Below are 136312 nucleotides of genomic sequence, written 5' to 3'. Positions count from 1 at the left end.
GAGCCAGTAGGGCAGAAAATTTAGAAAGGGCAGTCATGAACCCCTAAGGTGGGGGCAGTGAGGTGTTGAAGTAGATAGAGCACCCATCTTGGAGTCAGGAGAACCTGAGTTCAAATCAGATCTCAAATACTTACCAGCTATGTGACCCTGGGCAAGTCACTTAAGCCCTATTACCTCAAAAAAAAAGGGAAGGAAGGAAGGAAGAAAAGAAGGAAGAAAAAAAGGAAGGAAGGAAGAAAAGAAGGAAGGAAGGAAGCATCCCCATGAAGAAATCCCCAACTTAGCCCTGTCTAACTCCATCCTCAGGGCCTCCAGCCTCTCTCCAGTGATATTTCCCAACTAAGGCAAGAAAACCTAGTGTTCCTTCCTTCTCCACATGAAGTGTCTTCCAGCTCAGAATTTCTACCTGCTGGTGAGCTTTTGTCTCAATCAACTACATCTTTCTGAATGACCTCTTATATTTTCACATCATGAATTACCAAATAGATTTGAAGCCACACCATATGTTTCTTGTCCTGGGAAGCAGTTGCCCAAGAAGCCAAAATTGCTAGTTACTGCTCTGGGTATGATTCCTGTCCCTCACATATCCAATGGGTGTGTCTGCCCACCTTGGATTCTGTTCGGGAGCCTGATTACCACCCTATGAAAGTCAGAATGAGGCTGGGGGAAGTCTTGAAATAGGCAAGGGGAGAGGGTGCTCTTGTGTGAGTGTATACTGAAGTTTGGGCTGGATAGACTGAGGACAGAATAGAGGAAAGCCTGCAAAATCACAAAGTGGCTGGGGAGGACACAGCCCAATTCCCCAGCCTGGCACAAAGTTGACACCTAACCACCAAAATGCTGCCCCAGCCTGACACAAAGTTGACACCTAACTGCCAAAATGCTGCCCAGATGAATAAGTCCTGCCAGTATCCTGGGCAGAGCCATAACTAGTATGGAACAAATGAGGCTTTGTCCCAGAGGGAGTGCTTCTCCTTCCCATTACAAATGTACCCTCTGTAGGTCACATCTCAGACCTGGGCCTTCCAAAGATTTCTCTCTTTGTGTCCCATTGTTGTGACACCTTCTCCAAGGTACCTGCCTTCTCTCTTACTCTTCCAGCATAAATTCTCCAGGTGATAGTCATCCCCTTTCTCCACCCAACTATATCCACAATTGGACTGGTCTCTGTTCTGCCACAGTCCAAAACTATTTTTGACACAGATGTAAAAATTCCTAGTTACTGCTTTATTGCCATATCATGTTACTGATTTGTTTTGAGCTTGTAGTCCAATAAAATCCTCAGCATTTTCATGTTGTTGACTTAACAGACCTCCCCTCGAAGGTTTCAGGAGACAGTTCTGAAGAGCTCCTTCCTTGTACTTGAGAAATTGACTTTTTGAACCCAAGGGTAGTACTTTACATTTATCTCAATTAATTTCATCTTATTAAATTGAGTCCATAATTCCAGCTCATTGAGATCTTTTGGGATCCTCATTCTGTCATCTAGCATGTTAGTCGTGCCTTCAAATCTAATAAGCAAACCTCTATAAATAAAAATGGATCTTTATAGGACCGAGGACAGATCCTCGGTAGGCTCTCTTAGAGACCTCCCTCCAAGCTGCTTTGGATTCATTAATAATTATTTTGGAGTTCTAATCATTCAGTCAATTCTGAATTCATCTACTATACCTTCATCTGCCATACATCTCTCCATCTTGTCTGGAGCATGAGAAATTTTACCAAATGCTAAAATACATGTTAAGAGTATCTGCAGAATTCCCCAGTCTAGTAACCATGGAAGAAAATGAAATAATGTCAGTCTGACATGACCTGTCCCTGAAGAAGCTATTTTGGCTCCTAAGATTTCCTTTTCTGCTTTCTAAATGCCCACAGACCATCCTTTTTATTGATATAGAGCCAGAAACTGATGCCAAACTCGCTGTAGTTTATAGATGTTGCCTATTTTGATTTCTTTAGGAATCAGGACCACGTTTTCCCTTCTCTGGTCCTGGGGCTTCACAGTCCCTCCTGGTCTTCGACATCTTTCAAATGGCTCTGACAATAGCTCAGGCATCATCCATATATGTTCACTCATTCAGTTGAGCCTAGGCACTAGAACTTAGCAGGTGTGGCCAAATGCTCCCTCACTGACTTCTTATTTGTCTTCTATTTCAGTTTTCTATTAACCCTTTTGGTTCTATACTAAGAGCATGCTCCTTGACAGACAAAACAAAAAGAAAAATAAGTATTAGAGAGCTCTACATTGTCTGTGCAACCCAGGTTTCTAGCCACACCATGAGCATTTTACACGAGACTCTCCAAACTGGTGGATGTCTTCATCTCGGACTATCACCATCCCAACCATCCCCCAGGGGTTATCTCTTCTTTGACTCCAATAAAGGCATTTTTTAAAAATCACTTTTTGTTGTTCTTAGACTCCATCATTGGCCTTGGTTCATCCCAGGCTTTAGCTGTCCCAGTGCTGTTCTTACGAGAACTGTGCACTCGGCATCACAGCATTTGAGAGCTCTCATCCAACTCGGACACAAAAGGAGCCCCCACCATAATATACCAGATGAGTGGTTGTCCATCTTCTGCTTGAAGACCTCCAAGGAAGAGTAACCTACCACCTTCCAAGGTAGTCCATACCACTTTTGGACAGCTTGAATTGTTTGTTTTCTGATATCAAGTCCGAATTTTCTTCTTTGTAACTTTCACCCGTTGGATCTGCCCTCTAAAGCCAAGCAGAACAAATCTAATCCTTCCTTCAAATGAGAGCCCTCCAAACATTGGAAGACAACTATCATATCTATCTATCTATCTATCTATCTATCTATCTATCTATCTGTCTGTCTGTCTGTCTGTCTGTATATCTATCCATTTTATATATACATGTATCACATCATATCATATCAAGTCTTCTTTTAAGCAGGCTAAACACTCCCAGTTCTTTTAACCAGTTTTCATATGACACGAACTCAAGGCCCTTCACTATCCTGGCTGTCTTTGTCTAGGCACTCTCCAGATTATTAGAATGCTCTATGGATCCCAGAAGTGAGCAAAACCTTCTTGATATAGTTGGACCAAGGCAGAAATGAGGGGCTAAAACCTCTTGGAGTCATGGAAAATTGGATTGTAGGTGCTTAATTAATATATGCTTGTTGATTGATTGCTTAATTGAAGGAAGCTCCTGAGTGATGATGTGTGGGGGCCAGTGGTAGGTGGGCCAGTGGTAGGTGGCAATCTCCAGGTCTCAGTCAGGCTCTTCTGGTGGCCTGCCCCAGCTTCAGTGGACTTTGTGATAAGGCCCTCAGTGGGGCACAGGAAATTGAGCATACAGAAGACCTATTCTCCAGTGTTCCTTATTGTTCCTCAACCCTACGGTAGTATGCACACATAAAAGTATAGCATATGAGGTAATCTCCAGTCTGAGAGACAATCAGGAACTGAGGCTAAGCGAACAGTAGATTCCTATCTCTGACTCACTTTGAGTTATGTTCTCATTGAGTAGAATGGCAAGGGTATTCATCTTTGTCTCTCTTCTCCCTCTCACATGTATAGCTGAATTTCTGTAAGTTACATGTGCATATCATATGGTATGACTTATTAAAATTCAAGTTGGTCAGTGAGTTCCCTGTGTATCCACATGGGTCTCCTGAAGTTAGTCTTCCTTTTCTTCTTTTTTTTTGTGCTTTGTGGGTTTTTATTTAGGACTTAAAACAAGTTCTTAATACACAGCAACAGTTAAATCCAAGTAAAATCTAAAAAAAATGTAAAAAGTCAATGTTCCCCACTCATTTGGAGGCAGCTTAATGGTACACATATACTAAACATTAGTCGTACCAAACAAGCTGCTCTTTCTTTTCTTCTTAATTGGCAATATTTTGGTTAATGTCTCCAGAATTTTATTCTTGAGAGGCAAAGACCAGTAGGGCCCCCATGGAGGGCTTGTGTTTGGGGGAGGGGAGGTTAGAAAGGGAAGCTGTGTCCTGATCACAGAGGGCCCGATGCCACACTGAGAGGTTTACATTTTAACCAGTAAGTAAACAGGTAGCTGAAATTTCTTGACCTGGAGAGTGACGTATTGGAAGCGGCGTTTTAGGAAAATTAACCAGGAAACAGCAAACTGTGAGGAGTACTAAAAGCATGGAGGGAAGAGACTGGAGGCAGGGAGGAAGATCTGGAGGCTGCTAGAATAGTTAAAGAAGGAGGTGTAGAGTGCCGGGACTAAGGGAGTGGCATCGGGGAAAGAAACGGAGAAATGAGAGAGGCATTGCAAAGGAAGCCTCTCTGGTACTTGGTGATCGATTGGTTGGATGTGGTGAGTCTTAGAGGGAAGCAGCAGGGCACAATGAAAAGACCCCTGGCTCTGCAGTCAAGGTAGCTGGGTTCAAATCCCCCTTCAGGTGTTTACTACCTGTATAACTTTGGGCAAGTCACTCCAGTTTCCTCATCTGTAACATAAGGCTGTTGAACTAGATGGCTTCGGAGATCAATTCCAGTTTCAGATCTAGGAATCAAAACGGAAAATGGAGGGAGAGAAATGGCCGGCTCTAACTGCTAGATCCGACCGCTTGGAAAACCATAGGGATGAGCTAGAAAGGAGAATAGCAGCGAAGGGGACGGGAAGGGGTGTTGGGGGTGGGGGAGGCGTCTCTCCGCAGTTGCCATGGAAAATAATCCAGGTGGCAGCAGGAGGCTCTAGCTGAAGGAAATTGGAGAGAAGCTGGAAGGGTGGAGCCAGACAAGGCAGAGATGAACCTAAAAATCTAACCTGCCAATACACACAGAATGATAATGATGGTTAATGATGATGGTGGTGATGATACTGTAACAGTCATTTGACATTCTCAAGTCTGCAGAATGCTTTCCTCATAACAGCCCTGCGAGGGAGGCAGTGCTGATTTTATTATCAGATGAAGAAATTGAGGCTCAGAGGTGGTAAGTGAGTTACTCAGGGTCACATGGTTGATAGGTGCCGATGCTGGGATCCAGACCAGGTGTCCTGGCTCTGAGTCCTGTGTGTCCTACTCTCCCATGATGCTTAATTAGCTCCATGCCCAAGTAAAATAGCCAGTATCAATTCCAGAACCCTAGACTTCATCTCTTGCTAAGCCAGCTTTTCTTGACTTGAGTGCATTACTGGTTTTGATGTAGCTTTTCACAGCTCCTTGATCAGCAACCTCACCTTCATAGGATTTTCTCCATAGGATCACAGATGTAGAGCTGGAAGGGACCCAGAAGGCCATCTAGTCCAGTCCCCCCCCTCCCATAATTTTATACATGAGGAAACTGAAGTTTGCCCAAGGTCACAAAGGTAGCAAGTATCAGTGGTGGGATTTGAAACCAAGTTCCCTGACTCTTTCCATTGACTCCAAACTGCTTTTATCTATCAGATCTAGGACCTGTACCCTTAGTCACTGGCCCAGGAGGCAATGCAGTGATGAGAAAAGGACACCAAAGTTGAAGGTTGACAACCAGAAATCCAACACTCGAAATGATACTGGCTACCTGTGTAACCTTGGGTAGGTTACTTAACCTTTCTTGGCATCAGTTTCCTTATATGGAAGATGTGGGGGTTAGAATGGATGAAGATCATTTGGAAGGTTCCTTCTAATTCTACACTTATGATCCTGATTGAGGGAGTCGATGAGGCTTCTCCCAGGCCAAAACAGAGCCCCAAAGCCATTGGGTTTTTGTTGGTGACAGATCCACATAATAAAGGCAAGAAATAGGGCTAAATGGGTAGAGAATAATGACCTGCTCCCCTTTGCTGATCTTTGGCTCTGACTCAAATTCATTTACATGCTAATCTAGAGAGGATTTTTAGAATGCCTAATTCTAAGTAAGAGCATTGTCAGGAATCTAGGACTGAGCTCTTTACCAAGATATCAATTTAGAAAAGAAAAGACTTAATCTTAACCTAGAGAAGAGGTTCCTGAACTTACTTGGCCTACTGCTCCCTTTAAAAAAAATTACTCAGCACCCCCTAGAAATCTGCTTTCTTTAACCCTTTAATGGTTTTTTTTTTTAAATTCGCATCATTTCAAAAAAAAATAATTTTTTTAAAATGACACATCCTAAATTTAATAATTTATTGTAAATTTGTGGGGTTTTTCCTGCATTGAAATTTTGATGATGCAATATTGCATCATGTAATCATATAGTATCCTATTGTAAACAAGTCATTACACATACATATTCCTGCTGATACATGCTGGACTTCCTGACAATGCACAACATACTTGCCTACCAACACTTGCTTGTTAAGACTTGTTGGACTTGGCCACTGATCAGTTGTAACTTGCATTTTGTATGTTTATTTGGAAAATAATGTAATCACTACAACTTTAACTCCTACACAATAAATGAAACATGTAAGATCAGTTTTTCAAAATTTTCTCCTCTTCTTTCCTTATGCTTCCCCTCCCCCCTTATTTTTATTCCATGCCCCGCCACTTGTATCTGAGGCCACTACTGCCCCCCAGATTGGTCCAGCACCCCCCAGGGGGTTGTATTTGCCACTTTGAGGACCTCCTAGAGGTATTCTGCCCACCTTTTAATACCCATCACCAATTTGCATTTATCTAGGAGAGGTTCTGGCACCCTAAGCCTAACCCATAAGAGCAGAGATCAGCTAGAATTGTCATTCAAGTTGCACTACATGTCAAAAAGGTAGGTATGTATGTAGAAATGTTCAAAACTGAGAAGCAAGAGAAGAAACCACTTGGGCGAGGAGAAAAGGATGAAAGAAGAGAAATGATATTAAAATGAGAACCTGGGCCAGATGGAGGAAATGGATAATGAGTTTCTAACAGAGATTTAAAAAAAAAAACCTTATGGAGAGAAGCAGAATCTTTTTTGTCCTTTTAAATTTTTTTCTTATTGCGAACTGGAAAATTGTCAACAAATAAGAACACATTCATATGCAAAGACAACCAGAAAATGGAGGTTGTACGACAAACTATGAATCTGCTACATATAGTTTGTTCTCTTTAAATTAATATGTATTAAATTTAGGGTGGTGGTACCAACATTTCCCAGCTTCTCTTTGTCTCCCTCTGAATCTCACTTTGGTGTCCGCTGCGAATTTTTTAAAATCCAATTAGCTTTTGAAATTAAAATTGCTCCTCCTTCGTTTCCTCTCTTTCTCTTTTTCTGGTATTACTGTCACTGTTTCTCTATTTTTCCCCTAAAACTCTCCCTCCCCCCACAAATGAAATCTCTCCCTGGTGGTAAAAGTATAGTCAGGTGAAACAAATTTGTGTTGCAGTGGTAATGTCTCGAAATATATCTTTCATTTTTCCTACAGCCCACTAAATCTCCACCAAGGTGAAAGACACGCTTCATCATTAGTCTTCTCAAATTGTGATTGGTCATTGCATTGAGCAGAGATCTTAAGTCTTTCCAAGTTGTTTTCCTTTATAATATCGTGGTCATTGTATAAAAGTTGACTTATTCCGTTCACTTTACTCTGCATCAGTTCATATAAGTCTTCCCAGGTTTCTCTGAATCCATCCCTTTAGTCATTGCTTAAAGTACAACGATATTCCATTACATTTATATGCCATTCCCCAATTAAGGCACCCATTTTGATTCCAGTTCTCCGACATAACAAAAAGTTGCCCTATAAATGTGTTTACACATATGACTCATTTCTTTCTTTCTCTTATCTCTTTGGGCTAAGTGCCTAGTAGTGGTATTATTGGGCCAATGGGCATGCGCAGTGACTTTGGGGTATTATATTTCCAAGTGTTTTCCAAAATGGTTGGACCCATTCAGATCCCTACTATGAGTGCAGCTCCATGCCTGTCTTCCCTTCCAACGATTGGCATTTCCCTTATATGTCATCTCCGTCAATCTGATGAGGTGAGGTAGACCAGCGGCATGGTTTGAATTTGAATTTTTCTTATCATTGGTGACTTGGAGCATATTTTCATATGATTGCTGATAGCTTGGACTTATTTCCTTGAAAATGGTGTGTTCAAAAAATGATATGTTCATATCCTTTGGCCATTTGTTTACTGGAAAAATAGCTATTGTTCTTAAATATTGAAATTAATTCCCTGCATATCTCAGATATCGGAACTTTATCAGAGGAAATTGCTACAAAAATTTTTTCCAGTTAACTGTTTCCCTCCTAATTCTGACTTCATTGCTTTAATTTTTATTTTAAAATTTTCTGCTTGATGTGCATAGACATATGTGTGGTAACTTTCTAATATGAAGATATGGCTCGGTTCTCATATGGCATTGGTAAGTGTGTTCTGGGAGACTGTGATTTCCCCTTCGGTCGGGAGTAAGTGAGGGTTGTACTGTATGTTTGCCTTTTTACTCACTTTACTTCAAGAGGACTGTTGATCTAGAATTATATCTATCTGCCCCACCTCAAAAATTTGTTTGCCTAAGATATGATACTTTGGGGCCAAGGATAAATACTATTTTTCCCCACCCTCTCTTAAGGGGAGGGCAATACTTAGCTAATGACCCCCCAGCTTAATCCCCTCCCAGTGAACCCTGGTTACCCAAAACACCATCGTGAATTGCTAGTAACACTCTTAACCAAGTAAGCAGCAAACAGAAGTGAAGAAATGATACGGATGAGGGTGAATAACAGAATATGCCAAAGTAAATGACCTCTTCTGCTTGATATAAAGAAAAAAGCACTTCAGCTCCACCAAGGAGAGAATGTTCTCACAGCAGGGGTTGGGGAAGAGAAGACTAAGGCAGTGTGCTTTTAGCAGTGTCCAGGGTTGCAGGCACTGAGAATTAAGGGATGCGTTGAGGGCCAACTCTTCATACACTTGTAGCTTCAGGTAGATTTCATGTCCGCCATTTTTAAAATACCAAGCTCACCTCTCTCAGTGGCCTCTCTTGAAGTCTTCCACTTGTCTCCAGAAGTCCCTTCTCCACTCCCACAGTTACAGCCAGGGATGTGCTGGAGGCAGATCAAACTGGCTCTTGAGAGACAAGTGTTAAATTTTCCGCATGAGCATTTATACCTTGGAAATTAGAAAATGCTACACATCAGAGCTTGATTCATGGGTTTTTTGATCATCTAGACTTAAGAAAACAATGGGTCAAAGTGTTAATGATGCAGATTTAACTTAAAAGTATGTCATGAATACTTTTTTCACCCAGAAAGCCTGTGATTAAACACTTACCAGAGCATCCCTGGGTACAGTTCAGCATTGTCTTAGCCAATCAGGAGTCCTATCTCCCGCTGCCTGATGCAGCATCACAGGACTGTCACTCATGAAAACTTTCCCAGGCTTTGGCAGAAGTGGGGTTATGTGTAATGAAAATTTTATCTTCTCTATCCTTTATTTGGAAAAGAATACTTGTCCTAAACATAGTTCTGAAAGGGGACCTCTTCCATTCTTGTCTAATTTGTTTATGATACGGCCTTTTAAGTTCAGGACACATATCCATTTAGAGCTTATTGTAGTAGGTCGTACGAGATGTTGACCTAAACTTAATGTCCTCCTAGCCTGGTTTCCAATTTGGGAAAATATTATTCTTAAGAGGGATTTCAACCACACGTAAATCTGGTCAAGGTCTTTCTCTGCCCAAATCAGAGCATTAGTCACACTCTTCACTTGTCTTGCTTATACTTTCGTCTTTCAGAAGGTGGTAAAAGGAATGAGAGGAACTGCTGTTCTGAACTTGTTTCTGATTAACAAAGAACTGGTTAATGAAATGGAAACATTAGGAACCTTGGATGAATTTGATTATGTCTTCTAAGAGTTCATTATAGGTAAAGAGGATCAGCGTCTCAGCCTAGTCTGATATATTCCCTAGACTTCAAGAGAGAGGATTTCAAAAATTTCAGGGAAAAGATTGATACAGTATCATTACTTGAAACTCTAAGAAAGATGGGAAGCTCTTGAGAATTCACGTTATTCCATTTTGAATGATTTAAATGATGAATGAAAAGTAGAGGCATCAAGAAATACATATGTAGCTGCACAGGGAACTCGCTAATAAGCTTTTTTTTAAAGGACACACATATAACTGAGGTCTAGTTCATGTGCCAGCTTAGCTGATGCTTGGAGATTATATTAGGAAGGCAGAATTTATGATTTCAAAGAGAATCTCATATGTGCCTAAAAGGTCCGGAACAGCAGGATATAAGGAATTCTCTAGGCAGAAGGCAGGAGAACTAAAGCATGTATTTACACTCCACAGTAACAATCCCACAAACCAGCATCCCCATTTTGATATTTTCATCAAAAGCTTCCAGGCCCAATAAGTCCGCCTCACAAGGGTAACCAGGAGGCCACAGAGAAGCGAGATGGTATAAGGCAAAATCGTATACATTCTTCCCCTCTACGGTAAGAAGATTACCCACTAGCCTCCAGTCAGCTCTGCTACCCGCAGCTCCGCTTCAGCTGTAGGCGTCTCTGGCTCCAACCGGAAAAGGAAAGGAGGATCTTCAAGCTGTCCTCTCCCCTCTTATAGAGTTTTTGACATCATCAAGTGCTGCCTGAATGACCAGGGCCGATTGGTTCTTGACTTGGCCTCTCCCCCTAGCGTAGACCACGTTAACACACCTCCCCTCAGCCAGCGCCATGACTCATCACACAGGAAGCTCTGGTCCTGCCCCGGAAGAGCAAGCCCCAGCGTCCAGGGAAGCTCAACGAGGCAAGCTGAGTCATTCAAAGAAAACAAAGTCCGTTCTGGCTACAGAGATGCTGCAGAACACACATGGACATCCGATAGCTGGTTCTGATCCAGTAACCCTATGGTGAATGAGAGGCTCTTGGGTGACTGCAAAAGCATTCAAAAGGCCTATCTGGCGCCCACCTTTGCTCTCTTCTCTGTTCCTGGTGGTATGACTCCTTAACTCATTGTCTGGTGAGAAGCGCTGCTGTCATGGGAGAGGCCTCTGGGGCCATAGAGCCTCAGGAAAGGACCTTGGTTCTTGGCCTCTGACTTTGTTTTTTGTTTTTTCATTCTAGGTGAAGGGAGGGGTGCCTTCTCAACCTTGTGAATTTTGAAAGATCTGGAGGGTACCTCAGCATCCTGGCTTCCACAGTCTGGGCTCCAGAGCCAATGCAGCTCTGAGGAGCGACCTTCAGGACATCTGTCCAACAGAAGCTGAGATGATGATTCAGTCAGTTATCATGCCACATGAACTGAAGAAATGAGCTAAGTTTTTGGCCTACTCTGACCTGGGGTGGGGTGAGGGGCAGGAAATGTTAGTGTGTTTGTTCCTATAATATTTTTGAAGTAAATATCCCTTTGTAAAACCAATTGATGGTAATCATTAGATGGAACTGGGACTAGTCAGTGACAACTAGCAATGGGGAAACAGAGTCAGTGGGGGCTCAAGCCAAAGGCAGTAGAGAAGAGCCACCCCTCCCATCCTTCAAATGCCCTAGAACCCTAGAAACCCAAGGGATAATAGAGCATGCCTGACGCTGATAGAGAAGGCCAAAGTGGACATGCTACACACAAAAGATGAAGACAAGAGCTAAAGTTGAAGACCAAAGGATATGCAGCCAAGTGTCTGATAATGATAAGGGTATCATTTCTAAGATGTAGAAAGAATTGATTAAAATTTATAAGAATAAGAGTCATTTCCCAACTGACACATGGTCAAAGGCTATAAACAGATAGGCTTCCAAGGAAGAAATCCAAACTATCAATAGCCATATGAAACAAATGCTCTAAATCATCGCTGTCAAATTCATATAGAAATACAGAAATTGGGCCACTAAACCACACATAAGGATTCATATGGGTGGCATATTGACTTAGAAAACCACATATTAAAAAATAAAATAAAATAATAAAAGAAAAAAAGAAAACCACATATTAACATTATCTATGTCCTATTATATTTTATTTATTTTATTAAATATTTTCCAGTTGCATTTTAATCTGGTGGGACACTGTAACCAGAGTGACCTTTCTTTTCTTTGAGTGACTCAGCTTACCTCATTGAGCCTCACTGGGCACTGGGGGCTTCTCTTCCAGGACAGGAAGCCCAGAAACTATGCCAGGAAGAAGAGAACTTCCTGTGTGATGAGTCATGGGGCTGGCTGAGGGGAGGTGTTGACTCCAGAGCCACGCTCTATTGGGTGTTAACCTAGTCTACACTAGGGGGAGAGGCCAACTCAAGAACCAATCAGCCCTGGTCATTCAGGCAGTGCTTGATGATGTGAAAAACTCTATAAGAGGGGAGAGGATAGCTTGAAGAGCTCTCTTTCCTTTTCCGGTTGGCATGGGAGCAGCGGGGAGCGTGACTCTGGGCCAGCCCTTGCTCTCGGGCTGAGCCCAGATGTTGGCAACTATGAATTGTATTGGGTCTGTCTGTTGATATTTGTAATTTGTTTGTATTTTGGTTTTGAGGTTCGGAATGCTGGTTTGTTTTCCCCCGAACTAAATGAATGTTCTGAACCTCAGGGTGCTGGCTTTTTCCCCTGAAGTACTTGAATGAATCTATATTTGGTATATCTCTTGATGTGTGTCTCTTTGCTCCCCTGAACTAACTGAATGCTAACTGAATGCTGGCATTTTTACCCTGAACCAGATGAATGTTGTCTGTATGCTAACTGAATGCTGGATTAAAGTAAGCTGGTCAACCCCTTCACTGTGCTTTCCTTGTTTAAGCAGATAAAAAGAACCTGTGCTTTCCTGGCGTCCCGGCAGCCTCCTGGGTGCTGGCTGTGGGGGGGATCTTACACCCCCACAGGAGCTGCTAGCCGGATTGTTAATACAGACATAGAGCTGCATGTTTGACATCTCTGCTCTAAATATCGAGTAATTAGAAAAATGAAAATTAAAGCAACTCTGAAGCTCCAACCTCATGCGTTGCTAATTGGCAAAGTGGACAATAAATGGAAAATGACAAATGTTGGAGGGGCTGTAAGAAAACAGGCACATTAACACACTGTAGAGCTGTGAATTGGTCCAGACTTTCTGGCAAGCAGTTCAGAACTATGCACAAAAAAGATGACCAAGTGATACCACCATTAGGCACATATGCCTTTTTTTATTTGTTTTTTTGTTTTTGCTTTTTGTTGTTGTTGTTGTTGTTGTTTTTTTGCAAGGGGGGAAAGCAGGGCAATTGGGGTTAAGTGACTTACCCAAGGTCACACAGTTAGTAAGTGTGTCAAGTGTGTGAGGCTGGATTTGAACTCAGATACTGCTGACTCTAGGGCCAGTGCTCTACTCACTGTGCCACCTAGCTGCCCCCATGATATGCCTTTTTTTAGAAAGAGAAAGACTTATGTGTACAAAAATATTTATAGCAGTTTTTTTGTGGTAGCAAAGAAATAGAAACTAAAGGGGCACCCAGCATTTGGAGAATAGCTTGAAAAGTTACAGTATATGAGCAAAATAAAATAAAATACTATTGTGCTACAAGAAATTATGAAAGGACTAGTCTCAGAGCAATCTGGAAGAACTTGTATGGACTGATGCAGAGTAAAGTGAGCAGAACCAGAAGGACAAAATATAGGATAATGACAACACTACAAGTATAAACACTTTGAAAGACTTAAGAGTTTCATGAACAACCACAATTCCAGAAACTCCATTGGCTGAAGCATATTACCCACCTCCTGATCAGTATTGATGGACTCAGGGTGCAGATGGAGTCATACATTTTTAGCCATAGCCAATGTAAGAATTTGCTTTGCTTGACTATGAATATTTATAACAAGGATTTTCTTTTTCTTCTTAATGGGATGGGGAGATGGGAAGGAGATAATATAAATGCTTATTAATTGAAAAAATAAAATTTAATTTAAAAAGACTAGACCAAAGAATGGACCAAGATTCGGTTAAAAAAAAAAAAGAACCTAAAAAGAGGTGGCAAAAAAGCTATGTTGGAGACAGATAATAACAAAGTAAGGATGAGTAGTCCTGCTAGGGTGAGTAGAACAGGTGAATAGATAGTAGAGAGAAAACAGAACTACTCAACTCCTATTTTATTTCCATTTTCTAAATTAGGGCTGCAAAGGACAAAACCAAAAAAAAAATTGTTGCAGGAGATGAAAGCAAATTTATGTGAGGAGGTAGTAAAAGCCCTGCCCCACTCCCCGCAGCCCCCCAAAGGCAGGACGGCGTCCAAGATGCAGGAAATTGAAAGGTCTTGCTGGGGTTATTGTTGAACCCTCATCTATTGCGTTTAAGAAACAATAGGGGGCAGCTAGGTGGTGAAGTGGATGGAGCACTAGCTCTGGAGTCAGGGGGACCCAAGTTCAATTATGGCCTCAGACATTTACCAGCTTTGTGACCCTGGGCAAGTCACTGAAACTGACTGAAAAGAAAGAAGGAAAGGAAGGAAGGAAGATACTAAAGAACTGGAGATGAGCAAATGTTGTCCCAGTTTTCAAAAAAGGAGGAGGTAGATTCTGAAAGCCACAATCCAGTGAGTTTGGCTTCAAACCCCAAGAATAGATTATAAATCAGAAGGATGACTTTTGATAATCTTTTTTTGAAGGAGGGAAGGCAGGGCAATTGGGGTTAAGTGATTTGCCCAAGGTCACACAGCTAGTAAGTGTGTCAAGTGTCTGAGGTCATATTTGAACTCAGGTCCTCCTGACTCCAGGGCCAGTGCTCTACTCACTGAACCACCTGGCTGCCTTACTTTCGACAATCTAAAAGGGAATTGTACGCACCAGCATGGATACATTAAGACCAGGTTCTGCCAGAAGAGTATCGTTTCCCTTTTCTATGAGGTTATTAGACTGATTAGATCAGGGAAGTGTCTTAGAGGGAATCCTTAGTTCAGTGAGTCATTAGACGATCTCTTATGATACCCTAGAGCTCAAGATGGTGAGATATGCCTTTGATGATAGTACAGTTTGGCTAAATTGCTAATGACCCATGCATTAATGCATTAATTAATTATGCATTCAACTCAACAAAGAGTCCCTTTACTGAATAAGGTGCTGAGCCATGTGCTATTGATGAATGAAATTGATGAATGAAATGTTATAGATCCTAATGATTTTGATGAGTGGAACCATACAACCTGGAGGGAATTCTCCAATGGCAGTGCTGCAGGGCCCATCAACTGCCTCCAGAAGGGAACTGAACTTGGGGGTGCTACTGAGGCAGCCCCCTGTCATCATGGTGAGCCCCCCTTTCCCAGAGTTCTCCATAATCTCCCCAACGCTCATAATTCTACACAGTAACTTACATTCTCCTCCAAAGGTAAATATATTTTGGAGCTTGTTGAACAAACAAATCTCTTCTTATCAAACCTTCACGGTGTGAGTAACTCACTGATTTTGCTAAGTAGGACGCAAAGACCCATGCAGATTGTATTATTCCTTCTCCAAAGAGCAGGACGCATGAGAAAATCTCTTTCTAGGAGGTCCAAGGCCTGACTTCTCAAACTCAGGAACTTTTAAAATTACCCACAAGGCAAAGGCAACTCTCAAAACTGGTGCTGCTTAGGAAATCTTCCTTCTCTACTAGGTCTAGAATTCAAGACCCTGATGCCTATAATAGAATCCAAAAATTCCCTCATCTCCCTCAGAGGTTGGGATTCAACAATAGACTCCACGAACTCACTCTCAGGCTATATGTTTTACATCAGCAGTGTCAAACTGAAATAGACATGGGAACCTCGAACCCAAACTGGATCATAAACCATACATGTTCCCCTTGACACGTGCTTCTGTCATAAATCACCATTGTTGCTCCTACTGGGGTTAGGAGAGGGATGGGGTGGGGGGGAATTCCCTCACTCGTCTTACTGAACTTTGGAAGGTAAAAGCAAGGAGCAATTCCTTGAAATCTGAGCATCTTAGAGTGTGACTAGCTTTTATAAATTGCAAAGAGGTGTGGCTGATCTTTAATCACCCAATTCCTGCATCCCTGCTTCTCATCAGTTTTATTTGGGGAGTCTTTAGTTTGACAAACAATGACCCATATCTTTGTAATTTCCTTCCTTCCTTCCTTCCTTCCTTCCTTCCTTCCTTCCTTCCTTCCTTTCTTTCTTTTCTTGTAATTTCATCAGGTTGATTTGGATTCTCCTGAATTTTATCAGGATTTCTCTGATAAGTGTGTCAAGTGTCTGAGGTCATAAGAAAAAAAATTTTTGCATAAGAAAAAAAATTTCTAAAAATATTTCATTAAAATTTTTTCTTCATGTTTTTTTCCATCATGTAATTTCCCAATGTATTGCTCCTCTGCCTTTTCCCAGAACGCCATCCCTTACATCAAAAAATAAAAAAGAGAAAACAAAGCTGTGTAAAACTTACCAACATACCAACCAACCATGCCAACCAGGTTGTCCTCGTGGTGATGACCTCAGTATTGAGTCCACTGCACTTTTTCAACCCGCTGCCTGCTGTGATGGCTGTGAACGTGCCCACCGCTCTTTCCTACCTCTTGCTATTGGCACTGTGGTTCAACGATATCATTGCTTCTGGGAAAGGAATCATTTTGACTGCCTTGTTTATTGTTCCATTCGCCATCCCTGTGACTGTTCATACCAGAACACCCTGCTCTGGCAACCGCTATTCTTCCTTTATTAATTTCCTCATTTATTAATAAATCATTTGTTCACTTTAACTTGTCAAATTTATTGTATATTAATCATTAATGATAATTTATTTATTCTTGAATTATTTATTGTTCCCTGGCAACAACTCTTCTTCCTATTATCTTCCTCTGTTAGAAAGTTAACGCCTTGAAGACAGACACGGTATTGCTTTTATATTTGTCTGCCCAGCCTGGCGCACAGTGCCTCTGCAGCCCATCTCTAGCTTTTTTGTGTATAGTCGTTTGCATGTTGTCTCCCCATTAGACTAGGAGCTCCTGGGACGGTCTTTTGCCTTTCTCTGTATCCCCAGTCGTTGGGACAGTGCCTGGCCCATAGCAAGTGCTTAATAAATGCTTACTGACTGCCTGGCTCATGGGAAGTACCTATATTTTCACTTTTTCATTTTATTCATTCCTTCGGTCACATGACTTGCACGTATTGTCTCATACCTATGGTCTCCCACGTTTGCAGAGAAGGGAGGCAGCTTCTCATACCTTTTCTCTGGGACCAAGCTTTCTCATTTCACAGCATTCAGTTTCGATTTTGATGCTGTTCTTTCCCTTTACGGTACATTGTGTAGTTTCCCTGTTCCTGCTTGCTTTGTTTTGCATCAGTGCATTTACTTCTTCCTGTGCTTTTCTGTTCCCCATGTTCATTGTTTCTTATAGCACAGTAGTATTCCTTCCTCATTCATGGATCACAGTTTGTTTAGCCATTCCCCAAAAGATAGACACTTGCTTTGTTTCCACTTCATTGCTGGCACAAAGGAGCTGCTTGAATGTTTTAGGGCAGGATTGTCCAACCTCAGGTTTTTGACACAATAGACAATATATTTTGATGTGTCATTTTAGTGAGAGCTCTACGGTAGCTCAGCTTCACTTACTAGAGCATTTATGTAAATGTCTATGATTGTAGGCAGGCCCTATAAATCACATTGCGGGCAGCCTGTGACCCATAGGCTGCATTTTGGACAGTCCTATTTTAGGGTATTTGTTGACCTTTTGGGGGTAGATGCCTAGCAAAGGGATCTCTGGGTCAAAAGTTTTAGTCACTTTCTTTGCATCATTCCAAAGTGCTTTAGAACTGGACCCATTCACAGCTTTACTAACAGTGCATTATTAATGTGCCTGTCTTTTCACCACCTTTGTGACATGGACTATTCGCATCTTTTGGTACTTTTGCCAACATGGTAACAGAAACATTCTTAACAATTAGAACCATCCCCAGATAGTGATAAGCTCCCCATCAATGGGATTGTTAAAGTGGAGGCCTCTTGACCACCCATTGGAGAGACTGTAGAATGTATTGTGGTCTCAATGAGTTGAATTCTAAATAATGACTGACCTTCATATATGGATTTAGTCATTGGAAAGGGCTTTACATATTCCATATCATTTGAGCCTGAGGTCTGCTCCTCTACTTAAGAAAGTTCTAAAGGTTTCCCTAGCCTTTAGAAAATAGAAATGCCTCTCGCTGGTACATAAGGCCTTCTACAGTTTGGCATCAGCCTACCTTTCTAAGATGATTCTACCTTACTTCCCCTCACACATTTTATGAATCAGTCGAACTGGCTGACCTGCTTTTCCTGACGTATAACATTCCGTGTCTCCCATTTCTACACCTTTCCCCATGCCTGGAAAGCCTTCCCTCTTCCACTCAGTCTCTGCCCTGACTACAATGCCACAAAGTGGGATGTGAGCCACTCTTCTATCTATACTCCACCAATGGCACATCTAGGTGACCAGGCTACCACTACTCTCTTCTTTTCTGGGCCCCATCTAGGGAAAAATACCCTCAACCCTTCATCTCCCACCCTACTTCTGGTCCCTCCACAACCACAGAGGCAAACGTTTGCAAAAACATAATCGCTTTATTTAGTGTTGGCTGGGGTTGCAAGTGTCGGTAAAGTCCCCAGGATCCCAAGGGAGAGCACAGGCTGCTTGGAGGGTCTCCTGGCTTCCTGACCCTCAGTGGGAATGGGGAATGGGGTGGAGAAGCAGCAGACATAAGTGATACCCCCCTTTCCTTTGGATCCCAAAGTCATCCCTTACCCTACAGGAGGAGGACAGATTTGGGGAGGAGGGCAGCAAAGCAGTGAACAGGGTCACACTGCGGACCCCAGGACCATTTTTCTCCCTTCTATTTATACGCAAACCTAACTCTATTCTCCCAACTACCCATCTTGGCTATTGATTCTAGGGGTTGAGGGGCTTTGAATGAGGATGTGGGGACCCCATTTTCCACTGGGCAGGGGCTTCAGAATAAGCACCATTGGGCCCCCACAACCACACAATGTGAGTTAAGAGGGGCGCTTGGACGGCCCCTAAAATCCCTTTCAGCGGTCCTATGATTTCAGTTTTGCAGAAGAGGAGGGTGAGGCCCAGGGATGAAGCCCAAGGTCACACAATCAGCAGAGCCCTAGGTCCTTAGAGAGCCAGGCAAGGGTTCTTCCCACTAGGCCCCCCCACATGGCCTGTCACTCTCATCTGTCACCACCTCCACCTTGGTCTGTTTCAAGATATCCCCTCCCCCTGCCCCAGGCAGAGTTAGGAGCTTATCATAGGAGCTAATTCCTATGGGTATGTTTGTTGGGGGAAGTGGTCTCAGGTGGGCAGGGCCTCACTAAGGTTGAGAGGAGCAGCAGACCAAGTGTGGGTCCCAGCGCCTTGTGGGCATGGATGAAGAGAAGCTGAGGGGTGTCTCTGGGTGTGCACCTATAGGCATGGGCAGGGAGGAGATGGGATGGAAGAACTGGTTCTGGGGTGGGGTGAGAGGGCAACTGGGCCCCACCCTTCCTCCCACCTCCAGCCCTCTGATTGCTTCCTAGGTGGTCCCCCTGCCCTCCTGGCCAGAGCACATCCAGCGTTTCTTGGTGGCAGGAATGAATGGCTTTTAAAAAAAATTATCTCATACAAAGCATCAAAATGACTCAGCAGAAAAAAAAAAAATCAGTAAAAGGTCTCCTCCCACTGGTTGGGCATCGGTCACGGGACTCTGCCCTGGCCCTGTCATCCCTCAGCCCTGCTCCCAGCATAGCTCCCTATTTTCCTACCATCCCCCCCACATCCACTGTGAAGCTGATGTGGGAGCTGGGATATGGGCGGGGAGGAAGGATAGGGAAAGGAAGGCAGGTGCCACATGGGCCCCCTTCAGACCCGGGATGCACCCAGTTTTCCAAGCATGGAGGTGAGAGTCTTTGGTTACCATGAAGGGGGATAGGGCAGCAGCAAGCGGGTGAGCAAAACAGACATGGTGGAGGGGCAGGAAGGGTGTCCCAACGGACAGAGTCCATCATCATCGGGAGTTCAGCCGGGGGGCCACCTACGGAGGAGCAAGAAGAGGTCAATCAGAGGCAGCCCTTTCCTGCCCCCACCTCACCCATCTACTGAGGGGTCTGAGCTCAAGGGGTGAATGAGAATCCCTGGAAGGTGAGTTTGGACACTGACCCCACCCCCATCTGGAGGGTGTCCAACAGCTTACAAAGCGTGTTCATGCCCTCCTCACACTGGGAGGCAGGCAGAGTAGGGAAGAGCAGCCCCATTTCATAAACAATGAAAATCAAAGGTCAGTGGAAGCTTGGTGAGGGCCAAGCTGGGAAGTGGGGGGAGTGGCAAAGCTGGGTTTTGAACCCAAGTTTTCTGATTTCTTTCTGCTATGCTAATGTTACTGTGTGTAATTCTGTATCCACTTTGTTTTGAGGGCTCCTATAGGGCCCAAGGTTCTCTTGACACAGTAGACCTAAGCCCCGTCAATCTCAACAACCAGAAGGGCCAACCAACCACTCCAAGGTGGGCCAGGATTATGAGAGGAAGGTGAAAAAGCTGTATCTGGGGCAGGGCGACCCCCAGAGAGGGGCCATCAAAACTCCGGGACCAGAGGGGTCCTACATCCCAACCCACTTCACTCACCACAGCAAGGTGCCCATTCTTGGCCTTGGCGATAAGGAGCTCGGAGCCAGGGGTGAAGTCAATGATGCCATCTCTGCCTGGGCCACCAGCAAAGGTGATGCTGATGGGGAAGGAGCAGGGCTTGATGAGATCCAAGATGGCACAAGCCCTCCATGTGTTATCCCCTTGCTACCCTTCCCCCCCACCCCCTCCAAACCCCAGTAACACATACCCTCCTGTCACCGAGGCCTGGGCTTACCTGCCCTGGTTGATGTTAATGCTGTTGACTCGGTCTGCATTCAGGGCCAACTTGGTTATCGTCTCAATCACATGATCACTTTGGAGTACCACATCCCCCTAAAGCACCCGGGAGGTAGGTAGAGAGAGATGCTTAGCTTTGGAGTCCTACAGCTCAGCAGTCAGAACATCCCCACCCCCAAGATCTTTCAGATAGAGTGATTCCAGAAGGCCCTCTGTACAGCAGTGCTGGGGGAGCCTGCACCCCAGCTCCAAATCACAAACCACGAATCCAGGGTGAGCAGGGGAAGAGGGGTTTGTTTGCAAATGGAATTATAGAATGTCAGCTGGCAGGGATTGGTTTTTTTCTTGGTCTATGCAGTACCTAGTACAGTAAGTGCCTAATAAATGCTTACTGAGTAACTGATGCAGGAAGGTCAGAAGTATGCCATGGGAAGGGTCAGAGGTATGTTCTCTTCCTCCCTCCCCTTCCCCCACATGTATAGAGGAATTCCCATAGGATGGTTGATAGGGGCTGATCAGGGGAAGTCTCCTGAGGGCCAGTGGGGAGGAGGAGGGGATATAGCAAGCCCAGATCCCAGCCCATCCCTCTATACCTTCTGCTTGTTGTCCTCCCTTTGAACGTGGAGGACAAAAAGGCTGTCACTTAGGCTGCTGACCGAGATTCCTGGTGGGGGAAAGGTCAGGATGGTGAGGGGGATATTGTCTCCCCACCCCCGTCCATCCCCACACACACTGGGCCCACCAAGCAAAGGGGAAGAGGAAAAGGGCTGCCCTGGTGAGATGCCAGGGTATGATAAGGGAGGCTGAGAAGAAGCAGAAGATGGCAATGGGGTGTGAACCCTCGGGCCTTCCTAGGATCCACAGACCCCTCAGAGGCCACGTCTAGGCCAACCTCCCTTCATTTAACAGATGGAAAAATGGAGGCTGAGGAAGACTAGGGATTTGTCCAAGGTCACACAGGGTTGAAACCTCCAAGGCGAAATCAGAAGCCAGGTCCTCTGACCAGAGAGCTGGCACTCCCTGGGCCTTTGCCCCTGGCCGGTCCGTGGTCAGAATGGCGCATGAAGTCGGATCCTGGCTCCTTTCTCTGGGTGGGCCCTTACCGGTCAGGTTGGCGTATTCAATCCTCTGTTTGACCTTGGCCTCCTCCACAATGACCGCAGCACTAGGGGTCAGCAGCAGCTGCCGGGCCCGAGGCTTGTAGCCCTTCCGGTCATACTTCACCACGGGCACTGCGTACTAGGGGGAAGGGCACCATCAAACCACTCTCTAGAAGCCCAGGTCCTTCTTATAGCCTTCCAATTTCCATGGAAATCTCCAGAACAAAAACACCTCCAAGTTTCTGACTCCTCTGGGTCCACTTCTCTCCCTCAGTCCCATCTGGGGGTCATTCCTAATATCCCTTCGTATTCCAAAGAGAACAGAACCTTGGACTGGATGAAATGGCACTAAAGGTGTGGGGCAGTAGGCCTCCAGGGAGGTACTGTAATAAAACAGAATGCTGGACTTTCTGTGGTCCACTATGACCCTCCACTTCTCTTCCCAGACTGTCTGTTATTCTCCCACCCCACTAGAGTATTAGCTCCTTATGAGTAAGGATGGTATCATTATTTCTACTTGTATTCCCAGGGGCTCAGATAGGGTAGGTGCCTAACAAACACTGATTGATTGATTCTCCTGCTGTTCCTCTTGCCTCCCATTCTGAGAGCGCTTAACTGGCTTCTGACATATTTTTGAACTGACACCATCAGTTCTGCTCCCACAGTTTCCTCCTGCTCCTTCCTCTGAGATCCCAAATAGGAGGCTCACCTGGACAGGTTCATTGCCTAGGGCCTGGAGCACTTTGGGGCTGATCTCATCAGCAGCTAGAAAAGACAGAGAGATTGGAGGTTGGAGAATTGCTGGAGGAAGTCCAGACTGAAGGTAATGAGGAAGAGGCTGGAGGAAGAAGAAAATCCAAGGGGAAGTAAAGTAGGAAGTTAGCCAAGGGTGATGGTGGGCAAGGGAAGTGGGGCAGAGAAAGGGGCACAATAGGAAAGGGGGGCCCAGAGAAAAGGCATCATGGGGAAGGGGGGCTCACAGAAAGGGGAGTTATGGGACATTATGGGAAAGGGGGGCCCAGAGAAAGGGGAGTTATGGGACATTATGGGAAAGGGGGGCCCAGAGAAAGGGGAGTTATGGGGAAGGGGGCTGAGAAAGGGGAGCTATGGGGAAGGGGAGCCCAGAGAAAGGGGCATTATGGGGAAGGGGGGGCCCATAGAAAGGGGTGTTACGGGGAAGGGTGGCCTAGAGAAAGGGGAGTTATGGGAAAGCAGGATGCATAGAAATGGGAGCTATGGGGAAGGGGGGCCCAGAGAAAGGGGCATCATGGGAAAGAGGGGCCCGGAGAAAGGGGAGTTATGGGAAAGGGGGGCCCAGGACAGTGGTGGGAGAGCGGAACGTCGTACCAAGCCGAGTATTGATGAAGAGTCTGGGCACGCTCTGAGGGTAGTTATCTTTCTTGCCCTTGAAGACCTCGCTGGCCACAGCTTTCTGATGCAGCTATTGAGACAAGGGGGGCACTGACCAACAGTCCATTAACTGCACACCCCTTGTCCCTTGGTACAACATAAGCTTCTGTTTTTCAATTTTCGCTCGTGCATCTCCACACAGTAGGAATTGCCTTGCACACAGTAGGCATTGCCTTGCACACAGTAGGCATTTTAATAATTGCTATCATTTAGAGAGTGGTTTGAAGTTTGCAAAGCACTTAACATAGATTCTCTCATTTGAACCTCAACAATCTGGGGAGATAGGCGCTGCTACTATCTCTATTTTTCAGATGAGGAAACTGAGGCAGATTGAGGTTAAGTGACTTGTCCAAGGTCACAGAGCTAGCATGTGTTTGAAACAGGATTTGAACTCAGGTCTTCATGACTCCCAAGTCCAGTACACTTCACTGCTCCAATAATAATGCATTCCCAATACTAAATGCTCTGAACTCCTTTTCTTGATAAAGAAATGTACCTTCTTTCCGAGATGTCAGTGGGAAAAGAGACAAAAGCTCAGACCTGGGAGCTCTAGAGTCCTCTATATGTCCCATCTTCTCTCACCCTCCCATGTCCCCAGTACAATGGGACCCAACATTTTTAAAGTACTAACAATGTCTTGAAAAGGCAGAAACAGTTTAGAGAAGATTGTTAGAAGCAGGAAAATCTGGGTTCATGAGCTGCCTCTGACACACGTATCCTGTGTGGCCATGGTTGCGTCACTTAATTTATGAGCCTCAGTTTACCAATCTGTAAAATGAGATGACTGGACAGTCTCGAAGGTCTTATGACCCGTCAGACCCATCCTTCTCTGTGCTCACTAACTGTCTTTCCCTTGGGCTCCATAGCAGTGGGGATAGTGAATGTACCCGGGTTCTAGTCGTGGCCCCTGGGACCAAGTGGCCCCATGATTTCTGCTACGTGTCTCCATCACTCTGCTCCTTCCCTTCCCTTCCTCTACACACACTGCCTTCCCTTTAGCTGACTGCATATCTTATTCCTCATCCCTCATCCCCAGCAAACCAAGTCACCTGCTGCTTCCATTCAGAGCTGATGCTTCGGCAGTATTTCCACACCATGTTCCTCATACAGAGCTCCCTCAGCTGCTCAGATGCCTGGAGGACAGGAAATGAGGTCAAGGGGAGAGGGAGAGAGGAGAAAGGCCGGTTGGGGGCTGTGGAGAGATGTCCCTGGGGAAGTAGCCCAAGGATGGAGCCAGGGACCAATCTTGAGCTATTCCATGTATCTCATCCATAACTCCAGCCCACACTAAGTTTCCAAGTTCCAATCCCGGACCTAACACTACTAATCCTTGTGACCTCGGGCAAGTCCCTTCATGCTCAGGACCTCAGTTTCCTCGCCTGTAAAACAAAGGGGTGGTCTAGAACAGAGGTTAAAACGTAATTGGGAAATACGTAACAAAATCAATAACACAATACACGTCACTTTGTGGTTTTCCAAGTCAACATCCCAGGGCTCTGGTTTCTATTTGAATTTGACACCACTGGTCTAAAAGACCTCCAAGAACTCTTCCAGCTCAAAATCAAGAGTTCTATGAAGCTGAAGTCAGAGGGTCCTGGATTCAAATACCACCTTTGCTCCTTACTACTTATGGGACCTTAGGGGGACAAAAATCATGTAACTTCTTAGGATCTCAGTTTTTCCATCTGCTAAAACAAGAGGGTTGAAGTAGATGCCCAAGGTCCAATAAGACCGTAAATGTTCTCAATTTTTAAACACCTTCTCCTCCAAACTCCTGTGGCCCTACCGCTTTCTACTACCCTGTTCTCTATGGCACGGGCATGTCTCACCAAGTAGTCCTTGAGGTGAAGGACTGGACCTTGTCATGATACCTAGTCCTTGAGATGAAGGCCTGGACCTCAGCCGTGTCTGGTGCAGGGCTGGGTCAGCGGTCACTAAAGGATTATGGCTAAATTGGTTATCAGAGGAACATAGTCTGAGATGGAGAATTTAAGGAATCTTAAGATGTCATCAGTGAGGAAACTGAAGCCTGGGAAGGCCAAAGGGTCAGATTTCTATCTTTGAGGTCACCCAGTCTAACCTCTTCACTTTAGAGATAAGGAAGCCGAAGAGGGGACTTGCTTGCCCTGAGTCACACAGCTAGTAAGTGCCTGAGTTCAGAGTGGAACCCAAGTATCTCCCATTTCCGAGCCTATCACACATCTCAGCCTCTACATTGTCCAGCCTCCTCAGACCTCGTGTAGGGCAGGAGGAGGGGTGGGCCACGTTTTGTCCAGCACATTCCGGGGAAGGTGCCGCCGCAGATTCAGCAGGAAGGAGCACCGAACGAAATCCAAGAAGAAGGCATTTTCAGGGCACCTGGGTGCACGGCGAAGGATGAAGCCTTGGACTAGCCTTGGGGAAAGAGGGAGGGAGGAAGGAAGGGAGGTCAGCATGTTAACGAGAACAGTTCACTGAGGATTTTCCTTCTAAAAACCTGGGTTCGAATCCTCTTCCCATTGCTTACTTCCTGTGTAACTGTGGGCAAGGCATTTGGGCCTCATTTTCTTCCTCTGTGAAATGAGTGGGTTGGATAGGACGGCCTCTGAGGCCACTCCAACTCTAGAGCTATCATTTTGTGAGCCTACATCCCATATCCAAGGAAGGTAGCATGGGTGTTCTTAGAGTTATTTTACAGATGACTAACTTGGAGACCTGCCCAAGGCTACACAGCTGAGATTTAAATTGCCCTTCCCAACACACAACGTCCCATCGCCATCGTGGGGTTGACACAGGGACCCATCACCAGTGATGCTCCCATTTGCTGAGACCACTCCCAATACAGAAAGCCAGCCCCTCTTCCCCGATCCCTGTGGGGGACACTAGCAGGGGCCCTCCCCAAACTCACTGTCGGATCATGTGGGCAGCCCATTTCCTCTTGGCGGCTTTCCTCCGGCCCAGGGTCCCCCGCCACCATGACTGGATACAGATAGCTGTAGAGCGAACAGGTAACTGTTCACCTTCATTGTCTAAGGACAACCCTGAACCTGACCCTGGGCTCTCAGCCCACAAGATCTGGGCCTCTGGCTTCAGACGGCAAGAAGAGACTGAGCCCTACCTTTGAACCTTCAGTTCTCCAGCCCTCCCCCAAATTTACTGACCTGCACGCTTCACTCGTAAGAATTTCTGTCTCCAATGGTATCCCCTCCATGACGCCTGGATCTTTGTGGCTGTGATTTCAGAAAGTCAATGAACAAACATTCGGTCATCACTGGCATCACCTTAGAGTGAAAAGAGCTTTCATCCCAGAGTCAAGAGGGTCTGGGTTCAAATCCCACCTTAGCTGGGTGACCTTGGGCAAGCCACCTAATTATCTGGGTCTCAGTTTCTTCATCTGCAGAATTAGGGAGTTGATTCTTTTAATCTCCAAACCTATGATTCTCTTACTCTCCTAATTGCACAGGCCCCAGGTGGGTAACCTTTGGATCTCAGCAAAACCTGCAAATCAGCTTTGTCCCTGGCTCTGAAGAGTTTACCTCTCGTTGAAGAGAGAGTTCCCATAGGTGGCGGGGCAGCTAGGTGGTGCCATAGTGCACATGGTGTTGGGGCTGGAGTCAGGAGGACCTCAGTTCAAATCCTGCCTCAGATATTTACTAGCTGGGTCACCCTGAGCAAGTCACTTAACCCTGTTTGCCTCAGTTTCCTCATCTGTAAAATGAGCTGGAGAAGGAAATGGCAAACTACTCCAGTACCTCTGCCACGAAAACCCCAAATGGTGTCACAAAGAGTCACACGTGATTAAAACAACCAACTAAACAAACAAAAACAGCCAAAAGCCATAAATGCAGAGACAACAAGGAATAACTGACAGACAGCTGGCCTAGGATCAGGAAAACCTGAGTTCAAATCTGGCCTCAGATACTTATTTTTGTGTGACCCTGAGCAAGTCACTTCACCCTGCTTGCCTCAGTTTCCTCATCTGTAAAATGCGCTGGAGAAGGAAATGGCAAACCACTCCAGGGTCTCTGCCACGAAAACCCCAAATGGGGTCACAAAGAGCTGCATGACTGAAACAGTCAAACAAACAGCCAAAAGCAGTAAATGGAGTCGCTGACAGACGCTGGCCTGGGAGTCAGGAGGACCTGAGTTCAAGTCTAGCCTCAGATATAGACTGATTGTGCGACTCTGGCTGAGTAACCTCTTAGCGCCCCAGGAAGCCTCTCTAAAACCACCCCCACCCCCCACCCCCACCTGCAGAGAAGACGCTCACCTGCATTGAAGGAACTAATTTCTGAACCGGGAGTTCCCAATACTAGTGCTCTCACAGGTTCAGACCAACAAGAAAAGAAAGGCAAGTTCTAACTACCCAGCCTAGAGAGAAAGCAGATTGCTGTCCTAACAAGAACAGTGGCCTTGGAAGCGGGCGGATCTAGCCTTGGAGTCCTCCTGGGCCTGGCACAGCCACACTCTAAACCTGGGAGCTCCAATAAGTAAAATGGAGGTGAGTACATTTTGTACTCCCCACACTCTGGGGAGATGCTATGGAAGACAGAAGAGAGAGTGCCCGAGGCTGGGCCAGGGAAGGACCAGAAGCCGAAGCCGAGGGAGAGACCGCCGAGGCCATCTGAGAGGGACTTGTTCAAGGTTACCTAGGTAATATTCAAAGGCAGGATCTGAACCCAGGTTCTCTGACTACAGACCCAAGAGTTACTTGCTCACGCCAACTTCCTGGAAGGGGAGGGAGATCCCAGCACAGCTTCAGAGCTAGAAGGTCCAAAGAGGCTGTCTGGTCCATTTTATAGAGGAGAAGACGGATACCCAGGGGAGTGAAGCCATTTGGCCAAAGTCATCCAAAGTGGGGATTTGAACCCAAGTCCTTTGACTCTAGAACCAGGGCTGTATGGAGATGGCAGGACTGGATAAAGATGGAGTCCCAAGGAAAGGGCCCTTAAGGCCAGGATGATGGACCCACCCTGGCCCTGCCCCGAGGGCTCTCACCCAGACTCTGCTTCCTCACTTCCAGAGCATCTTCTGTGGCAAAAAGCGTCTTGGGGAAGCGAATGAAGATCTTGGTTCTGAAGGAGGGAACCGAGGAGGACCCAGTCTAGCTGTGGCCACCAGCAGCTGCTCCACGCCCCTCCCCCCAAGGCTTCCCTGTGCTGATGGCCCCACCAGCCCCTCAGGGAGGGACTGACTACTCACTTGCCCAGCTTGTATTCCTCGGGCTTGTAGCCGAGGTGTTGGATCAAGACTGACACCCCATCCTGCGGTCGCCCATCCCACGTGGGCCATGTCTCGGGACACAAGGACTTGTACCTGTAAAGGAGACACAGCAAGCACTAGCCTCATTCAGCACTCTGGAGAGAGACAGGGGAGTGGGTGTGTGACTGAGCGTGTGAGAGTGTGTGTGTGTGTGTGTGTGTGTGTGTGTGTGTGAGAGAGAGAGAGACAGTCTGTGTGTGTGACTGTGTGTGGGGGATGTAATATGTATGTAATATGAGAAAATGTGAGTGCATGTGACAGTGTGTATGTGTGACTGAGTGCGTGTGTGTGTGTGTGTGTGTGTGTGTGTGTGTGTGTGTGTGTGTGAGACAGTCTGTGGGGGGAGTGCATGTATGTAATATGAGAATGTGTATGTGTGTGACTGTGTGTGACAGTCTGTATGGGGAGCATGCATGTAATACAAGAAAGTATGAGTATGTGTAACACTGTGTGTGTGCATGCATGTATGTCATATGAGAAAGTGTGCGTGAGTGTGACTGTGTGTGATATGAGAAAGTATGTGTGTGACTGTATGGGGGGCATGCATGTAATACAAGAAAGTATGAGTATGTGTGACACTGTGTGTACGAATACATATGTGTGATATGAGAAAGTGTGAGTGTGACTGTGTGTGATATGAGAAAGTATGTGTGTGTGTATATGTGACTGAGTGTGTGTGATGAAAGTGTGACTGAGTGTGTGTGTGTGTGACTGCATGTGTATGATCTGAGAAAGTATGACTGAGTATGGGAGTGTGTGTGACTGAGCGTATGTGCGCACCCGTGTGCGTCTCTCCTTTTAGCACCAAAATGGACCCTTCATCTTTGTGGGTCTAAATCCTGGGCCCTGGGCTCTCTGCCCCGATCCTTGATCTACTGAAAAATAACCCCAGGGACAAATGGGGTGCAGTGGAGGGAGGCCTGGGTTGTGGGCTCAGCTCTGCTGCTCACAACCAATGTGACCCCAAGAAAGCATGGTGAAGCGGCTTGCCCAGGATCCCACGGAGATGCAGTAGGTACACAGAGTGCTCGATTTGGAGTCAGGAAGGCCTGGGTTCAAATCCAGCTTAAGACGTTGACAGCATAACCCTAGCCAAGAGACTTATCCTCTCTGGGCCTCAGCTTCTGCATCCGGAAAATTAGGAGATTAGACCCATATCAGATTGCTTACCATTTGGGGAGGCGGGGGCGGGGGGGGAATCAAGAACTAAAAGTTTTTAAACTGAATGTTAACAATTGTCTTTACATGTAATTGGAAAAAATAAAATACTACTTTAAAAAAAATAGGTTAGACTCAATTGCCTCGATGGTCCCTTCTGGCTCCAAATCCAGGAGACAACGCTATGATCTAAAGTCACTTGATCTGTACCTCAGTTTCCTCATCTGTGAAATGAGGAAGTTGCTGAAGTCTCCAAGGTCCTTTCCAGCTTTAAATCTGTGATTCTGATACCTGAGGTATCAGGGCCAGGCCTCGGAAGACAGGTCCCTGGCCTCAATCAAAAGCACCACTAATTCTCCAAGTGGAGACGGCAGGCTCTAGCCTGGAAGCTGGGGGGCTGCTGGGACAGCCGGTACAAAGTGAGGATGGGGAGACCACGAGGAAAAGCCCGGGGGGAAAGTGCCTTCTGAACGTCTCTCTACATGCATATCTATACATATGTACGTCACACACACATAGAGATCTACATACATATCACACACATATAAACCCACGCACACACACACAAGCCCTTCAGCTACAGAATTGTGGAAAGCAAACTGGATTTGTATTCCAAAGACCCGGGTCTGAATCCTGCCTTTACCTTTCACTACCCAGGACAACAAGGGAAAGGGTGCTGACTCTGGAGCAGGGTTCAAATCCTGGCTCAGCCCCCTACTCCCCGCATGACTTTGGGTAAGTCACTTGGCCTTTTGGGGCTCACTTGGCTCATCTAAAAGTCAGGTCACAAAATCACAGGCTAACAGACTTAATGGCCAGCTTTTCTACAGCTCTAAGAATGTCAGCTGCTTTTGAGTGGGGGCTGCTTTATTTTTGCCTTTGAACACATATTTGGGCAACTAGTGGGGCAGTAGATAAAGCACTGGGCCTGGAGTCGGGAAGACCCGAGTTCAAATCTGACTGCAGACACTCACTGGCTGTACGGCCCTGGGCAAGTGCCTTAATCCTTTTTGCCTCAGTTTCCTCATCTGTCAAATGAGCTGGAGAAGGAAATGGCAAACCCCTCCAGCATCTTTGCCAAGAAAACCCTGAATGGGGTCACTGAGGGTGGGACATGACTGAGAAAAATCCTTAGCATTCTAAGGTCTACCCAAGCCCTTACAAGCTGAGCTCATTCGATCTTCACAATAACCTGTGACTTGGGTTGTTTTTACTGTCCCCGTTTCACAGAAGAGGAAGCTGAGACTCACAGGGCTAAGTGACTCGCCCAGAGTCACACAGCTGGTAAGTGCCAGAGGCAGGATCTGAACCCAGATCTTCTTGATCCCCAGTCCAATTCTCTACCCACAATGCCAAACAAGGGACCTTAAAGGCCAACAAGTTCAACTCCCACATTTTCCAGATGAGGAAACTGAGGCTCAGAGAGGGCATGGGACTTGCCCAAGGTCACAAAGAAAATAGAAGAGCTAGGATTTGAACTCAGATCCTCCTTCCCTTCTAGCTCCAGCATCTCTGTCCTTCCCATTCACTCCCCTTTGCCCCAGGCACCTCCCCTGCTCCCCAAGCCACACCCTCCCAACCTCTTCCAGTCCCACACACCTCTGGAGGAAGTTTTCATATTTGCGCCTATAGGCAAAGCCGGCTCTCCGTACCCGCAGATTCTCCATCAGCCCCAGATATTTCACCTGGTGTCGGATAAGCACCTCATCAAACCGACCTGGGGGAAGAAGGTGCAAATCGCTTAACCAACCATATGGGCCTCACTTCTCACATCTGAAAAATGGGGCCACTGACATAGGAAGAGGGTACAAAGACCAGTATATATCTGGATAGAAACATGGAGAGATCCATGACGTCTGGGCCAATCCTACCTCCCTGCACCCTGCAAGTCTGCTGTGGTCCCAAATGGGAGTCCTGTCGGTAAGGAAATGGCTTGGTTAAAACAGATGCCACCCCCAAGCCGGACTCAGCCACCAAGAGGCATCAGGGCTGGGACTCACTAAAAATCACCCCCAACTCTCTAGGTGGAGAAGGGCCCACCCTACAAGCTGAGGGCTGCTGGGCTTGCTCATAGCCAGTATCCTTGGTGAAGATGAAGCCCCAAGACAAACAGCTGGGAAGAAAGCATTCATGCCCAGGCCCTTCTGCTCTAGAAACCTGCTGGGTGTCCTGGGCCAAGCCCCTCCCCTCGAGGTTTCCTTCTTTCAACACTCTGGGGGCAGACAGGAGTGGGCTTCTCTCCAGCCCTGACATTCTGTGATCCTGGTCTTCCCAGAAGAGAAACAGGAGAGCAAGGGGCGTACACCCAGGTGGGAGGCAGGGAAGGAGTGTCTCCCCTCACCTGGCTGTTTGGCATCATTGGGCTTGATACAGCGAATGTAGGCAGGTTCTTTGGACATGAGGATCTCAACCAGTTGGAACAGACTCGCCTTAAACTGTGTGGCCGCCTGCAAGTCAAGTTGACAAGCATTTAGGAAGCACCTACGTGCTAAGAGCTAAAGACAGAAAGGTCAGAAGGAAAAGGAAAGGCTATGGCTTGGCGATGGGGCGGCAGGTAGAGTCACTGGGGGAATATGGTGGGAGGTAGGGGCAAAAGATGTAGTCTGACATCCCACTGAGTCTGGGGGAGAAGAAGCCGAGCCCCACACAGTCCCAGAGACAGACACACACACACACAGAGACACACACACTCTCCTCTCACAGCCCCTGACGAGCTCGCACCGTCTCCGGCCTCTTCTTGTCTGTGAGCTCACTCCTGTCGAAGCACTGACTCAAGATGGGGTTTTCAGAACTGCACATGGTCTGTGGGAAGGAAGGGAAGAGATTGAGGCTGAGGAGGTATATCTGCCATGGGAGGCCAGGAGAGTCTGAGCTTTCCATATCCCTGCTCCAGAAAAAAAAAGAAAAAGAAAAAATAGCCCCCTCTTGATATCAGTGTTAGGTCAAGGTGTCACCCGATGACAACCTCAAGTTCATTCTCTTTCTAAGGGGAGCCCGAACCACAGGATAATGGTGAGGCAGAAGGATTCTGGGACAATGGTAGAGTACTAGCTGTGAGTACGTAGGTGCCTTCTGTATTTGTTCACGAGTTCCCATGAGTCTTTACGTCCCCTGTATTTTTTGTTTAGTGAAATAAAAGCTGTCCTTCAGTCAAAGTGAAAAGATAAAAAGCCCTCTCTTCGTCTTTCCCCAGCCCCAGAGTGCCAACCTGTCTCCCCTTGCCAAGGGCCAGCCCTGCTTACCTCCTTCAGGTTACGAAACAGGAGGTCATTGTTCTTGTCCAGAAACCCTGGCGAGAGGAAGAGAGGAAACAAGGTTTGGGAGGAGAGAAGGTCACATCGGAGCGAATGCCACATTTCAATGGCAAAGCCAAGCAAAGGGGATGAGTCAGGCGGGAGGGGGATGGGTTGTTCCCTCTGGGCCCCAGCCAGTCACTTACCTGTCACGCTGTAGGTCACCTCCCCAGCATAGTGCAACAGACGGAATTCACCTCGACCCAAGGATTTCCTTGTCCGCTGGTCAGCCAACTTGTGACTAGGGGAGGGGAAGAAAAAAAAGAGCAGGTGGTGTGAAGTTAGCTATTCAGAGCCTGGGGTTCCCAAGGAGACTTCTGCTGAGGCCTTGTCACCATGGCCAAGTGCAGAGTCAATTAATCAACAAGAATTTATTACGCACGTCTGGCAGGCCAAACAGCTTCTGCCTTCCACAAGTCTGCCTCCTATTTAGGGGAGACAGACACGCATGGACGTAGGTAGATACGTGGCTATTTTTGAGGGGAAAGGCACTGCCAGCTGGGGGCAGGGAGAATCAGGAAAGGTCTATAGAATGTGGTGCTTGAGCTGAGTCCTAAAGAAAATCTAGGGTTCTAAGAGTGGAAATTTGGCTGCAAGAGGAGAGAATGCTATATGAAACTTGGACATTGAGAAGCATGCCTCAAAATAGACAGAAAAAGAGCAGCTAGGTGGCATGGTAAATAGAGCATCAGCCTGGAAACAGGAAGACCTGAGTTCAAATCCAACCTCAGACACCTGACACTTACTAGCTGTGTGACCTTGGGCACAGTCACTTAATCCCAATTGCCTCACCTCTCCCCTCCAAAACAAAACAGAAAAAATAGAGAGAGAAAAGGTGGAGTTCAAAAGAGCCTGGCTTTGGCAATGGGGCACTATCTAGAGGGTGGGAGGAGCTGGATTCACTTCCCAAATTTGTTACCTGCGTGACTTGGAACAAGTAATTTCACCTCTCTAAGCCTCAATTTCCCTCTCTGTAAAATGAAGGGGTTAGACCAGATGGACTCTGGGGTTCCTTTCAGCTCTACCTCTATGAACGGTGATCCCTCGCTTCTGCAAGCAAGTGTTGCAAGATGCTTTCATGGGCTCTGCCAACAGGGATGTGAGGAAGACAGGGCAGACAGAACCAGGCAAGCCTCAGGGCTCCAGTGACCCCTGCCTGGACCATGGCCCGGGACCAGGGCCTCTCCATCTGCTGCCCTGCTTCCCCTCTCTGCCCTCTGCCTCTTGTGCAGGGATCGATAATCAAATGGACATGACCACTGCTACTGTGAAGTATATGACAGTGGGTTGTACTATAGCTCCACTCAGCATCAGGGGGATTCCAGAGTTCCCATCCCTGGCCAGCTCCCCTCTCCCTACCTTCCTTATTCCTATAACTATCACCCCAATACCTCCTATTTCCCTATTTCTATTAGAGCTTTTTGTGGTGCCTTCTGCAGTTCCTGTTCTATTGTTAATAAAATTGTTAAGTGTTAATAAAAATAATTAATTTTAGACTAAGGGCTACCCATCGGAAATTGCTTTGTATATACTTCATATTTAATTTTCCATAGACATGTTGCTCCCCCCGAGAGAATATCAGCTCCCTTTGTGTGGGGTCTGCTTTATTATCACCTTTCTATCCCCAACACTTAGCATAGTGCAGACACATACAAGGTGCATGAGAAATACTTATTGAATTCTTAGTAGGGATCACAACAGTAATAATTATTAAGACACCAACAAAAACAATCCAAGGGAACTACAAATTCGAGGACAAACGAAATAAAAATCTTTTCATTACTCATTTATGAAAAAGTTTATGCTCCAGTGTCTTGTCTGTCTTCTCCAAGAAATTGAAGAATAGTCATAATAATGTTATTAGTAGTAAAAACAATAATTTATACATTTCTAAAATTAAGTAATTACCAACAAACACAAGTCAAAATGACCATGCCTAAAACAAGCTGGACCATTCAGAATTTGCCTTTTTCAAAAGCACATCTTGGTGTTACCAAAGAAACAATGCCCTACATGCCCTTCCACCCCTCGTGTCCGTTTGATTTGCTTCTTCTGGGCAATTTTTTGTCATTTCATATTTTGTTGACTCCCCTCTCTTTATTTTTACAGGTGAGACGACTGAGGGCCAGAGAGGCAAATGACTTGCCTACAGTGGTAGAGGAATGTGTCCCTCTGCTGGGAGTCAGACATGGTTTCGTTTCTGGCTCTGTCACTAACATATCCTCTGACCTTGGACAAAATCTATTTTTTCTTTTTAACTAAGTCAGTCTGGCTTAATTGATAGAGAACTGAGTTCGGAAAAGCCTTGGCTTCAAATCTCTCCTCTCAATCAACCAATTAACATTTATTAGGCACCTACAGTGTGCCAGGCACTGTGCTAAGTAGTGGGGATACAAAAAGAGGCCAAAGAGAGTGCCTGCCCTCAAGGAGCTTACAATCTAACTCTCGCTCCGTGACCTCAGGGAAGTTATTAACTTCCGTGTACAACTTCCTAGGACTTCCCAAGTCATAGATTGGTGGTGATGTGAGTTAGTTCTCCTGCTGAGAATTCCCTTTCATGCACCTGGATTTTTCCTTTAAACAGTCACAATGAGTTGTGTGTGGTGAACTATTTTTTCTGCACATTTTTTCTTTATTTCAGGTTTTGTTGCCTCCCCTCTATTTTTACAGGTGAGGACACTGAGGCTCAGAGAGTTAAGTGACTTGCCCAGAGTTACCCAAGTCCCTAGCAGATTTGGCAAGAGAACCCAAGGAGAGCTGAACTAACAGCAATTTTCCGAAGGAGGAAGTAACTTACGAGCAACAAATTAGAGCAGGTCTTCCTCAGAGAAAAGAGAGTGGGCACCGACCCATTAACTTTTTCATAAATAGGAAATGAAAAGGGAATGAAAACTCACAGTTCTCTTGGGAATCTGATTTTTTGTCGCTGTTTTAAAATCCCTCTGACCTTCTACATTTTCAATTCAAATGACTCTGGATTCCCAGCTAGCATGAGAGCCCTTCTATTATTACTGCTCCTGTTTCTTCCCTCTTTGCTTTGAAATAGGGGGTTCTACTGGCATTTACATTTGAATTGAAAAGAGTTAAGCAACTGAGACCCAGGATGGTGCCGCATGACACATGACACATTCTGTACCCGAAGGCCCCCACCTCTCTGAGTAGATGAAGTATGTTTCCTTATCTGCTCTCTGGGACAGAGCTTGCTCATGACGATGTTTTCTTTGACCATTACTGTGGCCACTGGTGTCTTGGCCTTAAGACTTTTAAAGTCAATATCTTATTTACTTCTCCCCATTTCACAGCAGGGGAGGGAACATGATTCTCCTTTTACAGATGGTGAAAGGTTCACAAGAAAAGTGATTCACCCCAGGTCACCCAAGGATGAGTCTGTTACCAGTGATGCCAGAACTTAACCCCAGGGCTCCTGACTCCCAGCCTGGGGTCCCTTTCCCACTGAGACTCAGTCTCTTCTTCTGTAAAATGGGGGAGCTGGACTAGCTCATGTCTAAGATTCCTCCCCACTCTAGATCTGAGGGCAGCATTTGGAGGCAACTGGGCAGCTTGCCTGGGGCAAACACCAAGCCCGTGGGACCACATTGTTCTTGTCCAGAAATCCTGGGGAGGGGAAGAGAGGAAATGAAGTTTGGGAGGGGAAGAAGCCAAGTGTGGCATGCTGGGAAAGCCGAGCCAAGAGTCCTGACCAGCGCTTGAGAGAGTGATACACTCACGTGACAAAGTGTGGGTGGTGCTTCACAGTGTCCTCAAGCTTCTCCAGGAAGGTCAGGTCTGTGGCGTCCCCAGGGCGAAGGCACTCCTCATCCTGGAAGAGGAAAGGGAGAGCATCAGTAAAGAGCAGAGAGGACAGAGGAGTGTGTGTGGCCTGTAAAACAGTTGTGGGCACAGACAACATGGTGGGGAGCCAGTGGGGACATGGATGAAAGGGAGGAGGAAACAGGGGAGCACTGCGTAACACCAGGGAACAACAGGATGAAGGAATGCTCTTCTAATTGGGAGGACACACAGGAGAGGGAGGAAGAGCCAAAGAGAGCCCCTCTAGACCCAAGACAAGAGCCCCCAAATATTTCCTCCCACCCCCTTCTGCCCTGGTCCCTCTCCATTCCCTGCCCTTGGCTCAGTCCCAGACAGTCCCTCCACTCCCACCATGGATGCTTTAAGGGAATGGGATAAAGCAAAGAGGGCTGACATAGCCTGGGCCCCCTCCCCCAAGGGCTAGAGCCTCACCAGGATGGAGATGATGCCCTTGAACTTCTCCTCGACTAAGTCACAGATAATCTTGTTGTTAAGGTACGGCACCGGCTCCCACTGTGGCCAAAGAGATACATGGGGCAGGTTACTCCCTCCTTGGGGTCTGGGGACACACACCTACATCCCAATAATATTTATAGGTCATGTTGCCCCCCCCCCCAGCAGAGGGCACCCTGAGAGCCCAGGGACACAGCCTGGGCGGAGAAGTTGAGACACCAATGGACCAATGGTCAACCACAAGAGGCTTCCTACTCACAGCAATACCCTCTGCTTCGTATTCTTCTTGCTCTGACTTGAGGGTGAGCTCGATGAAGAGTTGTTGCAGCTTTTCATTACAGTAATTAATGCAGAATTGCTCAAAGCTAGAGAAACAGGAAGAGATCCCCCCCCAAAGGGATTGATGGGAGATGCAGGGGGATCTCAAAAATCATCAGTGGGAGTCATGGGGGAGACTATGAAAGGAATCAATGGGAGATGCTGGTGGTTTCTAAGAGTGACCAAAGGAATATGCTGGGGAAGAGGGAAAGTGGCCAGTGGAAGGACACTAGTGAGACCAATGAGGGATGTTGGGGGATCAGAAGAGCAACCAATGAAAGATCCTGGAGAGTCAATGCGAGAGTAACCAAATGGGGATGTTGCAGAACCTGGGAAGAACCAATGGGAAATTCTGGGGGTGGCCCTGAGAGCTGGGGGACAGATTCAGGGAACAGACTGGAGGGATTTAGAGAAAATAGGGTGTTTGTGGGAGAAGCAAGAGGAAATGGGTCAGAAAAGAGAGGTAGGGAAGAAAATGAGAAAGACAAAGAATGGGGGAGGGGAGGAGAAGGGGGAGGAGAAGGCAAAGAGGAAAGGGAAGAGAGAGGGGGAAGATAAAGGAGGAGGGAATGGAAGGGATGGGAAGGGAAGAATACAGAAAGATGCCCAGAGTTGGGGAGAAGAGAAAAAGACAAAGATGAAGGGCGTGTTGAGGTGGGTTGCAATGGCACTGACCTGTTGTGCTGGAAAACCTCGAAGCCATAGATATCCACCAGCCCCAGAACCGTGGTGCCTCTCCAGCTGGGGAATTCTGGGTCCTAAAGTGGAACCAAAGTCTCTCACTCATTCACTGCCCAGCTCAGAGAAAAGCATGTGTGGTAAAGCTCCCCTGGCACCTCTCAGCGACAGACCACTGATCTCTAGGAACCAGGACAAACCCGATTCCTACTGATGGATTGGGGGGAGTGAGGAAGGTCATGGAGGGCTTGGCAGGGCTTGGGTAGGTGGTAGATAGGGTAATGAGCTCAGAAGGAGGCCCCAGAACCAACCTCACCTTGAAGGCCAGTGACCTATTGATCTTGTTGACCAGCCAGGAGAAGGTGCGGCTGTAGATGGCTTTCGCCAGGGCATCCCGGGCATACGCAGCCTGCTCCAGGTTCAGGGGGCTCAGGAGCTGGACAAGGACAAGTGAATGATGGACGAAGGAGGATGTGCTCTTCCCCCCATCCTCCCCATCCCCCACTCTGTTTTTTTCTTTTTTGGCCCAGACCTTCTTTGGGGGAGGGAGCTTCCAGGGAGGGACCCTCTCAGATTCTAGTCTTAGAATTCCTTGGGGTACTAAGAAGGAGACTGACTTTCCCAAAGTCACGTAGCTAGGATGTATAAAAGACAGGCCTTGAACCCAGGCTTCTTTCTGACGCTGAGGCCTTTATCCCCTACTCTGCCTTAATGTCTCTCTTCCATCCACCATTCTTCAACCCATCCCACAGCCCAGTGGGTTATAAAGAGGACTGGCTTGGATGGGGAAGCATCACCATCTACGCTTCCCTAAAGATGCTTGTGGCCGGGACGTCCATAAGGACACAGCCATGACCAAGTGAAAGGCTTCTACCCCCTGCTCCGCAACGGAGCATTTAGAAAGTACAGCTCAGTCAAGTAGAAGGGTCCTTTGGAGTGGGATCCAGGCAATCTGGCTGCAGACCTAGCTTTGGGTGACCTCAGCCGGGCCTCAGCTGACCTCGCCTGTCAGACGGGGATAATGAATAATCTTTACCCTGTGCACATTACAGGGTGCCTAAGAGAATCAGGTGAGACAGTAACATCTAAGAAGAGTGCCCCAGACAATCCCTATGGTGCCATGTGCACCATAGGCACCATGGCCCTCAATGGGCACTCAGTGAAGGGTTGTCCATTGACCAAAGCATAAAACGTTGTTCTGGCTCTCACCTCCTCACCCTTGGCAATGATCTTCCTGTGGGTTAGGGCTTCCTTCAGCATAGAGCCATCCACCTGCAGCAGCTGCCAAAGGCAAACGTAGCAAGTTCAGGGACTCCCCTGACATGGAGGCCCAAGCTGGTCCCGTCTCCCTTCAGGTCACTCGGGCCGCTCACTTACCCGCGTCAGGTACTTGACCTGGTTCTCTGTGGTCACCTGGGCATTGCTCTGCTCATCGGCGGCAAAGTGGAGGTTGCCCAGATGGAGTACACTGGCCACAATGCTCAGTAGGTCCTGTGGAGAGGGAGGGCCCCCATTAGGGGGAAGCAGAGGGACAGCCAAGGGCACCATGACAGCCAGGGACAGGGGCCATTAGGAGGAGGAGGCCAGAGGAAGGGGGGAAGAAGGAGGAAGAAGGGGAGGTGGAAGGGGAGGGGGGGGGAGGAGGAGAAGGAGGAAGGGGAGGAAGGAAAGGAGGGGCAAGAAGGGGAGGAGGGGGAGGAGGAGGAAGATGCCAGAAGCAAGAGAGAGACAGCAGAGGGAGGAAGCCAGAGGCAGGAGGGGGAAGAGAAGGAGGAGAAGGAGAAGGACACTAAGGGCAAGGGAGGTCATGAGCAAAGGTGGAGGGCGGAAAGGGTGATTACAAGCAGAAGGGAGTTTCAGGAAGCAGGGGAATTCCAGGCTAGAGAGCAGATTCTGGGTGCAGGGGAGGGGAGCTCCATGGGGCCTTCTCACCTCGATGTCATCCTCATTGAAGTCAATGACAGAAAGTGCTTTCCTGACCACCTTCCAGTCGCTCTTGTCATTGACTGATGTGACCTTGGCACACTGACCCTGCAGAGAGGGTGGGGGAGGAATGAGCCTCTGCTCCTCCCTGCTCCCCCATCCCAGCCTCAGACCAAGTTGATTGGCTCGGATGCCCACAGTGACAGAGAAGCACTTGGGGGGTGTCTTAGCCCCATCCCCAGGGTCCTGTTCTCCGGCCCCCATCTCACCTTCACCAGGTACAAATAGCTCTGGGCATTCCTCTCCAGGCCCAGTCTCCGAAGTGTCTCTTCCTCCCCGCCCTCCAGCAGCTGATAGAAGATGTGGAAGTTTCTCTCCCCATGATTTTGGTGAACGACTCGAGATTTTTCCAGGAGGTAACTGAGGATATGTCCACCTACAGGGGCCCCCTGGGGAACAGGGGATGGGAGACGCGGTTAGGGCCAGAAGCAGGGGACAATGTGTACTTACATAGGTTTAGAGATTTAGAGCCAAGAAGACCTGAGAGGCCACCAAATCCAACACCCTCATTTTACAGATGAGGGAATAGAGATTCCGGGTGATCAGAGGGAGGAGGGTGCTGGCACCTTGAGGGGATCTAGAAAGCACCACAGAAAGGTGGAGGAGACATGGAAGAGGAGAGGGAGGAGTGGAGAACTTAGGTTCCCTCCTTCATTCACTGAGGGCAGGACTTGGTCTATTACATACAATGCTACTTGTCATGCTCGTGTAAACGCTGTGCCTGCCCTCAAAGAGCTTCCAGTCTAGTTGGTAGCAAGAAGAGGCAGTGAGCTCCAAGTCAGAACATCTTCCATTTTATCCCCAAGAGAGATCACGCTCCTCCCCACCAGCTCCCAGGGCCTCCCCTTGACCCCACAAACCTTGAAGTCAAACTGTACATCCATGTATTTGCCAAATCGGCTGGAGTTGTCATTTCGAAGGGTCTTGGCATTTCCAAAGGCCTGGGGTGGGAGAAAGGGGAGGAGATTTAGAGGAAGAGTTTCCCTCTACAGGAGATTAATGATCTCTTTCCCTGATCCCACGTCCTCTGATCGAAGTTTCTGTTCCTTATCCCTTACCACCTCTCCACCCTACCATGCCGCCATTTTACATTGACCCTGTAGACCCCCCACCCCACCGTGCCACCATTTTACATTGACCCTGTAGACATCCCCCACCCCACTGTGCCGCCATTTTACATTGACCCTGTAGGCCCCCCTACCTCCAGCACAGGGTTACTCTGGAGCAGTCTGTCCCTTACAGCCCCTCCCCGCTCACTGGCAGGGCAGGTCTCTGCATAGAACTGCAGCAGCTTCTTGGTGGCCTCAGTCTTGCCTGCCCCACTCTCCCCGGATATCAACACAGCCTGGTCCCTTCTCTCCGTGCGCAGTGCCCGGTACACTGTATCAGCCACAGCAAACCTAAAGGGGCGTGGGGGTCAGACTGGGGGTGGGGGTGGGGTAAACACTGGGGGCAAGGTCAGACTGGGGGACACAGGGGGAGCAAATGTGAGGGAATGGGGGTCCCACAGGGGCAGGTGCAATTCATGGGAGGGGTTCACATGTAGATGGCTGGGGGTTCGCAGGTCAGGAAGTTCCTCACTGACAGTCACCCAGGAAGGGGACACAAGAAGATGATGGGGTTAGGGGCTCCAGGTCTAAGGAATCAGGAGGTCAGTACCCAGGAAAGTTCGCACTGGTTGGAAACCAGAGAGGTCACTCACAGGTGCGGGGGAACCTCATAGAAGCTGACACCCCGGTAACGTTCCATATGCTGCCGGCTGTAGATCTGGAGGTCCCGATAAGGGTTGACAGAGACCAGCACAGGCCCAATATAGGTCTGCAGAATGGGGGACAGGACAAGGAGGTGAGGGTTCTCCAAGATGCTCCTGTAGCTTCATGGTCCCCAGGTACTGTCCGCCCTCACCCCCATCTCGCTCCCCGGGGTCTTACATAGATGAGGTTTTCACGGAAGCGCCGTCTCAGGTTCTCGATGAACGCAGCTTCGCTAGTGAAATTCTCCAATAGCACAAAGTCCTGGACCCCGACGCGGTCCCTGGCAGTCAGGGCGCTCTCCATGCTGGTGATCCGTACTCCGTCACTACCCAGGGCCTGGAGAAGAGCATCAGAGAGGTCTGTCAGAGCCTGGCTCCAGGGACAGAGGCCACAGGGAGACAAGGTATAAGCCACACAGAAATGAAGGTGTCATCTATGAGGAAGCCTGGAAGGCTGGGACATAAAGATCACTGGAGAAGAGGAGATGCCAGGATCTGCAGAGTGCCCAGGAAGGTAAGGGACTGATTCTGCCTTGGAAGTATCTCCTTCCCGTGCCAGGCGTCATTGGCCCAGCTGTTCAGTCCCTCAGAACCTCAAACTAGGATTCTTAACCAACTCTCAGTCTCTGACCTCAGCCTTTCCCCTCTCCAATTCATCTCCTACAGTCATCAAGATAATCTCACACACACACACACACACACACACACACACTACTCCTTGGATCAAGAACCTTCACTGGCTCCCCAGCGCTCACTGAACAAAATAGAAGCTCAAGTCTGGAGCACAAGGCAGACATTTATTAAGCATCTACTGTGTGCCAGGCACAGTGCAAAGTGCTGGAATACAAGACAAACGTGAGGAAGTCTCTACCTAAAGCAGTCTGCATCCTATCAGAGGAGACAATACGCACATATATAATTCTATGCAAAATAGATATCTAAACACAAGACAATGTGATGTAGGAGCACCCCAAAAGGCCGCATGGAGAAGGGGCCCCTTGACTTGAACTCTGAAAGAAACTTAGGATTCTAATAGCTAATATTTATAAAGGCCTTTAAGGCCTGCAAAGTGCATATAGACACATATACATGTATGTGCACATATATGTACGTGTGCATGTATAAATATATGTATATGCACATGTGTGCACACACAACTAAGGCAGAGAGAGGTTGAAGTGATTTGACCAGGGTCACATGGCTACTAAGCATTTGAGACAGGATTTGAACCCAGGCCTCCCTGATCCCAGGTTTGGCACTTTACAGCTTCTCCACACACAACCTGCGTGTACCAAAACCTCACATTCTAACAGAATGGAGAGAATGCATTCCAGACACGGGGACAACCCACGCAAAGGCCCAGCAAGCAGGATGTTTGGCCGCACTAAGTTTGTGGAGGGACTAATGGAGAATAAGGCTGGAAAGGTATGTTGGAGCCAGGTTGTCGAGGGCCTTGAATGCCAAACGGAAGAGTTTGTATTAGACAATGGAGGTAATGGGGAACCACTCAAGTTTACTGAGTAACAGAGTGACTTGGTCAGACCTGAAATTCAAGAAAATCACTTTGGTATCCCTGGCAATAGGGAATAGGATTAGACCTTGATCAGTCACTCACTCAGTCATATTTATTAAGAACCTTCTATGTGGCAGGCACGGGGCTAAACACTAGGGATGCAAAAAGAGGCAAAAGACAGGCCCTGCCCTCAAGGAGCTTACAATCTAATGGAGGCTACTCCGCGGAAACAAATGTACACAAAGCAAGCTAGATAATATGATATAAACATAATAAATATATAAATATCAATAAAATAAATACGAAGTCATTAACAAGGGGAAGGCACTGGAATTAAGCAGGGTAGGGGAAGGCTTCCAGCAGAAGATGGAATTTTCATGATGATGCAATTACTATAGGGAGTTCCCAGTAGGGGAAACACCATCCCTGCATATCTGGCATTAGAAAGGCGCCCAGTGCCCTGGGAGGGTAAATAATTCACCCAGGGTCACCTAGTGTGGGTAAGAGGTACGAGTTGAGGCATTCCTTCTAGCCAACTCTCTATTTCTCTGGCACTGCAGCCTCCTAGCTCTGGGCACACCGAGATCGAAGGGCCTGGGGTCAGAAAGTCCTGAGTTTGAAAATGACCTCTGACACCTAGTGGAGGATGGGCTGCAGTGGGAAGAGAAGCTTATTGCAATTGTCCAGCAATAACCAGGGCTACATCACGGCCCTGTCTACCAGGGACAGCCTACTTCAGACTAGGCTGTTCAGCCTCTCCCACCTTCTCCCCTTTTCCACAATAACCCCCGTGCCTAGACTGGTCTCCCCTCTCTCTCATCTCTCATCTACCCTTTTATCAAGCCCCATGGGAATGCTGCACCCTGTAGCCAGCTAGAAATGATGCCACCCCGGCTCTAAGCTCTCAGACAACACTGACTTCTATGAATGGAACCACCTTCCAATCTGTATTATGGTTGTTACCCATTTCCCTCTCCTCCCACCAGATGAAAAGCTCTATTGAATGTACTATAATGGACAGAGAGATTTGGAGTCAGGACAATTCCAGGTTTGAACCCTGCGTCCAACGCTTCCTTAGAGGAAGACACAAGACTAACACGAGTTGGAGGAAGCTTGGCTCGTTGGGAAGAGCTCTGAACGCCAAGGCACCATTATCCTGACTGTCTGCTGTTTACGATTTGGATGACCTTGGACAAGGGGTTTCAGTTTCCTGCTCTGTAAAATGAGGGGGAGGATTTGATGGCCTCTCGAGTTTCTTCCAGCTCTAAATCCATGATTTACACAAGTGTGACACCTGTATGTCACCGAGCCTTAGTTTCCTCTTCGGTAATACAGGGATAAATATCTCTAGAGACAGTACCTACCTCACAGGGATTGCGATCCTCAAATGAGATAATGTACGTAAGGGTCTTTATAAACCGTATAATGATATATGAATGTCAGTTATTACAATCATCATGATCTCCTTGCATGGAGAGAATGAGCACCAGACTTAAGGCAAGGACTTTGCTCAAGTCCCAGGTTTGACACTTCCTAGCTGTGCAATGGTAGGCAAGTTACTCCCTTTGGCTAAGCTCAGCTTGTCTGTCTATAAAATGGGTATAATTACAGGATCACAGATTTCGAGCTGGAAGGGTCCTCCAAAATCATCTAATCTAATCCTTCCTCAAAAGAGGAAGGAAATGAGGCCCAGAGAGGACAAGTGACATGCCCAAGGTGGAAAGACAAAGGGCAGACATAGGATTCAAAACTAGGTCCTCTGATGTCACATCCAGAACCCTCTCCACTGTTCTGGGACCAACGCCACACAGGTAGGAAGTGGTAGAGTCAGAATTTGAACTCAGGTCCCTGTGACTACAAGTTCGGCAGCTCACCTACCGCACAGGATCGCTCTGGATGCTCTGTCAACTCCAATATGCTATAGAAATGTAAGCTCTGGCTGGGATCTTTGTCTCTTCCCTTCCCACCCCCACCCCCCATGTATTGCGAGGTAAGCACTTTGTAAATGTCTGTTGCATTTAAAAGGACCCTAGAGACCATCTTGTTACATCGGTGCCTGACCTCAAGTCACCCCGATATTCCACAAAAGTGGTCATCCTTGAAGACCTCCAAGGAGGTAGAGCCTGTGACCTCCAGAGGAAGCCAATGGTGACTCCTTTCGGGCAACTCTATTAGGAAGTTTCCTCCCTCCCCAAATCAGGTCTCCATCTGTCTCTTTGCATCTTCCCCTTATCGGGGTTCCTGGTTCTGCTCCAAGGGGACCAGCAGAACAAAGCTAATCTCTCTCCCACCACAAAGCTGTCTCCCATTCCTTGAATGGGCCTCACTACACCTAAGAGCCACTTTGGGCAGGTATTCGGGATGGACAAATAGTAGAGCGATGATAAAGCCTCCAAAGAGGGAGGCAACTCCTGGTCTCTTGACCTCCCCCAAGCATTCCTGAGGACCAACCCCGGAGCCTCTCCCTAGGCCGGAGACTTGAACTTGACTTTCAGGAACGAAGAAGATACAAGCCCCCCCTTATTAAGCATCCAGTAAGCATGTTGGATAAGTCAGACAGGGATACAAAAGGCACACAGGGGATACAAAGGCAAAATGAAAACAATTCTTGTCCTCCTGAAAAGGAGGTGGGAGGTGTTCACAGATCCATCAATCAACCAGTATTTACCCAGATACTCCAGTATCAGGCCCTGGAAATATAGGGGGAAATATATATAGAGAGATAATTGTATACAAACTATACACCAAATGAATAGCAGACAATTTGGGCAGTGGGAATCCTGAAAAGATAGACTACAGATAAATACAGGCTTTACATACAAGATAGAAACAGTGATCTGGGAGGCCATCACAGCTGGGGGAATGAGGAAAAGCCTCCTAAGAGGCTTTCACCTTCTTCCCCACCAGGTATGTGTCTATGGTGAGAAGCCCTACCCTGCCAGCAGCTCCCCCCCCCATCTCTCCTGCCTGAGGGGCTCCTCTAGAAAGGTAAGGTCTGACTCAACAAGCTTTCCCTGCCCCGTCTGTAACCGCCCCCACACAGGCTACAGGTGCCCCGTAATAGCCCTGGGGGCTATTTCATCAGCGAGAACAGCTGCCTCCCTGCCCATCCCCAAGCCCCGAGGGGCCAGCAGGAAGCACTAGGGTCCAGCAAGGGGCCAACAGGAATGCACCACAGAACCTCAGTTCTTTGACTCTTTTATCCCCACAAGGCAGGCCTTGAAGGGTTCACAGGGAGCAGGAGAGGTGTAGTTCCCAAAAGCTCTGGATTTGGAGCCCCAGGACCTGGGTTCAAATTCTGCCACTAACCTAACTGCCACCTTGGTCAAGTCATAGCACCTTAATTTCCTCATCTGACAAAGGAGGGGATAGAATTTCTAAGAACTTGGAATGTCCCTTCCAGGGCTAAACATATGGACCAAAGAATAGAAGACGAGAGAAAAGGGGAGAGAAGTGAGGTAGGAGTGTGCCGGGAGAGGCCCGGAACCCGTCCATCTGCGGGGGGGGGGGGGGGGGGGGGGGGGAGGCTTCTCACTCAGTCCACCAAGCTAGATTTGGGGAGAAAGGTTTAGAGAAGGGCCTGGGCCAGAGGGAAGGGTGTAACACGCGACACACAAGCTACTTCCGTCCACCTCCTAAAAGGAGCGACCCCTGACCTAATGGAGAAGTTGGAGTAGGGGAAGATGTGCACATCTGGATAGGGTGCACAACTGGACCTGGAAGCTGATGGGAAATTGAGGACTCCCGCTCCCCAAGTGCTAAGGAATACGCAATGTTCCCCTCAGAAAAGCGAGCCCCAGTCTGGCCTAAAGCTAAGGTTGTAGCCTACTACCGACAGCTGCGGACGCGAACCGTGTAGGGCAAAAGTCGGGGACAGGGGCTACCACAGGGTATACCCAGCCCGGGCCCCAGGGCGTCCTCCCCACCCCCATCCTCTCCCTACAACTTTCCGGGACATTTTTTCCACCCGAAATTCCTGGGCCCCGCCCGCTTCCTGCCCAAGCTACGGAGCTGGAGCGGGGGTTGGCTATGGGGACTGGGGAGGGGAGCTCCCCGGACCCCCTCCTCGGCCCCTCCCCCGGCCCGCTCACCGATGCTCGGTACCGCATCCTGACCCCCCCAGGTCGCCTGCCTGGGCTGCCTCCCGCACGCAAGCACCCACTCGGCTCACCGGAGGTGTAGGGCACTGGCGGGAGGGGAAGGAGAGAGGGAGGGAGGGCAGGCGGTGTCAGCTAGGGAGGGGCTGGCCCGCCCACTGCCCCCCTCCACCGCCCGCCCGAGAGGCAAGGACCCACGAGACCTAGGGGGGCAGGAGAGAGGGGCTCTGGAGGCCCCCTGGAGAAGAAATGGGTCTGGGGGACACCGTGACCCGCGAGCTTCCTCACTTCCCCCCGGGGGGTGGGGGGCTTCCTAGTCCCAGAACCCTGGAGGCGGAGCTACCAGGCCCCCTCCCCTTTTTCTCGGCCCCTCCCCCGGGCGGGGGCTCCGCCTGAGTCAGGTTTTCCAGGAGAGCAGTAGATTCCAGGGTGGGGCGAGCTCCACACCATTCCTGCCGGAACCGGGGAGGCTGCCGAGTCTACGCGGACCAAGAATTCACTTCCGGACCCTAGACTAGACCGCTACATTTTAGAAAGGGTGGTAAGGGGGTCGCTACAGGACTTGGGCTACTCGTCCTCAAATAGTAAAGGAAAGAGAATTTCCCTCTGGACACCCCCTTTCCCCAGTGTCGAGTTCAGAGAAAAAGCTAAAAATAGAAATGTCCAAATAGGGACCGAAGTGGCCGGAGCAGGGGGCGGGGACGTGTCTTGGGAGAATGACCCTCCCGCCCCCAGCCAAACTTCAGGCACCCTTAAAATCCACAGTGGGTTGGGAGAAGAGGAAGAGCAGAATTCCCAGGGAGGCTCACTCGCCTTTCCCCGGGCCGGGGAGATGAGGGTAGGTAGCGATCTGGGTATCCTATTGACAAGAAAGCACTGAGTTGCGATCTAAGATTTGGTCCGAGGCCAAAGAAAAGCAGCCAGCCCGATGTGGAGCATTTAACTACCAGTGTGACCTTGGACAAGTCACTTCTCTCGGACCCTCAGTTTCGTCATTTGTAAAATGAAGGGGTTGGCCCGACAACACACAAAATATTCTTCCGTTCAGCTCTAACCCTTCTCCTCCGAAGCTCCCCTCACTCCCCAGAGTGACTAGTGTCTTCCCCCTTCCACTTCCCCATTTAAGTCCACAGCAACCTAAATCCCCCTCCTTCGGGGCGTCTCCTGGGCTAAACAGAAGGTGTGGATTCAGGTCCCAGACCTCACTCAATCCTGATGCCTTTACACTCAATTCGTGATCTCTTCAAAATCAAAACAAAAAACCCCAGCCATCACCACAGGCCCAGAGATAGTGTGCTCAGGGCTTCGTCGTTGACTTTCAGCTACTCCTCCCCCACCCCAGCCTAGGACAACAAGGGGCTCTCCGGGGATTGGGGTGGTGAGAACAACAGATGCAGGGTTCCCCTTAGGAGAGGCTAATTAGCAGGAGAACAACAGGCCTGGGGGAGGGAGCCCATCACTTCCCACCCAGGTATGAGTTAACTTTCGGCAGGGTAGAAATAGGTTGACAGCTGGGATATGGGGGACAACTCCCCCAACGCCCTCCACACACATCCACCAAGGGGATGTTGAAGTGATAAGGAGCCTGAGGATGGAAAATACAGCTGGGGAATGGGCGGGGCTGAGCAAGGACAGGGCAGAACCAGGAAGGGGGGGGGGGGGCAATGGTCAGATGAAGAAGAGGGATAGAGCTCTCCGAGACATCTCAGAATTACAGGATTCGGAAGGAAAAGAGACTTAGAGATTTCAGATTACGTAGCCTGAACCCACCATTTGATATATGGGGTTCAGAGGGCAAGTGATTTGTCCAAGGTCACATGGATAAGCAAGAAACAGAATTTGGATTTGAACCCAGGTTAATTCCCACCCACAGCACACTTGATTCTCAGACAGTCATCAGCACCTGGCCTCCCCCCCCCCCCCATCTCCCATTGAATCAGACTGGCTGACGCAGACTGGGGCGGATGGTCCTCACAAGAGCAGCTATAGCAGTGGGGAGTCTGTAGGCTGCTGGGAATTGCTGACCCTCTATCCTCTGAAGGTAATTCAACAAACTGTGGCACCAAAGTAGTTAATTAAGGAGCCGAGGAGCCACGTGGTGGCTGGGGCTGGAGAGAAGGGGAGTCGAGAGGAAGTCAGCAGAGATCTTTAGGAGGGGGTGGAGACTTTGCCCTTTTCCTGCGCAAACCCGAGGGAAACTCTGAACCCCTTCCCTTCCCCCAACCTAGACCCCAGTCTCTGGGCCCCGCCCCCTAAGGCTCAGGCTCCCTCCCCCCGAGACCACCCCGCTCCTCCAGCCTTCGTGGGTGGAGCTTCCTCCCCTGGTAGTAGGGTGGGGAGCTGGACAGAGGCGCCGGCCACAGTCTAGAAGGCAATGGAAGCCTGGTGGACCGGGCAAACGGGATGTGCACCGGGGAGTGGAGGAAGGAGCCCCCCCCCGCCCCCGACCCGGCCCGTCCCATCTCATCCCCCCTTTCTCCACCCCACCCCCCCTCCACAGCCCAGCAGGTCCCAGCGTCCGCGTCAGGAGGATGGAATGAGGGGAATCCGAGGGGGAGGAGGGGACGTCACGCAGCGCTCCACGGAGGAGGGAGGGGGGGGTAGGGGTCTGAGGGAGGGGATTCCTGCTTAGAAAAGACGGGGGTGGGGTGGGATAGCACACATTCCCGGGATTCCCGCCCCGACGGATCACCAGTCTTTGGAGAGGCCCAGAACCCACACCCAGGCCATGCGCCCCCAGGTGCCACGAGGGAGCTCTCGTTAGCATTTTCAGGCACTTCCCCAATCCCCCAAAATTAAGTATGGGCTCCAGATTGGCGAAGAGGACAAGGCCAAGTCTTGTGGCTTAGGTTGTGGCTCTTGGGCAGGCAGGAGCCCAGGTGGCAAAGATGACAGAGGGCAGGGTTTGCTGTCGGTTTTTCGTTCTGGCTTCTCCTCCCGGCCCAGCCCGTAGTCCGTTTGGGTAGCTCAGACACAAAAGGAGGTGGCGACTCTCGTGGGGAAGGGCTGGGGGAAGTTATCTGAAAGGCTGCTTTAGAGTTGGACCCAACCAATGATCACCAAGCCTGTCTGAAGTGCCTATGTGCTAGGCCTGCTCCATAACAGTCAACATGGGGGGGGGGGGGAGGGAATGATGCACATATATTAAGGATAGAACAACATAGAAGTAGCAGATTCAAGGGGAGGGAGGTGGCACAGCACCTGGACTTACCAGGAACCCCCTTCTGCATTAGATGGTGCTCAGAAAGTCCAGAGGAGGGCATCTGGTCCTATTCTAATTTTACAGACCAGGAAACCAAGGACCAAAGGTGGGGGAATGATTTACAAAGAGAGTAAGGAGGCAGAGAGGGAATAAAGGGCCAGTGTTGGCTTCAGGGGAAAAAGACCTGAGTTCAAACCCCACCTCCAAAACACTGGCTAGGTGAAGGGGAAGTCAACTAACCTTAAGGAGCCTCAGAGGCTGCATCTGTACAATGAGGATGATACCTTTTAACTCCCTGAGGACAGGGAGTGCTTTTCTATTTTCTTTTTTGCCTTTGTATTGCCAGCATCAAGCCTGGGACCTTGCACATAGGTGTTTACTGAATGCTTCTTTAATTGAATCAGATTGAGCACGTGGAGTACTTTGCCAACCCTAGAGTGCTATAGAAATGTATGTTGTTTATTATTTGAATTCGGGTCCTCTAAGTCCAAATCTATCTGTTTTCCAAGAGCAGCATTCAGGGCTTTCCTGCTTAGAGACAGGGACCTCGTAGGATCCGAGATTTAGAGCTACAAGGTACCTCAGAGGCATTTGAGTCTGATTCTTTCATTTTACACATGAGGACACTGAGGCACAAACTGGTAAAGTGACTTGCCTAGGATCATAGAGCTACAAAGTGATTGAGGCAGAATTTGAACCCACATCCAAGTCCGGTGCCCTATCCAGTAGGCTCCTTCATACAGACTTAGTAAGCAGCAGCCAGTTAGATAAGCTCATCACCAAGCAAAGGGCTCTTCTATCAAATCTACTATCCTATCACAGCTTTTGTCCCCCCAGACCCCAATTCCATTGTTGTTGGGAGTCATTTTTTCAGTCATGTCTGACTCTCTGTGACTCCATTTGGGGTTTTCTAGGCAAAGATACTAGAGGAGTTTGCCATTTCCTTCTCCAGCTCATTTTACAGATGAGGAAACTGAGGCAAACAAAGTAAAGTGACTTGCCCAGGGTCACACACAGCTAGGAGGTGTCTGAGGCTGGATTTGAACTCAGGAAGAGGAGTCTTCTTGGCTTCAGGCTCAGCTCTCTATCCACATCATTACTTAGCATCCTGTGATCCTTGAATCATAGAATATTAGGGTGGCTTCATAGTACAGTGGAAAGAACCTAAGTTTTGAAGTCAGATGCTCTCGGTTCGAATCCCATTTCTGATGCTTACTGCCTTTGTGAAACTGAGCTTGTTTCTGGGCCTCCGTTTCTCATCTCTCAAATGAAGATGACCTCAATGGCCACTTCAGGCTCTAGCTCTAAAGTCCTATGATCCCAGGAATCTTAGGACCCCTTCCCAAGGCATGAAGCCTTTCCATCAGTTGCCTGAGAGCTGGTCATCCAGCTTCTGGACTCTGCCATCAGAATGGAGCTGAAAGTGTGGATCAGTGGAATAGGATAGGTACACAAGTAGGAGAAATCAACAAGTTTAGCAATCTACTCTTTGATAAACCCAAAGAGGCCAGCTTCTGGGCTAATAATTCACTATTTCACAAAAACTGTTGGGAAAGTTGGAAAATGGTAGGGCAGAAACTGGGCATAGACCAATATCTTACACCATATACCAAAATAAAGTCAAAATGGGTTCATGATTTAGGAGTAAAAGCTGATACTATAAGTAATTTGGGAAAGCAAGGAATAGTTTACCTATCAGATTTATGGAAAAGTAAAGAATTCATGACCCAGCAAGAGATAGAGAGCATTACAAAATGCAAAATGGATAATTCTGATTATGTCAAATTGAAATGTTTTTGTACAAAAAAAGCCAATGCAACAGAAATTAGGAGGGAAGCAGAAAATTGGGAGAAAATCTTTGCAACTAATATCTCTGATAAAGGCCTCATTTCTAAAATATACAGGGAACTGAGCCAAATATATAGGAATACTAGCCATTCCCCAATTGAGAAATGGTCAAAGGATATGAACAGGCAGTTCTCAGAGGAAGAAATTAAAGCTATCTATAGGCATATGAAAAAATGCTTTGGATCACTACTGATTAGAGAAATGCAAATCAAAACAACTCTTAGATACCACATCTCTCCTGTCAGATTGGCTAAAATAACAAAACAGGAAAATGATAAATGCTGGAAAGGATGTGGGAAAATTGGAACATTGTTACATTGCTGGTAGAGTTGTGAGCTGATCCAGCCATTTTGGAGAGCAATTTGGAACTATGCCCAAAGGGCTATAGAAATGTTCATACCCTTTGACCCAGCAATACCACTTCTAGGGCTGTATCCCAAAGAAATCACACAAGCGGGAAAAGGACTCATATGTACCAGGATATTTATAGTGGCTCTTTTTTGTGGTAGCCAAGAATTGGAAATCAAAGGAATGCCCATCAATTGGGGAATGGCTGAACAAGCTGTGGTATATGAAGGTAATGGAATACTATTGTGCCATAAGAAATGGGGATGATACGGACTTTGTAACAACCTGGAAAAACCTACACGACATAATGCTGAGTGAGCGGAGCAGAGCCAGGAGAACATTGTACACAACCACAGATATATGGATTCCGTGAGGACCAACCCTGACATACTTCGCTCTTCTCAGCAACGCAAGGTGCAAGGACAACTCCAGGGGACTCACGATGGAGAATGCTATCTCCATCCAGAGAAAGAACTGTGAAGTTTGAATACAGATTGAGGCACACTACATGCTCGCCTTTTTTTCTTTTGTTTTTGTTTTTGGGTTTGTTTTTTTTTTTCTGGTTCTGTTTCTTCTTTCTCATGATTCATTCCATTGGTCATAATTCTTCTCCACAGCTTGACTAGTGTATAAATTAATTCAATGCGAAGTTATACATGGTAGTTAAATGAGATTCCATGCCGTCTTGGGGAGGGAGGGGGGAGGGAGAGGAGAAATTATGGAACTCAAAATTTTGTAGAACCATGTGTGGTAAACTAAAAAAAAAATAATAATAATAATAAAATAAAATAATAATAAAAAAAAAAAGAATGGAGCTGAAAGCCAAATCAGAGGATCTGGGCTTGAATCCCAGCTTTGCCACTTTCTGCCCGCTTGAACCTGCAAAAGTCACTCCCCCACCCCCCCCACTCTGGGCCTCAGTTTCCTTCTCTGAAAAAATGGGGGGTTGGTGGCTGGACTCTTCCACTTGACATGAAGAGCCCTTCCCAGCCTGGCTCCAGTCGATCTTTACAGACTTGTTACATCTTGTTCCCTTTCTGAGATTTTGCAGACAGTCAGTCCAGCCCCGAAGCCTACCTGCTGCTCTTCACATGCAAGGGCTGGTCACCATGCCTGGAATGTGCTTCCTCTTGACTTCCTCCTCTTAAGAATCTTTCAAAGCTCAGCTCAAGGGCCACCTTCTACATGGGGCCTTTCCAGGTTACCCCCCAAAGCTTCTGGGGTCCCCATGATTACTTTGTATTTCTGGGTCATGTGGTTTTCCTTTATAGAATGGGGACCATTTCATCTTTTCCTCTGCATCCCCAGCTCCTCAAACAGCATCTGGCCCACGAGAGGGTTAAGAAATGCTTGTCAATTAGGTTAATGATCTCAAGATGGACAGGCAACAGGAAAGAATGCTAGGGCCTGAATCAGGAGAGAGGCAGACTCTATTCCCTGCGACAAAGAAGCCACGTAGCCCCGGGTGAGCCCCAGATTCCTGCTTTGGAAAGTGGAGATAATCCTACCAGTAGTGTCTACATCACAGGGTTGCCATAATGATGATGAATCTGATAACATAATTATCATAATAACTAGCATTTACGTGGAGCTTTAAGGTTTGCAAAACACTACAAATATTGTCTCATTTGTCCTCACAACAACGTTGGGAAGTAGGTGCTATTATGATCCTGTTTTACAGTTGAAGAAACTGAGGCAGGTAGCGGTTAAGTGACTTGCCCAGGGTCACACAGCTAGTAAACATCTAAGGCTGGATTTGAACTCAGGTCTTCCTGACTGCAGGTCCAGCTCTTCCCACTTTGGCCTTAGCTGTCTCATCAAGTGAGATAATATATGTCAAACCTCAGCACACAGGGTACAGCTAAGAGCAGCTGATATCTATTATCTTCATCAGGACATATGATTTCACCTGGTGTGGAAACTTCAGATGCAGATGAGAAACCTCTGTAATTTCTAGCTGGAGAGTCATCTGGGGCACGGAGCCATTCAGTCACTTCCCCAGCTCCCAGAGCACGTGTTAGAAACAGCACTTGAACTCAGGACCTCCTGTTTCTCTATCCACTACAACACACTGCCTCTCCGTTAAGGACAGACAACAGCTAACATTTATATAGTGCTTTATAATATATATTTCTCATATATATATGCACACATTTCTTCACTTCTGGGTCTCAGTTTCTTCATCTGTAAAAATAAGGATAACACCACCTAGGGTTGTTGCGAGAATATAATTTTACATATATTTTATTACATACATTATATATTTTATTTAATTTATTTATATTTATTTATTCCTCATTTTACAGATGAAGAAACTGAGACCCAGAAGTGAAGTGATTTACTCCCGGTCATACAATTAGTATATTTATTACTTGGTTGTGAGCCCCTCTTTTCTCCTAGTTCTTCACATCTCCTCTCCTCAGGACCATTCCTCATTCTCACCTCCTTTGCCCCTATATCTGATGAAGAGTTGGCTCTTCTCCTTAATAGAGGCCATCCCAGGGGCAGCTAGGTGGTGCAGTGGATAGAGCACCAGCCCTGGAGTCAGGAGGACCCAAGTTCAAATTTGGCCTCAGACATTTGATACTTACTAGCTGTGTGACCTTGGGCAAGTCACTTAACATTGCCCACAAAAAAATAAAACCCATCCCTCTTCTTGTACCCCTGATCCCCTCCCTTCCCTTCTCCTTCACCAACTGGCCCCTTTTGTCATCTCCCCCCTTTTTTTCTAATCTTCAATCTGTCTTTGTCCATTGAAGGTAGGTTCCTGCCTTGCTGATATACTTAAAAGCCTGTTATTGCTTCAAGCTACTGTCCTCCTCCCTTTCACTGTCAAACTCTTACAGAAAGCTGTTCTCTGCCTTGGTTGTCTCTACTTTCTCTTTTCACAGTCACTTCCCAAACCCTGGCAAGCTCAATCTGGCTTCTAACTCCACCACTTTGATGAAGCTGCTCTCTAAAGATTTCTTAATGGCTAAACGCATGGCCTTTTCCCAGTCTTCCTCCTTCTTGACCTTTCCAAGCAGCCCTTAATGTTGCTAACCCCTCCCTCCTCTCAGCTGCACTCTCCACCCTCAATTTTCTAGTCTCCATTCTCTCTGGATTTCTTCTTCCTGTCTGATCATGCCTCAGTCTTTCTGGCTGGATCAGCACACATCCCGCCCTCTTTATAGGTGCACTGAAGATCTTTGCCTTGGGCCCTCCTCTCTATGCTTTCTCTCTTGGTGATCTCATCAGTTACCACAGGTTCATTGACTCCAAAATCCACGTAACCAGTCCTCATCTCTCTTCTTCACTTGTGTCCCTCATTGAACTGCTCCACTTGGAAGTCCCAAAGGGACTTCAAACTTAACATGGTCAAAATGGGACTCATTATCTTCCTCCCCAAATCTGTCCCACTTCCCAACTTCCCTGTTTCTGTCAAGGGCAATGCCATCACCATCTGTCCTCAGATTCACAACCTGGGAGTCATTCTCACCTCCTCACTCTCAGCATCCAATCTGTTGTCAAATCTTGCTGTTGTTTGTCCATTCTCAAAGAGGACCACGACATCTGGGAAGTGATCCCATGACATGCAGGTAAATTGGAATTAAGTGAGGGAGGGCTGTGCAAAGTCACCAGCCTCACTCTCTCCTCTGAGGCCATCTGGGTCCAATGGCTCGATATCGGTCAGGATGACTGGAGATGGCCCTGGATGCAGAGGGGGACCTTGGCTTTTTTGAGCTAAGGTCTTCTACAGGTCTCAGTTTGACTGAGGCAACACCCATTCAGTGATTAGGGCCAGGTAGGAAAGGAGGCAGAGAATGGCCTTTTTTACCTAGTCAGAATCGACCTCCAAATCATTTCCCCTTGCCTCCATTGGCCTCATTCAGGTTCTCATTACTTCTTTCACGGACAATTGCAATAGCTTTCTGGTTGGTCTTCCTGCCAATCTCTCCAGCCTTTTCTCCACCTGGCTGCCGAATGACTAACACCAAAGCACAGGTCAGACCAAGTCACTCCCCTGCTCAAGAAGCTGCTACCAGGACAGAATAAAAAAATGCCTGTTTGGCATTTAAGGCTCTTTACAATCTGGTGCCAACCAACTCTTCTGGACTGATTTCATATTATTCTCCCATCATGCAATTTATGTTCCAGGCAAACTAGCTGACTGTTGGTTGGTATTTTCTATACACAACATCTCTTCTTCTGACTTTGCATGGCCGTCCCCTACACTTCGAATGCTCTCCCTGCTTACTTCTGTTTCTTAGGAGATGTAGTTCCCTTCATCTCTGAGCTGAAGTATCATCTCCTTCAAGAGGCCTTCACTGATCTCCTATTGCTAATAATAATTATAATAATAATAGGCCACATTCATATAGTACTTTAAGGTTTATAAAGTGCTGCACAAATATTATCTCATTTATCCTTCCAACAACTCTGGGAGGTAGGAGCTGTTATAATCTCCATTTTACAGATAAGGAAACTGAGGTAGATAGAGGTTTGCCAGTCAATAAACATTTACTAAATGCCTGCTATGGGCCGGACACTGTGCTAAGTGTTGGGGATATGAAAAGAAACAAAAGACAACCTTGGTTCTCCAGGAGCTGACAATATAATGGATTAAAGTTAAGTGACTTGTCCAGGGTCACCTGACTCCAGGTCTAGTGCCCTATGTATGGAGCCACCTAACTGTATTCTTGTTCCCAGAAACTACTTTGTATAGATTTTGTATCTCTGATCCCAACACTAGTATCCACAATCCCAATATCTGTGAAACTGTTATTTCCTCCCCGTGGCATGTGTACTCCATGAGAGCAGAGACTCTTTAATGGTTTATTTTGCAAAGTAGCACACAGTAGGTACTCAAAATTGAATTCATACAACTCCAAAAGACTCATGATGGAAAATGCTATCCACATGCGAAGACCTATGGAGTCTGAATGCAGATCGAAGCAGACTATTTTCTCTTTGGTTTTTCTTTCTCATGGTTCTTCTCTTTTGTTCTGATTCTTTCACAACATGACCAATGTGGAAATATGTTTAATATGATTGTACTCCTATAGCCTAGAGCAGATTGCTTGCTGTCTTGGGGAGGGGGAAGGGGAAGGAGGGAGAAAAAAATCTGAAACTCAAAATCTTATAAAAGTGAATGTTGAAAACTATCTTTACATGTAATTGGAAATAATAAAATACTACTAAGTGGGGGTGGGGGGGATTGAATTCATAGGGTCATAGGATTCCTGCCTCTGAAACCAGACTTCCACCTACCACCTCTCATTATTACTCTTTAGTAATTAAAGTTCCTTCCAACTCTAAAACCTGCCATTCCTTGACTCCTGAGTCCCTGGAGAGGCACCTGGATTTCACTAATGAGGAGACAAGTGACAGCTTTCTTCTGACACCTTCCATCCTTAGTATAGTTAGTCTAGAACTTGGACTCACAGGGCCTGAGTTCACATCCCACTTAAGTGAAAGCTACAAATTCTACTAAGAGTAAGCTACTTAAGCTCTCTGGGCCTCAGTTTCCTCATCTGGAAATGAGGGGGGCTGGTGGATTGGATGACTCCTCAAGTCCCTTCCAGCCCTAGAGCCCTAAGGCCACTCTAGATCCCAAGCCTGATTCTTACTAGCATCCACCACCTCCTAGGCTCTCCCATCTTCCCTCTGAGCAGTGCAGTTCCTCTCCCTGTGGGAATGGTTCCTCAGACACATAATACATTAAAGCTAGAAAGTGTATTGAGAGGGTGTTATTGGACTGAAGGTAGGTGGTAGGGTGGGAGGAAGATAAGGTAGAAACTAGGACCCACAAGTTGGAAGCTGCGGAACAGATTTCACCTTGATGTAGGGAAAATGAACTACTGTCCAAAAGTGGAAGCAGCTGTTTCACAGGTAGTGAGTTCCCCCTCACTTGAAGTGTTTAAGTGGAAGCTAGAGAAGGGATTTGGTAGAGATCAAATAGGGCAGCTAGGTGGTGCTGTAGTGGATACAGCATCAAGCCTAGGAAAGGAAGACTCATCTTCATAAGTTCAAATCTGACTGCAGAACCTGTGACTGTGGGCAAGTCACTTCACCCTGTTTGCCTCAGTTTCCTTATCTGTAAAATGAGTTGGAGAAGGAAATAGCAAACCACTCCAGTATCTCTGCCAAGAAAATGCCAAATGGGGTCATGAAGAACAGGACAGGACTGAACAACAAAAAATCAAGTGAGATGACATACATATGGAGCTTTGCAAATCTTACAGGGTTGGCCCCAGGGCAGAGTTAAGAAAACGTCTTTCCTTCCTTTGCAGAAGTAGAGGGAGGCTCTGGCTGTAGAATACGACAATCCTATCACACATGGCAGGTATGTTGGTTTTGCTGAACTAATTTCTCTTTCTTAATCTTCACTACAAAGAATAGCTCACTGGGAAGGGGAAGGGGGACAGAGAGAGATTCAGAAATGAAGGTGATGTTAAAAACAATAAGCCTCAAAAAGATTTGACAAATTGTGCAATTTAAAAAACCTTCAAAACACAATAGAAACAACGTTATTGCTATCAGAGGGATTTTTTTTAATTGGGGTGGGGGGTGGGACTAGATTCTAGGTTCCAACCAAACTGACCAACGTGCCATTCCCACTACCTGACATTCATCCCACTTCCATGCCTTTGCCCAGGCTGTACTGCATGCCTGAAATGCCTTCCCTCCTTATCTCCACCTCTTTGAATCCCCAGCTCCCGTCAATACTCAATTAGTGAGCGGAGTGGAGCAAAATGTCATCTCTTTCCTGAGCACCCTCCCTAACCATATCTAGAGACCTTTCCTGATAACCTTAGTTGTTAGTGCTATCATCCCTCTGTCCCCCTCAAAAAATGATCTTGGATTTAATTTAGATGGATTTTGGATTGACTTATCAGTGAACATGTTGTTTTCCCACAGTAGGAGGTCAGGTTCTTGGGACCGGGGTGGGTTTCATTCGACCATTGTCAGCATCCTCCACACCCAGCCCAGTGCCTGGCACTCAGAGCTGGGGACTGGGTTTGTAATTTCATTGGTATGGGGAACTCTCAGATGGGACAACTCCCTCTACCAATACAGGTAGGCACCTCTGCAACACAGTCTTAGTGACTTGCCCAGGGTCACACAGCAAGGATGTATGTCAGAAGTACAACTGGAACAGACAGGACAATTTAATCAAAGCTTAATAAATCAGATTGAATAGATGTTCTCAGAGATCCCTTCCAGGCAGACATGTCCACTGAGCATCCCCTACCCCTCCCTAACCTTCAAGCCATGCCCCTTCCTCCATATCACAGTGGAAGAGTTGAAAGATGAAATCAGGAGGGATTTTTATAGCAAAGTTCAAAGATGTAATCAGCAGGAATTTTTATAGTAAAGTGGGCATTCCTGCCCTCTGACTCTTTCCCCAACCCAGTCCTAGCACTTTGGACACAGCAAGCCCACTACTATCAGAGGATGAGGAAGGAGAGGTCAATGATCCTCCTCACCCCCTTCTCCAGGAGCATCCTGGACTTACACCCAGGCCAAGAGTGCTGAGGCTTCTTCCCTCCCGTCATGTCTCTGGGTACATGAGAGAAAAGGAGATGCCTTAGTGACAGAATGTTGGAGGCACTGAGGGAGGGCAAGACAGCTGACCAGAGCTAGAGACCTCCATCTCTCTCTAGGGAGTGGAAACATATTTGCCCTGTGGTCCAGTCCCCTCTCCAAACCCTTTTTGGACCCAGGCCAGTCCCCAGTGATAACTCCACAGGCACATTCCCTCCTCCAACATAGTTGGACGGGGTAAATCACTGCATCTGGGAAGGGCTGGAGGCAAGGGAACCAGACTGGGGGTGATGGGGGTGGTGGCAAGGATGGGGGAGGGGGAGTCAGGACCATGGAAGGAAGGTGACATTGAGAAAGGATTTTACAGGGGACTGGGACCCTCTTTGTAATAGAAGTACCCAAAATATAGCACAAGCATCTGGGTTAGAAGACATCTAAGGTCCCCTCTGACTCTGACATTCTGGAATTGATAGCAATAATTGACATTTGTGGCTTAAAGACTTGGAAAGCATGTTGTGCATCTGACATGAGAGATACTGTGGAGTATAATGGATAAGACAGCTAGCAGTTGAGTCAGGAAGATCTGGGTTCCAGTCTTCCAGACACTTAACTAACTGGCTGGGTAAGTCACCTGATCTCTCAATGCACGCACCAGGCAATGTTCCAAGGCTAATTGGCAAAGAAGGTGCTAACCAGCATAGTCCAACAATTCGCTTTCATCACCCAGGAGTCCTCCACAGTAACGAAATCACAGGACCACTTCCTATGTCTTTCCATCCATTATCTCTCTGGATTCCTCTATCAACCCTGTAAGGCAGGAAGAGGGAGGGCTCCCAGTGAGGAAACCCCCTCCCTCTACCAATGTGGATCAGCATCTTCCTGGGAAATTTCTGGTTTTAGAGAAATGCCTGGAGCCACCAAGACGACAGTTCCATGTTGTTGAATCATTTCAGTCCTATCTGTTGTGACCCCATTTGGGGTTTCTTTGACAAACTGGAACAGTTTGCCATTTCCTTCTCCAGCTTATTTTACAGGTGAGAAACTGAGGCAAACAGGGTTAAGTAACTTGCCCAGAGTCACACAGCTAGTAAGTATCTGAGGCTGGATTTGAACTCATAAGGATGAGTCTTCCCATTTCCAGGTGCAGCGTTCTATCCACTCCACCCCCTTGCTGCCCCACTAACTCCATAGGGTCATAGATTTAGAGCCATAATGGACCTTAGAGGTCTTTGAATCCCACCTCCTTAAGTAACAGTTGAGGAAACTAAGTCCCCAGGAAAGATGAATTGACTTTCCCTGGGTCACAGGGCCAGTATGGATCAAAGCCTGAACTACTCTGATGCATTCTATCCCTTAAGCCACTCTGTCTCCTGAGGCAGGTGCTTCAGGTAGGAAGAGAGTCAAGCTCAGAGAGATTAGAGGCCAGCCAGGAAATATCAGTGGCAGGATTCAGACTTGGATCTCTCCTGACTCCAGTTCCTCTTTTTGTACCACATCTGTAGGTGGTCTGTTACTGACTACTTGTGGGACCATGGACAGGTCACTTAGATGTTCTTGGCCTTAGGTTCCTCCTCTATAAAAGCTTCAGTGTGTTTATTTGGTAACTAGGGTGGGCAGAGCCCTGTGTAGCAGGTATTGGGGGGGGGATTCAAAGTTTGGAGGGCACCAGATGAGAGGAGGGACTCTCGGGGCCTTTCCAGCTCTTATAACCATCCTATAGTTCCCTGATTCAATGATTAGAAGGGAAGAGAAGAGCCCTAGCAAGAGGAGGTGGTAGGGAAGGTGGACAGGGAGGGAAGGAATAAAAAAATGGAGGTAAGAGACAGGGGGAGGGAAAAAAGGACACGGAAGTCTGGCGAGAATGGAATGACTGGGAGAAACAAGGAGGGGACTGCCAGGGGGCAGGTGGGAGTCTGGGAAACCAGCTTAACCTAGCAAGAGGGAAGACTAAACCAGCAGGTAGGGGTAGGGGAGAGGAGGAAGGGGAGAGCCCGGCGTTCACTGGTTTCTCACAGACTCTGCCCCTGACATCTCCCATATGTTCCATTTTATGAGCCAGAAAACTAAGTCTACAAAGTGGCACTAAGTCCAACGAGTCGGGTAACCCAGAAGATCCAGCCAAGGCCCGCCTGGCAGTTGGTCAGGCAAGTGGAGGGTCTAGGTCATCAGGTCCCAGCCCGGGGTGGGACGGGCAGCCGGCCACACCCCACCCATCCCACCCCACCTCGTGGCCTGCCCCGCACACTTTCCCCTACATTGGGATGGCAAGGAGGCGCTCCCCACCACCCCCGCTCCCACCAGCTCCGGCCCTCCCCGGGTAGCCCGCTCCCGCCGTGCCCACCCTGCCCCCAGCCATCGCTGCCCCAACCCCCGTGGCTGCCCCCGGCCGGAAGCTCCCCACGATCACCTGCAGCCCCCCTGGCCCCAGCCCCAGCGAGCCCGCTCCGCTGCGCCTTGTACCCACCCGGCTGTTGCGGCTAGCTGGCAGCGGCGGGCGGCGGGGTCCGGCTCCGGGGCGAGGCAGGGACTGGGGGCCGCCGCAGTGTCTTGCAGTCCGGGAGCCCCGCTCCGAGAGTCAGCGGCCCGGCCACTCCCCCAGCCAGGGCCCGGCGGCGGTGGGGGACAGCAGCTCTCCGCCTGGCGTCATCCCGGCCAGCTCCCTGGGATCCGCGAGCTGGCGCGCGCGCGCACACTCACACACACACACACACACACACACATACATACACACATACACGCACACACACATACACACATACACAGGGACACACACACACATACACACACACACACACCCCGCCCCCAGTCCCACCCCTCATCAGGCCCCGCCCCTGGCCGGGCTCCTCCCGCCCTTCCCCCTTCGGTCCTGCCCCCTTCCCCCTTCCCGGCTCCACTCGCCAGCTCAGTCTCTCTCTCTCTCTCCCCCCCCCCCCTTCCCTCTCCCCCTCTCTCCCTCTCTCTTTCTCTCTCTCTCTCTCTCTCTCTCTCTCTCTCTCTCTCTCTCTCACACACACACACACACACACACACACACACACACCAACCAGACAGACATCTACAGGCCCTCCTCCCAACAGTCGCAGGTACACCCTCTGCCCCCCACCTACCCCCATTATGGGCCCAGAGACACAATCATACATAGAAAGCCCTGGAGAGTCCCCGGCGCAACCTTCTCAAGGGGCACAAGGACCCAGCTTCTCCAGAAGACTGAAGTGGGGTTGGGACTTCCATCTCCAACCTCTCTCCCAATCCTATCCCAACCCATCCCATCCCAGGCAGCCCAGAGCCGAGCCTGGGAGAAGACTGGCCTTGAGGCCAGGGGGCAGAAACTTGGGCCACTGCTGGGCTTTTTCTCCCAAATGCCACCCACCACACACACACACACACACACACACACACACCCCCACCCAAAGGGTAACCTCCTTTCTCTACCCAACCAAAGGGGCAAACAGGTTAGTTCCCCATTCCCCTCTCCTAACTGACTCAGAAGAAACAAGCCTGATCAGACCTAGAATTTCTAGAGGGAACAATGGACCCAAATCGAGGCATTTTGATCAAGGTTCTAGGTTTGGAGTGGGAGGGTACCTTAAAGCTCACCTGGTCTCCCCCTCCCCTGTGTTGTTAAAGCTGGGGAAACTGCCCCAGGTCACACAGGTAATAAATAACAAAGCTAGGGTTCAGACCCAGCTCTTCTAAGTCAGAATCCAACGTTCCTTACCCTGCCCGGCGCTGTCCCCACTTTGTCCCCGTAGGTCCATCCCTTTTCCAGCTCAGGGCTGCTTTTTACAAAGACCCTTTCCTGATTTGAAGCAGGACAGAGAGTTCCCTCCCTTTCTCCCCCAGCCCCCACGCCCACCCCCTGCTCAGTGGAGGATTTCATTTGTGGAGTGGAACAGCCACAGAAACCTCTTTGCATCTTTCCCCTCCCAAACCCATCAGCCACTTCATTTACATGAGCACCCCTTTTCCTTCCTTTCTCTACAAGGGCAGTGAGTCCCTGAGTGCCCCTCTAGGAAATCCCCATCCTTCTCCTGTCAGAGGAGAACACATAACTGTGTGTTGGCTAGTGTCACCCCCATTCTTGCATCCACCCAACTGACTTACAGTTTTGCAGGTGCCATGGGGGTAGACCACGCGAATGATCTCCCCTGTAGGGATGAGTTCCACTTGCAGCGCCATCTGAGCCCCCCTGAATGCTCAGGCCTCCTAGCTGAGAGCCAGGGCCTGTGCCCTCTGCCTCCTACTGCTCCAGTAGCTAGGAATTTATGGCCTCAATCAGGGCTTGCCACTTGGGTTAGGTTCAACTCTGGCCCCAGGGGATGTGGCCAAGTCCAGCTCCTCAGGACGAAGCCGGACAGTGGCCCCAGGGCTGGGGCCGAGAGCAGGAAAGGGAAGAGCTGATAGTGGCTAAGGAAATGCCTGCTGCCCCAGGTAACCAAGGGGAATGATGAGCCCCCTCCCCCCTCCCCCACTTCAGGAGATTCAGTGCTTCCGGTCAAGAGGAGGGTGGGACATCCCTCTCTCTAGCTTCCGCTACTCCCATGACTTGGGTCTTTCCTACTCACTCCCAGGAGTCAAGGAGCTTAGATGCTTTCCATTCTCATCTGGGAGGGAAATGGCAGAACCGAGTGGGACAGGCCAGGCCTTCAAAGGGCAGACCACAAATTCCCAGCTATGTACCCCACTACCTACCTGGTGATCTACAAGCACTTGGAAAGACTGGTAGCAGGCTATAACCAAGCAAGGTAACCAAAGCTTTGTCCCAGGGCATCCATCTACCCAGAGATGTCTCACTCTCCCTCCAGGGGTCTTGACTAACTTTGAACCTTGGTTCTTTGCAGTGCTCTGCCCTAAGGCATTAACCCTATCACCCTTGCCTGCCCCTGGGCCATCAACCTCTCCTACGCTGCTTTTTCTCCTAACCCTTTCCTGGAAGGGTTGAACCCATCTCCCAGTACATGTACACCTGGGGCTGGATTATAATCCATACCTCCTATCTTCACTCCCCCTTCCCTTTAATCTGAGTGACCCCAGTGCCAAGGCCGTAACTACCACCACCACTGATATGTCTTTGGCTCAGGTGAAAGAATTCCTAACTCCTTCTCTGGCACAAGGGAAGAAGGTCCAGAGGAGGTCTGACATTTATTCTTCCCCACTGAATCCTAGGGCCTGGTATCTCCCCACCCCACCCCCCAATTCTTTGGTGAGCATCCTTTAGTTGTGTGCTTCTTCTTCCCTCCCCTTCAGGCCCACACCCCATGTTCCTGTTTTCCCTCTCCATTTTCATTGTTGTTAAATCACAGCTGACATTTTCCTGGCCTGGTTTGGAGCCCTTAGGACTTTTGGCTATTCCTTGTAGGAAGTGAGAAGAGGAAGTGGAGGGGGAAATCACCTTTCCCAGATGGATAGGCTGGAGCCTGGGAGATGGGGGTTCACACAGCAGACGTTTCTTTCAGCCCCATCTCTCCAAACACCACAAGACACCTCACTCTATTCCTTCCTCCCTCCCCTTGCAGCTTCTCCCTCCCAGGAAAGGCCAATAGTTTCCTTCCTCTGGGAAACACATCCATCCAGGAGTAGGTTCATTCCTGGCGGCCACACAATGGCCCTTATCAGGCTGGAGAGTTGGGTCCCAGAAAAGTGAACGGACACCACGTCTCGGGCACTTCCTGTTTCCACAAAGAAGGCTGGGCTAGGCTGGGAGCCGCCACACATCCTGATTGGGGAGGGTGGGAGGGAGATGTCATTCCCCTCCAGCTCTCTCCTATCTCAATTAGAGTGAGCCTCACCCCTTCCATCTTGCACAGAAATTCTGCTAACAGAAGGGATGTCTGTGTGCAGAGACTTGTTCTGGTGACATAAGGGGGTGGGGTGAAGAAGTGGAGAAAATGAGAAGGGCAGACAGATCAAGCAGAGACAAACTAACTGAAAGAAAATCCAAATTGGAAAATCTAAAAAAAATCAGTCAACTGAAAGTCAGGGGACCCACTCCTGAGTTGTGTCTACCAGAAACTAGCCAGGTGACTCTGGGCAAGTCATTTCTCCCCAGTAGGATCACGGGATCTCTGAAGATTCCTTCCAGCTTGGACAGTTTATGAACAATGAGATGGACCCAAGTAAAACAGAGGCAGAGGTGTTGCAGCTACACAGTCCCAGCAGCCAAATCCCCATTCTGCTACTCATTTGGGAGATGTTAGGCCTGGCCTGTTTCCTAACCTGTAAAGGTCTCTTACGGCTCTAAACCTATGACCCTGTGAAAAGCTAGGGACAAGAGAAAGTTAAGTGTTCAGGAGACTGGCTTCTCATCACACGTGAGAGCAGATTTTAATGAGAATGTGTGCAAAGTGTTTTTTAAGACCTTAAAGTTCTACACAAATGACAATTATTAGACCAAGAGGCCTGGATCCTTTCCCAAAATTGGTGTTGCCCTTTCAGCCAACACATTTTTCCTGCCCCTTGTCCCCAGCCTGGGCTGGGAATTTGGAACCAATGCACAATGTAGGGTGAGATTTTTTCCAGTTAGATCTAGGAGAGAGGTAATTTTAAGGATAAGGTGGAAGAACGGAGGACACAAAAGACCAAGCATAAAGAAGGGACAGACAGGAATATAGGAAATGGAAGGGACTCTATGAGGGAACATGGCTCCTTCAGATGGGAGGAGGTCGTCAGGGAAGGTGGGCACGGGGCCAATGCAGGGCAACTCGATCAGCTGGCTTCAGCCAGAGGCTAGACTAAGATTCTAAGGAGTGGGGTGGGAGGCAAAAACAAAGGTAAGTACTTCCATAAGTACTTCCCTGGGTTTCCCAAGCTTCGAGAGCCACAGCCCTATCATTTGGAAGTTGACAGACTTCAGTCTCCATTGGGTGGGATCCTTTGGACTGACCCAGAAGTCTGGTCCACCCCCATTTCACCCTCCCCCCCACCTTGGGCTATCCAGGTCTGGCAGCACCAGGAAATCAGCAGAGGGACTGGATCCCCAGGATTCTTCTCTCCCAGGGTCAGAGAGACTTGCATTCATCTTCTCCCCTTAATACTGGAGCACCCACTGCCAAGCAATATGGACAAGAACACACAAGGCCACTCTAAAAGCCACATCTCTATTCTCAAATGTAACAGACACAGATGCACAGATTCAAGTTGCTGGGCTGGGGAGCCAGGGCAGGGACAGCAGAAGCAAAGAAGCTGTTGACATTCAAGGTTTCCAAAGGGGAAATGTCAAGCAGCTGCTGGCCTGGAGCCCCCCTCAGTGAGCTTCTCTGTGGAGAAGGGGGCTCTGTGGTCACTGAATGGACCCCCTCCATGAGCCCTCGGGAAGGAGGGAGGAAAGAACCACAGCGATGTCACTGAGCGGGCTCCCTGAGATGGTCTTTCCTAGGAGACCAAGGCAGAGTCGCCATTGACCCCCATGGCTGGGGGTGGAGTTGAATGACTTAAAATTTCATGACGGTACCTGGAGAGGAATGTTTTTTAAAGATCCCCAGATGGCCTTAACTATCAGCTTGCCCAGTCCATGCAGGGGGGTCCCAAAGCTGTTTCCTGTGGGCTGGTCTCCCACAGTAAAATGATGCTATGTGAATTGGCTTATAAGACCTAATTCTGAGGGTGAGGTATTATCCCAGAAAAGCTGAAAGAAGGTGAAGATGATGAGGTTCAGGGCCACATGTCTTAGAGCTCCTCCTGAGAAAGCTGGAGTCACAGTGGCATCACAGCCAAAGGCAGGAGGCATCAGAATGGACTGAACTTCTCCCACACCATGACCTCAGGCTGTATCTCCTGGCCAAAGGGCTTTCCCATCCACAGCCCTCTTGAGAAGATACTTAGCAATCGGCTACTATACCAAAGCTATAGGCCTAATTCTCCATGCTGAAGGAAGGGCACATTAGGACATGCCTATCACTATGCCACCTCTGCCCTGCCACTGGAGGAGGGATATGCTGCCAAGATTCCAAGATTCCTCCTAAAACTTGGAGGGCTGCTGCCAACTGGTCAGAGGATCCTCTACAAATCTATCTCCCTATCCCTGCCAGCCAGAGCCCTGGAGATGGAGTCACAGGAATGCGGGGCAGGTGCCAGTTGGGGCATGTAGCTGGCAGCCCCACTGAGGGCATTTTGAAGGCAATCAGCCCTACCTGGGTTATGGGGCAGGGCAGAAGGGTGGGAGGAGGAGGCCTGGGGAGGGAGGAGAGGAAGGAGGGGAGCATATAAGAATCTCCCCATCACTCAGTTGGCCATCCTTGAGTATCCACTGCAAGCCGACCAGCTGGCTTCATCCATATCCTGATAAGTGAAACCTAATCCCAGTCCTGAATGGAGGAGATTAGGGGAGATGGGCTGCTCTGCAGGGGCTGCCCTTATCTTGAGAGAGCTGGACACACAAGCAGCAGCCATCAGGGGGAGCTGTGACACCCCCCCCCCCCCCACCCATTTAGGCATTCACCCTGGCTCAATACATCAATGGATCTCCTTTCTTTTCTCTCCAGTCTTCTGGAGTCAGGTCATTTTTAGAGATCTGAAAGGAGAGAGGAGGTGGCGAATTAGTGCTCGAGGGTGGGGGAGAGGTATTTCTGTCCTTTCCCCCCACCCCACCCCCAATCTCCTCACTATAACTGGCTTTCTCCAAAGCTCCCAGAATGAAATTGCATGACCCCAACACCAGACCCAAGCAACTCCCTCTTCCCTCTGCTTTGCCCACTCCCTATTCTGGCCAGCTCAGTGACCAGTAATAGATCTTACCTGGAAAGGTTCACTCAGTCCCACTATACCCTGAAGGTTGTTACTATAGTAACTGAGAAGAAACTCTCCCCCTTCCTCTGGAAAACCGCCAGCATTGATATAAACCTGATAGAAAGAAGGGGGGAAGGAATGCAGAGGGTCAGCTGGAGGCCTGGACACTGACCCATTTGCTAATCTAGCTCCCAGTCTTCCCTTTCAAGGAAATTCTCTGGCTCTCAGGTAATGGAGTCAGGCATCCAGCCCCTCTGTGCCTCAGTTTCCCTCTGCTCACTAACTCCTGCCAGCTGTGCATCTTTAGCACCTATACCAGGCATGTAGGAAGGAGGTTGGCCCTGCAATGGGGCAGGGTTCTGGGGAGCATGAGCCACTCACGGGGTATGGGCCTAGATACCTGGTGAAGCCCTTCACTCGAGGAAACCAAGTTGTCCTTGACCCAAGCATAGCTCACATAATCCTTCACATGACGTATCACAACCTAGCAGTCAAGACATGGCAAGAGAATGGGTTAGCCAAGGGCCTGGGCACGACAAGCAAGACCTATGTCATGGCCAAGGGGGCCCATGGCCTTTCTACTTAGGCCATGCTGGAGGCTCCACAGGAAGATGCATCCAGAGACGGTCCAGGGAGGAAGTGGCTGCGCAAAGCTATGGAGTGCTGGACCTCCCTGGGTCTGCCACAAACAGAACCTCCAGCACGCTCTGGTCCTACATCTAAAAAGGGACAAACCCACACCATGGCTGCCCTATGCCTACTGGCACTCTTCCCACATGCCCAACTCATTACCTTGTGGAGGCCAATCCAGTCCCAGTTGCTGCTGATGAAGTCAGGGCTCTGGTTGTAGCTGACCACCAAATCGTAAGGTGTAATCCACTGACCCTCAGGAACCAAGGTGATCGGTGTGGTTAACAGTAGGGACTTCAGCTGGACATGACAGGAGTGAAGCTCTGATCATTAAGCATCCTCCTAACCTGGGGGTAGGGTTGAACTCTAGGGAGCAGCACAGGGGCATCAATGGTGGGGCTGCCATAGGAATTCACAGCTGCTCCATGACCTGTCCTTCTGGGAAGGTCTCTTGCCGTGAAACCCTGACAGAGTCTGGCTGGCTAGAGAGGCAAGAACACAAGTGTCTGACTAGAACCAAGTCATCCTGCAAGGGAGGACCAGGGGGTCACCCTTGGCTGTTTCACTAGGAAACATGCCACCCTAAAAGGAGCGAAGCCAGTCCCTGATGGAACCTGGGGGCTGGAAAGAGGAGGCAGGCCTCTGAGGAAACAAAGGGGCACCTGGATAGGTAGGAAGCACCAGGGGCCCAAGACAATGCCAGTGAGGCAGGAAAATGCTGACTTCCACACAGATTCCAAGAGTTCCCAACCTCACCTAAGTTTGAGTGACACTGCAGGATTAGAGACTATGGCCTTTCTATACTTCCAGAGAAGGGCGAGTAAAATTGTTGTAGGGCCAGAAGCCCAGCTCTGAGCACAGATTAAGATAAAGACTCCTCTATTGGGAAAGGCAAAGAAAGCGTGATTGACACTTATGTCATTAAGGTCATTAGGATGAGGCAGACTCCTACTGAAAGCTGAGCAGGTAAGTTCAGGACCAATAGGCTGCTCCTTCAGAGAGGAGCCAACAGGTAAGGAAGGCCCGCCCTTGAGACTGACAGCTAGAAATGGCCACTGAGGGAAGATGGGGAATACTGGATCTGTAGGGAGGAGGACAGAGAAGACGATGCCAATTCCCCCTTGTCCGTTTCTTTGGGATCTCTATTAGCAACCGAAGACGGCTTCCAGTTCGATGGGCTAGGTCCAAGAAGGCTGTGCATGAAGGGCCAGGCTTACCTCCACCTCAAAGGTTGCCGTGACTGGCTTGTGGTCACTGATTTTATATTTCATGTGGCTTTCATAACTCTTCAATGTCACAGAGAAGAAGCGCTCACGTTCCTCTGAGTCCACAGGGTTATTTAAGAGCTCCCGCTTCAGCCTCCAAAGGATGCGGTCAGTCCATGCTGGTTTTCGTCTTTTCTCACTGAATTCATAAGGAAGAAGGGGAAAGGAAGGATGAGGGTCGCTCAGCAGTGACAGTATCAAGAGTAAAATGTTAGACCATCCTAATCACAGTAAATTGAGTTGTAATGGCCCTTGATGACAGGAGTCATCAGGCACAAGGGATGGGGGAGGGACAGCTGAGCAGATGGGACATTCCCCTAGGGGCCAATCACATTGAAGCAAATCAGAAAGTGCAAAGGCCCTTTCGATTTTCCTACATAGCAAATGAATAGAATCCCCTGGTTTAAAAGATTAGGACTCAGAAACTATCAGTAAGCAATTCCAAAATCTATTCCTCTTAAACCAAAGCAGCATCCATTGTGTCTGGGAACCAAGAGTAGTCACAGAAAGAAAACATGATGCCAGGCTTGATGGACATCCCCATCAAGGGCTGGCCCACAGTGACGTGACAGACTGGATTGGTTCCTGTTACTTATGGCTTTTGTTCTCTTTCTTCCTCTTCCTTGACCCTCTCAGTAGAGGAACCAATGTTTTAAACTTTACAGAGAAAAGAAAGGTCACTATTCTTCCCTAACCTGCATCTCAAAAGCCCTAGACATCATCTCAAGTTCTCTCCCTTTTACTCTAATCTATGATGAAGAGGCAGCCTTTCCCCTGGATAAGGCCAAGACTTGCACTTACACCCTTGGTGCCGTCCCCTCATTCCCCCTCCACAATCATCCTCCACTCTTGATCCTCAATCTTTCTTCTCTATAGCTCTTCTTTCTCTCTTGCCTTTATAGCCAAACTCTAAGAAACAGCTGTCTACACTCATTGCTTCCACAACCTTCTCTTCACACTTCTCAACCCTTGGCAATCTGGCTTCCAACCTCATCACTCAGCTGAAATCACTTTCTCCATAGTTGCTAATGAGTTCTTGATCACCAAATGCCAATCATCTTTTCTCAATCTTGATCCTTATAGACTTCTTTCTCCTCCAGAACAGTCTCTTCTCTGAGTTTTTGTGACACTGCTCCCTTTTGAGTCTCTTATCCGACCAATTCTTCCCTGTCCCCTTTGCTAGATCATCATCCACATCCCATCCCTTAACTATGAGGACATCCCAAGACTGTGGGTCTTGGGCCATCTTCTCTTCTCTCTCTTCCCTCTCTCTGGGTGACCTCATCCTAGGTTCAATGACCAGATCTCCCCAGATTACTTCCAGACCTCAACATTCAGCTGTCTCTAGCTAGTCTCTCTCCTGAGCTCCAGCTTCATGTTACCAACTGCTCCTTGGACATTTCCATCTTAGACAAATGCCATCCACAGGCATTTCAAACTCAACCAATCCAAAATAGAACTCATTAACTTCACCCTCTCCCCGCAACTCATCACCCTTTATAGCCCCTAAGTGTCTGTCAAGGGCACCATCAACCTTTCTGTACCTCCAGGATTTGCAACCATTGAATCCTCATTCTTCCTTATGACACGTAACAATTAGTTGCCAAGTCTGGTTGAGTCCATCTTCACAGCATCTCTGACATCTGTTCTCTTCCTTCTTTTCACACAGCCAACACTCCAATGCAGACAAAATCATCTTTCTTCTAGACCAGGGGTGGGGAACCTATGGCCTTGAGGCCACATGTGGCCCTCTAGGTCCTCGAGTGTGGTCTGCCTTTTGACCGAGTCCAAGTTTCACAGGACAAACCCTTTTATCAAAGGGATCTGTTCTGTGAAGTTTGGATTTGGTCAAAAGGCCACACTCGAGGACCTAGAGGGCCACATGTGGCCTGGAGGCTGCAGGTTCCCCACTCCTGTTCTAGACTATTCCAAGAGCCTCCCGACTGGTCACCTCACCTCTATGCTCTCATCCTCCACACAGCTGCCAAAGTGGTTTTCCAATGTTACTCTCCTGCTCAGTTAACTTCAGTGACACTCTATTAATTCTAAGATAAATAATAATAATGACTCTGCTTGGCATTTAAGGCCCTTCACCACCTACTTTCCCAATCTTTTTACACATTACTCCCCTTCATGTGCTTGATGGACCTAGGAAACTGGCCTTGATGTTCCTCATCCATGGCAGCCCATCTCCAATTTCCATGCTTTGGCACTAGATCTCTCCCATGCCTGGAATGTACTTCTTCCCCTCTACCTCTTAGAATATGTAATTTCCTTCAAAGCTTAACTGACCTCTACGGGCCTTTCCTGACTCCTCCAACTGCAGGTGTTTTCATTCAAAAGATGACCTTGCATTTATTCTGCACAGATTTATTCAGGATGGACCAAAAATCTTAGCATGATTTTAAGCTTTAGTAACTTAAAACTGTTCTAAGACTTTCTTAAAATTCAATTTTATTTTCAGATTCATATTCTCTTCCCCCACCTTCCTCCTCACCTCCCCACATTGAGAAAGCAAGAAAAACAAAACCAGATGCAAACATGTAGTCAAATTTATTTAATTCCTGCATTGGCTATGTCCGTGTGTGTGTGCACTCACGCACATGCATGCACACGTGTATATGTGCCCTCTGAGTCCTTCCCCTGTCTATCAGGAGGTGGGTAGCAGCATGTTTCAACAAGAGTCCTTTGAAATCTGGTTATTCTATTACTGTATTTTTTTTTTTGCCTGGTTCTGCTCACTTCACTTTGTATCAGTTCCTACATGATTTCCCAGGCTTTTCTGAAACCATCCCCTTCATCATTTCTTTAGAGCACAATAGTATTTCATCTCATTTATAGACAACTTTTCAGCTGTGTCCTGCTTGTTAGGGACCTTCTCAGTTTCCAATTCTTTGTCGCCATTAATGTAACTTTTCCCATAGACCCTCGAGAATTTCTAATTTTCCTTTCTGTTTACCAATCTGATTGGTGTGAGGAGGTACCTATGAGTTATTTTAATTTGCATTTCTCTAATCATCAATGGCTTAGAAGATTTTTATATAACTATTGATAGAATGGTTTTCTTCTGAAAACTGTCACATCCTTTCACCATTTATCAATTGGGAAATGGCTCCTTTTCCAATAACTTTGGGTCAATTCCCTGGATGTTTGAGAAATGAGGCCTTTATTAGAGAAATTTACTGAAAAGATTTTTTTGTTTACCATTTGCCTGCTTCTCTTCTAATTTTAGCTGCATTGATTTTTAGTTTTCACTAAATGTTCACTAAGTGTTCATGACGTCTCTCTCAACAGAATGTAGGCTCCTTAACGGCAAGGATTATTTCACTTCTGTCTTTATCCCTGGTCCCTAGCACAGAACTGACCTAATGGTAAAAGAGGCACAAAAAATACTCAGGAAAATATCATCTTAAAAAACAGAATTGATCTAATGATAAAAAGAGGCACAAAAATTCATTGAAGAAAAGAACTCCTTTAAAAGCAAAATAGGCCAAATGGAAAAGGAGGTACGAAAGCTCACTGAAGAAAATGAGTTCTTAAAAATTAGAACTGAGCAAGTAGAAGCTTGGAGGGCAGATTGGGGGAGGTAGTGGTCAGAAGCAAGACAGACTCTTGGGGAGGGGCAGTATAAAAAGAAAGAAGGATAAACAAAGGAAAATGAGATAGAGGGAAATGTACAATTAGTGAACATAACTGTGAATGGAATGAACTCACCCATAAAACGAAAGCAGGCAGCAAAATAGTTTAGAAACTAGAATCCAACAATATGTCATGTGCAAGGGACATACTTGGGACAGAAGGACACACAGAGAGTTGAAATGAAGGGCTGGAATAGAGTCTATTATGCTTCAGCTAAAGAGGACTGGGTTGGCAATCACAATCTCAGACAAAGCAAGAGAAAAAACAGACCTAGCTGAAAGAGATAAGGGAAACTATATTTTGCTAAAAAGTACCACAAGACAATGAAGTAATATCAAAAAATTTTACAGCGGGTTTCCCTGATAAAGGCCTCATTTCTCAAACATATAGGCAACTTAGTCAAATTTATAAAATAAGAGCCATTCCCCAACTGACAAGTGGTCAAAGGATACGAACAGGCAGTTTTCAGACAAAGAAATCAAAACTATCTATATTCATATGAAAAAATGCTCTAAATCACTATTGTTTAGAGAAAGACAAATTAAAACAACTCTGCGGTACCACCTCACATTTATCAGAAATGCTAAAGGGAATAGGGAAAATAAGTACCTTAATGAACTATTAGTGAAGAAGTGAACTGGTCCAACAATTCTGGAGAACAATCTAGAACTATGCCCAAAGGGCTATTCAAACTATGCATATAATTTGACCCAGCAATACTACTACTAGGTCTGTACCCCAAACAGATCAACACATATACACACACACAAAATGTATCATATGCATATATTTATAATAGCTCTTTTTGTGGTAGCAAAGAATTGGAAATTGAGGGGATGCTCATCAACTGAGGAATGGCTGAACAAGTTGTGGCATATGATTGTAATGGAATACTATTGTGCTATAAGAAATGACAAGGGGCTGGTTTCAGAAAAGCTTGACAAGACCTATGTGAACTGATGCAAAGTGAAGTGAGAAGAACTCAAAGATCATTACTTTTGTAATGATGATCAATTATGAAAGATTTGGCTACTCTGATCAATACAATGATCCAAGACAATTACAAAGGCCTCATGATAAACAAATGCTGTCTACCTCAAGAGAGAGACTGATGAACTCTGAGTGCAAATTGTAGCATAATTTTTTTTTTCAAAATGACTGATATGGAACTATGTTTAAAATTATTTTACATATATAACTGATACATTGTTTGCCTTTTCAGTGGGTGGAAGAGAATCTAGTACTCAAATTTGATAAATAAAAACATTAAAAATAATAAATATTTTTGTAAAAAAGGCTCTTTAGCCCTTTTTTCCCCTGCATAAGTAACACCCACAAAGCAGCTGGGCACATAGTAGGTACTCCCTTCCAACTTAGCGATTAATCTTTTGGAGGAGCCATGCAATGAATTCATGCTCAAGTTTAGCTCCAGGAAGAGTTTTGTTTCTGCAGATGAAAATGTTTCTCTTGTCTAAAAATACAAGCTAGCCATTCTGCATGTTTTTTCCCCTTTCAGTTGCTAGAAAATCCAAAATCCAAATTTATTGGCCAAATTTAACTACTGGATCAATTCTACTGTCTGAAAACATTGTCACTTCTCATTTGAGATGTCATCTGCTTAAAAAAATATCAGCTGCTTCCTGGCTTTGGGAACAGGGAAGGGCTGAATCTTAAATAAATAAATAAATAAATAAAAACAGGCTGATCTTTCCACAATCTGCTTGTCATTCCTCTGTTCAGGAAACTACGTTGCCTCTTACTGACTTCTGCATCAAAACCCAGCTGATCTATGCCCTAATCCTCCCCAATGGCTCCTGTCCTTCTCTCCTCCCTCCAGACCAGCTGCCCTCCCCTCTCATCTTCCCAGTGACACCTGTGGCCGCACCCAAAATTGGGAAAGGTTCTGATCTGTTATGGCAGCCATATGCTGCTCGCACTGTACTTACTACCCTCGTTCTCCCTCCTGCCTTCTGTTTGTTTAACCAGCAGAATTGGGGCCCAGACTCCTGACAAGGCTGGAAGGAACTGCTGGTTGTTTGTCCAAAGTGACTTTGTCACCCTTATCTTTAAACTGGGTTCGGAACCTGCTGACATAGTCATGATGAAAGGCCCTGCCTAAACACTTGGAATTAGAACCTAAAGGCCCTGGGATGACACACCACTGCACTAATGGGAATGCTGCATTCCAGAATACCAGCACTACTTGAAGCTAGCACAGTGCTGCTCCTGTGGGCTGGCACACCACATACATGGACATACCTAACTTCTGAGTGAAACTTGTGAAGGGCCAGAAGGCACTTTAGTGCCCTGATGAAAACCCCTGACATCTGCACAATGCTTTTAGATACATCTTTCATTTGATCTTCACAACAATGCTATGCATTACTATTCTTGAGCTCACAGTAGCGAAATGATTTGCCCTGGGTTAAACAGCTAACAAATGTTAGCACTCATCTTCAAATCCCTGATCTCTTCTGACATCACATCCAGCGTTCATTCTACTGCACCAGAATGCCTCTGGGTAGAAAAACTAACTTTTTTAGGCCTCTAGAGACTCCTTCCTTAAATTAGTGTTCCCTAACTAAAGGGAACTTCCTTTCTTTAGGAAGCCAGTCTTTTTTCTCCTTTTTAGCTTTATTTATAATTTCTCTGTCCACCAACATGTGGTTTATTTTTGTAAAATTACCACATCATCCTGAAAAATATGCATATTCTTTACTGTTCCTTTTGGAGGATGCCATAAGACTTTCAAATCTAACTTTTCCAAAAGTCTGTTCAATCAGTTCTATATTTTCCTTTTTTGCTCATTTTTTTGCTTAATTAACCAAGTGCTGAAAGGAACATTAAAGTCTCCTACAATTATGACAGTGATGTCTTTTTGCAATCCAGTTAAGTTTTTCCTTTATGAATTTAGATTCTGTCATTTAGTGCACACATTTCATGATACTGTTTCTTTGTAGTGCCTTTAAGTAGAATGTAGTTTCTCCATTCATCTTCTCTTGATAGTGTAAATTTTTACTTTTGCCTCGTCTGATAGCATCATTACAACTTCTGCTTTCTTGGAATTACCTGATACATAGTATTCTAAACCAGCTTCTCATTCTTATACTTCTTTTGTGAGCACCTAGATAGGTGCCAGGCACAAGGTGGATGTTCAACAATGTGACTTAGAATTCTCTCTGATGTACTTTCCTCTTAGAGAGACTTAACTCACTGTCTCATCAGGGCTTCGTCATCCCCTCCTCCCTACTCTGGGGGGATGGAAGGAAGGGGACCTTTGTACAATACTGACTTCTCTCTCTGCTTCCACTTCTCCCTGTGGATAAATCTGGGGCAGCTCCTTATGTTCCCAGGAGACTGTTGCTTTATGAGATGGGAAGGAAGCAGAGCTCCAGAAAGATGATAATTGTTTCTATTCCTGTTCCCTCGACAGTTCTTTTTTTGGGGCTGTTTCCCCTATCCTCTGCTTCCTTCATTCCCTAACCCAGATCCCCCAACCCTCTCCTCTAAACACCCTCATTTCTTCCCAACTACCACCCCCAACCCACATAATGCCCTCCTAGGTCTTCCTACAGCTAGTCCTGCCCTTGGCCCCTCACCTGGAATCATAATTTTCTGAGTTGACATCAAACTTATAGGTTGGCTGGAAGAGCAGAGGACCCTCCTGGAACTGCTGGAGCAGTGAATCTGTCTTCTTAATCATGTTGAGCTACAGAGAGAAGAAGATCCCTCATTGCCACAAGGCCAAGTTGTAAGAATGCAAAAAACTGGGCACTGGCTGAGCACCAAAGCTTCAGTATGCAATTAGAGTAAGGAGATGCCTAAACACAGCTTGGGGAGAAGAGGAGGAACAGAAACCTCAACCTCATGTTTTCTCTGTTATCACCTTAAAGATACCATTTGATCCCCTGCCAAGGAAGGGACCCAAATTTTTCAACTGCTCCCACTTCTTCCTTTATTGCCTCTCTTAGTCTCTACAAGAAAGGAAGCTGGGACCCTTTGAAAAAATCAATCTATTGCCCCAGATAAAAGGAGCTGATGAGGCGCTGAATGTCCTCCTGGGGACAAACACTTGACATATCTCAGAAAGGAAGATGGAATTATCAGGGCAATTCCCCAGAGTAAAGGGGATCATGCACTACAGGAAAGATATGCATGTGAGAGGCCTTGGGGGTGGTCGAGGGAAAAAGGGAAGTCAGTCCAACAGCTCTGAAACCAGGTATTTGGAATCAGGTGCACACATGTAGGGAGGCAGAGAGAAAGAGGAGTGGCTGAAGTAGCCTGACAACAGTGCGGTGGAGTTAGTGGAAGAAGAGACCTCTCCCAGCTCTCAGACACTACACATCAGATTTAGTCTGGGCAGAACAATGAATCTCCTAGACAACTCTTAAAGTAACTGGAGCGGCATCTGGCAGACAATATCCTGTACCTAAGACTGGGCATAGGTTCCCAAGTGCCAATCATGGGAATGAAGGTGACAGGGACAGAGAATGACCACCAAGGATGTCTCGGTCCTCCAGCACCTTCAGACTGGCCTCCCCTGGCTCAGAGCCCAATGAAGGGCTTTCTCTCCTCATTTAGTACCTGATCTTTCTTCCAGAGGACACTGTAATCCTGATTGCTGATGGATTCCTGGACAAAACACAGCCCGTAATCCTCAATGCGGAAGTTCAGGTCACCAAACCACACGAGGAGGCTTCAGAGAGAAAGCCAGAATGAGCATCATGAAAACAGAGCCTGTGGACACCACTAGAGGCATTAGCTCAAGCCATCCATCACGGATATGGAGGAAAATGACTAAATGAGATGAGGCCTGGAGGTCATCTCCCTGTCACACACAGCTAATCGCTTGGCAAGGCCCAAATGGTCTCAGGGTAAAGCAGTTTTGTGCCAGGAGGCCCAAGTGCCTGATGAACAGAAAGACTTTCAACCTTTCCAGGCAGAGGGATGGGGGACAGGTTAAATAACTCTGCTCTAACTATGGCTCCCACTGAGGGGAAGAGAGGACCTAGCCAAGGACGAAGGCTCAGGTTCATTCCTGAGTTAGCCAAAGTTCACAGGGTTCTGCTTCAGGGAGAGAAGCTCATACAGATGAAGCTCTTCTCTATATTAGACAAAGAGGCAAAAACCCAGGGGCAGGGGTAAGGGTGGGGAAGCACGGACACAGCCATGGTTTGGGGTGGGAGGTAGGGAATGGGATCCCAGGCAAACCAGAAAGGGGGTTTGGGACTAAGCTGGAGGTACGCACTCATGGTCCAGGATGTTGGGGATGTCTTCTTTCTCAAAGTTCTGCATCTCCAGGATCTTGTCAAAGTCGCTGAGCCGCTGGTCAATGTTGGACATATGGGGAGGCAGGTGGCAGTTGAGGAAGCAGATGGCATAGCCATACATCCGAAAGCAGATGGCGACACCCCCTTTGTTCCCCTGTCAGGGCAGATGGGCAAGAGTAGCTGCCTGCCTGCTCCCCTGTGCTCCGCCCTAACCCTCTCCCAGGGAAAGACGGCAGAGGGAGGCCAAGCCACATCCCTCAACCCACAGGAGAGTTCTCAAACCACACACGGGGCAGTCAACTATCTCGACAAATCCTCTGAGGCTCAAAGTGAAGAGGCTCTACAACACAGGGCTAGGCACAGGGAAGCACCTGGCAAATTCACTTCAACTAAGTTTATCTGTCCTACTACAAAATCTCCTGTCCATTTTTACTCAGTGATGCATACCAAATCCCAGCCCAGCCTTACCCAGTAGCCACCAAGGCCAGTACGGGTATAGTTGGTGTTGATGCCAGAAATGAAGGGCACATGCTGGCGCTTGACAAGGACCAGTAGGAGGAGTCCTTGCATTCTTACAGCGGTCACCTATGGGACAGAGGAAGGGTGGGGGCCTCCGGTTATTTCAGAGCTAATAAAATACCCCAGATCTTCCAATGCCTCCAGCTTCACCCTCAGACTTATGACCTCTCTTCCACCCACCAGCTCTGGGGTAAAGACTGTGATGCCTCATCTCTGGGTGAGTCTGGTTTGATTTGACTTCCTGCTCTGAGTCTATGACCCCACTCTCTGGGGACAGCGAATAGTTTAAGAAACCCATTCAAGACAGTGCCCATCCTGAGGAACAATGGAGAACGACTCTGTTCCACCTCCCCCAAGCCCAGCTAGAGAACCGTTGGTCCTAGCTGCCACTTCTCTTGGAGGATCCCCGAAACTTGTTCAGGGCTGCCTCTCCCCACCCTTAAAATGCATACCAAGGTTGCTAAGAAACTCTGATGTTCCCTAAGACCCCGGTTGTGGGGGAAGTGGGAGAACAGGGTCATGGGAGGGGGGGCATAGAAGGAAACTTTTACTTAGGACTCCTCAAATGTACGGTCTGGAGGTGGCTGGGTGTGTGTGAAGGAAATATGAGGTGGCCCAGAAGGCTGGGGGTGGGTGACTGCTGAAAGCAGAGGAGACACCTAACATAAACTGGGAAAGAGCAACAAACTAGGATGGGGAAAGGGACAGGGAAGGAGGGGTGGGTACAGCTAAAATATGCCAATCTGGGGGAGCCTGAGGGCAGGTTTCCTACTCCCCCTCCAAAGAAAAGGCTATGTTGAAGCAGAGGCCCCAAACTCACTCTCTGAGTGACCATTTCTGGAGCACTCAGCTGGTAGCTGGAGGAGGAAATCCCCTAGGCAGGAATGTGTCCTGGGGCCTTCCAGGAATTATGAAACCTGATCCCTGGGCTCAGGGAGCTCCAAGGGAGAAGACAAACCAAAGTAGGGAAACCCTAAGAATGGGAGGGGGTCCTAAGGGAAGGAGGCCGGACACGGCATAAGCTGACATTTCAGAAGAACCTCCAACGGCCTTGGTGGGTGGCATGTATCACAGACTGAACTCAAGGATGGAATGGAAGCCAGTTAACAATACATTCTGGTTCAGGATGTTTCCAGCTTAATCCTAAACTGCCTGGCAGGTTTGTACCCTGGCTTCATCCCAATGGCAGCCACTCCTTCCTGGCTAAGTGCAGACATGGGTGGGTGTCCTAGGACAAAGGCTTCCTTGCAGGTACCCAGAGCGAGGCAGAGACAGACACGTTGAAAATGGGCAGGGCAGTGATTATCATAGGGAGACATCAAGGGGAATTTTAAATTTTGGGAGAAAGAAATGAGCAAAGTAAATAAGGAGGTCTGGCAGTAGTAGGCCCCATCATTCAGGAGGAGCCCTGACCTTCCCATGGCATGTGGGGCCTAATTCTGTCTGAGGCTCCACGTCTGGCTCTTTCCCACCTCTTAGCCAAGGTAACCTGAAGGTGGGTGTCTCCCATAGGTTCCTCATTGGCACCTGGCCCACCCAGGCTGACTCTCTATTTCCTTCAGGGGTCAGCGCTCAAAATGCAATGGGCTCTTTTACGAAGGTACCACCAACTTAGGGATGGGAAAGGCCGAGTAGCCCCAACTATTTTTTGGGGGGTGGGGACAGGAGTAGGGAGGAGAGGTATGAGAGGGCAGGAAGCACCTCCACCCTGTGGCTAGTAGATGGTAGAATGTATAGGCTTCACTGAAAAGGGGTTAGCAATTCTTAGGGAACTGGCATGGAACGGGAGGGATCCAGAGAACAATCTGGCAGCACAGACAGCAGGACCAGGCTTGACATTTCAAATCCCACCCCACTCTCAGGCCAGCAGGTCACAGTTCCAGATTCTTTTCTGGAGAAATATTTCCTTCCTAACGAGGAGAATAAAGAGGTTCTGACGTGGATCAGAGGAACCCTCAGGTCAAATGAGTGGAAGAGCTGGGGGGTGGGAGGTCTGTATGGTCTTAGGAAATCACGAAGAGAATTTCCCTTTCTAGCAAAAGGAGCCCTATACTGCCCTCTGCCTCTCTCAGGGCCTGCTAAGGCCTCACCTAGATCCTAAGTCCTGCTCAGGGCTGCTCCATCTCCTAGAGCATGAGATCTATGCACCCTGTAGCACCAGTGTGATGGTCTTGGCATATTTTCTCCCCCAGCTTGATGTGCTGCCCATTGGTGCACAAGCCAGGAGAACTGGGAGGGATGGTGTCAGAGAAGGAATCTCTGGGGGGCAGAAAGACCAAGTGGGCCAAGGGGATCTCATGCCTAATCCTGGAACTCTCCCAATCCTCCTAAAATCAAAGGGTCAAAATGACCTTCGGACTTGGCCGGTACCTACTGAAATAAGCCTTGGCAACCTTGAAGAGCTTTACATAGCAGGGAGGACCAGGACCAGCACCAATGTGGTGAGGGAAGTCTAAGTTTAGAGTTTTAAGTAAACAGGAGATAACAGGAGAGATGTAGGCCAGAGAAGGGGAGGAAAGGCACCAAGCGGGGGGGGGGGGGGGGGGGGGGGTGCCGCCCCTACCCCTGCCGGTTCCTTGGAGTGCCAAGCCCTGCCCAAACAGCAGCTCTTTGATGCCCAATAAAGATAAAACCAGGCAACCACAGCAAGCCTAGCCCTTCCTGCATCTGTTTCCCCACCCACTCAGCTCCCAGAGACACAGAGACCCCTTTAGGGTGCACATCAGGAGTAATCCTGACAGAGCCATGGCCTCCTCCGGCCACTATTGAGGACAAAAGCTTCCAGAGGATGCCCAGAGGAAAGGGAAGTGCTTTTCAAGCTGAAGAGACAGAAATAGCTGATGACCCTGGACAATACCCCACACGGAGAGGGAGAGAGTCCACAAAGTACAGCCCACAGGCTTCACCCCTCTTGCAATAGGATGAGGGTGGGGCAGGGATCGGGGGCCCTAGTTTTGCTGTCAGGAGCATGGCCCAGCCCCAGGCCCTAAGGCTGCTTGGGCAGAGGTAGATGGAATGGTCCCCATTCTTGGAAGGAAAAGGAGAAGTCTGGGGCTGGTGCTGCTGGCATGCTATTTCTGTGGCAGCCAACAGGGAGACTTAGTCTGGGCCAGACAAAAGAGGAACAGGGGAGCTAGGAGGTAAAAAACAGGGGCCTGAAGCACCCACTGAGCTACTTTTCTACCTAAGGGAGCAAAGCGAAGTGGGGGGTATATGACCAAGTTTCCTGGGGCCTTTCCTAGGAACAGATCTTCCTGGCTTCCTATCTCAGAACTAGCTGGGAAACAGGCAAGCCAAAACCTGAAGGGCTTGGAGGGGAGGCGGGGAGTCCTCAGGTGAAAAGCCAGGGAAGAATATTAACCCTCCAAGTCCATTTCCCTCCTACCCAAAGCCAAATCCAAGGATCAGTCAGCAGTTACCTTTATATAACCCAGAGGGGAAAGCACATCCATGAAGAGCTTGCTCCATGGATCTTCAAACGCCAACTCAGAAATGTAATTGATGATGCCGGACTTTACTTCCTGTAAACTGACCATTCCAGTGGTCACTGTCTTTGCCAATGAAACTTCACCCTATCCTTGCCAAAACTCAGTGCCAGCCAAGAACCCTGATTCTGCTCACTATAAATTCTCCCCCCTGCTGTAGCTGACCCAGGGCAAGGGTCATGCAGTTGGAACACAAATGAGGCTGAAGGCTCCTGCTTTCAGATGAAGGTGGAACGTATGGACAAACGGGGCAGAGGGGCCATGGAGGCTCACTCTCTTTCGCTGTCCTCTATCACCTCACCCCACCCCAACTCCCAATACATCAGTTTGGTTTAAGCAATTTCAGGATGAATCAAGTGAGTGATCCCCAACGGAAACTTACCCAATGACATACATGTCTGTGCTCAAAGGTTGGCTGTCTAGCAGGAGCAAATCAGCGATGTTGGTCGGGGGTGATGCACACGCCACGTTCCAGGTCATGACCTGCAACCTGTGGATGAATGCACAGTGAGGCTATGGAGAGTGAGAGGTCAGGGAACGGGAGGAGGTCCTGGCCTCCAAGGGACTGTCTTTCAAGGTGAACGAAGCTGTTATGGAGATAGAATAAGAAATGGGAAGATTTTACAACTGACTGGGAGAAAAATGAGACCTAAACCGCAGAGATTTGGCCTTCAGCTTTTTCCCCCAGAGCAGGAAAGCCTCATCCAGCGTACGAGCCATCTGCTCCTGGGTCTCCTCATCTGAGCTGATGTCCTCCACGCAGGCCAGAAGCTGCACCACTCGCTGCCGGAGGGCTATGTGACCCACAGAGCTGGTGCTGCTCACACTGGCGGAACGCTCCCGGGACAACGGTGAGGTCTCAGAGTCAGGCAAAGAAGATGGGTTGTCTTCTCTCTCCATAAGCCTAATCAACCACTTGGCCACACAGCAGTCACTGACAGACCACCACAAGCCCCCGAGGCCCAGCAGGAACCAAGATCCCCAGGAATATCCTGAGGGCCAGCTTCCACTTGGTGGGGTAAAGCCTTGGACTTTCCTAACTCCTCAGGGAAAGACCAGAGAGACTGAAAATAATAAAGAACAGGGCATTCATTCTCTTAAGAGACTTAATAGTCAATCCTTCTAAGTCTTTGAAAACTCTAAGGAGAAACATGTGACCACTTATTGGTATAACTGGAATTTTTTCTATGAATCAAATGAAAGAACTTTCTACTCCTCCCCTCCTCCAGGCAAAGTCACCTGTTGAGTCCTACCCCATCCCCCACATATCCTATGGAGGGAAATGGAATATGCCCTCCATCCTAGGGGATTTTGAGGTTCCCTCCACTGATGCTCAGAAGAAACCTGGGACAAGGAAAGGAGGACATCAGGAGAAGCACACCACCAAGCTGTCATGGGACATGGGACTGAGCCCCATCCTAGGCTAGCTGTGCCACAAGGCAGCCAGGACAAACGTCTCTGGGAGGGATAACAGCAGCTCACATATGTTGGTGCTTCCCAGTTTATAAAAGTTTTTCCTCATGGGCCTAGGTTATTGACATTTTACAGCAAAGGCAAAATGGGGACAGCAAGAGGTTAACTACCTTGCCCCAGAGTCAAGTAGCCAGGAGGGCAGAAGAGGGACTTGTATCAAGTTCATTTTCTGATTCCAAGTCCAATCCACTGGCCAAAGACCCTTGGAGGGGGAGGGAGGCTAGGCTCGTAAAGTTATCATAAAGGGTCCCTGAATTCACCTGCAAATCCATAATGTGCCTTCTACAGACTGAATAAATGTACTGCACATACATGTACTACTTTTTCAAATGCTTGTCAATGCTGCTGGGATTAATAAAATAAAAATTCATTAAAAACTACTGCTGAATTCATAGTGGCTTTTTGTCATTATGTATTTTCTTAACCAATGGCTACCAACAGCATAATTACTACCACCTAGGAGTGTTCAAACTATTTTGATGTTAGAAAAAGGTCTTCATACTGTAAGATGAATCGTCACCAGCAGGCTCAGAAACAACAGCCTGGCTGAGGCATTGCAAATGCAGAAGCAGAAGGGACAAGAGGGTCCGTGGGCCCAGGAAGGCACCTGTTTTCAAGCTGCAGGGTACTTTGGTGAGGTTTTTTTGGAGGGAATGGGAAGAAAAGACATAGCCCGCCTGGTTGCCCCCCAGATATCAGCTCTCTGGAATTCCACATTTTATGAAAGTTTCACCCGATGGCACCTGTCGACAAATGCGCACCCTCCTTACCTCCTCCTAGTGCCCGTAAAGAAGCTTCCCTACGTGGTCATCCGAGGCTGAGCTTGGGTCGCTGGTTGAAGATCTCCCCCTGGCGTCCACCCCAGGGGCAGGGCCACCAGGCTTCGCCTCTTTTTCTGGCCCCGTTCTCCCGGGGGGGACCCAGGCCGGCTTCGTGCCTCGATTTGCCGGACCGGCGGGGTCAGGGCCACTCTCCCTCTACACGGGAGCTTTCGAACCCGGCTCGGCTCACTCACAACGGTCCTCCGGGATGGACTCCCGCGGGATCGGGGGTGCCCGGGCCCCAAAAGCCGGGAAGCCCTTTCCCCCGACGTTCCACCTTGGGGCTGACAAGGAGCCTTCTAGAACCCGCTAATACTCGGAGCTTTTGAGAAAAACCCCAGGGGTGGAAGGGAGGGATCTCGCGGACCTCCCAGGGCAGGCACAGGGGTGGTCGGGAAAGAAGCAAGGACAACGGCCAATCCAGCCTTGGACCCTCGCCAGCTGTGGGCGGTGGCCGAGTCCCTCAGTTTCCCCATCTGTAAAATGGGATCTTGGTGCCTACCCAGTACCTACATGGAAGGTGGTGGTGAGAAATGAGGGGGAGGAGAAGAGTGAGTAGGGAGGAAGGAGAGGGGGGAGAGGAGAGAGGGGAGGAAGGCGCACGCTGCACCACCCCGTCCCCCCACCTGTGCTAGCGAGGATTAGTTAGGATTAATTACGCTGCTCGCCAACCAAGAGTGGGGGAGAGAAGGGGGAGGGAAGACCGCCCCGCCCCCGCCCCCGCCCCTCACCTGAGCTGCTTGAGGTGCCTCATCTTTTTGACGGGCCGTTCCATGGCCACGGCGGCCCAGGGCTCTGTGACAGCGGAGGGAGCCCACGATGAGCCGAAGCCGGAGCCTCCCCGAGCCCGGGCCGGGCCGTTACTCCCACGCCCCCCTCCCCTCGCTGGGCCCAGCCGGCCGGGCCTCGCAGGCCCGCAGGCAGGCGGGTGGGCTGCGGGTCCCTGAGGGCGTCTCTATCTCTCTCGCCTGTTGTTTGTTTCTCTTCCTGCTCGGCTTCCGTAAGAGGCGGGCCTTGGGCGTACAGAGACTCCTGGGTGGGTGCGGATGAGGAAAGGGGCGGAGCTTCCAGGAGAGCGCAAAACCAGGGCCTGAGGCGGGACTTGGGGAAAAGGGAGGGGGACTGGGGCGGGGAGGGGGAGGGAGGGGACGGGGAAAAGGGGCGGACCTATCCTTGTCACCTAGATACCACGCAACACAGTCGCCGCTAGCGTTCTCCCGGCACGAGGTCCGACTCCCCCAGGCCCAGAACGTAGAGCTTCTCTCCCCCGCTCCTGACTACAGTTCCCAGCATGCCTCCCGAGCCCCGCGATTAAGCGTAGGAGGAGGAGTCGGGGGCGGGGCGCGGCGGGAGAGGCAGCTTCCGGCTGCCCAGCCTCGGCCTGGGGCGCCCCTGCGAGCCTGGGGGCGGTACTGCCAGGTAGCTCCAGGCCGTGGCAGCATTTTCCCCCCTCCCCCCGGCCCAGGGCGCACGTCCCCTCAAAGTCCACCCAGCTGCCCCTGATACCCCAGTCTTCCTGTCCACTGGGAGCCCTCACCTCTCCTGCCCTGCAAATTAGAAACCTGGGCATCACAGAAACTAAGCAGCAAATAAACTGAAATGATCCTAGCCTATGCCTTACCTTCATACCCTACCTATCCCAAAATATTACAAAGATCACAATTAACCAAATCAATTAGGAGCTGTTTCATGAAGGACTCACAGCAGGGTTCCTTAAAAATGAGTTATTTCCACTACAAATGGAGTGTTTTCACATCATCGACTACTTTGCCAAGCTAAAAAAATCATAGAAGCCACCACTACCTGAAGTGGGGTCAGAATCAAAAATAAACATTTGAATCATCATATAAATTAATGGAAAAATAGGATTTTGTTTGGAAAAAAAATCAATGCATTACACATTTTATCAGGAACCTTTGCATGTTAGGAATTAAAATATAATAGCTGCATGTTTCTGAATGTATTTCATTTGCAAAACATTTACAGGAAACTTCGTGTGAGGACACCAACAATCTGGACTCCAGAGAGCTGTGTCTATGATTTTATTAGACTTTTTTCCCCAATATACCTGTATTGGAAGATTTGGAGACAAAAAGGCACAAACTCACATTGAAGAGATAACAGGGTGATCTAGTTAATTCTACAAAGTGTTTTTCGTAAAAGGAATAGCACTAGGAACCAACCAAAACACGTTTCGGGGGGGTCCCAGCAGGGACAGTTAAGAAACCAGGAAGGTGCACAGGTGCCGGAGATAAAAACGATCACCGGACACCTTCCTTCCACTGAAATGCCAGACCCCAGAACCCAGTCCTGGAGCTATGCTACCAAGGATGGTCTTATAGGACTGCAGTGCTGGAAATCTAATAGCAGCAGCACATCCTGGTTCCAAAGAGTGCATTCTCGGGTGTAACACCACTGGTGCTGAGCCTCCCATGATGATGATGGGCCCCTCTAAGAGCTAGCTAGCAGGGTTGGATGTGGGGCCAGGGGGATGGGCAGGCTGGGCAGAGAGAGGTGAGGGGCAGGAGTGTCTTAGACAAGCCAACGCCAATCAGCAGCACCATCATCTGGAGGATGAGCCCTGGCCTCCCTTGATGCTCAGAACCACAAGACAGGGGTGGATCCTGAAGGGATTCTCCAGCCCAGGTCTTCGGGACGCTTTCACTCTGGGTTGAAACGGGGGAGGGTGTGCAGACAAGGAGGAGGTAGGAAGAAAACAAAAATCCCAGGAGGATCTCAAGTTTTGTGCATTGATCTTACTTAGAAGCTGGCAAGACTGGTATTTGAAGGACTTTCTCCTTTGTGCCTTTCCTGACTGCAACTGTGTAAACATTCATTAGCTTTGAATGTCAGTCTTTTCCCAGAGAGGACAGATGTCTAGATTCCACCTTCCAGATGAAGGCAGGAGAAGAAAACTGTTGTTTAAATACAAATATGGCTAATCACAAGAAACGATAAGGGCAACACTGACATTTTCCCCATGTAGTCAGCACACAAAGGACCAATTGCAATGCCCCAGTGGTCTATCCAGGGGACCCACAATGAGGAGGCTACAGGAATTGGGTGATTACCAAGAGGCCAAGTGTTTGCAATGGGACATTTGCTGGAGCCAAACGAGGCTTGGTAATGGCCAGAAGTAACTCTCTTTTGGAAACCCAGGGTCCATGCTTCAATTCAATTGGCTCTGGGTCTTGCCTACCCCATTCCCCCAAAAGGGTCCCAGAGAAGGGTCCGCCAGAGTCTCAGGTGAAGTCCTATACTCCTTTTATTGCACTTAGAAATGAGTAAGGCAAAGCAAACTACCAGAGACCCACAGACAAACGACCTCCTCCCTGCCGGGGAACTCGCCTCTCTTGGGCAGTGCGAGCATGGGGCAGCAAGGGCCTAGAACACTGATGATTCAAGCAGCTTTGGAGAAACGGTGGCACCTCAGCCGCTTCGGGTACTCACCCTTGGCTGGCTTAAGAGTCCTCTCGGGTTCTGCTGAGGAGGAGGAGGAAGAAGAGGAGGGGCCTCCAGCAGCTGGCTAACTTGAGAGTCAGGGCCCTGCCTGCAAGGCCAGCTTCGCTAGGAGGCTCCAGCTCTTCCCCTGGCCCACCCAGGTGGAGTGTTGGATGGAAGCAACCCTCTGACCCTCTGGGATTGTCTAGAGTCAAGCTCACTGTGGACAAATCAAGGACAGGGCCTTTTCCTAATCCCTGTCCAGCAGCACTGGAGGAGGAGAGGACTTTGCCTTTGGGCAAAGGGGGCTTCTTGCATGCAGCATGAAAAGACTGGGACTTTGCATCCTAGCCAGTCTCAAAGCCAGGGAAGAGGGCTCCAAGAGAACATGGGATTATTGCTCAACAGAAGCACCAGCCTGACTGAGAGGCAGGGCACAGGCAGAGATAGCACCCCAAGGGGTCACTTACCATAGGTGATGTTACAAGGGCCAAACAGGACAGAGACCCTCTAGCTATAAAGACTTGACAGTGACATTATGGGCTCTGCACACGGATGCAGACAAAGTGACCTACAGGATGGTTTAAGAAGCTATTAGGCATCTCCAAAGATAGGGATTCCAAGTGCTGGTGCCTAGGGCTGGGCTTGTTTTTATTCCTAAACTCTGACTGGCTAAGCCTTGGCTACCCTTAGTATGAAGCACCAGAATACTGAGATGCCAGAAGCAAATGTTAAGAGTCTTGAAGCTGCACTGCCATTCCAGGGACCGAGGGTGGGGTGAGGGACAGGGGGAGGGGGAGGGACGGGGGAGGAGGAGGAGAAAAATCGATCAATCCACCCAATAGCTTCTTTCTCCCCAGGTTAGCACTCCAAATCATGAGGGTCTGGCCAGGACACAAGAGGCCTCAGTTTATCCCAGGTTTAAAACAGACAAACTTAAATCATTTAAATCACATCACAAAAGACAGCTATTTCAGCTAAAAATGTCACTTGGAAATAGGGGCCACATGGAAATGGGTCAGAACACAATGGAAAGAAGAGGGAGGAGCTGTCAATCCAGCGACCTACACGCCACATGTCTCAGAGGTGCCAGCTCCCGCACACATGTGCTTAATAATACCAGACGGTCTATTTGTTCACAATATTAAAGGGCATCTAGAGTTAGCTACGAGGGATTGGAAATCGCCTGTCGGATGGGCACAGAAAGGCTGGGTCCGAAGATGGCCTGTCACTCAGGAGGGTGGAGCTGCTGGGCCTTCCTGCTGACCACTGTCTTGCAAAACTAGAGGAAAAAAATACAATTACTATGGAAGCAACAGGTGAAAATACAAGTACACCGTAAGCATCATTAGTGGACGCTCCAGCTTATGGAGGAAGGGCTGCCAAGCTAACTTGCATGCAGGGGCCACAACTACTACCCTACACCATACACTTAAGATCCCAGCCATTACACCCCCAGAAAAGCCACTTCTATGAGATGGAGGCAGGGAGAGGCAGGTAGCCTCCTCTCTTAGGCCCCTAGCTTTCCAAGGGAGAGACGACGGCATCTCTTGCTTATCATTTTCTAGCAGTGCTAAACAAGACCATGGAACAAAGGAAGATTCTCAGCAGAGACTACAACTCTGAGAAAGGGGCATCTACCAGGGTCAGAGCCACTCACATGGGGGAAAGCCAGAGGGGGCTTTGGGAAGTCACAGAACAAGGGCAGAAACTATGGAGAAATCTTTTCATGGCTCTATGGAATTCAAGTCAGTTTTTTTTTTCATTTTATTTTTTAACCAGACCTCTAATTTGATCAGCGCAGGAGGCTTTCTGTGGGGAACTTCTCTGAATGTAGACCAGTACCATCCCCTGAACTTGCAGTCTTAGGAAGCTGCCGGGGTCACCCAGCCAAGACAGGTAAGAGGAGGGATTTCCCAGGTCCTCCTGGCCATTTCTCTACCCATTACTTCAGGCTGCCAACCCTAATAACAGATTACTTTCAAAAGGCTAAAAGATCTGGACTGATGGAAGGATCTACTTAGAGCTGAATCCAAGGCTCAGAAACAGGAGTGAAATGACAGGTGTCAGGCCTATCACGAGGAAATGGCACAGAAGGCTCCTAAAGATAATTTCCAAGACAAAGGGTGGGTGTTTAGGGACTGGAAGTGGCCCAGACATGACACCCTTTGTTGATTGAACATCACAGCTCTTACCTTGCTCAGGGAAGTCAGTAGAGGGCATTCATGATAAGAACCTAAAAACAGGCTGACCCCAAAAGGGAACCAGCAGTTGAGGTGATCTGGGGAAGGAGGCATGGAAGTGGGAATGGTTTTTCCCAGGCTGGAATGAATGTTGCTTTTTTGGTCCATTCTCTAGCATGTACCAACCACCCAGTATTTAACTATTTCTGTGTGATTCTCAGAGAAAAAAAAAGTCCCCAGGGCAGCTAAGTGGCGCAGTGAGTAGAGCACCGGCCCTCAAGTCAGGAGGACCCAAGTTCAAATCCAGCCTCAGACACTTGACACACTTAGTAGCTGTGTGACCTCGGGCAAGTCACTTAACCCCAACTGCCCTGCCTTTCCCCCTCCAAAAAAAAAGTCCCCAAATTCATAAACATTTTTAATGAAATCTGGGGCTCCCAGGTTATGACTCCCCAAAGAGTTGGCAGGCCTTTAAAACCTCAGGTTTGAACCTTAGCTTCTATGATGTGCACAGTGAAAAAACCTGGTACGTACAGTGCTGAGGGGAAGGGATGGCATTAGTCATCAGCTGTCATTCCTTTCACAGGGTCTTTTTCTCTCATCTGGAAAAGAGAGGCACAAAAAAAAAATTGGTAAAAATTTGCCACGAATACCAACTCCTCCACCCTCTCCAGGCTCCTCAATAAAGGCACAGTCATGTCAAACAGCCCAGGCCGAATGGTTTTGCAGACAAGTGGAGAAATCAGGAATGGGATGGCGCATTTACCAAAGACATCTATCAGAGCCCCTCTGCCCAGAGGCTCCTGTCTCTCCTGTTAGGCTGCTCACCAATGCTCATCCCCTGAGCCATGCTATGTGTATCCTTACAAGGGTCCCAGGGGTGAGGTGAGGTCTCTAAGCTCCTGCCTTGGGAGCTCTCTTGAGTTCTGCTTAGACCCTCCAGCTCAGCCACATCCACATTACTGAGCCACATACCACACACACATGCCTTGGACCCTTCACTCAAACAACTTTTGTGTGTCATGGACCCCTTGGGTAGACAGTCTGGTGAAGCCTGTGGACCCCTTCTCAGAATCATGTTTTGAAATGGACAAAATAAAAAACATAGGATTACAAAGGACACCAATTATACTGAAATGCAGTTATCAAAGTAGTTTTAAAAACAAATTTATGGGCCTCAAGTTAAGCTGTCCTAAGATTTCCTGATTCAGATCTCTGAAGGCACAATTCTCTCTCCCAGTTCTTTCATTTCCTTTAGCCACTGTGTGTTGGATGGAGGATCCTGGCAAGCACCATCCTACTCCACTATTCGGGGCTTCAGTCTCCTGATTTATAAGATGGCAGTCACAATATCTGTCATATTTATTTTACAGAGCTGTCACAAAAGGGCTTTGCAAACCTCAAAGTGTCATAGAACTGAGTAGTTGTTACTATTATTTCCTTTATTTTTCTTTTTTGGAGGGGAAGGGCAGGGCAATTGGGGTTAAGTGACTTGCCCAAGGTCACACAGCTAGTAAGAGTGTCAAGCATCTGAGGCTGGATTTGAACTCAGGTCCTCCTGACTCCAGGGCCAGTGCTCTACTCACTGAGCCACCTAGCTGCCCCTAGTTACTATTATTTCTAACATTTCTAGAGATCCCTCACACCACAAAACGCTCAGCCTTGGCTTTAAGGCCTTTCTGATCCAAATGCCTTTTACAAAACCTATCCGTGGTGCAAGGTCCCAGCTTCCCCACGACACTTCTGATTCCTCGCTACACTAAGCCAGAACTGATCTTTACATTCCTGGCCTTTGGTCATCTCCTACACTAGTCTTTATCAGAGTTTTTATATATTTATATATGTTTTGTATTGCTTCTCCTAACATAAGAGTATAAATTTCATGAGGACAAGGAGCTTGTTTCACAAATCTCCATCTCTTTCTCTGGGCTTTTCTTAATAAATGGTCCTTCGATGAAAGCAGGATGCTGAGGAGGGGCCTTTTTCTTAAAGCACCTTTTTAAAGCTCAAACAAATCTAGTATGTCAAACAGGAACCAGGAAACAGACCAGGATGTGAACACTCTCAGAACACTGCGTAAGAAAAGTAATCACCCATCACCCTAACTTTCTGAATTACAGAGGGCCCTTTCTGATATCTTTGATACAAGCCTAATTTTGTGTTCACAATTAAGAAGTTGTACTTCAATTGAAGCATTAGCAAAATTGTAACTGGCTTTTCATAAATAAAATTAAAACAAGACTCTGAATGATCATGTATTAAGCTCTGATTGAAGGTCAAGGAACCCACAAGGCCAATTCCAAGATGTCCCAAATGCTGGAAATTCATTTGAATGCCAAGTCAGTTGTATATATTTGTTTAGCATCCACTAGGTATCATATACGGGAGATAATTAACAGAAGAAATAGAAGATACTATTATTTTGTAGATGGGAAGGTCATATGTGAAGGTCAATGAACATACTACCAACTGAGTGCTAAAGGGAAACAGTCAGAGAGCCATGAGTGCTGAGTGAACTCAGTTAGAGAAGACTTTCTGGAGGGAAGTGAATTTTGAACCAGACTATGAGGAACATGAAATGGAGGAGACAGATTAGAAAAACATTGGCCAGAGCCTCCGGTTCAGTAAAATTCAAGATTCTGAGCTATCACTAGCCAAATACCACTGTCTGACAAGTTTGGTCCAAGCCAGCAAGAGTCACAGGAACAAAAGAAAAGGAACCAGTGTCACCCTCTGCGTGTGCCCATCCCTACAAACTTCTGGGCTCTGAGTCTTGTGTAGGATGTGCTAAAAGTTGTTCCTAGGGCCCAGGTAGGCTAACATGCAGAAGCTAGGGGATATCAAAGCAGGATTAGAAGTCATACTGGGGCTGTGCTGACCAGAAAGGAAAGGAATTAAACCAACAAAATGGTTTTACAGCCCCCTTAATTCCAGCCTGGAAACCCAGGAGGGCTTTGCCTAGCACTTCACCGCCCAGAGGAAATGTCACTTTCTATATGCATGAGGCCCAGAACGAGGCAGGATTTTATAATCTAAAGTCTACAACAGGTGATGTACCCAACAATAAAAAGGAAGCCAGGGCAACTAAAGGCCCCGAGGCCCCAAGGAACTCCTGGGCTACAGAAGAGAGGCTAATCTTCTCATCTCCTAATAAGAGAGAGGTTCAGGGAGAGTCCCAACCCAAGTTCACCAAAAAGGTAGAGGTGAGTCCTGACACTCGTCCTCAACTGCACATCCAGGGCTCCATTACTAAAGGGCTGAGCTCTACAACCAAGAACCAACCAAAAGCTTCATGGAGAGGGACTGGAAGAGGAAACAAGATTATTAGGTGATACAGCAGATGAAATGCTGGGCTTGGAATCAGGAAGACTTGTGATAGAATCCTGCCTCAGACACTAACCAGCCCTGTGACCTTAGCCAAGTCACTTCCCCCAGGTTTGCTATAAAATCTGTATAATGGGGATGATAATAACACTCACAAGGTTATTTGTAGGGCAGGAGGGAGATAATGCATGCAGAGATTTGCAATCCTTAAAGCACCATTTAAACACTAACTAGCACCCGAGGATTGGAGAAGTAAGACAAAAGACAAGAAATTTAGATTAATGACAATGGAAAAGATAAGACTGAAGAGAAACTGAATAATGTTTTGGAAGTATAGGTTACTTTTTACATTCATAGGAGATACATCCTAGAGATAACCACGAATGGGGGAAGTAAGCATACCTTTGCTAACTGATCATCTCCTTAAAGTATCCTGAATTTGCTCCATTTTTGGAACTCAGCCCAAAGAAATAATAACCAAAACACTCTCCAGTATGAGATAAGGCTGGAAAATTCAAGAGGAGCTAGACTATGGAAGGCTTTACAAAAAAGGCCGGAGGACCTGAGTTCAAATCCTACCTTGAATACTTGCTAGCTGTGTGACCATGGGCAAATCACTTAGCCTCAGTTTCTTCAGCTGTAAAATGAAGACAATAATATATGTGGCAGCTGTGTTCAGGGTTGCTGTGAGACTCAAATGAGATGATGCGTGTGAATTATTTTGCAAACTTGAAAGCCTTGTGGCAGTTATGACCTTATTTTGTTCCTCTTCTTCAATGGTGTACAGACAGAAATAGCCCTGGAACGAGCCACTCTCCTATTCCTTTTATTTAATGTTCTCTGAACTCTTGAGCAGCAGAGAAAATAGATGTTTTTTGTAGCGGAAAATGACCTTGAGATGATGCCGGCTGTGAGACGACAACGGGGAGGATCCTCATCCTCATCCAGTGCCAGGCGTTTGACGTAACACGGAGATCACTCCCTGTGTAGTCACTTTGGGAATGGATCAACGTTGCTTCTGGACGACCGGTGGCAAGTCGGGTTGGTAAAAATGGTCTGGTTTCAGCTTATAGGTTGGGTTCTCCAGGATGTTTTGAGGTCTGTGTTTATAGTGCAAAGCTATCAAGCTTCTGATAAAGAATTCTAGTTGCTCGGTATTCACTAGGTGCTCAGTGTTTACAGCCTGAAGTCACATATTGTAGTTCCTCCCATTTCTTTGCACAATCTGCATTGATCACTAAGTCTGGGCTCCTTACAGATAGCCCTTCTGTGATATCTGTCGGCAGTGACTTGAATTTCCCTCATAATCCTGTCTCCACAAGGGAATTTGCATGATTAAAACCTTTGTCCAGTACTTCTTTGCAGACATGGTTTTGGCTGAGTTTCATGTGGACGTGCCCACGGTCCGTGCTGGGATCTTCACTGTTTCATTGGCTCCTTCTGGAGGTAAGCTGCTTTTAATGACATGAGACAATGGGGTGGGGGTGTACCTGATAGTAGCCCTGATGATGGCTAAGCAGTAAAGTGGTGGTGGTGTTATTAATTTGTATCTTATCCTACAGGCCATGGGGAGCCAGTAACCAGTTCTAAGTAGAGAAATGATACAATGAGACCTGTAATGTAGAAGAATGTGTGGAGGATGGATTGGGGAAGGGAGAGACAAAGCCAGCAGACTAATTAAGAGGCTATTATAGTAGTCCAGCCAAGAGGTAATGAGTTTCTGAAGTAGGAGAGAAAAGGAGACAGATGTAAGAAAGGTTGTAAAAATAGAAGAGACAAGAGTTGGCAATTGCCTGGAGATGGTAGGTAACAGAGAGGAAAGAGTCAACGCAATCTTGTTTGCTTTATGAGAGTAAAGAAAGGAGGGGGAAAGAATATATTAGGGGAGAAATGAGAAAGAAGGTGGTATTTACGACCTCTCAGAATTAGGGTGAAATCAAAAGAACAGACAAAGGAAGGCACTTAACATTTCAGAACCTCAGGCTTATCTGAACCTGGTAAAAGGTGAAGAGAGAGAAAGGGAATGGAGAGCGAGACAGTGAGAGATGGAGAGAGGGAGAGGGAGAGAGGGAGATGGAGAGAGGGAGGGAGAGGGAGAGAGGGAGAGAGAGAGGGAGAGAGGGGGAGAGGGAGAGGGGAAGAGATGGAGGCGGGGAAGGGGGAGAGGGAGAGAGAGAAAGAGAGAGAGGGGGAGAGGGAGGGGGAAGGGGAGAGAGAGAGAATTTAGTGCCAGAATACTTTATAAGCAAGAGGATAGAGAGAGGATAGATTTGGGAAGGAAATAGTCGTAAGCAAAATCAGCTACAGAGGTCTGATGATAAAGGCAGAATGAAATGGAGAGAAAGAAAGAACCCATGACCTCGGTGAAGACTTGAAAGAGACAAAAGTGAAATCAGGCCACTCCCATTACAGGTGAGCATGCGGAGGCATCTGAAAGCCAAAGATCAGGACCACCAGGATCTGGCCTCGCCAATGGAGCTGGATATTGAAAAAGGGCTCCGAGAAATGGCGGCAGAGAAGGCATTTGCAAGGGGCAGCAAGAAGTGAGAAGTATTCTCACTCCTCCTCCTGGTCCGATGTTTTAGGGGTCACAAGAGAAAAAGCAACAGCCTCCAGAGAGAGTGGCCAGGGATGCAATTTCTTCTGGGGAACTAAGTCTCTATGAGTGCCATGAAGTGGAAAGGCTGCTAAGAGATCAGAGATGAAAGGAAGTTTGTTACTAATGGAACAGGGGGCTCCAGATGCCATCAGGGAAAGGGACTTGGGAATGGGAGCATTCAGCTGTACAGAGATGAGAGTATGTATAGGGAAAGGTGGCTTTGGCAGCAAGGGATATTGATTCTGAATTGCTATGATCAGGGACGTAGGAGATGTAAATCTGTAGGCCATGAGTACCAGTGGGTTGGAGCCTCTAATTTCTAAGGCCTCATAAAGAAAGAGGGCAGATTCATGCATTTTCTCCAAACACCAGGGAGGCTTGGAAGGTCTGGGTCCTCAGGGACTGGACTGAAATGACACAGCGCAGCAGCTACAGCCCAAGATGGCGGAGCATGATGTCCAACCCATGTGTGGAGAGCATGGACTGGGTTGCATGTCAGGCCTAGTGCTGGAGGTTCAAGTAGCACACCAGGCCTTTGCCACTGGTTCCAGTCTTTCCAGCTTTGGGCCGGGCTTCTTAAAGCCTCGCTGGCACAGCACCAGGGCTCACCTCGGGAAGCAGCATGAATGCCACACTAGGCCTTTGCTTGAGTTTCCAGTGGCTGACATGCATGGTATGGTTATGAGCCCTACACTACAGAGGGAGCACACAGAGACGGGCAGAAGATGCAGCCAGATGAGTTAAGGGAAGAGCATCTTCATAACTATGGTAGTTACACCCACTAGAACGAGAGCAGAGGAAACCGGGCAAACTGGATTCTCTGGCAGTCATTACAAAGGATGAATTCTCATCTGTTTGGGACATTTTTGATGGGTTCTGCCTGAAGGTGGCAGGATCAATGAGAAGCTCTGGAAAGTCCCATCAGCTCCAGCAGCCACGAGCTTCCTGCAGGTTACTAGGCAAACACCTCAGCAGTCACAGGAAACCACATTGTGATTCTCATCATGTGACCTGCGCAAGGCCTCAAGCAGGGGGTCTGGGGTCTCACCTTGCTGGGGTTGCTGTCGTGAATTTCATCTGGAGGGATTACAGTCCCTGTGAGAAGGAGTCCCAGGGCACAGACCACAGCTACCACAAGGCAACACTTCAGAGACCTTTGACCACCTCCTTGGCCAGAAAACCCCCCTGCCATCCACTGATCCTCTGCCTTGACTTGTCCCCAAGTGGTCTGCATCCTCCTGTCCCCTCTCACATTCATCCCTAAACTGCCGAAGAACCCCCAACCCCAGCTGTCTGCTTCCACATCCTCATCGGAGGCAGCTTGGTATACAGTGGATAGAGTGCTGGACCTGGAGTCAGGAAGACCTGAGTTCAAATTCAGCTAACTAGCTGTGTGATCTTAGGCAAGTCACTTAAATTCTGTCTGTCTCAGTTTCCTCACCTATAAAATAATGATATAATGATAGCACCTGCCTCCCAGGTTATTGTGAGGATGAACTAAGGTAATGATTAGAAAGCACTTAGCTCAGCGCTTGGCACAAAGTAGGTGTTCAATAAATGCTCATTCCTCTCCTTCTCCTCCCTATCCCATCGCTCCAGGCCAGATCTTCTAGCCCGCTGAAGTTCCTGCTCAGCACCTAACCCACTCGCTTTCCTTTCAGACTTCCTCTTCCTCTTGCTCCTGCCATCATCTGGCACTCCCCAAAATGACCCTACTTCCTTGGCTGTCCTCTCCAGGCCTGGCTGCACTATCTGGCCTACTCCCTGAGGACTCCCTGATTCCAACGGGGGTCAGTGTTCCTAACACTCATCTGCCACTCCCAGGGGCCATCACTCAGTAATCTCTCCTCTCACCTGGTAGTCATTATCTACTGACCACCAGGGCTCAGGGCCTGGCTCACAGTCTCCCTCTCTTGGCTACACTCTTGCTATCATACCAGGGGACTTCAACGTACATCCTCATGTTCCTTCAAACACCCCCCAACTTCCTAGTTCCTCCCACATCAGTTTCACACAGAGATGACCATGGCCTTCATTACCACCCACAAGTGTTCAATGTTCATGTTCAAGACCTCTGCAATTCCTTTAACTAGTCATGACCTTTCATTATTCCCCGTCATTCTATGCTTCCAATACTCCCGTTTGACCTCATCATGCCCTCCGATCCAGGCCCCTTTTAGGCCTCTTCTAGGCCTTCCCGCACCCTGGCTCTGGCTCCACTCACCTTCCTTCCCAACCTTGACTCCTTGATGAGCTTCAACTTGATTCATTGTTCTATCAACAATTATTCCTTGTTGAAATCCAACCTGGGATTACTCCCAAAATGTGACTCCTTTGCTCCTACTCACATCCTGTTGAATAGTGCTGGAAGTCACAAAACTCTGACCAGATCCACTACAAATCTGTCATCTAGTCTCAACTGCAGCAAGTTCATTCTTCTATTCCTCCCTAACCACATGTCCATCCTACCCACTACATTGGCTCTTCCAAATCTCTTCTCGCAAGCCTCCCTTAGCACCTCACTTTATTCACATCTTCAATGGAGAACTTCATCTCTCATATGACCAAAAAAGATTAAGACCATTCTCAGTGACTCTCCTCCTCTCACATCATCCCCTATAATGGCTCACTCTCCTCCTTGCCCATGCCAACTCCTCTTCATTTGCCCTTCTCATCTTCTCCAGCAGACTGCCCCCACTATCATCTTCAATTTCTACCACCAGTTCCTTCTTTGCTACCTACAACCACACCCAAATCCCTCCCCTCCCATTCTCTGAAAAATCCTCATTAGATCTTTTTCTGGACACTCTCCTCCAGTATCTCTCCTTCCTCCCCTTCTCAGCTAAACACCCAGAAAAGGCCATCTACACATAGGGTGGCTCCTTTGTCTCCTGTCACTCTTCTAAACCCTCTGCTATCTACTTCTAACCCCTCCACTTAACTGAAATGGCTCTTTGAAAGGATCTTTCAGTTGCCAGTCTAGTGGGCTTTTCTCAATCTTCCCCTGGACCTCTCTAGCACTTGGCACAGGTGACTATCCTTTCTCCTCCTGGATACTGCTCTCTCTTGGTTCAACCTTCCACCTATGGCTATCATTCCTCCCCACCGCCTGCCCCCGGGCTCTGCTCTCTTTTCCCTTCCCCTCCATTCTCTCTCTCTCTCTCTGATGATTTCATCAGCTCCCACGGAGTCAATGATCTCTCTGCAGATGACTCCCAAATCTATGGAGCCAAGCCTAGTCTTTTTCCTGAGCTCCAGGGCTCCATCACCAAGCTGTGAACTGGCTGTCCTATGGGCATCTCCAATTCAACCTGTCCGAAACAACTTGTCACCTTTGGCCTCCACACCACCCTTCCTCCAGGCTTCCCCATATCTGTCAAGGGTGCTCTCCACTCTCCAGTCCTTCAGGTTGGCAATCTCAGCTCCTCACTCTCATCTGCCCAATCAGCACTGACATCTTGTTTCTATGACTCTCCTACACATCCATCTCTCTAAACATATAGCCACTTCTATGGTTCAGGGCCTCCCCACCTCCTGCCTGGCTGACTGCAATGGCCTTCTAGCCTTCTGATGGGGCTCCCTACCTCCAGTCTCTCCCCACACCAGTCTATGTGGCTTCCACAAGGTCACTGAAATGACCTTCCTCAAGCCAGGTCTAACCACGTCTCAACATTCCCAACAAACTCCCTAAGCCCCCTATTTCTTGGGGACTAACGGAAACTCCTACCTTTGGCATTTCGATCCCTGCACAGCCTGGTCCCTGGTCCCTGGTCCCTCTCCTTCTCATCTTTACACCTCCATTGCCCCTCCATGCACTCTGCAGTGAGGCCGCCCCTGCCTGCTCACTGCTCTTCACACTCTGGGATCTCTTGTGCCTGCACTCTGTAACGTTCCCCTGTGTCTGAAACAGGCTACGGGCTCCCTTTTCACCCTGGTCCCTTTGACCCTGACTTCCTTCGGGACTCAGTTTAAGAGAATTTTCTCTAAGAGGCCTGAACCATTCTACCCAAATGCTAGAAGGTTCCTTGCTCAAGCTACCATGTATATACTTTGTATATATCACATATATACATACATACACACATGTTAGAAATATAGGCTCTCTCCAGTGACCTCAAGTGACAAATCTAAGGGGCCCTCATTTAGAAATGTAAGCACCCTGAGGGCAGAGACTGTTTTTGCTTATTTGTAACCACAGTACTTGGCACATACAAATGCTTAATAAATACTTACTGGCTGACTGATGAAAGGAGAAAGTAAATCCCCATTTTGGGATACTTTTTTTCCTGGCTAGGAGCTCACAAGGCCTAAAACTATGGTCATAAACACACAACTTTTGGTAGACCTTTAGCAAACAAAACAGGGGTTCTGGCCCAGGGCCTGGTGAGGAGCCAGCCCGATGCAGTCAAATTCTAACCAAGATAGCTGGCCTTACACAGGAACTCACTGGTGCACGATTCACCCATGAGAGTCACCCAGCCCAGGAAAAGCACAGCAGAGACAGGAACCCCTCCCCAACCCTGCCCTAAGCTCCAAGGGGAGGCGCTCACAGAGGCCCAGGAGGTAAAGGAAGAGACATCTGGGAGGGCAAAAGGGTTGGGAATAGAAAAAGCTTTTCTCTCCCCAGCATGGCTACATGACTGTGAAGTGATTATGCTCTGAGGTGCCCAGGAGGGTCTGAAACTAAATACCCACCATGGCTGTGCCCTCATCCCCACAGCTGAGCTCACTGCTGCAGGCAGTCCTTCCAGCTGAGGGCCAGGAGCACTTTTGGGGGACACAAGCCTCCCTGGGCCCCACTTCAAGGCTCAGCAAGCCCGGAAGCTGAAATTCTCAAGAGAACCCAGTAAAACTAACTATAGCTAAAAGCCACCTTGGAAAGTGGTCTGTTGGTGCAGTTTGGGTACTGTGTGGTGCCTGAGGAAGGCCTTCCACAGGTTTGTTCTAGGCCTCCTTCATTCCTCAGCGCCCACCCTGCCTCCTGACTGCTCCAGGCCTGGTGCCCACCCTTCCTGTGGACTCCTCTGGCAGGTGTTGTCTGTACCCCTTCCTTGGCAGTTAGTGTGCCCTGTTTCGGCCTCTATTCCTTTGGTCAACACTTTCTGGGTCTCTCAGAGGTCCTTGAAGTAAGATATCATGTCTACAGTTGGGCCTAGTGCCCCAGAGCAGATATTCCATAACTAGTCAGTTTTGCTGATTGGTGAGAAACAAGAAAACTTCCCAGAATTTCAGGACAAAGCTCTCAGTGTATTTTCCCTCTGAAAATTGCTGCCCCACTTGTCCCACCTGGCCAGAGTTTTGTCAGAACAGAATCAGTGCCATGCAGCCTGGGTCATGTTGGTCCATCCAAGCCAGGATCCTGACTGATGCGCCTCTGATAATCAGCTGCTATGGATTTAGCCTATGGATTAACCTGGAGTTTCAGAGCCTCCCCCTAAGCTCCCACTTACCTCATCCAGCTGTCTCTTGGTCTCATCTTCCATCCTGCGAATGTCATCCATAGTCAGCTCAACCCACTTATCAAGCCAACAGAACAGCTGCCGATGAAAATTTGTAAATAGACGCTTCTCTTGCTAAAAAATGGAGGAGACAAGTTGACAATTCAGTAGGTGAAGGACTCTACTGTCCTGTTCCTTCCTACAGTCAAAGAACTGATGCCAATACTTCCATTTATAGAGCAGGGGATGCCTGGCCACATCTATTTATTTTCTTTATTGGCTAGAGGGTGGGAAGTGAGGATGTCTCACCTCGGGTCCTTTACATCAGCTTCTTAGTGGGCCTCAAAATCCACAAGGCCAGAGAAAAGGTACATCAGGATGGTGGGGGATGGGAGGGAAGACAAGCCCTTCACAGATGGGTGTGTCACTTGGATACTAGAGGAAGAAGGGCCTGGTTCCCTGGCCAGGCCTGACTAAGCAGCACCAAAGGGCAGAGGATTCCTGGTGAGCCTTGCCAGGACATGAAGCAGGGGCATGCAGGACAAACACTAGAATGCAGCCAAGGTACAGAGCACTCAAAGGTGTTTCCTTCTTCTCCAGGAGCCACAAGAAGCTGAAGGGGAGGACAGTAAACTTGGTGTGGGTCTCCAACCTCTCAGAAAGAGGAAGTCTGGATTAAGGGCACGTGCTCAATTGCACAGTTCCAGCCCAGCTATTCAGGACCCTGAGGAATTCAGACTACAAAACTTCCCGCTTTTGGGTTTCAAAGAAAGGGAACAAATGTCTGAGCTGAATCACAGCAAGTCACTTCCTTCCCATTTCTGTCCCTCAGTGTCCCCTCTCGATGACATGGGGTATCTTCCTGACCCTAAGAGGTAAGAGTGTCAGGGAGTCGGGTGTCAGGGAGGGGCGGATGACCCTGCTGGCCTCCAAATCCAAGTAGATGGATCTAAGGCAGCCACGCCTAAGCTGCTTTTTTTCAGGCAATGCACATACAAGTCCCCGATGCGTGGCTGGCTGCTCCACTCACCGCCTCCCTCCAGCCACTCACCTTCTGTATAAAGTTTTCAACTTTGTTCTGAAGGCCCCACCACTTGAACTTGACAGTTACCAGTTTGTAGGCGCACATGTACGGTAAGTCTTTCTGATTTGCCAATTCTTTCTGCACAGAGAAAACACCCATGGGCAAGCACATAACTGAGGAGGCAGCCAAGGGGCTCCCTTTAGCCCAGACTCAGCTCCTCCAAATCCATCTTCTTTCCCTGGTGCACCCCCTCAGGAAGCTGGACCCCTCGGTCCACCCAGTCCCTGATCTCAGCCCCCTGGTGGTAAGAGTATGAACTGCACCTTCCAATTGGGACCCAGTGGTCCCCGTCCTGTCTTGATCGATTTAAATTTTGCTGGATCTTCTTCTTGCTTGTAATCCTGTGAATGAAAAGTGGTGAGTAAGGACGGGGGTACAAACAGCCTCATCTAACTGATAACCACACCAGCAGAGTAAAGGAGCCCGCCATCCATTCATGCTGCCCAGTAACTGTCTAAAGAACAGAGAAGGCTAAGAGTATCTAAGTCCATTAGATGGCCCCCAGCAGAAGTGGGCAGATGGCGAGTCACCGAGGAGCTATGTAAATATTGAGGGTTGCCTCAGAGAGGACTCAATGTTATTTCATCTGCCGTGGTTTGCTTTAGACTTTCCCCTATATATACCCATGACCAAAGAGCTCAAAAAGACACAATGTTTCCACTGCCTATGCCAAGGGCCCATATGTTAAACATCTTTGGGCATGATCTCACTGCCTTGCTTTTTCCGTAACTTGTTTTTAATGGTGCAGTATGGAAAGAATTCAAAGTGCAGACTATGTATTGCTTGTGCATTAACAGTCAGCCTCACTTCCCTGGTTTGTAAACAGTCGATTCCTCAGCATCTGAGTGAATTAGCCACAGTAAATTTTTAATTCTGGCTCACCACGCCATCTTTTACCTGACTGAGACTCAGGAAATGCAAATTCACTTTAATCATCTATTATGAGGGTGAGTCTTCTGCAGAAAAAGAAGGGGGACACAGAATGTCTTCCAAAGCCAATTATAGGTGGTTTGTGTTCTCTGCTCTCTTGGATCTGTTAAATCACCCCCATTAATGTGGAATAACTGAGGATCTACTGTGCATTTAAACAATGAGCTCTCCTAGAAACCCCTACTCCCTTCTTGGAGGGGACTTGAGGAAGCGAGGACAGAAGTAGAATTCAGATCTTTTCATCGACACGCAAATAGATCTGTCTGAAGAACATGCAATGAACGACTGCTGAAATAGAAGGCCTGCCACCCTGGGCATGACTCATGAGGCAGGGGCATGCATGCTGCTGCCTGAGAGTGGGGGGAGATGGCCATAGCCCATCCTCCCTTATCCAAACAGAGCCACAGGAAGACAGAAATCTGTCAGAGTCTTGCTGCTCACGTCTAGGGCTCTGGTCCCAAAATCAAACACCTTGTCTTCTCTTCCGCATCTTAGAAATCACCATTCCCCACTTCCTGGGCTCCTGGGGCTTTATCCAGCATTCCACATGGAGCAGACCTGTACTATGCATTGTTAGCTGATCTGGGGAAATCCAGACCAGTTATCATTTCCCAGGGTGAAGTCTTTCAGGTCAGGGAGATAGATCATTTGACCACATGATTCCTCTAGTAGCGTCCCAAACCAAGAAAAGGGAACTTCTGCAACTTAGTTGAAAGACACATGGTTCTCCTGTTTCTAAAAGGCTTCACACCACCCCAGCCTGTCAGAGGTTACACTGGCCAACTACCAGGTCTCACCTTGAAAACAATTCCTACCTTGCTCAGCACCTGGCTCCGATCTGCAATATCTATGAAAACGGTTTCCACGTGTTTCCATACATCTGGCTCCAGTTTGTGTACCTGCAAGATGGAGACGATTCAGTCCAGGATTTCCACAAGATACACGGTAGCCCTCACCCTACAATGGAGGCGTAGGAAGAAGGGTTCCCAAAGCCAAGGAGGCCAAGAGAGGGATTCCCTCTGGGGGAAGCTGTCCTTGCAAAACCAACCAAAATAAACAGGGGACAGATGTTTACCTTGACATAATTAAAGCAGTGGTTGTCAACCTTTTAGTCTGCAGAGCCCTTTAGTCCTTAGGACTATCACCCCATTCCCCACTGCAGAGAGATGAAACCTTTGTGCCTCAAGCCTTTGCCTGGGCATCTGGGCTTTAAAAAATTCTCTATTTTAAAAAATCTTTTATTTTCACTTATTTATTTTTAATGTTCATTGTAGAATTTTTAGTTCCATATTCTCTCCCAACCTCCAGCCCCTCCCCCACTCATTGAGAAGGCAAGCAATATGTAGGTTATCTGTCTGAAGTGTCACTTTGTCATATTATTCCCCAGGATCACTACAATTCAGTGTAAATTGTGCTCTAGACCAGCCCAAGGAAGTTGGGCAAGTCCCCTGGGGGGGGAGTCACTTTCTGCAACGCTGAGGACCAGGCCCCAAGAGAGGGAGCCAATCCCTTTTCTGGCACCTAGAGCCAAATGGCAAGGCCTCAGTGGGCAAGTCCAGGTGGGGCCTGGTGGTCCAGTGGTGTCTTCCACAGCTCTACTTACATTTTCCAGTGTTCCAAGGTCAGGTTTGTGCCAGGTTTCAATTTTAATGAGGAAGTCATCTTTCATATATTCATTCTGCCAACGTAGGGGAGGAAGAACAACATAAGATGATCTTTTAGTTACCAGGCCCAGGTAATGAGGCCAACTGACCATCCTCCAAAAATCCCAAGGCCACTCCTGGAGCAGAACACTGCTATGTGGGACTCTGGAGGTACCCAGGCCAGTAAGATTTGAGAGCTATGGGGAAGGGCATGACAAAGACTTGCTGTGGGGGGGAATACATTAAGTTGCTAAGATCTGAGTGGGCATTGCTTGTACCTGACTGCCCACAGGAGGATGAGGTACCTGGGAGGGCAGAGCTCAGGCTACACAAAACAGACCTTGACTGTCTGACAATTCTGCCAAAGGCAGCCCTGACCTGGAGCCACCAACTCTTCAGCATAGAAGGGGGAAGAGAAGTCAGCTAGACTTGAGACCAACACTGTGAGGGCCCAACCCCAAGGGAAGGAAAGGTTCCACTTGACCATCCCTTTCAGAGGAAACCAGGTTCTCTGATGATGCCACCTGGCCCCAGTCTCCTGTGCCCACATACTGAGAATGGCTTGAATTGGTAAATCCGAATGCCAGTGCAGCTTAACCGAGGAGCAATTGTGCCAATGAACACATTAACCATTGGGAGGGTTACAGGAGGATAGAGCCTCCCTCCTCTAACTCTGCAGCCCAGCAGCCTTTTGCACCTTAGATTGCCCTTTCCCTTTTCTTCACAGATCTCACACATACACACACAACACGCACGTGACAGACCTCTTAAAGATACTTACTGTAATAACTGCTCCAAGGTTAGGCCATGGAAGGAAGAAAGACAAAAGATTAATAAGGACAAATGAACAATTGCTCTCCCCCAGGGGCCAGCAGCAGCAAGGTGGCTCTCAGCTCCCAGCCTCATTTCCCAACGTTGTCCCACCAGGCCCTCCGGCCAGTCAGGAATAACTAGGCTTCCTCCATCCCCTTGAGTTTTGCTAGCCAAGCAGAAGCCCAGAGGAACAAATTGTGCACTTAATTAAAGACATGCCACTATCTGTTCTCTGGATCCTTTCCAAGCGGACAGGGAAAGGGAACAGAGCCTGGTCAGCTGACCCATGCAGCCCCCATCACCCTGCAGGACAAGATCATCAATGGCTTGGGGATTTGAGGCTAGGCAGGAAGGCATCCAACCACTGCCCACTCAGCCTCTGCATCCCTTCCATTCGCTGTAACCAGATCCCATCCCCTCTGTACCCCTGCTCATTGTAATTAGACTCTTTCGGAAAGCAAGGCTCAATTATTCATCAGAGAAAAATGGCTGCAAGATCCTATGTCACTGGAGAGCGGACAATCTCCCAACAAAAGCCTTCACCTTGTGTCCTTGAAGTGCAGAAGCTGCCTGTATTTCTGATGGACACCATGCTTTTGTGGAGTTGGAAGGCTCAGAAACTGGCTTTTGGTTAGAGAACAAAGGATACTACAGAAGTGAGGATAGCTTAAGCTAATTTTAAACCGATTCTTTTGGACCAAAAGAATGGTATTGCTTCTCCCCATCTTCCCCAAGACCAACCTTGACAACCAATCACTTTGGAAGCTAAGAAGAGAGTAGGAAGCTAGAGTGAGTGTGGGAGAAGCTCCATGTAATCAAGAGCATGAAATCATCGTGAATCCACTATAAACTTAAGCTTTTTAACCTCAAGGAGGGCCTCGAAGCCTCAGGATCATCCTTTTATTCATCTTTTTATCAATGCTCCTATTCTCATCTATTTCCAGCCTTCTTTCCTCTCCCGCTTTGTCTCTAATTCACTCCCAGCAGATGACTTCACCCCCTCCTTCATGGTGATACTGACGCCCTCCAGCTCCAACATGGGGCCCTGGGTGAATTCCCTCCACTTCTCCTTGTGAAAGCGCCTTGTGTCTTCAGTAATTCTCCCCCTCACTGCTCCAGCTTCATACAGAGCCAAGCGGAGCCTCCCAGCTGTATACCCCCTCCTCACATTCTCACACCCTCTCATCTCCTTTAGGCCTTGCTCCATTAATCATTCCCTCTGGTCACACACACTCAGTCTCTCCTCTAGTGGCTCCTTTTCTCAGCCTACAAATATTCTCAGGTATCCCCTGCCCTAAAAAACAAAACAGAAACCTTCGCTTCACCCTCTCGACACATCTTTTCACTCCTCCACTGTCAACTCCTAGAAAGAGCAGTCTATACACTCACTCCCCCTACTTCCTTACCACCTACTCACTATTCAGTTCTCCTTGCAAAGCAACTCCAACCCCCAGCATCCTACTGAAACAACTCTCTCTGATGTCTCCATTAACTACTTTACTGCTAAATCCAAAGGTCTTTTCTCTTCCTTTTGCTTCTTGACCCTTGTGACATGATGGGTACCATAGGGCACTGAGAACCATAGCTTCTTCATGATGCCCTCTCCTTCCCTATGGCTTCTGTGACTGGGCCCTCATGAGTTCCTCTGTGGCTCATCCCCTAAATGTGGATCTCCCCTTTTCTGTCCTTGATGATCCTCTTTTCTCTACATACCCATTCCCATGGCTCCATTTCTGACTTCTATTCAGACGAATCACAGATTGCTCTCACTCTCTCCCCCAACAAAGTCTGCCCCACCCCGAGCTCTACTTCCAAGGGCCTGGGCTTATAGCTCTTTCTGAACGGCCTTCAGTTCATCCTTTCCAAACTGGAATTTCACCTCTATTTCCTCAAACCAACCCCTTCCCAATAATCTCTCTATTTCTTTGGGTGGCACTACCAGCTTCCAGGTCACCCAGGGTCATCTCTGATGTTCCCTTCCCAACATCTGTACTTTGTTGCAAGTCCTATTGCTCCTCTTCCTCCAGCAGCTTTCATATCTGTACCTCATAATGCTATCCTGCCTCAAGCCCTCCCCTTTTCTTGCCCACAATGTTGTAACAGCCCTCTAAATTATCTTGCTTTCAATTTATACTAGGCACCACCATCCAAGTAATTTTCCTGATGCAATGTCCTGATAACACCCAGGCTCTCCTCCGAAATCTCTATCAGTTCCTCATTTCCTACAGGGTACAAATCCTGTGCCCAGTATTCTAGAGCCTCCACAGTCCAGCTCCAAGTCATTTCTGCAGCCTTATCTCATAAAGTCCCTCTTCATACTCTTTCTAACTTGATGCAGTTACAGAAACCAGTCTGTCTCCAAAAACCATTGTCTCCAGGACCAGCAGCTCCTTCTCTCCTGTGCCCCAACACAATGGGCCAGGAAGAGCTGGTGTGCTCCTGACTCTTCCCTGCCACTGCCATACCACCCCTCTGCCATCATTACTCAGCAAGCTTTCTTCCTTGGTTCACTCCACCTGTTGCTATCAGCTAGGCTGGATCCTCGTTACCAATGTCCTCTGGCCTCTAGGTCACCCTCCTTCCTTCCTTCTTTAAGCAATTTCAGCTCCTAGGCTTTCTTTTTCCAATCCAAGCCCTCATACTTTGGGACTTGAACATACATGCTCAACAGACACAACATTTAAGGCACTCCCCAGTCTGGAAGCTGCCTTTCCTTATTTCATGCTACCGCAGGGACCACTCACATTCAACGCTCCCATTTCTGGCCTCCACAAACTCGTCTGGGCCACTCTCCCTTCTTGTAATGCCTTCCCTCCTCAACTCTCAGAATCCTACTTCTTCAAGGCTCCGTTCAGGCACTTCATGAAGAACCTCCTCATTCCTCAATTGTCTATACTCTTTCTATCCCTCCATTTTCCTTGTGAGAGATATGTATATATACACACATAATATATATGTATATTTGTGCATGTGTTGTGCCTCCCAAACACAATGGAAGCTCTTCATGGGCATGGACTTTACCATTTATATTTTTTTTTATTCTCTATTTATATTCTTTTTATATTCTCAGGACCTAACACAGTACCTTACACAGTAGGTGCTTAATAAACATTTATTATCCTCTTCATGTATACTACTTTCCAGTTACACTGGACCAATCTCTTCTCCATCCATCCTTTTTGCTGTCCTGTGATCTCTAGTCTCTAGACCTCTGCTGAAGGTTGAGGTGCACTACCTGGAAGGAATGCTTCTCCCTGACCTTTACTTACTAAAGGCCTGCTTCAGGTGACACCTCCTTCGTGAAGTCTTCCCTGACCCTACCCAAGAGGAAAAAGGCCATCTTCATCCTCATTCCTCCCCTCCCCTCTTGCTACCTTCTGCATCATAATTATTTGTCCAAGTGACTTGTCCTTGACGGCAGGGTTTATGGCCTATCTTTGTCACCTCACAGCCTAGCACAGTGCATTACACATAGTAGGCATTTAATGTTTGTTGAATTGAATTATGTTTTTACTCCTCTCATGAAATGAAAGGCCTTCAGAAGGTAAGTAAAATATTGGTCCACACTACCTTAAACACCTTCCTTTGCAAACTAGAGTTCAATATTTAGGTAAGGATTTGGATCGAAAATCCATCTGTCACCAATCCCCAGAGCTCTATTTGTTTATATCTCTTCTTTCCAGAGAGGATGCTTCCGACCCACTTAGGTCTAATACTTAATTTCACAAAGACCGTCAGTCTCTCCACATGTATGGTCAGTGTCCCTAAAGATCATCTCTCCCTCCTCCACCTGCATCCTTGGCCCTTCATGCCCTGCCTGAGCTATTGGGAGGCACCAACATTTTCTCCAAGGAGCAAATCAATACATGAGCTAATTCATGGCGGCTTCCCCCACCCACCCACCCTTAGGAAATAAGCAGACACAGGGCACAGGGGCCCTTCTCTGCTGGGGCTAACAGTGTACCATGCCCAGAACCCTACCTCCAGACGTGGAGCAACAGCCTACGACGTTCATTCCAAGCAGAGAACGTGGACTGTTCCATGCCAAATTGAAACTTAAGAAACTTAAAGTTAACTACCGAATATGCCTAGCACAACATTCTTGGATGCAGGGAAAATTCACCTTTGGCCTAAGCCCAGACACACCCAGTTACACTGCACTGCACGTCATCTTTTAAGAAAGGGCACGTGTCTTATTTCCAGGAATACAGTCACTATGTGCCCATTGCTCAGGCTGAAGTGATGATATACTCTGACTCATGAGTATGTTTTTGTTCATAGTAGTAAACTCCAGAGTTGGATGTTTCCTCTGGAGACCTCACCCAACTAAGAGGCCATCTGGAGATCCATGGCTCCTCAAGTAATAGCCATGTTCCACCCTGCCCACAGAGCCTGGGGCCAAGGACTGCGGAGGACAAAGAGCACATAGTTCTATGGCCCTTTTACTCCCCAAATTCATGGCATCAGACTTTGCATGCCTACAGCACAGAAGCTATATACAAATCTATGAGTGTGATCCTAGAAGGTACAAAACAGTACAAGGCACCAAGCAGCCAGTGTCTAAGACCAAGAAAACATTTTTAGTGACAATGCTTGCCCTCGTCCACACCAGTATAAGTGTCTGAAGGCCAATGAGGAATTATTGCTCAGGGCTGTGGATAAGGGCTCGTATATAGTGACCATGGGCCAGGCCAGCAGTGTAGAAAAACAGGCAAGTTCCAGAAGATCCTGAACCACACAAGGAAGATACCAGAAGACCTAAACCAAACTGCCACCCTGACCACATGTCCAAAAGCCCTCTTAAAGAGGGTCTTGTCCCTCCCAGGAATATGCTGAACACAGAGCTGACCAAGGTCAAGGTCACACTCCTCTTTAATCATTACGGTTTTATCTCCTAATTTAGATCCATGGTGTACAGCCAGCCACAAAGGTCCAGACCCCGATGTAGGGCACTCTCCACTGGGCAGGGACATGTATATCTATCTGTCTCTACAATAGCTTCCTCATACTAACAGGTCACTACATCGTCTGTTCTTAAAAGATGAGATATAAATCAGTATCACTTCTTCCTCTGCCTCTCTCTTTAATCCACAATACAAATCTAGAGACAAGAAATTATCTTCTGATGAGGGATTTTAAATAACCTCTCAGAGTCTATCTCACCTATAGCTTCTTCTCAAAACAAAAACATCTCAAGTTCACCCACAATCAGGATATACCAAGCCCAAAGGGAAAATTACTGGGCACAACTACTTTGGTAGTTTCTACCCACCTAGTTGTCTACTCAATGTTAACCAACCAATAATGGCACACAACAGCTGGAAGTCAGCCTCTGGCCCCAACCTTTTCTTGACCTAAAGAAGCCTAACTCCACCCCCAAGCCCTCTGCCTCCCCTTCTCTAACCTTCTGTCCTTAGCCACTGGTCCTTCCTATACTCACCTGTTCTACAGTAGGGGTAGGCATTCCACGCTTTTTCATGGATATTCAGGGCTCCCTCTGGGGCCAGCATTCGAACAAATGTTGGTACTTTGCTGTAGTGGGGGATGGGGAAAAGGAAGGAGAGAGGAAGAAGACAGCGGACTTTTTACAGCAGATTCTTCAGACCACAGCTTCAACTTCCTGTGATAAGTCCTGGAGAGCAAGTTACGTCGAGACCCCAGATTACTTGGCCTTAGGACATAACAGCTGTGCCTCAACCGAGTCTGATTCCCCAGATCAATACCCAATACCTAACGCATCACGAAGTGACGAAGATAATGACTGTCTAGGCACTGCTTCTCTGCCAAAACCATCAAAAGCAGAGTGGGCCTCTGGGCCACCTCCATTAGGAAATTAGCATTAACTTGACCCAGTTTGTGCTCCTTGGTTCCAGAGCATGGTTGTAGGTACTTCGGGGGTTGGGATTCAATTCAACAAACATTTATCAAGTGTTGAGCTCCTACTGTGTGTGAGGCACTATACACCCAAGGAAGAAACACACAGTTTATGCCATCAAGGGAACTACAATCTAGAAGAAACTCTAAGGCATGCAAGCCAGCCCAACAAAGTGCAACCCAGAATGGGCCAGTGGTATGAGCAGAGGTATCATGTGTGCAGCACAGAGTAGATGGAGTGCACTTATGCTTAGAGGAGCATTGGGGAAGGCTTCCCAGAAGGGATACTTGTTCTGGCCTTGAAGGAAGGATAGGATTTCCTCAGGGAGAGATGAGAAAGGAGGGGATGGAAGGCACAGAAACGGTTCAGCAGGGGACATGGGCAGGAAACAGGAGAGTTTAGTTAGAGTGTAGAGAGAGTCAGCCCATGCAGGAGCTTCAATGTTATTCTAACGAGTTTGGAATTAATTCAGCAGGCAGTAGGGGAAAAAAAACCACCCAACACTGAAAAAGCCAAGGAAGCATCGTGACCAGAATTATACTTTAGAAAGAAACTGGAGGCGCAAATCCCAAGCAAATAGAACCTAATCCTCAGGATCTTCCAGCCCAGCAGTGTGCCAGGGTGGCTGACGATCGCCCAAGGGAAGTGGGCCCCAACATGCTCCTGTGCCCTTGTCCTTCCGATGTGGCCAATTCTTTCCACCATTTTGGAGATGACGCTGTGGTGCTCCTGGGAAGTGAAGGATTGTGTGCCTCCCAGCATAAAACATCCCATCCTATTCAGTTCTTCCCATCCTACTCCTAGGAATGGCCAAGCAGGGCATGTATCTTCTGCCTTGGATCTTTAGTGGATATGACAGCTCATCCAGGCTTCAGGAGGCTGGCCACCACAGCTTGAGAGCCTCAGGTCTGAAACAAGACCTCAGAGGTAATGAGGGTCGGCAACCTTCTGGAGGTAGTATGCCAAAATGCCAAATATTTCTTTATTCACATCCTCACGGATAAGAGAAGTGACTGAATACACTGGAGTCTCTCCTTTGGAAGTGTGTGCTGTTGGAGTGGGATCATGCAAAGGGGAGAAAGTAGTGGCATCCACCTGAGGACTGAGCAAATACTATAAACAATCCCAGTAGAGGCCCCAAATCACTGTCAACTCCCAATATCAACCCCACTGTTTGGCTTTAGAAGTCCCTATAAAAATGCAAATGGTGCAGGATAGGGAGAAGGACGAGATGGAAGTAGCACCCCTTGTAGTCAGTCATGAGATTGGTAATGGAGGTAAGAGCTCAATCATGGCTTACATTTTTATAAAGCATTTTACAGTCTGTTCAGCACTTTCTTCACAACAATCCTGTGAGGTAATAGAAGTATTACTGTGCCCATTTTACAGAAGGGAAAGCTGAGGTTAGTGACTTCCCATGGTCATATGGCCAGTCAGTGATGGAACCTATGTCTTCTGACTGCAAGTCCATTGGTCCTTCTATTCTACACCATGCTGACAGGCACCTGGGGGTCAGAGGGTGGGGAGAAATGCCTAAGGGGGCAGTGCATTGAACAGGAAAGTGGGAGGGCCTGCCTCATGAATCTTGCCCAGGACTAACTAGTCCTGGCTCTCTCTGCCCCTCAGAATCATCTCACCGACACATGTGCCAAATGTTTTCTTATCACTGTCCTGGCAGTTAGACCACTTCGAATCAGGAAGTGAACCAAATGAAACAAATTTAGATTCAGCCTGGAAACTACTGATTCAGCATTGGTTTTATTCCAGTTTAAGAGCCAGGTCCAGTTCAGATTGGATCAACAGACATTTCTTAAAAGAATCCTGGTTCAACAAATCCAATTCCAATTCAACAAACATTTATTCAGTACCAACTACGTGCAAGGCACTGTCCATAATTCAGGAAGGAAAAGGATTTGGAGTTCAGTGAATTTGTGGGGCTTTATGTTTTTGATCCAGCACCCCTCCGCTCAAGCATCCCAAGCAGAAGGCGCCCCAGATGACCGTGGCCACCCCAGGATTTCTACTCTTGCCTGAGGCCAGCTCTCAGCTTCCTTGGAAGGCTCTTCTCATCAGACCAAGCAGAGTCCTTCCAAGCCCCTGGGTTCACGGAGCCAGCGCTCACTTCCACATACCTCTGTAAATGGTAGATCTTGTGGGTATACTGGCCTCTCTCTCCATCCTTCTCATAGGGCTCATTCACCAGGACCTCCACACCTTCACCACCACCAGTTTCATTCTTACTGGCCTCTGCCACCGAATACAGCTGTCCTACCTGGTACTGAAGGAATAGAGAAACAGGAATTACCCAAGGACTAATGGCTTCTCGGTAGTTAAACATAATCTAGTTCCTTGTGTCCACAAATGCAGAAGACTATCTAACCAGATCACTGTGCCCACAAGGCTGTGGAACGTTGCATTCAAGTCATTCAAGAGCTCAACAAGAACCTTGCCAAGAATTCTTCCAAACAGACGAGTTGCCCCAAAGACTCTCAAGTTGGCACAGAGGCACGCATGGAACAGTTATGTATCCCAGCAGAACACCTGTTTGTTTTCATCCTTCCTATTTCTCCAACAATCCACCAGGGCTGACCAGGGAATGACAAGGACTGGGATCTTACTGAACCACCACCCGGTGAATGGATTACTGGCGCTCAGGGCAGTAATCTGCCCTGGGGGCTTTCCCTAGAAGGGCTTCACTCCATCCACTTACACAGAACCCCAAGGCCTCACCTCTTACCAAAGTGCTCTGGGAAGGTGACAAGCTCCTTCCCACCTGACACACCTCTCTCTGGTCTCCACTGTCAGGCTCCTCCTCATCCTGGAAGGTGCCCAAAGAATATTCTCAGCAGCAAATATGTCTCCTAGCCCTTTTCCAAAGTCCTGAGGTCTTGCTAGTTGGCACTAAAGTGACTCTCTCGGCTTCCTGTAATAGCATAGCCCCATGAACTAGGACCTGCAGGCTGTACTCTGGGCATACATAACATCCTTTTGGTTGGCACTGAGGAGCTGGCAAATGCTGAATGTCCCTTTCCTGAGGTCACAGGCTACACTGGGTAAGGTCATTTGCTTTCTCTTGCTGTTGTGAAGCTTGACTTCAGTGCTCAGGTCCGAGGCAGTGATTAGTTAGACCTCAGGCCTTCCATCTTCCTCCCTAAACCTGGAACCTGGAAAGGGGGTAGATGGGAGAATGAGGAAGAATGGATGCACAACAGCAAGCACTCATTTCCTACATTTAATGATCTCAGCCTTAGCTAAACCAGTAATAAACTGCCACAAGGAGAAGAGGGAAGGAACAAAGGTCAGTCATTTGCTTATAGTGTATGGGGGAAAAAAAATCAAACAAGAGACTCTTCTCCATCTTATTCCCTACAGGAAAATAAGGGCTTAGGATTTCCTTCTCTTCTCAGAGCACTAATGTCCACAACAGCAAAGAACACAGCAGCTGAAATAGTGACTGATCACTTTACCCTGAGCTAAGCTACCAGGAGGGCAGCAACCGGGAAGCGGCTTCTCAGCAGAGCAGGGGGAGACCCCTAGCACCCCTCCTTGACCCCTGACCTCCAAAGTTTCAGGTGAAAACTGTACAAAAAGCCAAGAGTGGCTCCAGTAGGATCATGAGACCTGTTAATCTCCCAGAGTCCCTTCCTCTGCTCACCCTGGTTAATGGCCAGCCCTCCCAGCTTTGCCAATCCCAAGCAACATCAGCACTGCCAGCATGCCTTATGATATCCTAGAGGGCCTACTTGGGATGCACACTGAATAGAGGAGAGTCTGGCTGAGCAGGTGTCCCAGGAACGTCAGTTGGAAAAGAGCTGTGAGAACTTTTGCCTGGGTTGGTTCCCTCCGAAAGCCAGGAGAACTGTGTGACTGGCCTGATGGGACAAGCTGGGGACAGGGTTCCCCAGGCACAGACTAATCCCCTTTAGTAACAGTGTTTCATTCATTCAGTTCCTCTTCGGTGGCAGGAGTCAAAGGTCAGGCTCTAAGAGGATCAGCCTGTTGGGCTGGCATCTTCGCCCTTTAATCTCCCTTGATATTCTGATCCTATAATCCCAACGAGACAAGGCAAGGCAGTTCTGCTAAGGCAGACTGGTAAGTAAGACTCAGCTTCCACCAACTCCAGTTGGGGGGACGCACAGGGGCAGGCAGCAGGGGAGAGGGAGGGAGGGAAACTTCACCTGAGGAGTCCTTGGGGAAGAAGCAACTCTGTTAAGATAGCCAGACTCAGATGGGAGAGCCTTTAAACAAGGGGCCATAACATCGGCTAAGCTCACAGAGAGAGGGTTTCTAATCCATGAAGTCCCCGAGGCCTAAGGGGAATCCACATCCTTTGAGTTCTGTCCCCTTATCCCAAAGAAGGGCTTCAAAATTCAGCTGAGAAAAACAGGAACTCTGCCATATTTGGCAATCCTATTACAGGGGGAGGGTGGGGGACAAGGGTGAACACAGAACTCCAAGGCACACAAAAAACACAGCACAGCTGCTACTTCCACCCACACAACAGTGTGAGCCTGGGCACCCAAAAAGAGATGAAGCCTTGGAGACGTCTTGGGAAAGGAGAAGTGAAACTGCACTACCCGAAAGAGCAATGGGCAGGTCTTCCCCCAGATAGGAGGGCATGGCAGACACACCCAGTGAGGAGGAGCCCCAGTACTGTGCACTTTGAAATGGAACCAGGCCAGATGATGGCCGTGCCATACTCCAGGGCTGTAAGGAATGACAAAAAAGACAGCCTCAGAGAAACCTGGGAAGATTTTAATGACCTGATACAGAGTGAAATGAGCAGAACCAGGAGAACCATTTCTATAGCAACAATAACACTGTAAAGAAACAACTGAAGAATTCTGATCGATGCAATGACTGACTGAGTCTGGAGGACTCATGATGAACGAAGCCTGTGGATTCAGGGTGTGGAAGGAGACAGACATTTCTGGACGCAGCCAACGTGAGAATTCGTTTTGCCTAACTGTGCATATTTATTACAAGGGTTTTGTTTTTGTTTTTTCAATGGAAGAGGGAGGTGAGAGGGAGGGAAAACAGATTTTTGTTCATTGAAAAAAAATTAAATAAAAAAAAAATGAAACAAACAACTGAAACAGGAAGGAAAAGATCCTGACAGTATGAGATTTGTGTCACAGCACATGAAGCAACTCTTCCTAGGAAATGCCAAACTCCTCAGGGAAAATGAAACCCTCAGACATACAACTGGCAAGGAGCTAAAGTAGGCCCCTAGGAAAGAAGGCATTACAAAAGCATCACTTCCTATCATTCTTCCTCAAACTTACAAATTCAAGAGTTCCCACCCCATGACTCAGGACAGCCTCTCACAAAGCAGGTCTGAGTGACCATGGGGCGCTCAGCTGAATTCATGGGATACACCCACTTATCATCAGGATGGGGCAATGGACTTTGGCCCATCTTGGTTCTAGCTTTCTTCAAGGCCAGTCCCACCTATGCACCCTTATCCTCTCCATTCAGGACTTTCTCAGGTTCTCTAAGAGAAGTTCATAACTAGAACGGGTGGGCAAAAAGGAGATCCTCCCCTCCCCCACTTTCTCTGTCCAGGACCTGGGCCAGGCACTGCTCTCAGTTCTGTAGCTTGTTACCCACACACTCCTCTGACCTAGCCAGCTAAGCCTCCCCCAAACCAGAGTGAAACCCAACAAGCTCAGCCTCAAGCTGACGATGCCCTCTCACCCCAACCCTGACTTTCAAAAAAAATTAACCCTTTCTTACTCCAGCAGATAAAACCAAATGCTTTCATAACCAATCTTGAGGAGCAGAGGGATTTCTTCAATTTGCCAACATCAGGCCCTATAATAAGCAATTAGCCATTGGACAGCAGCATGGTAGCAGAAGGAGCACTGCGCTTGGAGTCAAAGACTCAGGTTCAAATCCTGGCTCTGGGTGACCTTGGGCAAGTCACTGCTTTGGGCCTCACTGTCCTCATGTAAAGTGACAGAGCTGGCCTCCTGGCCGCCAGTAATCTCACTGTGGCCTCCCCACCTGGCTCCTGGGCTCCTCTTCACAGGGATCAGACGCTCTAGGGCAGATTCAGACCTTCTCCAGGCTTCGGCATCAAGGAGCTGGATGTGATTCTGCACCTTCCACCTGGAAGGAGGGCCTCCATCACCTGATAAAAGGACTCAAGAACTCGGGTATTTGGGGCTCCTTCAGGGACAGCTTCTAGCCAGAGCCATGCCAGGCCATGGGAACATCACTGGACACCCTGAGTTGAGTGTTCAAGGTCTAAGGCTCAGCCACTGCCACCCCCAGACAAATCAGAGCCCCTCCAGGATATTGCTGCCCTCAAATAGAGAGGACATTTCACAGGCACTCTCTGTCACTTGTCCAGTGCCTAAAAATTTGTGAGTAAGACATGTACTTTTATGTCCTAACCAAAATTCTTATATCCTAAACTAAGGAGACACAATTCTTCTTGTAGAATTAGAAAACAGCTACTCACTGTAACTCTGATGGAAAAAATGTGAATATAGCTGAAGATGATCTCTCCTCCAGGCTTAGCACCCCTCCCCACCATTATCTTAACCTTTTTGTGTGTCCTGGGCTCCTTTGGCAACAGTCTGGGGAGGCCTGTGGACCCCTTCTCAGAATCATAATATAAACTACACAGGATTACAAAGGAAACCAATTCTAGTGAAATCAAGAAGTCATTTTTATTCCTGCTCAAGTTCACAGAACACCTAAAATCTCTCCATAGATCCTTCCCAAGAATCCCTGCTTTGCCCTCGGCCTCCACAGACCTCAATCTCTGTGACTGGCCGCATTGCTCCCCTTGAGCCTATCTCTAAGTTTCCTACAATGCTTCTCACATGTGTAGTCTGAGAGTGAGCACAGTCCTCTGGGAGGGTCACATTAGTATTCCTTACCTCTTTCATGGAGGATGGCGACCGCAAATGAGACAGGACACTTGCCACAGATAAAAAGTGTCTTCCTCCTCTTTTTTTTTTTTTTGCTCACCTGAGTTTTTTTTTTAAGTACTATTTATTTGCATAAGGCAGTTTGTTATCAGTCAGAAACCCTAATGATAACTATCATCCAAAGGTAAGGATGGGTGGGGTTCCAGAGATGAGAGCACCAGAAAACAAGCTTGTGTCACTGCCCCCACCCCCTTTGGGGCTCCTAGGCTTACAGATTCAGGGGGTATTTAAAGCAGGGACCTACCAGGAAGCTCTGTGCACAGATGCTCAAATCTGGGGGGGAGGGGGCTGACCACAATGCAGAGAGTGAGGAGGGAAGGGAGAAAAAGGGCAGGTGAGGCAGCCCCGGGGGACATTTCTCTTTCCAGAGGACAAATGCTGAGTCAGTACTCTGACTGAAATCTCCTCAGGCTGACTTGGCCAGAGCATCCCATAACCAGAAGCCAAGTGGGTAAACCAATCATTTTGGTTTTCATTCTCTTCCCTTGGAAATAGACTTTTACACTCTGTTTCACCATCAGGGGCCTGGGGTGGGGGGGAGTGTGGAGGGTCCTTGTACATTCTTTCTTTTCTCAATAGGCTGCCTTGGTTTGTCATGCAAGGACAAAGAGTTCCCACAGACTCCCTAAGTGACTGACACCTCAGGGAGATCCACACTGTTCCACACGACCAGTACCATACCTAAGGAGGTGTCCCTCTATTACCCCAAAGCCTGTAATACAGTAAAAAGCCACCCAGGTACCTCACTAGCTTGGGGCCAAGCCAAGAGAGCACCCAGGCCAGGTCCTTAGTGTTGAGAAAAAGAGGTGCAAAGTGACCTTTTCTTTCAAACTGAAGCTGGTCTAGTGATGGTGAAAACAAGCACAGCTCATTCCTACTTGTGGACAAAGTGAAAATCAAGGGAAGCAATCTGAGCAGTATAAGTTCCAACTTAGCTGACCAGAGAGAAACACTTACAAAAAAAGCCACAGAGGAGATCAGGAAAAAGGACTTACCTCATCTACAGACACAGGCAGGATAACTCGACTGTAAGAGAGGGAAAACAAGGTATCAGCTTCAGGCCCTGGAACCCATGCAAGACTCTTAGATCATCATTAGAAGGATTCATTAAGTCCTAATTTAGGTGGCACAGTACATAGAGAACTCCATGGAAGAAAGGTGGCTCTGCCCTCGAGCAGATTACAATCTAGATACACTGTGACCTCCCAGCACACTCATCTGGAGCACCCGGAGCCTCCTCTATGACTCACTCAGAACCCCTCCTGCTCCCACATTGGGAGGTGCCTCCCTGGGGAACCATCGATAAGTTTGGTCGAAACAGAAGAGGCTGACTGATGTGTGATGCAGACTCCGGGGTGAAGAGCTTGGCTGACTCCCCCCCCCACCACCTGCAGGTCCCACCTGTTAGATAATTAGCCTTCTACACCTGATGCCCCAGAGCAGCAGCTCTGACATCAACTGCATGCAGCCCCTCTACTCCTGGACATTCCACTCATCCCCCACCCCACCCAAGCTCAGCAGCCTGCTGGTTCTCAAAGCACTGGAATGAAGACAAACCAAATGTTTTGGTGGACTCTTCATTCTCAAACATCCACCAAAGTCCTCTACCAATCAATCAGTCGACCTGACAGAAGAGCACAGTACAGCTGAGGCCAAGTCTCACTAGTAGTTGTACCCAGCCCGTGGGATCCACCTTTCAAGGGCAATTCAGAAGCAACCAAACCAACCACTTCTTCTCCCACCCTGCTAGTGAGGATGGCAATGAGTGAGCAAAAGGAAGCCAGAGGCCTGGAGAAAATTCACACACCAGCTAAGTAACCAGGAACCAGAGGCTGACTATGCTCTCCTATGCAGCCTGTCAGGCTCACATTTGTCAGACTTCTTGAGGTTTATCAAGTTCTTTACAAGCAGAGTCTCCTTGGTGATGCAGAGAAGCCCAATGTCTACTTCAGGGGAAAGGCAGTTGGAGACCAATGACTTAGTAATGGGCAACACACACTTAGACCTGGTGAACCAGTTACAGAGCCCCCTGATTTCATTTTCTAGGGCTCAGAGACAGCCACTGAAACCTTCTGCACCTTGCAAGTGTCTAGTTAAGTTCTATCAATGAAAGCAAGAGCAGTGGCCTTCTTCCTGTGCAGTTCCTCAAATCCTGCCCCTCTCCTCAAACCAATTAACTGTTACAGTACAGGCCCATGAGGCCTCCCAGAGAAAGTGGAAGCATATATGGTGGGGAGGGCAGTGAACTAAGACCCCAGCACCAAGTGAAAGTGGCAGACTAAATCTGATAGGCTCAGAGCAGCTGCTGCTAGGGAGATAAAGAAATCAGAACAACTGGAAATAATATAAATAATCCAGTTTATTGGATATTGCTGCTGACACCTCTCTCTCTTTAGAGAAAGCAAACACCATAGAAATATTCTTAATTCTGGGGCAAGAATTCCTACACCCTCAAAAGAAACTTCCTAGAAAACAACAAGCCTTTTAAATTCAAGTACAGTAGGGAAAATCATATTCAGAATTTTGATGAAATTAGACTGTGAGGACTTCCTTTTGAGGAATCAGCAGAAAAATCAACAGCAACTTGGAGAGCATCAGGCCCCTGAGTCCAGCCAGAGGCAGGTGGGCTTGTCTGAGTTAATTCCCGCCAGGACTATCCAGAGCTGCTTCTGTTACGGCTCTAAAGCCATGCATTCTCTCCACCACCACCTAGAAACAGCCCTGGAGAGCAGGACAAAGGCAACTGAACATCCACCTCCTGGTCTGAAGACTCAAATCGGTGTCATGTTAGTGTGACCTTCACTCTGCCCCTTCTCTGGAGCTGCAGCACTGCAGTTATGGCAAAGTATCCCAGACCCTCCTCCTCTGAGCACAGGAGTGCACATGCCCCAGTGCGTGGCACATGCACACACATGCCCACATGCAGAGCACACTTCTGAAAGGAAATGGAGATGGATGCCTGCTGCTGCTGCACCACTGGCCTCTGAACCAGAGGAGATCAAAGAACAAACAGAGAGAACTCCTCTTCGGAAAGTGTTTAGATCTCTTCCAGGCTCACCCTCCCTACAAAATTCCCAACTGCAGCTGACTGCAGATTCCTGCAGCACTTTGTTATGAGAAGGAGGACAGAGGCAAAAGCTGTTAACTTGGGCACGAAGAGTTAAAATTCCAAAGTTACCAGAGCCTTCTTACAACTCCCTCTCTCCTGAAAAAAATAACCAAGGAAACATTTCCCACCTTTTCCTCCTTTCCACAAACAATATATATCCCTAAGATCATACTGGATTCTGCCCCCTGCAGACCCTAAAGGAGCCCAATCCCAACACCTTCGAGGTCCTGAGGCTGGAGAATGCCTTAACCAGGCTGACTGTACTTTGGTCAATTTCAAAGTCTTACTGTGCAGTGAGAAACTTTCTTGGACAGCTCTTAGATCCCTGATCTCTTAATATCCACAGCACCAGAGTCTCCCCTTTGTACTGTACCCTCTAAAGAATGAGAACCAAGTGTCCCTCCTGCAAGGAGAGGAAACACCCAAAGATTCTCACATCCACTTGCATCTATCTAGTAAGGTCCTAAAAGAAGCTGCACCAGCTCCCCGCTTCTTCTTGTCAGTCATTTCTGTACTCCTTGGAGACACTTACTCATCCCCCACAGCCTTCCTTGCTCTCCCCAACCAAAGACGCAGAGATCTCTTAACATTGTACCCAATTTCCCCATCCACCGTCTTTGAAGATGGCTCTGTGACATTTACTCAGAACAAGAAGTAGAAATACTATTCCTAATGTGCAGGAGATCTGAGAATTTTAACATCCTCACCCATCATGGGTTCCAGACATGAAGACTCACTTCCCTTCCCTAAAGTAGCCACAAGCATGAAGAATTATGTGCTACCTAGTTACTCCCTCCCATACAAGGATTCCCCCTTCTTATCCCCTTGGATGACTTGTCTCTATATCACTTGGGCCAATGAAGCCCCTCCCAGTCTTGGGAACTGTATTTCTGCCCATCAGATCAATCCCTCACCCCAATCCCTTTACAACACTGGGCTTAGAAATCTCCACATACCTTCAAACCTCTGCCAATTCCCTCCCCCCACCTTAAATTCCATTACACTCCTGATTGTCTTCCAATATTCCCGATATCTTTCTTTGTCACCCCTCCAGCCCCTCAAACTATCATCTATCCTTATCTCCCATGACCCCCCCCCCAAATCCTGCCCTATCATGTCAGTTCTTCCATAAACTCCTCCCACCCATCCTTCCCTGTGACCCCAATCTCCCCTGTGCCTCTGGGGCACCTCCCCACCAAACGTCTTCTAGTCTGCCCAACCCCAAACGACCCCACAAGCCGTTCCTGTCAACCCAGAGCCTCCCCTGGTTCACCTCAATCAGCCTCCCTTCTCTCCCTCCCAATCCCTGCCAGGTCACCTCAGAACCCTCCTGCCAGGGCACCTTTCTATCTCCCCCTTTATTCCTCTTTGGTTCTCCAACCAATCAGGCCCTGTTCTCCATCCCAATCGCACCCCAGCCAACCCTTGCCTCTCAACATCCCATCTGAGACAGTCCCCTTTACTCCCCTTCAGCACCCCTTCCCCACTCCCACAGGACGGCCCCCCCCCCACCATGGCTTTCCTGGCTCTCCCTTCCAAAGTCCCCACCCCGCTTCCCCCATCCCTTCCCTCCTTCAGTGCCCCCATCGGTCCTCCTGGCCCTCAGCACCCCCTTCCTCCCCAACGTTCCTATCCCTCTCATTAGCACCCCCTACCCTTGCGGTGCCTCCTTCCTCCCCAATGTCCCCCTTCCTCTCCCCTTCTGAGAGGGCCTCCTGACCCCTGGGCACCAGACCCTGCCCCTGGCCCAGCCCCCCGGCCCGGGTCCCGGCCCATTCAGTACGTTCCCCTCCCCAGGCCCCCCTCCACCCGGCTGCCCTGGCACGCGCGCGCTCCGGGCTCCCGCCCCCCCCCTCACGCGCGCTCCCGGCTCCCGGCGCGCGCCCCCGCCCTCGCCCCGGGAGGTCCCAGCGCCGGCCGGCCGCCTGCCCCGGACACTCACTACTCCTTGATCAGCACCATGTCTGGGCCCGGCGTCAGTGCAGCTGGCCCGCTTCGCGGCGGCCGCTCTCGCCTCAGCTCGGCCGGGCTGCGCTCGTCGTCGACGTCGTCGTCCTTCCCTCGCCCCTGGCCGCCTGTCCAGCCTCGGCTGCCGCCGCCCGGGGCTCCTGGTTCCGCAGCACCGCGCGGGGGGCGGGGCGTCTCTGCGGCAACCAGCGCGTCACACGCACGCGAGCGCGCTGACCTCACCGCGGAGGCGGGGCCTTCGGAGCCTTAAAGGGGCCGCAGCCCAGCGCTTGCCCCGAAGCCACTCCTACCCCCACCCCTTCCCCAGGCCGCAGCATGAGTGCACGCGCGGTGCGCCTACCCCGGGTCGCACGTGCCCGGCGCGCGCTCTCGGGAGGTGTCATTGGACCGGTCCACTGTCCCCGCTGGGCATCCTTCGTGAGAGGCGGAGCGCCGCGTCCCGGAATGGGGGCCTAGCTTGCGCCTTCTTCTTCCCTGGACCGAGGTGGAAGCAGCCTCCTAAGTGGTGTCAGCCCTCTCCCCTCTCTAAGCCGTCCCCCAAACAGCCTCCTGTGCTGCCCATGCCTCTGGGGAGGTGGCATAAACCAAAGCTCTGCCTCTGCAATCCCGGGACGTGGGTTCAGATCACCCTCTGGTCTGGACTCACCCTGTGACCCTGAGCAGAACACTTCATCTCCCTGGCTCGAAGTTTCTTCTCAGCTGTAAAATGAAAGGACTGGACTCGTTAGAGATGCCGAAGAGTTTGCCCGCTCTAGACTCGCACGTCGGCTCTTGGGTCACTCTCCTACTCAGTAAACTCCCGTGGCTTCCTATTCCCCCTAGGATCTCCATCCACAACGCGTCTCCAACCTACCTTCCCAGACTGTACTCTAGGGTCCAGCCAAGCCAAAATGTCCTTGCATTTCCTTACCCACTGTGTCGCATCTTCTATCTCTGTGTCTTTGCTCGGATTCCAGCCCCCCACCTCCATGTCTGAAATCGTAATCATAATAGCCAGATTTGACCTCGGGTCTTCCTAATCGCAGGCCCAGCATTCTGTGCACTATGCCACCTAGGGAGCGAATGTATGCTTTCTTGCTCTCTACCTTTTTAGAATGGCTATTTTTTCCTTCAGAGCTCAGTTCGCCTCCAGCATGATGAGACCTTACCTGATCGCTTCATCTACCAGTGTCTTCTTCACCAAAGCGCCTTGTATTTGTTGTGTCCTGCAGAGGGCACTGGCTTTGGAATCAGAGGAACTGTCCCATCTCTCAAGAGCAGTGTAACCTTGGACAAGTGCCTTAATCTCTCTTGGTCTCCATTTGTTTCCTCATCTGCAAAATAGTTCCTACTGGCCCATTCCAGCTCTGGGTCTCTGGTGCTAGTTTGTATCTAACTGTCTGAGCACATGTTGTTTCCTCTGATAGATTCCTAAGCCTCAGATTCACTTTGTATCTCTTTTGCATTTATTCGTGTATGTGCTTGTTGTTTCTTAAGCTTTGCATTTACTTTGTATCTCTAGTATATTTATTTAGCGGTATGCATTTTGTTTCTACTCAGGCGAATGTAAGTTTGTCATGCTCCATCAAGAAGCTTTGATTTAACCACATCCAGTGTGCCAAGCACCATACTAGGCTCTGGGGCAGAAAGAGAGGCCAAAAACAGTCCTTGGCCTCAAGAAGCTTACATTCAGATGGGGGAGACAACACATACATAATAACATGAGACATACAGGATGTAGAGAGGGTGAAGAGGAGAGAATCTCAGCGGGAAAGACAGGAGCAGCTATGAGGACTGGGAAGGGCTTCCTGTTTGTTGTTGTTCCCTCTTGTCCAGCTCTTCATGACCTTTTGGGGGGGGGGGAGCAGATTTCTTGGCAAAAATACTGGAAGGGTTTTCCATTTCCTTCTCCAGCTCATTTGACAGAAGATGAAACTGAAGCAAAGTGAAGTGATTTGACGAGGGTCACACAGCTAATAAGTGCTTGAGGCTGAATTTGAAATCAGGAAGATGGTTCTCTATCCATTGCTAACTAGCTGCCCAGGGCTTCCTGTGGTAGGTAAGATTTGTCGTTTGTGTCATTTGTCCTTCCTTCTCAAAGAGCTGTGTTAAGAGGGCAGCATGGGGGGCGGGGTATGGGGAGAAGGGACACACAGTGCTCAGAAGGTGGGGTGTTTGGGGACCTGAAAATCAGCCTGTGGGGCTGGATCACAGAGGGCTAAGAAGGCAGCAAAGGTAAGAAAGGGCCAGGTTAGGAAGAACTTTATAATGCAAGCAGAAGACTTTAGATTGTATCCTGGAGATAATAGGGAGCCATTGCAACTCACTGAACAGTGGGGAGGGGTGACGTGGTCAGACGTACACTTTAGAAAAAATCAGCTTGGCAGTTGAGTGGAGGATGGATTGGTGTGGGGAGAGATAAGACAGGAAGATGAGAGATAAGGAGGACCTGAACCAAGGGTACACACACACATACATATATACACATATATACACGTATTTATATATACATGATTTTATGTACAAACATATACATATATATACATATGCATATGTGTGCCTATTTGTATGTATATATGTATGAAATGAGGTCTATATGAGTGATGCTATGAAGGTAGAAAAGACAAGCATTGTTAATAGATCTGACATGTGGGACAAGTAAGAATGAGAAGTGGCGGATGATGCTGAGATTGCCGAGCTGGGTGTTTGAGAGGATGGTGCCCCCTCGATAGTAAGAAGGACATTCAGAAGAGGGGAAGGTTTGGAGGGGAAAGATATTGAGTCCTGTTTTGAACAAGCTGAGTTCAAGATATCTAGAGGACATCTAAGGGCAGCGAGGTGGCATAGTGGGTAGAGCAGTGGGCCTAGCATCAGTGAGACCAGAGTTAGAATCCAGCCTCAGACACTTCCTAGCTGGGTGACCCTGGGTAAGGCACTTAACTCTCTTTGCCTGGGTTTTCTCATCTGTAAAATGACCTAGAGAATGAAATGGCAAATCACTCCAGTATCTCTGACAAGAAAATCCCAAATGGGGTCATGCAGAGTTGAACACAACTAAAACAACTGAACAAGGGGACATCTCATTTAATATGTCCAGGAGGCAATTGGAGTTTCAGGGCAGGATTCTCAGCATGGAGACTAGGACTGGCTGGGTATACCGATTAGAAAATTATCTGCAAGAGATGATAAATGAATGAAATAGGAGCTGGTAAGATCATCAAGTGATATAATATAGAGTGAAAAGAGAAATGGTCCCAGGACAAAGCCTTGGAGCACACCTAGGATTGGTTGGCATGACTTGTATGAAGTATGAGCAAAGGAAACTAAGAAGGAGGGGTGAGTCAGTTAAGAAGAGAACCAGGAGAGAGCAGTATCCTGAAAACATAAAGAGTATACAAAAGAAAGGAGTGATTGCCACAAAAGTCAAATAGGTTCAGAATTGAGAAAAGGCGGTGAGATTTGACAGCTAAGATATTACTGGTAACATTGGAGAGGGCAATTTCAGTTGAATGAAGAGATTAGAAGTCAAATTGCTGAGGGCTTAGAAGAAAGTAAGAGGTGAGGAAATGGAGACCCTGAATGTAAATGGCTTTCTCAAGGAGTTTAGCCATGAAAAGAAGAAGAGATATAGGCTAACTATCAGCAGTAGTTGGATCCAGTGAGGGTTTTTAAGGCTGGGCTAGACCCAGGAGTATTTATAGACATCAGGGAAGGAACCATGGGTAGAGGGAGGCTGAAGATGAGAGAAAGTGTGGGTGATAGAGGGGGGCAATCTGCAGAAGACAGAAGGGGATAGGAAACCAAGGGTGCATGTTGAAGGGTTTGCTTTGGCAAGGAGAAGGGCCACTTCTTCAAGTGAGATAGGATGAAGGAGGAGGTAGTGAAGGAACATGATGGGACATGAGGGAGAGGGGAGAAGGGGGAGCTCTTGGTGAATTGTCTGAATTTTTTCAGTGATGTAGAAGTCCAGGTGAGAAGGTGGCTGGAGAAGGTGCCATGGGAAGCTTGAGGAGAGATAAGAAGGTTTGGAACTGCTGCTGTGATGAATGGAATAGCAAATCACTTATTAGGGAGGACTTGTACCCTCAATCCAATCCTTCTCTCTGTCTCTTCCAGGAGCATACCCCTCAAGCCTCCCCCACCCCTTCTTCTAATTTTCAATCTTTCTTTATCTACTGTCTCCTTCCCTAATGCCTGTAAATGTACCTAGATCTCCTCCAGCCTTAAAAAAAAAATCTTCATTTTACCCCACCATCTCCTTAAGCTATTGGGGTATTTCTTTTCGCCTTTACAGGCAAAATCCTAAAACAAGCCAATGGATAAAGGAAAACTGAAGATTAGAGAGGAGGGTGGGGAAGGAGGCAGGGCAAGCTCAGGAAAGAGATGAAGGGAAGGATGGCATCAAGGTCACTGGCAACCAGGTAGTGTCACGGATAGAACACTGGAGCTAGAGTTAAGAAGATCTGAGTTCAGATCCAGCTTCAGGCAGTTCTAAGCTGTGTGATCCTGGGCATATCACTTACCATCTCTCAGCCTCAGTTTCCTCAACTGTAAAATGGGGATCATAATAGCACCTACCTGTGAGAATAAAGTGAAATAATACTTGTAAAGCCCTGGGCAGATCTAAAAGTACTATCTACATCCTAGTTATAATAATATTATTGTTACAACTGGAGGAGGAGTTGGCAACCACCTCTTCCTCTAAGACTTCACATCCCACTCACTTCTCAACCTCTTGCAGTCTGGTTTCCACCTGGACCACTTGGCCAACCCTGCCCTCTCCAAAGTTACCAACGACCTTTTCATGACTATATCCAATGACCTCTTCTCAGTTCGCATCCTTGAATTCTCAGAAACACTTACTCTCTTGACCCACCCAAGTACACTTATCAAGTGCCTATATGCCAGATGTTTGATCCTCAGAACAACCCTGGGAGATAGGTGTTATTATCACCTTCATCTTACACTCAGGAGACTGAGTCAAACAGAAGTTAAATGACTTGCCCACAACTAGTAAGTGTCCTGGATTTGGACTCAAGTCTTCCTGATTCCAAGCTCAGTGCTCTATCTACTGCACCACATGGCTGCCTTGGCTTCCTGCCTGCCTTAATACTCCTTCTGTCCTCTTTGTCCCATCTGTCCCTTGGAGGTAAACCCCATGATTCTCTTCTGAGTTCTCCTCTCTATATATACTCTCTTGGTGATTTCCTCAGTTCCCATAGGTTCAATGATTACTCTTATGTTGGTAACTCCCAAATCTACAAAACCAGTTCTTGTTTCTCTCCTGAGTAATAGTCCCATACCCCCAATTACCTATGAGATAGTTCCACCCAAATATCCTGTAGGCATCTCAAATTCAGCAGGCCCCAAACAGAATTTACTACCTTTACTCCCAAACCCTTCCCTCTTGCTAATTTCCCTGTTTCTGGCAAGGGAGCCACCATTTTTCCAATACCCAGGTTTTCAACCTCAGAACCATCATCAATTATTCATTCTCCTTTACTGCACTCCCCATATTCAATCAGTTGCCAAATCTTGTCAATTCTCCCTTCAAAACATCTCTTGTATCTGGCCCTTTCCTTCTTTTCATTCATATGGCCACTACCCTGAGTCAGGTCCTTATCACTCCTCACCAGGACTATTGAGCCTCCTAATTAGTCCTCTTGCCTCCAGTCTCTTCTTTCTAATCCATCCTCAAAAAGCTGCCAAAATGATATTCTCTTAGCAGAGGTCTAACCATGTCACTCCTCTACTCAAGAAGCTTCAATAGCTCCCTATCACCTAAACTTTTTTGCTTGGCAATTAAAGCCTATCCTAATCTGATTCCCACCTATCTTTCCAGATCATTGTTCATGTGGACTATTTGTGCCCAACCTGTGGTAGAGCCTTTCAAGCTCTCATTGGTCTAATCAGTCACAGTCAGACACACTGTACCTTGATTCCAACATAGTGATATCATTTAGTTCTCTTTGAGAATGAAGGACAACAACCAACCATGATCTTTCCAGATTAACTTCACATTATTTCTCCCTCTTCCATGTTCTACTTCCCAAGGTTGTTGTGAGGAAAGTGCTTTGTTATCCTTTTTTTCTAAATTTTTTTTTGCAGGGGGGAAGTATGTTGATAAGCAAAATGGCCTTTGTTTTCTTTGAGTAAATCAGTGAGCCTTACTAGGTGCTAAGCCCCAGGCCCAAACCCCATCAGGTGTTAACCTAATCTATGTGGATGTGAACCTCCCAGGGTCCTAAGGGGAGGGGCCAACTCAAGAACCAATCACCAGAGCCTGAGCTCTGGTGATTCAGATGATGTTTCATGATGTCTGAAGCCCTATAAGAAGGGAGGACAGAGCCATTTGTGCGGGGTTCTCGAGATGGTGTTGATGCAGAGACTCTGGGCAGCTGTAGCTAAGGAGCCCTCCAGCTTGTAAACCCAGATGTTGAGACTTTGTTGAACTCTGGTAACTATGTGTTGGGATTTGAATCAGACAAAGTCTGTCTGTTGATGTTTGTAATTTGTTTGCATTTTGTTTTGAAGTTCAGGGTGCTGGATTTTTCCCCTGAACTAAGGGAATGATATTGGTATGCTGAATTAAAAGTAAGCTTGTCAACCCCTTCACCTTGCTTTCCTTAATTAAGCAGATCAAAAGAACCTGTGCTGTTGGCAGCTTTCTGGGTGCTGGCTGTGGGTGAATTTTATACCCCCACAGAAGCTGCTAGCCAGATTGTTAAAACAGGAAGGCAGGGCAATTGGGGTTAAGTGACTTGCCCAAGGTCACACAGGTGGTACATGTATCAAGTGTCTGAGGCTGGATTTGACCTCAGGTCCTCCTGACTCCAGGGCCGGTGCTCTACTCACTGTGCCACCTAGCTGCCCCACTTTATTATCCTTTAAAGCATTATTGAAAATGAAATTCTATTCAATTCAATTTAATAAGCATTCATTAAACACCTACTGTGTGCTAGGCCATCTACTAGGCAATGAAGGTACAAAGACAAAAATGAACTAGTCCCTGTCCTCAAGGAGCTGACATTCTCCTGATATGGGAACTGATATTTTTATATATCGACGATAAGAGGCAATTGCGGAGAGACAGAGACAGACAGACGGACAGATGGATAAACAGAGACAGAGAGACAGACAGACAGATGGATAAACAGAAACAGAGGGACAGAGAGAGAGAATTTATATCTGAGTCAGAAAGCCCTGAATTCAAGCCCTGCCTCTGTTACAGACTGACTAGGTGACCTTGGGCAAGTCAACCTGTCAGTGCCCCAGGCAGATCTCTAGGATCACAGATTACAGACAAGCTGCCTCTCTCTGGGTGGAGGGAGTTTCCTACATTCATGAAATTATAGGTCCTGAGCCAAGGGAGGAGGCGGCTGTAGGAACTGCTGAAACCTACGTAGTCAGGGCCAGCTGAATCAGCATCAATAAGGCAGTGATGTGCTCGCCTGCACTCCACATATGCTCCTTGGATACACACGTACAAGTGTCCCCTCCCCCATCCCATCTGGGTGGCCGCCCCCAGCACATATCATGACAGATGAGGAAGTCTGGCTCATGGCTTCTCTCTCCGCTTTCTTCGTGAGCAGCCAGGAAAGAATAAGGCATGACCCTTTGCAGAAATAAGCCTCACCAAAGGAGGCATCCTGGCAAGGCTGGTTGGAGGAGGTGGCAGATGTTGAGAGCACCTTTCTAGCCTGCTTACCCCATTCAAAGTGTCTTCCTGATTAAATGCTCCCCAACAGGGGGCAGCCAAAAAGCCTCCTTCCCTGGGGTTCTTGCAATCAAGCTAGTCCAGTTGAAGGAGGGTGTGCTCTGACACATTCCTCCTGCAATGGGGTTGGGTCACATTGACTCAGCCATGCTCTCATACTCAATCATCTCCCTTTGGCCTGAAGCACAAATGACTATACCTTGAGACCTGGGTACAAACAGTGACCAGGGCAAAGGCATCCCCTAATAATAATAGCTAACATTTATATAATACTTTAAGGTTTGCAAAGGGTTTTCTAGATATGCTCTTTATTCTCACAACAACCTGGGGGGGGGCAGGTGCTATTAATTATCTCCACTTTACAGATAAGGAAACTGAAGAATACAGAGCTTAAATGACTTGTCCATGATCAGAAAGCGAGTGTCTGAGGGTGGATTTGGTCTCTGGTCTGACATCAAATCCAACATGCTTTCTACCATAAAACCCTTGCACTTTATAGTTGAGGAAGTGGGGCCCCATGTGAAGTGATTTGCCCAAGGCTACCCAGATAGTAAATGTCAGAATTTGAACTCAGGGTCACTGACTTGAAGCCGAATGTCCTTACTAGCATATTTTGTCACCTGAGAGCCTTGGACAGTGTCCTCTTTTTCATCGTTTGTTGTTATTATCTGGGTTACTTCTTCAGTGATGCTCCCTTCATCCTTTAGATAAAAAGGTGACTGCCTCTAACCTGTCCAGTAGCTACAGAATACCTGTGCTTCACACAGCTGACATTTTTCTGGAGGATGTGCTGAAATAGCCCCACTGCCTAATCATGAATGAGTGTATGCATGTGCATGTGTGTGGGCATGGGCATGTGCATGTATGTGAGTATACACGCATGTGCATTTTTGTGGTTGGCAGGGAGAGCTGTTTTGATTTTCCTTGCTCTGAGAAGATAGGCAGCAGAGAGAGAGAGAGAGAAAACGAGAGAGAGAACAAACGAGAACAGAGTAGCTTCAGGCACTGATGCTGTCTCTGCCTTCCTCTCAGCTTGATCTTTGTTACTCATCCTTTCTCGAAGCATCTCCTTTCTTGGCTCTTCTCATCTCACTCTCTGGCCTCATTTTTCTTGCCATTTTCTCATTTTATTTCAGTCTTCTTTCTCACTGTTTTTCTTTGTCCACATTCTTCATATCTATCTCTTTCCATATTTCTATCTGTTTCTGTTTTGGCCTTTCTCCCCTCTGTCTTTTGTCTTTCTTTTGGTTTGTCTGTTCTGGCTTCTTTTGTTTCCTCCTCCCCTCTTTCTCTTAAAAACTTATTAATTGCTCTTACTTTTACATCACCTTTATGTCCAAATATATCCTTCTCCTCTCCTACTTAGAAAGCCACTCCTTTTAATAAAGAAAAAAAAATAGAAAGGCAGGGGAGAGCTTTTGGGTAAACCAACCAAGACATCAACCAACTCTGAGTTGAAAGGGACCTTAGAGCTCATGTAGTCCAACCCTCTCTTTTTTTATTTTTTAATTTTAAAAAATTTCTATTTTTTATTCATTCATTCATGTGTTCATTGATTTATCTGTTTATTTATTCATCCATTCATTCATTTGCTTGCTTATCTATTTAATCATTTATCTATCCATCCATCCATTCATTTATTTGCTTGCTTGCTTCTCTATTTAATCACTTATCTGTCCATCCATCTATCCATTCACTCATTCGTTTTTCTTTTTTTTACCATGGGAAGAAGGCCACATGAGTAGTAAGTAGCTTAGCCAATATTTAAACCTAGCACCTGTTTCCCAGTCCAGTATTCTACAATGCACCATGCTCCCTTTAACAAGGGGTGCCGAGCTATTTGACAGTACGTGTAAATAGTCCACACCTTCCACCTCAGAGAAGACCGGAAGGAGGCGCACATGCTCACTTCTTCTCCCAAGCCAAACTCAGCCAGCAGAATCACAGAGAATTTGGTTTCATTTTTTCTGGTCCTTTTCATTTTCATTGTTGCACTCATCCCGGGCATTTTTTTCTGGGGTCAGCTCCTTCCCCTTTTGTCTTGGTCTCTGTTTCACTGTGTGTCTCTCCTTGTTTTCCTGTTTTACTCCTCTCTCTAAGTGTATCTCTCTTCATGGCTCTGTCTCTGCCTTTCAGCCTCAGCCTCCCTTCCTTCCCTTTCTACGAAGTCTACCACAGATACATAGTTCCTTGAGTCCTCCCAAGGTTCTCTCTGCTTCTCTCTGCTCTTTCTCCCTTGGTGATCTTATTTCTTCCTTTCCCCTTGCCCCAACCCCTCTTCCCAATTATCACTGCCCTACAGATGCTTCCCCAAACCACATCACAGATCAGCTTCTCTTCTGAGCACCATGGTCCCACATCTCCAGTGACCTAAAAGATCTCAGTGTCACCAGCAGCTCAGACTCCCCATGGCCAAAACTTAGCTTCTTTCCCACTAAAACTGCTGCTCTGCCTGACCTCCCTACTTATTACTGGCACTAGTCAGTCTCCCATGTTAATGGCCTTGCCCCAACTTTACTATCTCCCTCAGCTCTTATGAGTTACCAAGTCTTGGTAAAAACTCGCCCTACAGAACATACTCCAGCCCATCTGGTGCCTACTGTTTGCAAACTTTAACACCAAGTGCCCAGTTGTGGGTGGCCAAGCATGCCTATGATCCCAGCTACCAGAGAGGTTGAGCCTGGCACATCTTTTGAGTTTAGGAATTCTGAACTGCAGTGATCTATGGCAGTCAGGTATCCTCACTAAGTCTCAAGTTAATATGTTAAGCCCTCCACACCAGGGAGAGGAGCTGGGGGGTTGGTTGGTACTAGGAATAAACTTCCTATATTGGAAACAGAACAGATCCTGTACTAGACAGTGGTAGGATTTAGCCTATGAGTAGCATTTACACTTTTAGTCTGCATGAAATAGGGAGACACAGTCTTAAAACAAAACAAAATCAAAACCAAAAATCTACTCTATACGGGGCTGCTAGGTGGCGCAGTGAGTAGAGTACCAGCCCTGGTGTTAGGAGGACCTGAGTTCAAATCTGACCTCAGACACTTGACACACTTACTAGTTGGGTATC

The 136312-nt window shown here is 48.0% G+C and overlaps 3 protein-coding genes and 1 long non-coding RNA gene across 7 annotated transcripts; 1 reads left to right on the top strand and 3 right to left on the bottom strand.

Annotated features, from left to right (window-relative positions):
• The first annotated feature begins 4153 nt into the window (after positions 1–4153).
• LOC118858423 lies at positions 4154–11747 on the top strand. Its single transcript, XR_005010938.1, has 3 exons — positions 4154–4303; positions 5379–5507; positions 10944–11747. It is a non-coding gene; the product is annotated as an uncharacterized LOC118858423 (long non-coding RNA).
• Positions 11748–18342: 6595 nt separating this feature from the next.
• Positions 18343–64569, bottom strand: MYO1C (myosin IC). Of its 3 annotated transcripts, none has more exons than XM_036766597.1 (32): positions 64477–64569; positions 42016–42174; positions 41787–41902; positions 41286–41484; positions 40945–41025; positions 40294–40473; positions 40034–40132; positions 39479–39592; positions 39311–39382; positions 38418–38537; positions 38099–38181; positions 37365–37470; positions 37085–37165; positions 36571–36662; positions 32989–33083; positions 32792–32838; positions 32271–32351; positions 31891–31996; positions 31149–31266; positions 28332–28445; positions 28128–28204; positions 26291–26359; positions 26038–26122; positions 25385–25544; positions 24200–24283; positions 23088–23181; positions 22450–22505; positions 21744–21879; positions 21234–21304; positions 20639–20736; positions 20401–20500; positions 18343–19813 (listed from the first exon to the last, which is right to left on the bottom strand). In XM_036766597.1, exons 1-32 carry the CDS (start codon positions 64549–64551, stop codon positions 19787–19789), a joined length of 3195 nt encoding a protein of 1064 aa, XP_036622492.1. In that variant the 5' UTR covers positions 64552–64569; the 3' UTR covers positions 18343–19786. The 3 variants fall into 3 exon arrangements, with proteins under 3 accessions (XP_036622492.1, XP_036622494.1, XP_036622493.1); XM_036766599.1 differs by lacking the exon at positions 64477–64569 and adding an exon at positions 62837–63076; XM_036766598.1 differs by lacking the exon at positions 64477–64569 and adding an exon at positions 47442–47533.
• A 2884-nt stretch (positions 64570–67453) lies between these two features.
• On the bottom strand, positions 67454–87400 carry INPP5K (inositol polyphosphate-5-phosphatase K). Of its 2 annotated transcripts, XM_036768551.1 has the most exons (12): positions 86930–87400; positions 84287–84394; positions 83839–83947; positions 80369–80485; positions 79879–80054; positions 79215–79326; positions 78230–78339; positions 70944–71130; positions 69889–70026; positions 69497–69580; positions 69106–69210; positions 67454–68881 (listed from the first exon to the last, which is right to left on the bottom strand). In XM_036768551.1, the coding sequence occupies exons 1-12, from the start codon at positions 86971–86973 to the stop codon at positions 68816–68818; spliced, it is 1356 nt and encodes a 451-aa protein (XP_036624446.1). In that variant the 5' UTR covers positions 86974–87400; the 3' UTR covers positions 67454–68815. The 2 variants fall into 2 exon arrangements, with proteins under 2 accessions (XP_036624446.1, XP_036624447.1); XM_036768552.1 differs by lacking the exon at positions 86930–87400 and having other exon boundaries at positions 83839–83940; positions 84287–84374.
• An 824-nt stretch (positions 87401–88224) lies between these two features.
• PITPNA (phosphatidylinositol transfer protein alpha) lies at positions 88225–125702 on the bottom strand. The gene is made up of 12 exons (XM_036767520.1): positions 125521–125702; positions 121465–121495; positions 115661–115806; positions 113094–113185; positions 107622–107629; positions 106801–106875; positions 106013–106096; positions 104531–104608; positions 104235–104345; positions 103196–103318; positions 92357–92424; positions 88225–90921 (listed from the first exon to the last, which is right to left on the bottom strand). Exons 1-11 carry the CDS (start codon positions 125538–125540, stop codon positions 92380–92382), a joined length of 813 nt encoding a protein of 270 aa, XP_036623415.1. The 5' UTR covers positions 125541–125702; the 3' UTR covers positions 88225–90921; positions 92357–92379.
• Between the last annotated feature and the right edge of the window lie 10610 nt (positions 125703–136312).

Source organism: Trichosurus vulpecula, chromosome 7, assembly GCF_011100635.1.
Source record: "Trichosurus vulpecula isolate mTriVul1 chromosome 7, mTriVul1.pri, whole genome shotgun sequence".
NCBI lineage: Eukaryota > Metazoa > Chordata > Mammalia > Diprotodontia > Phalangeridae > Trichosurus > Trichosurus vulpecula.
Note: the sequence above shows the minus strand (reverse complement) of the source record. Positions and strands in the feature narration are given on the sequence as shown.

Bases quoted from the DNA above. Each gene is read 5' to 3' on its own strand.
- PITPNA (XM_036767520.1), bottom strand. From the start codon at position 125,540: ATGGTGCTGATCAAGGAGTA. The intron at 106,097-106,800 runs GTAAGTAGAGCT...TCCATCTTGCAG, and splicing joins ACCTTGGAACACTGGAAAAT to GTACACAAACTGGAGCCAGA. The intron at 104,609-106,012 runs GTAGGAATTGTT...TTTCATTCACAG, and splicing joins GGAGCCAGGTGCTGAGCAAG to GATTACAAGCAAGAAGAAGA.
- MYO1C (XM_036766597.1), bottom strand. From the start codon at position 64,551: ATGGCGCTGCAAGTGGAACTCATCCCTACAGGGGAGATCATTCGCGTG. The intron at 39,383-39,478 runs GTAAGTGAGCGG...TGCCTTTGGCAG, and splicing joins AGGTCAAGTACCTGACGCGG to CTGCTGCAGGTGGATGGCTC. The intron at 19,814-20,400 runs GTGAGTGAAGTG...GCTCCTCCGTAG, and splicing joins AGAATGGGCACCTTGCTGTG to GTGGCCCCCCGGCTGAACTC.
- INPP5K (XM_036768551.1), bottom strand. From the start codon at position 86,973: ATGGAACGGCCCGTCAAAAAGATGAGGCACCTCAAGCAGCTCAG. The intron at 80,055-80,368 runs GTAAGGCTGGGC...CTGCCCTGACAG, and splicing joins CTGGCCTTGGTGGCTACTGG to GGGAACAAAGGGGGTGTCGC. The intron at 78,340-79,214 runs GTACTAAATGAG...TTCTCTCTGTAG, and splicing joins TCCTCTGGAAGAAAGATCAG to CTCAACATGATTAAGAAGAC.